The sequence below is a fragment of the Vidua macroura genome, chromosome 5 (genome assembly GCF_024509145.1).
Source record: "Vidua macroura isolate BioBank_ID:100142 chromosome 5, ASM2450914v1, whole genome shotgun sequence".
Lineage (NCBI taxonomy): Eukaryota > Metazoa > Chordata > Aves > Passeriformes > Viduidae > Vidua > Vidua macroura.
In genome coordinates, this window is record NC_071575.1 from 39,125,046 (window position 1) to 39,269,224 (window position 144,179).

Consider the following 144,179-nt stretch of genomic DNA (forward strand, 5'->3'; position numbering starts at 1 on the left):
GTGGTGTAAAAAGCTGTAAGATCACTTAGTTGTAGTTCTGGGCATTGACTGAGGTTCCTTGTCAACTCTCTCTCTTCCATCATCAAAAAAAAAGAGTAATACTCCAGTACCACTAGAAAAAGATACCATCTAACTTAGGAGCCTATTTCTAGGACCCCAATTCAAAACCTATGCAGCCAGGACTGGAACACATCACTCACACTAACACAGCAGGTCAACATGAACCAGCAAGCCATGAGGGCTTAGTCATTCCCCAAAGCACCTGAGGCCTGAGGATGTGCACCACAGCTGTCCTCATGGATCTGCCCTTCCTGGTTCTACAGAAAGAAAGACAACTTTGGGGAATCTGATTTTTTTTGTTTGTTTTTATTTCTGTGTATTTTAAGTGGAACCTGGAAGGAACAGTGTAAAACCCCAGGATTATACACCCCTGAAAGTGAATTCTTCCTCACAACACATAAAGGCTCCAGTAAGTAAAAACCAACTGAAGACAGTGCCGTTGATGGAGATCTGTTTTTCTCAAGCTTCTGTTCCATAACCTCACAAAAACTAGACCGTTAAAAAAAATTACTAGGTGAGATCTGGTCCACACATCTTCTGGTACTGAAGAAAATTTAACAGGGGCGATGGTCTGGTACACGTTTTCTGAGGAGAAAAAAAAAAAATCAGAAAATTCCCACCATGCTGATGCCAACCAGCTCCTCCTCACCCACCCTTACTTTTAACCTTTAGTTAGTACTTTGTGGTCAGTGACAGCTTTACCTCTCAGCACAAAAAAGTACCACCTCAAAGCTAACACACCACCCATGACCATGCTAAAAAAGATCTTGTGATTCAAAAAGCAGTGAAAATTACCTGGTAGCAGGCACCCAGGGGATAACCTGCCTATGAGCAGCAATTCTTCTCAAACCTTTTAAGAAACATCTAGACATTTCACTATAATTCTTGCCAAAAGAAAAAAGAAAGCATGATCCCTTACATTTTGATGAGCCACTTGTGCAGATGTTTAGTGGTGACCTAGGATTATCTAGGCACTACTCAGGCACAGCAATTTAAGTTTGCTGATGGCTCTAAAGGCCTGATGATACTGCTAATGCAGTAAAATTATCTAATATGAACATCAGCATGTCACATGTCAGGTTCCCTTTCAAGTAAAGCATGTTTAGACCAAGACTTTACTCTTCCACAGAAGGACTGACCATGCAGATACTCTGATCATACCTTGGTGCTGCTTTAATGATGTCATCTACACGAAGAATCATTTCCGCTGCTTCAGCTGCACTCAGCAAAACTTGTCTCTTGACCTGGAAACTTTCTGTTACTCCCAAAACTGACATGTCCCCAATGACCCCCTCTTTCATATCTGGAAGAAGAAATAAAGGCATTAAGAGGTGACGCTTGGTTTTGTTTTTTCAACTCAACATCTTTTTAAGGAAATTACAAGAAGCTGAGAGCATAGTAATTTACCTGCTCAAATGAACTATATTGATAGGGAAGTATTAAATAAAGTCTTCTACCTCAAGACTCCTGATTAAAGCCTAATTTTGCAATTACATACAAACACTTTTTGATAAAAACTTTATACACTGTGATGAGGAGACAAGATCCCAACAGGACTCTCAGCGCTATCTCCCTAGGTACATTAACTTCAGGGTTCTTCTCCACAACTCTGTGCTTGCTCTTCAGTTGGGTTTTTTTGGGGGGTGGGGGGGAAGGGGCAAAGGGAAGGATGTTTGGTTCTTCTGGGTTTTTAGCTAGTTGCTGGTTTTAAAACAATGTTTTTCTTTTTAGGCTTCCTATAACTAGACTCAGTGTTAGGAAAGTGGTATTTAGAGGTAAAAACCATCCATTTAAGAATCAAAGGTTTTCACTCTACTGTCAAAAGCCTGGTAGATCAGAAAAGGAATGTAGTAGTGCTGTACACCAAGTTCTATGCAAAGCAAACAAATCAACATACTCACTTCTCCCTGCTGAATATACATGACAGACATACATGAACAACTTTAATGAGCCTAAGGGACCTGGCCAAACAGCAGTTCAAACACAGAAGTGAAACTGATCCCCTTACCCAGTCCGTAAGTAGTCTTCCCTTCACTATGAGCAGCTCTGAGCTGAGCAACCAAATCAGCACTGTCATAACCAGCATTATCAGCTATTATTGTTGGGATCTAAGGGGATAAACACAGGTTGTTTTTAATTGACATAGGGATTGACTGTTAGTAAACATGAAACATACTTTGATGTTATTAGTTTACAACTGAATTTCAAGAAGATGCTTCAGAAACATGCCAGATGATCTGTTACTGTGATAAGTAAAAAACACAAACTACTTTTCTAAGAATTTCAAGACTCTGTTGTAAGAAAGCACCTATAAGGACAGAAGCATGTTAGCAGATCTGTAAGCTCATTTTACATGGACAGAAGATAAAAAAGAATCTTATCATTTTATCATTTCAGACTACAACTGGAGAAATGTTTTCATTTAAAAAGTACAAGTCTGCTGGTAAGCATTAACTACCTGACCATTCTGTTCACTATTTCCATGATAGCGGTGCAAACTTGCATGTGCTGACTGAAGGGGTAATGCCAAATGTTACTATGCTCTTGAATTTAATTTTTTTGGGAGAGAGGTTTTCCCTAATTCAAATTGCAGAGAAGTCAATTTTTTTCTCAAACTGACAGCCTGTTATCACAATTCTATTAATGTTTCTTGTGACACTCTCATTTCCTACTAAGATGCAATCTCCAGTGCAAGACCAGAAACTTGTAGCTAGTACTAGAGTATGAATACATCCAAACAGCACTAGAGCATCAATGGAACAGAAGGGTTGCTCTTTTCTACGTCAGTTGTCAACTATGTTAGATGAGGTCTTTATGTACTATTTCTGCAGCACTTTTAACTAGCAGGTAAGGTGAACAAGAACCAATTAGAGGAGGGTTAGCATATGAACACTTACAATTCTGTAACATGCAGAATTACTAAAACACCATTACTTTTTTCCTAAGGCAAAAAACCAATTTCCCCCTTTGTTTATCCAAAATGTGTTGCTAAACTTCACTTTTTTACTTTGGACAACCAAAACTTTTAAAGTGAAGCAAATATCTGATGTCACAACTAAGTAAACTTCATGAAACTTTGTCTCTTAGTCCAGCAATCTGATTAAATAAACCCACCATTCGTAAAGCCTTAGCAAAGGACTCCATTGCAACAGATTCTTTGCCAGGTGTTCTGACAGCAAGTTCTGCAACAGCATTAGCCATCAGCATCTCTGAACAACCTGTTCATTGAAGATACACAGATGTTACGTATCTAACATTCAGTAATACGAAATGTGTGACATGTACAAAGAATCTGATATTCACCTCCACCATACACAGTTCTTGTGTCCTTCACAGTCTGGGCCAGGACACAGAGAGCATCGTGCAGAGACCTCTCTGCTTCATCTAGAATCTGCTGTGTGGCTCCACGCAAAACTATGGTGCAAGCTTCACCTGGAAAGCACAAATGTAAAAGGATTAAAAAGAGAAACCAGGACACAAAAATGGGCTATCACAAAGCATTTACAATGGTTTTGCTATTGCTGTGGTCAAGTTCTGTATTACTTAATTTTGGGAGCAAAAGAAAGCATGATGACATTTCAAAGATAGAATGAAATTATGTGCACAGTGCTATTGCTTTGACTCCACAACACCTTATTTAATTTAACAGAAAATTAATATCGCCTCAAAACTCCTCGAAACATTAGAGCATTGGCACTTACTAGAACAAGAAAATGCTGAACAAGCTCTTTAAGTATGACATATTGCTACTTTTCTCAATTGAATTTCCCAAAGCAGAACCCTTGGTTCCCATCCTTAAAAATGATTATATGTTCATTTACATAACACAAAACATCTAGTTTCAACCATGAAACTGTGCAAGATTTTTACTCAAAAGTAAGACTTTAATAAAAAGTTACATAAATCATTACAGAATTCCTACGCATCACTGGAAACTGAACAGCATTAGCAGAGGGTTAACACAAATGTTACAATATACTGTTAGTGATAAAACACTTACCCATTGCTACTCCAGAGAAATGAATGAGTTTATCTTCTCCAATCATGACTTCTTCAATAAGCTTGCAGCTTCCTAGTTTTACTAGCTCAGGGTGATCAAAGGTTGAAGCAATTTCACCACCTACAAGTGTAAGATCATAAAGAAATCAGAGCTCACAATGAAAGCATCCTCTTAGGCAAGGTCTAACCAAGGGCAGGGGGGGCTGTGTGTGAAAAAACGGTCTTCATAATTGCCCCAAAATAAATTTAAATTAACAATACTGATAAGTCAAGACTTTCTCATGTCAGCATGTGGCACCAGAAACCTTTAACCAATGCTGATAAATCCTTCAAAACCCAATGTTTTGTTTCACATCACAAGACATAAAATGCTTGTGAATTGCATCTGATAGCAGAATAAACATTAATTTTTGCTAGCATTAAAATGTCATTATGTTTCAAGTTTTCACAGTATTTACTGATTAAGGATTTATAAAATACTAAATGAAGTCTCCTATGCTTTAAAAGTTGAGCTTGTGACAGTATTCATCTTGCCTGCCTGATGATGGCTGAGAACCAGTGGCCACCATTCTCCTGCATCCCAAGTCTCATTCCATGCTGCAGCAGCAATACTTTGCACAATCTGTAAACTGCCATATTATAAACAAAACAAGCATTACAAAGACCAAAATGTCTTTGAAAACAACATCGTTCTAGTTCTTGATCTAATTCTTTGCTCTTCCTATTAGAAAACTCTTTACATTTATGCATTCCCAATGCATGCTCAATTATCCCACAGTAGATTGCAGCACTGTGTAGTTGCAGCACCACAAGAAAAACTAAGACTTGTAGCAGAGAGTTTGTGTAAATTAAAAAACTGTCCTTTTTTCAGCTATACCATTCAAGCCAGTGTGGCCTGATAAGGCCCATCTGCTCTGCACAGAAAGTTTGCTTTCAATTTGTTTCAGAATGTAAGCAGTGTTCCTCTCAATCAAGCATCTGCCTGTGTCAATGTGCCTACTGACAGTTATACACAGTTACTACTTCAATTTTGCTAAGATAAGCAAGTCAGTGTCTTTTCCTTTCTCCTGCAAAGCAAATTCATCCTCCTGATCACTTTCAAAATCAACTATGATGTCCCAGTTAACTATCTATGACTTCAGCAATGAGAATTATCTGTAGCATTCCAGAGGTTTCATTTTCAGCAGTTACTAGAATCACATTTATGCTGACCACTACTTAAAATATCCAGGTTGCTCATGTCATTTGGGGTCCACCTCAAATCAACAACTCAGGCCCGCATTTTAAACAAAGGATGACTCTTTAGTCTTCTCTATTGTCACAGTCAAACAACAGTCATTTAGAACCAATTGCTAGAACAGAATCAAGAACTGTTAATACTAACTTGTGGAGTTATTCTTTCTGTTGCTACATTTCATCTTTTCCTTAGGAAACAAACATATCAAAATCTTATCAAGCAGGAACTTAACTGAAAATATTTTTAAAATTTGAAAGATAATTACTAACTGGCACTAACTTGCTAAATTATAACTCATGTTTTGCATTATGATCCTTTATTCACAGATGCTGAAGAAGTATGTTTAAGTAAGTTTAATGTTTACTAATGAGCAAACAAATAATGTGCCTCTCCAAGTTTCATACAACAACTCTACATACCTGTGACAAGAGCCAGACGTTCTACACCAGCAAAGTCTGCATGTTCAATAGCCATGACACCAGCAGCTCCAAAGAGATGCTCAGGGTAGTTGTAGATCAGCTGTCTAAAATCAAAACACATCCCACCATCACACACAGAACAAACCTTTGAAAATAACACAGAAACAAAAGACTCCGATTCTCAGTAGCATGGACACAGGATAGATTTTTGAAAGCTACTAAAGCAGTCAATGGATGCGGCATCTGCCACACATGGAATGTTACACAACACAGAAAAAACTGTAGTGAAAGGAAAACATGCAAAGCTAAAGAAAAAAAATCAAACTATGATGTTTTTTGAAATATCCTTTCTCTGAAGAAACACTACCACACTAAGCACAGGCAGCCATATGCTTTAAGGTCTAAGTCCTTTGATCCTAAGTGCCTGCCGGACACCTAACTGCCTATTCTAGCAGAGTGAACTAGAACAACACGGAAAGTAATGTAACTCTCCCTTTTTCCCCAAGAAATACATACCTGTTAATAAAGCAATTTATTCCATGTTTAAGAATACGATCCACTTTCTCCTTCATTTTTTCTTTTTCTGCCTGTTCTATTTCTGCCACTTTTGCTGTGGAGTCCACTCTAACACGAGAGCCAAAAATCTAAATCAAAGAGAAAAGAGCTCAGTCTCAAAATTCCATTTACAAAAAGAGTTTCTCAACAGTAGTTCTGTCACATACCTTAATCTTGTCTGTATCCATACCAGTATTTGCAATAAGAATCTTTGCATTTTCAATTCTTTTTGGCTGATTTACACCAATCTTCTTGTCAAGTAAAAAGCCTGTAGTAACAGAAAGGTCTTGTAAAACTTCAAATTAAAAAAGGAGAGTAATTACTACTTATTACAAAATCCCCCATCTTTAGTGTTCAATTTAATAATAACATAACAGCGTTTCCTGTAAGAAATGTACATAGATGTGTAACCTTTAGCAGTTTTATTTCTCAAGTGCATACACAGTCAACACTCAAAAACTTACCTTCATCTAAGTAGGAATCAGCCAAACTTCCACCAAGTTTCTTAATGACATGGATAGCCTCCAAATTACCAGAACCTTTCAACCTAAGAACAGCTTCTACAGCTAGCTTGACAAAGTGATCTTTATGGTGAGTAAGTAATTTTGATGAAAGAGTTGTTCCCGCAATGTTCATCAAGTCTTCACGGAACTTCACTTCATCATTACTAAAATAAAGACAGTTCAGTTAAAGTAGAAAGTCTGAAAGCCTTAACTACCACTAGCTACCACCATGAGTCTTTGCCCACTTCTTCTAGCCTGTATCTGTATGTACCATATTTTGAGGAACGCTACACAGAATCCCTCCACTTTCCCAGAACACAACCTTCCTCCTATTTGAAATACAAGTTTTGTTAGGAGAATTATTGCATTCAGCTTTAGAAAGTTTGTGCTCTCAAAGTGTTGGGTATGGGAAATAGTTATATTTAAAATGTGAGTACAAAATCTGAAATAACAGCTCAGATCTTTGTTACAGGGAGCAAATTACAGCTTGCATATCATTTCTGCACATCATAAGTAATTTTGAACCTTCTTTAACTCATTTGAAAAAAACCTCATTATTTTTTTCTTAACTGTTAAAACTAATGAACTCAGAAGTACACTGAGAGTTACAGCAAATGGACATTACTAACCCATGATCCACAGCTGCTTTCAAAAGTGCCTCTCTTGAAGCCTTTGTGGCTGCTCTCCAGCCTGCAATGATGGTCTGAGGATGAATCTTCCTCGCAATCAGTAATTCTGCCTCCTGTTTAAATGAAATCAATAATTATTCCCCCCCCCAAAAAAAAGTACAATTTCACTAACTAGAAAAGACATGTTCACTTATGGATGCAACTTAAAAGTGTAGTTGAAAAAAGCTATCTTTATTTTTCTGTGGAACTTGGCAAGCTGATAGATCATTCCTTAAGATGCTCTTGATCCCAGTTACTGGACCTGAGATGATCAGGCTTTCTGACACAGCTCTGCAAGGAAGAACTACGCATTTCTTAAATCTCTTTCATAGTAATTTCAGGTTTAGAGTTTGGCAGTATAAATTTTTCCATAAGCATAAAATCCATACAGAGCAGTAAAGGAACAGTATGAATTCAGGCCTCGAGCAAAGAACAGAATTTAGCACAATTTTTTTTAATGGAAATGGATTTCAGAGGACTGAGCCTCACAACTAAGCAGTGCTGCATGCTGCTCGGTGCAATAGCCAGGAAGTGAACTTTAAGAGTCAACTTAAAATACTTGAGAGTTTATAAAAAATAAATAAGGAATAATAGTCTAAAATAATACCCAGAAAATGATGATGCAATACCTAAGGGTTGTTTTTTGCCCCCTATCAATTTCACCAGCAACAGAGCAAACTATTCCTTTCTATGCTTTGGGAGCCCTTTCACAAACATAACATAACACACCTCCTACTGGTGGCATCACAGAAGTACACTGACAAACATCTGAAAAAACGTAATACATCACCCTCAGTAATTCAGCTGCCAACACTGTGACAGATGTAGTTCCATCACCAACTTCATCATCTTGAACCTTTGACATGTCTGAAGAAGAAAAACACAGTATTAATGCTATTCTTCTCATGCATTAATTTGGACAAGAAAAACAGATCTTACTCTTTGTGTAAAGAGGGAACTCAAAAAAAAAAAAAAAAACCACCAAAAAAGCAAGAGATGCAAATGAAATTCAGCATCCCTCAAATTCCTGCTCCTCATTTGCAACCTAGACACCAGTTTCAGCCTGGTGACGGTCAGGATGCTCCCCTCTGTTCCCCATCCTAATGATGGTTATCAAAAGGAAGTACAGCTGGATAGAAGCTCTAAGATATAGATACAGGATCAGAGACTATAATAACCAGGTCTGCTGCATGAACTGCTGATAAACTGGGATGCAGCAAACACGAAATCATTACGAAACCTGACACCCAATAGTTCAGGCTCCTGCTTGTCACCAATAGAGGACCACTGGCACAGCAGAAGAGTCACTCACAACAGTAAACTCTGTACAGAAGTACAGTGCTCACTGAGTGACAGAGATTTAAACCTGGAAGAAACAGAGAGAACTTCTGTTGCTGCACAGATTCAGTTCAGAATTTTCCCAATGCAAAAAAAGGGGCACACAGCTGTCTTTTCTCCCTTCTGACTCCTGGGACAAAGCAGGGTTAAGGGAAAAGAAGATAAACAGTTTTGAGGAGCAGCATACACCACGATTTTACTTTTGCAGAGTGTCACAACTCTTGCAGTACCCTGCCCTTCTTCAGATTTCTACTCTCCCTCCTTTCAATTTTTCATAGTATTTCATGAACATTTTTCTAAGAACAAATGAAAATTCCACGATAAGAGTTACAAATTAAGAACTATCAAGCCTTTAAGAACTCACCAACCAAGACCTTGGCAGCTGGATTGTCAACTCCAATAGCTTTCAGGATGGTTGCACCATCGTTGGTAACTGTGACAGAGCTGTCTCTCCCGGTACTTAAAAGAATCTTGTCCTACAAGATGCAAGATTTAGCACAGTGCTTGAAAAGGCACTGTAAGTATTAAAGCTAAATTAATGGGCATGACTACTGAGAGCCAGCAGCTGTCTTACCATGCCTTTAGGCCCCAGGGTGCTCTTGACTAGGTCACCAATGGCAATGGCACCAACAAAGGATGACTGAAATGAAAATAAATATACCTCAGGGAACAATTTATTTATATTCTAATACAAGAATTATACACTACCACACAGCTTTTGACATTTTAACCAACCCTTCCACTGTTTTCAATGGAGGCTTAACTGACCTTAAGGCAAGTTTCTTAACTGCTAAATTTTGATAACCAGATCAAATATACTTAAATCTCCCAGAAACTGTAAGTCTGTCTCAAAGCCAGAAGAAATGCCAACCAATAAACACCAATCTTCTGAGCTGCAGTAGAGGTACTTTGGTTTTGACAATGAAGAGTTTCCCTAATTTTTTGTATAAACACTCCTCCTCCCTTCTGTTCACAGTCATGCAACAAGAAAAGCCAGTTAAAGACAGAAGTTCCATATCATGACACAGTAAAAGTATTTTTAGTAGTAGAAAAGACAAAGTGTAATTACCTCAAGTACTACCAGTTTCTTAGAGAATTAAACTTACCAACCGAGCTGTTTCTGCCTTCTCTTCATCTGCACCTGCCTTGAAAATGTTCACAGGAGCAAGGGAAATGGATGCCTAAAACACAGTTAATGTAAGAATATTGTTCTAGCTTCAATAAAACTATGTGTTCTAAAAGCAAAATCCCTGACTTTAACAACTCAATTGTTTTTTTTAAATAAAATTACTTCCATACTCCGTTTTGTTGCGATAACAGGTATAGTTAAGAAATAGTCAAGGTTCTTAAAAATCTGTCTTGCAATTTCGTAGCCCTGTGAAGAATTACAAGAGCGAGTGCAGCTGCTCGCAGTCTGCAGCGTACACAAGGCCCCTGCCAGCCCACCCCTTCATGGCTGTGCGTGCGCTGCTGCTCGGCCCAACTAGCCGGCCGGCCCTTCCCTACAGCCCGACGGCAGCCACAACCAGCAGGAACCAAAAGAAGTCTATTTACTGGCCATACCGATCCTTTAGCATTTTGATACCTGAGCCGAACTCACCTTTTGGTTTTTTTTTTTTCATACCAATGCAAATTAATCATAACGGTAACCAATACCCGCCCTTAAGGACCAACATTTGCAGAGCACCCAAGGCCTTAAACGAAGAAGGATCAAATACCCGAACACAGGTACCAAGGCTCTCAGAGTCGCCCCGCCCGCCCCGGCTCCAGAACCTTCGGGGCGGCCCCGCCGCCCGCAGCTCCCGGCACAGCGCGGGGAAACGAAGGGCGCGGCCTCCAGGCCCCGCGCGCGCGCCCGCCCGCGTGGAGCGCAGCCCCGCCCGGCCTCGCCGCACCCCGGCCCGGCTCGGCCCGCCCTGGGCTATGCCACCGCCACCGCCACCGCCCCGCCGCTCACCATGGTGCCGGTGCCGCCGGGACCCGCCGCCCGCCCCTCCTTCAGTAGAGAACCAGCGCCGCGCCGCAGCCCCCACGAGCTCCTCCGGAATGGCGTCACAGCGGCCGCCGCTTCCGGCGGCGCGCGGCCTTCTGGGAGCCGCAGTCCGGCCTGCGCCCGGCGCCGTCCGCGGCTGCGCCGCCCCGTCTGGGGGCGGGGGTGGTTTCTGTGACTTGGAGCCCTGTTAGGAAGAAATTCTTTACGCTGGGCTGAGAGGCACTGGAACGGGTTGCCCAGAGAAAGCGTGCGTGCCCCATCCCTGGCAGTGTCCATGGCCAGGTTGGATGGGACTCTGAGCATCCCGGTCGAGTGGGAAGGTGTCCCTGCCCATGGCAGAGGTTGTGGAGCTGGAAGATTGTAAAGGTCCCTTCCAACTCAAAGCTATTTTGTGATTCTGCGGTTCTGTAATAGTCCCGGAGGTCAGTTCTCAGACAGGTCAAAAGCATTTTTAGTTACTGCTTATGGCCTCCAGTGCGCTTGCCAGCCCAGCCCAGAGGGCTGCTCTTAGACCACGTCTCCAGTTACAAGCAGTGAACAGGAGATGCCGAGCACAATCCCACTCAATACACTGCAATTCAATATAGAAAAATTGGTAACTATTCCCCTGGCAGCTTTGCCAGGGTGAGACAACACTTAAACCTTGCTTTGTCACTGCTTTTCCTCTACACAAAAAGCCTGTTACTTGGCCATATAAAAAGAAAAAAACCCAAACCCAACCTGTATTATTTTGTATGAATCATCTTAAGAATTAATTCCAGCTGGTATCCATCTTCTTGCTGATAGGTACTAAACTCTTGGGATATATGGAAAGTTGTTTGTTCTAGATTCAAACTGGCCAGAGAGAAATCCATCCCAATGGAGACAGCAAAAAAGAACATGACTAAAACTCTGCCAACTCTCACCTGTATTGCTAATTTTGTCAATACCTGGTTAGTATTAGTTCTTGAGTACGTTAGGCTTTTTGTCCTGTTTTCTTCACAGAGTTACATGACATTTCCCTCCAGAACCCTGTTCTGAAACTAGACTACTAATTTAATTTAAATATCTTTAGTTTTCGTCATAGTTATGCTGAAAACTATTTAGGGTTTGGCTAGGGCAAATAATATAATTAAAACAATGTAAACAGCTTTTCTCAGAATCACAGCATTCATAAAGATGTGCACTGAAGTAAAAATTCATTTTAATTCACATTTGCTGCTACTGTGGTGAGTTGGGAGAAAAAATGTTTTAAAGTGCCTCAGACTTATCCAAGTTATGGCCTTTGAAAGATCCAATGCTCGCAAAAAAACTACAGCAAATTAATAAATTGGGTTTAAGGGGCTTTTGACCCTGAATTCCTAAAGTATGCTTTATAATGCCTAGAGGTAGTGACACCAGAATGGGAAGAACACAGCAGCAGTGTTGGTTCTGGGCTCCTACCTCTCTCACCTGTGCCGTGCCCTCACCTCTCTTGTGCCAAGGGCAATTTTTCAAGTTGCTGTATGTTTCTTCACTGTATGTGAAGAAAAAAAATGCCTCATTTAAAAAAAATCTCCATCTACATGCATGACCAAAGGTGTGACAGAAAACCAGCAGAAATGAAACAAAATTTTGGAGATGGATTTACAGACTTCAAATCACCATGATCAGTTTTGGGGTTTTTTTTACTACTGAGTAATGAGTGGAATAGGGAGGCAGGGAGGAGGGCACAGAGAGAGGTACATGAAGCAATAATTTAAAGGAAAGCAAAAAAGATTATACAAATAAAACACAATACAGTGACACTAACACTGCAAACTACTGAAGTAATCCACAGACAATTTTTAATGTAAAATCAATAGTTTATTGCCATGCTACAATTTTTTTTTTCCAAATGAAGTTGGCACTGGTAAGGGGAAAAATGTACATAACACATTTTTTTTAAATGTGCATTTGGTAAGCTTTCTCTATAACAACAGCTTAAAAGAAGTGAAATTATTTTTTTTAAGATTAATGTGGAATGGCATAAAAATACACTCTTTCTGCATAGTATAAGAAATACGGAATGTTTGTAAAAACAAATTCACTGAAGAGGGAAAATTACTTGAAATTTTATAAACAATTTGGCAATGGTACTCCCACTGTTTAGACTTTTTTATATAAAAGAAATAAAAATCTAGAAAGCTACCTTTATACAAAGTTGCTATATTTATGCCTTTAAGTAGGAAAAAACATTTTATAATGCAAATTAGGACATACAATAATCTTACAATATGATACAATGTAATGACAAGAAAGGAACATACAACATAAGATTTTGGCCTTTGTAGAAATGTCTATTTCTGCATTTAATAAATGCATTTGTGGCACACTGGTGACTACTGTATCACTACTGCCAGTCAGCTTTGACACTAGTGCGGTGTGCAGCTGGCCTGCGGTTTGGCTGGACACAGACTGCTTTCCAGGAGACCAAAGGTGATTTTGCAATGAAGCGAGACATGAAAAAGGCAACATGCCTGCTGGTCGAGCCATCTGGACTGTGGGACACCATACAACACTCTTTCCTCTCATACCAGAGCATTTCTTATACATTCAGTTATTAAGTACCAAAGTCTTACAAGTGAGAACATCTGTGTTTGCGATTTGGCAAATTTTCAAAATACAAAGTTAGTACCAAATATATAATATATTATATATAAAATGTGGGTGTATGAGATACACACATATTCCAATGCAAAAAAAACTGCATTATTATGGAGTTAAATTTGCTGACATCCATTCCTAAATAACATTACCATTAAAAAACAGGTGTAATCCTGACCTTTCACACATTTTAGAATCACTTCCTCTTTCATACACAACAGTTAAAGCAATATATATGCAACTATGACTAAGAAATCAAAACTCCCATAATTATCTGAACTCTGACCACAACAAATAGGATTTGGTTTTCAGTACACGTAATTAAATATATTTTTACATCTTTTTAGACATTCCTGAAGAACTTGACCAAGCAGGTCCTCAGGTGTAACAGAGCTGTTACGCCAGCAGTACTTGATCTTTCAGGAGCACATCCAGTGGCCCTTGAAACCAACAGGAATCATTTCTTCGTCTTCAAAGGACACTGCATGCAGACCGAACAAGCTTTGGAAGGGTCACCCCGCTAACAAGGAAGATTTCCAAGGACACCAAAGCTCCTTGTCAGACTTCCTTTCCTACTGCCAAGGGGAAGGACCAGAGCAAAGGATACTCTAAGCTCTCTGGGTCGCTTGGCAGGTGGTGCTGGGAACAGCCATACACTGCACAGCCCCAGCACCGGGGATCGGCAGGGTGAGCTTCACGGCACCTTTCATACTAAGGCTTCTCATGGAAAGTAGGGAGCTGCTTCCCCCACACTCCTCACTTGGTAATTCGGTCACTACAGGTCTCAGATGGGAGCTCTGGCTGGAACCCCAAGGCATTTAGTACTTTGTAGACACAGAGGAAGACGGTTCCTGTTCTGAAGGGTTTGAGCCTATTTTTTAATCATAGCTTTTACATAATCTCCTTTCTATATACACATAATTGCTACATAAAATAGAATTACACCAAAGTAATGGATATAGCGGAAAACATTGTCACAATATATGTATATTATCACACTAAATAATTACTAAAACTGCAAGAAAAATTTAAAAAATGCCCTTCATAATGTATAAAAATATAGAAATGTCCAACAATTGTTTCATCAACCTTATTTCTCATATTCTATTTCTACCTGTACACCTACATACTTCCAAACAAAATACTGCGTTAATCTGGAGTAAACACCGTGTTAGGAAAATATCCTCATAAGACCTCTGACAGACTTACTCACATACCTTACAGCACAGCACAAGAAATAATGTATACATGGTCAGAGTTGCAGATGCTAAGCTGCTCTTTTTTCTTATGATTCACTCATCTTGTCCAAAAGAGGAAGTAATTCCTAAAGATCCTGAAAGAAACTCAACATGACTTCCTTTTTCATAATCTTCTGTAAGAAGGACATCAGCAAACCTGACTCCATCTTAACGCAGTTTTTTGTGGTGGAATTTCTTCTGGATTTTTTTTTTTCTCGGAGTGTATATGAATTAAAAATAAAGATATAATAAATGAACTTAGGTTTATAGTAAGTAAATACTGTCAAATATAAATGCCTGAATTGCTACCTCAAGGAAGAGATGGGAAAGATCATATCATTAAATTCCAAAAATACCTAACTCTATCTATCACAATGAAGGACCAGACTCCTTTAGGGGAAATAGGAGAATTTCAGATTTAAGTCCACTACTAGTTCCTACTCCATTCGTTTCATCTTATTTGCAGCCATTAAATAAATTAGTACAGTGCAGAAATGGAATTTCACCATTGATCTCGCCTTACATGAAGCGAGGAATACTGCTTAAAAAGAGACGTCCAAATCAGATACATCATTATATGCTCAAACTAGTAACTGACATGAATCACTATTTCCACTCTTACTTCACTCACAATGAATAAGAACAATCTGCTCTCTCTTGAATCTCTCTCATTGAAAAGCGGGTAAATATAAAACAAAAACAAGAACAGCTAGATTTTGATTCAATACACAGTGTTATAAAACCAGCAAAATCAACTGCTGATCTGTCACCTATAAAAAGCAGCTCTGTTTTGACATTGGTTTGGACTTTGTACACTTTACACATTTCCATGATCCTTTTTACACCCAAGCCCTAGTTAGAGGTACACACACATTGGGGGGGGGGGGGAAGGACATTTTATCAATTTATTATATGAAATTTCTACTTCAACACTTACATTTGCTATAAAAGCTCTGACTTTAATAGGAATAGTGCTTCAATGCACACCATCAGATTGAACCCCTGTTAAATGCAAAACATACTTATTGGGGGAAACAAAGGATGTTCTAATGAATGTCATGGTTTTCAGAATGGTCTTTTTCAATATTGTTTTAGGAATTCAGCAAAAAACACCACAAGAATTAAAACAATTGGTCCTCCTTCTGACATCATTTTGAGGAAAAGATTATTTTCCTGATATAATAATGGAATAAATTCTCATTCCCTCTATTTCTAGCACAATCTTTATTATGTACTTTTGGTCACTTTTTTGTGTTAACAACTCTGTTTCCTTGTTTAAAAAATACAGTAATGTATGTCTTTCCCAAATCATTGCACTAAAGGAACACCTACAGTTAAAGGTTTCCCCTTGTCAAATGTGTTTGAAGGGCAGCAACCGACTGCACATTATGGATGAATAGTGGAATTGATGGAGATGCTACCATTTTTATAGGACCTAGTTTATGTAAACTTAACATGCCACATTTACTAAAGGAAATGGTTACATATTTCTAGTTTCTCAGTCTATACACCTGTGGGCCCAAAATAAATATGATCTAAATACCATGGAGAGATTTCAGCTGAAAACTGAATCCTAGATTACAGACACTAAATCTATCATCACAGCCTTTAAAAGAGACTGAATTGAAAAAATATTTACCAAGTCTCAAAGGGTAAAGTGCATTGCAACTGCATCTACTTCAAGGGGCAGAAAATAAGGAATGTTGAAGATGAGTAGTGTGGGTGACAGGGACTACCCAGTATGTTTGCAGCGTACACAAAACAAGAAAGCATTATCCCACCTGGGAAACGTAACAGGTTAAAAAAGTAGTCCTGGAAAATATGTCATCAGACTTCTTAATATAATTAAGGCTAGAGACAGTTGAAATTTCAGTATGTTCTCAATTCTGGGGACCAGAGCTAAGAAAACATTGTGAAACTTACAACAATGTAAAAAATTTGCTCAGACCATTCTTTTTATCTGAGACTATTCAGAATATATGCATAGGACAGTGCACTGGAACTAAGGAGGGATATGGCTGGTTGTTGAAATTTCAGCAGGTCACTTATGATCTACCCAAAGCCTCTGCTTCCCTATTTAGTAGTTAAGAATATTATTACTTCCCTGCCTCACAGGTGTGTTTTAAGGGTCCATTTAATTAGTCCAAACTATACAGATGAGGACCATATATTGCTAAGCAGCTAGCTAGATCAAACAGGTTTGCCTCAAAACACATGCAACTCACAAATTTAAGTGAGCTATATGCTAAGAACAAGAATCACCAGTATTATTAACCCAGTAAGTATTTTGCAATACATGGTAATTTCTCTTCAGTACAGACGAGAAGGTCCATTTGGTGAGGCAATGGCGAAGATGTGAGGGAGCAGTTACAGAATCACAGAATCAGTAGGCTTGGAAAAGACCTCTGAGATCACTGAAGACAACCTATGACTGAACACCACCTTGTCAACAAGACCATGGCACCAACTGCCATGTCCAGTCTTTCCTTGAACACCTCCAGGGACAGTGACTCCACCACCTCCCTGGGCAGCACAGTCTAATCAGCCTTTCTGTAAAGAATTTCTTGCTAACATCTACCTGGCACAGCTTAAGCTTATGTCCTCTTGTCCTGTTGCTGGCTGACTGGGAGAAGAGACCAACACCCACCTGGCTACAGCCTTTAAAATGCCTAGCTCTAGGTAGCCTTTACCTTCTTGAGTACCAAGGTCTCCTCACAAGTCAGCAAGTCTATCACAAGAGTATGTAGAAGCTGACCATGAAATAATAAAGTTTTTTTTATAAAAAATCTCTTTTAAGTTCCTCACAATGGTCTCAATGACTCCCATCTTTTACTTCAGCAAATTATGTTCTTTGTCCATCTGGTATTTCATACAGTACCATACAGTCTATAAAGAATAATGAAAGCCGGAGTGAAAAGGTGGCCTGATGCCACCCAATGGTATGGCAAGAGACATATATTTCAGGTGCTGCTACTACTGCTGCCACTACTAAGTGTGAGAAGACCAAAGAAAAAAGTTGTAGGAACAGAAATACACACCAATTTAAAAGACAGAAAATAATTGTAGTTTGGTTTTTTATAAAACTTCAATTCAAATATTGCATGGAGGCCCTTAATGCTTTTTCAGATCTCCAAATGGCTTTTCTTGCATGTTTTTCCTCACAGTTCAAGGGTTATTTTCCATCATACCAGTTCACACAAGTGTCAGTTCCTTTGCAATCACAGGCTCAAGAGCAATCTCTTCTGCTGCTAGTACCAAGGTGCACCTGCAATACTGCCAGAATTCTAAGATTATTCAGAGTATTAATAAACAATACAGAAAAAAAAAAAGTCTAAGGGCACCTCTGGCATATTCAACCAAGAACATTCTACCTGGATGTACCTGGAACACTGAGCAGCCATCATTGTAAGCAAATTCACCAACTGCAAAAGGAAAACAAGTATGCTCATAGATAATACTACCTTCAGATAATTTACTACATATCTTTTTAAATTAAAGTACACTATCACCTATGGATGCACATTGCTAGAACGTACAACTTCCTATAAAGAACTATCAAGTCCAGTACCCTGCCTCCCATGTAACCTGTGTTTGACGCTTTAGAGGAAGACAATAACTGCATAATAAACCTTTCCAGTTGTGCAATAATGCAAGCTGCTGGAGAGCTGGGATATTTCTGTCAGGCATAAAAAAGTAAAACACTGGACGAAGACAACCATTTGACCTTCAAGAGTCTTGCTTTGTCAAATGCAGAGAGTAAGACAAATACATAGATGATCCTAAACAATTAAAGCTATGTACAAAATTTTGACTTTTAGAACAAGACATTATGAAACAAATAAAAAGGAAACACAAAACACAAAGAAAAAGCACACTGAACTAAGAAATGACAAGAGAGCCTTAATTCATACAGCCCACCTGTGAATTCCTTCACAAAAAACCCCAAAACTCTTAACGAGATAAAAATTCTGTCAGATTTCAGAGGGAATTTGATATGTCACTTGGAATTCTATTCCAACAGAAGGAGCTTAAGGTTGGTTTTTGATGTGTTTATAGCTCCGATCAACAACCATTAGTGGGACCTCTCAAATACCACACAAGTTAAGAAAACTGTCAGGAATTAGAGGCCTTCTTGCCCACAGACAAAAAAGGTGTGGTGTTTATATTCCTGGAGATGAACCAATATATCTTGTGCATGTCAAACTGAGTGAATTAACACATTACACACAATTCATTCTGGAGGAACCACTTCAACGAGGAATGAACATCAGATATGTATATTGAAAGATTAGATTTACCTGCTAATAATGCACATATCAAGAGGCTTTAAAAAGTATTATAAATGCCATTAATGAGTATAGGCACCAGACCAGAATATTTATAAATTCAAAACTGGCATGTCACTCAGACTCTAATCAATTAAAGAGGCACTGTGAAAGGTGGCGATGCTGCTATGCAGTAATTACTTCTACTGTAGAATGAAATAGTGTTACCTAAAATGAATACTTGCTCTACATTAATTCCCTTTAGTAAGACAAGTACATGAAGTATGCAGAAAAAGTTCTATTAGTCTATAAAAGGCGTTAGTGTTAAGAAATGCAAAGTACTTGCATCTTCAATTTTATAAACTTCACAAAAGGTGCAAATGATTCAATGCTCCCCAGGCTCACATAGGCAGGTCAGTACTGTTATGTCTAGTTTTCCTAGAAGTACCATCATCTCGGGGCAGTGCTTTTTGCAAGCTTGACATAGCAGCAGTTCTTTCAATGTCTATCACAGCATACAGCTCTGTGCGCCTGGTTGGAGTTTGCGGAAGTGGAGTGGTGGGGGTTTTTGGAGTCTGAGGGTTGTCAGAGTCACTGCCACCTTCCAAGTCAACCTGTATATAGTTGAGCTGCCTGTGTTCCAAACTTGGACGCCTAATGTCAAAGTTAAAGACCGTTGGGGTACAGTCCCGACGTCGTAATTCTACTTTATGAGCACTTGCTGGTACTGTTACATTCTCTGTATTGACATAGTTATGCATTAGATCTAGGTTATTGTGGTAGCCATTCAGAGACGGGGTCTTTGGTCCTAAACTGTCATCTTCATCTCTGCTCAGCTTCCGGGCTTCCCAAACAGGAGGCAAGGATGGCAAGTTCTCGTAGTTCAGCAGCGCAGTTCTCCTCTGAGCAGAGTTGTTAATGTTCTGGGTGTCTGAGGTACTGGTTGATGTCAAGCGACCTCTCCTGACCCCTGAGGCACTAGGGATTGATAACCTATTTATATTTTCATACACCAATTTATTACCAGATGGTGTCTCTCTACGTTCATCACTGTCATACCCAGTGTCCCATTCAGTGTTGTTTGTACTGCTGCCGCTAACTTGATCTCTCCCAAGTTGTTCCAGTTTCTCTCTTTCCATTAACTGCCTTTGAACAGGTGTTGGTCCTAAAACAAACTTCACTCCTTCAGGCTCCAGGAGAACCTGAGCATCTCTGTCATCAGTACACATCTGGTCTTCTTTCACTTTAGTTGTTTCAGTGTTTGAAAGCTTTGATTCCAGTGGCACATGCACACTTGATCGATTTTTTCTTTCCTCTTGTACTCCAGTAGTGTTTACGTAAGTATGCACCTAAAAGGGAAAGAAAAAAGAAGAAATTCAAACACTATTGTGCCTTCCCCCCCACCAAATTTATTAGCTTCTTAACTCCCCACTTTTCTAACCAAAGTATCTGAAAAGAAAAACTTGTGCTGGCAGGTGTTTAAGAGCAAAAATCACCTCTCTTGCATTTTGCTGAACTGTAGTCAGTTTTAGTTTTTCAGTTCAGGTTTTTTCCCTGAAATTTTGTTATTAGTTATGTTAATGTTCCTCTAATGAAAAAACAGAATTTATATCTTACACTGATAATTATTTGTATTTGATGTGTTATCTCGGTTGTGCTCTAGTTCTAGAGTTTGGCTCTAATCAAGGCCACCTTGGGCTGCCTCCAGCCTAGCTCCACCTTGGGCTGCCTCCAGCCTGGGCAGATCACTGAGAGTTCTACTTTGCTGTCCCTTACCAGTGACCAACAATTACTTTGGCTAAGCTTATGTTCGTAACTTCCACACTGCAGGGAAATCTACTGTCCATACAAGTTAAAAAAAAAAAAAAAAGACACAGCCAAAAAGAAAAGAGACCTAAGAAAACCCTCGCTCTCTTGCCTTGTGTACTACTCCAGGAACAAAAAGAGAGGTTGGGTCTACAGGCAGAACTATCCATTCTTTCTTCAAGAGCCAACAGCCTCCTAAGAAGAGGGAACTCATAGAAAAATATAAAATTCCATATCAAGTGTGGCACTCAGAATTAAAAAAAAGCAGCAGTTGGCACTGTATGTCACTAAGAAAGGCAGAAATACCCTCCCAGGTTATATCCCTCCAATTTCCACAGTGGATCAATACAAGGCTGAATGCCAAAGACTGGATTCCTTCTCTAAATTTTAATTCTGTGTCTGGATACCCAAATAGCAAAAGTAGTATTTTACAGCAGCAATCATGTAGCTTGCCAACTTCTCTGCCAAGCTCTGCCAGCTGAAGTGCCGTTTACCAGATCACTTGACACCTACACTAATTTTTTTAACTCACTTACTATTCAGTAACTCCAATGATAATACCTGAGCTCTTCTGTGAGGGCTCCTAACAAATCCTTTCCCACAAGACAGTTCACAGCACTCTGCTCTGGCTACCTTTGCTGGTTTCCAACATTGTTTCTTGTCACACATGGTCTTCCTAAACCACATGACATTTTTAAACTTGACTATCATTTTCATCCGCAACCTGAATGATGAGAGAGAACATACCCTGACAATTTTCATTCTATCCAGACTGGCAGGGTTTCCACTGAGAGGGACCTCTGCAGCCTAGAGAACCGAACTCATAGAAACCTTATAAAATTCAGCAACAGCAAATAGAAAATCCAGTGCTTGGTATGAAACAACACCAACAGTACAGGCTAGATACTAACTGATTGAAACCAGCCTTGCAGCAAAACTTCAGGGGCCCAGGTGGATGGTAAGTTGAATGCAAGTCAGCAGTCTGCTCTTGCAGCAATGAAAACCAAACATGCACTGGTTTGTGCTAGCAATAGCACAGCCTGTAAGTTAAGGAAAGTTACTATTACCATCAATTCAGCTCTCACAAGACTGAACCTGAGCTCCAGAGTACAAGACAGACAGCACCATACTGAGGCTAGTCCAGTGGAGGGCCAAGACTAGAGAGGAGCTGGAGCACATGACATACAAGGAGAAGTTGAGGACATCATCTTAGTTCCATTTTAAGAGAAGGCAGGGAACCACCTAATAGCTGTTTTCAACTATCTAACAGATAAAGCAAAGACAGAACCAGACCCTTCTTGGGGATGTTCAGCAAAAGGCCAAGGGACAGCAACACGAGATGTAACAGGCAAAAATCTGGTAACACAGAGAGAAATGATTTCACAACAAAAGTGGTGAAACACTAGAACACATGGCTCAGATTCTGTGGAATCTCCTTGCCTGTAGTATTCAAAACGTGACCAGGACAATGCTCTGTGCAGCCGTCTCTAACTTAAAACTTTGATCTAGAGGACTGGAGGTCCCTTCTAACCTAAATTATTCCATGACTTCTATTTGGCAAATAGAAGACGAACATCTAAAGAAGCTTTTTGACCAGGATCTCTCATAAAATACAATTACTCATGTGTAAAAATAGTTACTGATTTTTTTAAAAATAGTATAATGCAAACACATACTTTCTGTATCTTTATTTTTATACAAAATATAGATTCCTCAGCAAGCCATTCTACAAAGTATCATTTTAAAGAGGCAAGGCAAACACTTTTCTGAGGTAGTTAAAATACCGTAGGAATACTTTACACCTGATGCTGAAAAACGGAAGTGAAAGCCAACAGAACAATCATTAGAAAAATCTGAAGTAATGCAGAACCTAAGCTGTACAAAGGGGAAAAAAACACCCACTTGCTCCTCTGCTACAAGTAAAGGATGTGTTGATTCTTCACCGACAGAGGGGAGGCGTGCACTGCCAACAGAAGGATGTCTGCTGGAAGGGTGTGATGAAGCATCTCCAAAAGATGGGTATCTGGGGTAGCCGTTGGGTAAACTTTGTGCATTGAATCCAGGAGCTGATTCAATTAGAAAACAGCCAAAACCGTATTAAAATAGAACATCTTACTGTATATGAATAAGATACTTTATATCTTAAGTTTAATTTTCAAAAGAGAAAGTAAAATATGTAAAACAATATTAAATATTTACAAAGCTCAATTTTGCTTGGAGGAAGGAAAACAGAATAGCATCCCAGTATTTACCAGAGCACATTTATGAAGCAACCACTGAAACCTACTGGGTGTATTACACACCCAGTAAACTCCCTCCAACTTTTCTTTTCCCCATTAACATCTCTCCCTGACAAACAGACTCCTTTACCTAAGCTTCCATTTCTCTGAAATCATCAATAAACTGGAATTCCTAGTTTCAAATATCAAGCCATCTGCCCGAGATTTCAAAAATACCAGAAAATTTTAGGTAAACACTTCACTCATCCATTCATCTACTCAGAGCAAAAGAAAGATTCCAAACCAACTGCACATGTGATTTAAACAGTAATTTTTTCCCCTAATAAAAAGTTTGAAGCACTGCCCAACATTAAAATTTCTCTGAAATGCTACAGGTAAAGCATGTTGACATATCATAAAGCAATTCAATAAGTGTATACATAAGTGTTCTTACACAACAACTAAGTTCCCAAAACTTATTTCTTGAAGATAATCCTCAGCAAGTACCTCAAGAGGTAATTAGCCTCTTAGCTTTAAATTAGCCTTCTTTTTAATTACTTAAAGATTAAATTCAAATCAAATGGTATTTTCAGCTAAGTAGCACATTACATTCAGGTATGTCATCTCATAGTAGAACCATACTTACTGGTAGGTGTTCGAGGGGTTCTTGGTACTTCCAACTCAGTTTGATGATTATTCCTTTCTACTACTGGTTCTTCTACCACATTTATGCTATTATTCTGCATTATCTCTTGTAACATGTTAAACAGCTCTTCTGCCCGGGCGCACTTAAAGGCAAAGATTCCTATAAATACATTAAAAAAGAATATATATCAAAGTCCTGTAACTCAGAAACATACCTTACAATATAGATAACTTTCAAAAAGTGGAACTGGAATCCACATAATGAATACCTGTTAAAGAAGCAAAAGTGTTATGAAATTTTTATTGCACCAAAACACACAAAATTACTGTGACAACCTTAAAAGTGGTTATCTAATAGAAGAATAAAGTTCCCATGCACCAAAAGTTAAATTAGAACAGAAAACTAAGTTTTCTGTCAGGAGCAAAACTAAGTTTTGAGCACTAAATGAGGGAAAAAAAACAAGTGGTTTTTTTTTTTTTTTAGCTAATAAAAAGGATACCTGTTAAATAAATATATATTTAAAAAGCATTAAATGAAACTATGGTGGTGCTACAAAGTTGTATTTTCTAAATCAGATTTCTATTAAACTACCATAATAATAAGATACCTGCACAACAGAAAAGGGTTTAAACACTGGATACAAGTTTAGTTTCTTTAAGAAGACTAAAATGAAAAGCTAGTAAAACAAACTGTGTGAAACAGACAGTAACAAACTAATTGCTTTAGGCTAAAGGATAGACACAGAACACAAAGTTAGCAGCAATACCATGTATTTTGCGTGTGTATTGTGCCACTTTGCCTTTGAACAGCAGGGAGTGTCCCAACTTACCCTCACCAGCAAAGTCGCAGCTTTGGATTATTCTTCCATTGAAAGCATGAAGTTAAAGTTGACATGCTTGTTAAACGTGCGTGCAGGTGCTCATTTTTTTAAGTGAGTATTACAATCTTTAAACACTCTTTACTGAAAACTACCTACCTATATAGCCACTTCTGTAAGTGCAGTTATGTGAACATGCTGGCAATTACAATTCCTCATATATTTATTTACAGATGCAGAGCTGTGACAGATCAGAACCACTAGAAATGCTTCACATGGCAGAAGTTCACACAACCCCAGCTGGGAATACACCAAATGGGCTACAAGGAATGATGCTTAGCTATAAACATGCAGCTGCTGCACTGATTAAGCTTCATGTTTGCAACACTGCACCTATAGAACTTCTACTACTATATGTACCTGACCCCTAATCCAGCCATGTAAAATAGTCCACATTTAATATTCTGTATATTTCTGAACATTCACACTGGATATTTCAATCTTAATGGACAAAACCCAGATTTTTTAAAAAATCTAGGTTCACAAACTTTAAAAGCTCCCAGTATGTTTCTGAGAAATTCAGCTGCCTTTAAATACATTCATATGTGATCTGTCACACAACATGGTGACATACCAACTTCTGCAGGTTCTATATCCTGAATTATCTGTTAGATGTGCTCCCAAGACATGTCTGCAAAGTTTGTAATACCTAGAACAAACTCAGTGTTTCACCATCATTGCTTCTCACAACTTAACAATAGAAATAACTTGATATTAAAGGAAAAACAGAAACAAGAATACTGACTAATGTAAGAAGTTGCTGGGCAGTATTCAGGGAATTCTCAAATGAAAAACTTCTTGGTCAACCCATGAAGTGAAGTTTTGCAACTGTGCCCACAAAACCCACTGTAGGTCTCAGGAACAATGTTCCATTGCAAAAGGGCAGCAAAGAACATTTTCTGCCAGATTTCTTTTTTCCCAATATTCACAGTATTTTAGTATTACATAAGGAAGGCAAGAAACAAAAGAGGGAGGAAAGGCTTGCTGCTTACACAGCCTGCTTAATCTTGTTTATAAAAAAAAAAAAGGATAAATTAGAAGGAAAGTGGGGAAGTCAATTAGACTTGGTGTAAGATTTTGCAGACTTGCTAATAGACTATAGAGAACAACCTTCAAATTAGTATTTCAATTAAGTATTATTAGTATCTGTTTTCAATATTCAGAAGAAACAGTAAATTCAACTGCAAAACCCATTAAAGTGATTATCTTCAAAACAAAGTTTATTACTTTAAGAATTAGGAAAGTTTAGTTTAGTATGGAGTATACTTCAGTGTTTGAAAATATCTCCATTTCTCATTAGGAGATGAACTGAGAGTGCCTTTTAAACTCATGTTAAAAAAAATACTTGTTTTCCTTTACCTCTGCTTGTACAATTAATATTGACTATATTTATATATTATCCAGTTCTTCCATCTTTCTGACTTTTTAACACTGAAATTAAAAAACAAAACCTGTGATTTCTCAATGTCTAAAATTATTGATAAAAACATTGGTAAATGCCAAAAATCCAGAAGAACATTGGAACTTAACCTCACAACATACGAATACATAAGAATTCCAGCCACACACAGCTATTTCACAGTAGGAAGATGCAAAAAAAGGCTGAGAGCTCCACAGAAACAGCTGTTCCCTCAGGGTCTGCTGCAGGGGGAAGAGAGAAACACCTGAATATTCTCAGAGGAAGCCAACCTTGGCCAAGGCACGCATGGTCTTGGTACTGGAAAGGTAATCATCTTTTCTGATGAAAGCCACTCAAAAAATAGCTAAGCATAGCTGAAGTATACACATCTCATACAAAAACGTCAAAATTTGAGAATTATGTCATTGATCTTAATGAAAGTGGTATTTGCTTTAAGAAGAGGATGAAATACAAGTGCATTACTGAAGACAATAATAAGTTGGGGACATCCTGTTCATATCAGTGACCCAGGCTTTTAAAACCTTAAAAATATATAATTCATTGAACTCTGAGGGGATTCCTCCACAGTTTCAGATTCTACTGCCTCCCCCTGAAAGCCAAGTCAACCTCTGAGGCAGGAGAATTTCCCTGTCAAAAGCACCTCCTGAGTTGACCAAAAGAATACTCACACAGAAGCTTGAAGTCCTCCAGACCTACAAATGCCAAAAAATATGTGCAACTCAAATCCTCATTCTACCAGAAGACCATTCCTCATAAGGTAATTTTTTTCCAGAAACTACATTCACATATAGAACTATAGCCTTTATAACTCTTGCCAAAGGACTGGCAAAATCTTCCAACATCAAATAAATTTCCAAAACACTTCATATACAACATTTCCACATACCTTGTCCAGTTTGACACCTTCGACCACTTTCAAAAGAGAAAAGATTTGAGTCATAGCCATAGCGACGGAGACAGAGGTAGTGCCATTTTACAGAGTCCCTTTTACGGGTGTACAAAACTAGTTCTGTATCTGTAAGTTCCATTATGCCAGAACCCAGTTCATTACCATCATCATCCACATTAATAACCTATAAAATAGAAATTAAAAAGCATTAAGTAATTACTCTTTTGAGAAACAACACCATTTTTACTATTTAATGCCTGGCTGGTAGATTCCATCTGTGCTATCATATTAGTTAAAATCCTTGAAGTAAATGTTTAAAAAAAAAACAAAAAAAGAACTCAAGAAACTAGTTTCAGTGCCACCCTAACCCAGAATTTAAAAATTAAAATAATACTTATTTAAAAACAATACAAATGAGGCTGCCTAACATTACTGTAAAATCTGATGAAAAATTTAGAGTAGAAGAGATTTGTAAGTTAAATATTTTTTTAAACTGGCTTTATGTACATATTCTAATATTCCCACATGGATAAGGCATACCTCAGATAATGGAATCTTTCAGAGCCCCATTTCTAAAAAAAAAAATTTATTTGCTTTGTCATATAACCCCACTTACAGTTGGGAAAAGGAATGAGAAAGGGTAAGTGGCTCCAAGATAAAGCTTCCTTCACATACATGTATAGCCTTGCACTGTGCTGAATCACCCGACAGATCTAGACATTTTGCTGCCTTTTTAAAGTCAACAAATAATTCAAATACCTTATAGTTATCTTGTGTGAAAAGATGTGTATAAAGCTAAACTCTTGCTCTTTCTGCTTTTAAGCCAGTTTTGAGGTCATCTGCACCCTTTATAGAATTTGGACAATATATATTGCCCCTCTATTTCACCTCACAATGCTGCTTTTAGTAGGATTCTTTCTTAATCAATAAAAAAAATCTACCAAAAAAATTTCCCTACAGAATTAATGTTACTCCTTAAAAAATACATTTTCAACTTGAAATCTAGTCAATTGAAAAGAATTAGGAATCTGCCTGTGAGGCTTATGCCCATTTTCATCATTTTGCAGATTACATTCTTTTATCTCGCCCTCCCCACCCCCCGCTAAACAAACAATAGAGAAATTCTACAAGGAGAAAAATAGGAACTAGTTACACAAAATGATGCATAAAGAGCAAGAAAACAGAAAAATATTTTATCCTTCAGCTTTCTTAACTGATAGTATTAAACATTTCCAGAAATTCACATGGCTTTAAAGCTCATTTCATTGTTGCCCTAAGGCAATGCATGAATCAATTTTCACTATGGAAGCATTACATTCCTTTGTCAACTCACAGAGACAGTCTGGAGCACCGAAGCAAACCTGACTTGTGTGACCTATGCAAAGGTATGTTGACTTACAGTCACTGACTTCAGCTGCTTCATGCTTAGCGTGTCAAGCACATGAACGAGTGTTTGCAGGCTTATAAATTCCAGAGATTTTTGAGACAAAAGGGCACTTAGAAATAAAATTTCTCCACATAAAGGACAAAAGTTTTCAAAATGTGTAATCAGTAGCGACCCTCAAGTCAAATCAGCAGTCCTAAAATTTTCTATTGATGACCCCACATTCAGGTTCATAATCACACTTCTCCAAAAGCTATTTATTCCCTTATACTAAAGACTCCTTTCCTAACATAACCTTCTATAAACTTCCATAGGCAACACCACTTACTTGGGCTCAACCAACTGAAATGGAGATGGATGAAAATCACAGGGCTTCTTCTCTTTCCTGAAGATCAAAACTGCCCTAAAAGGCCTACCCTGTCTAGGGAATTCCTGTCACCGTTGAGAAGAGAAGGTTTCTCAAAGGTGCAAGAGAAACCTGTAGCCACAGGCGCCTGCAACTCTGCAGTGTTTCAATTGTTCAGAAATTTGCACTCTCTTTTCATTACTTGTTTTTTTAATCACAGACCTAGTCTGTAAGAAAACAACAAAATAGTTAACAGCACATCACACCAGCTGCATACCTTAAATTTGTTTCGGTGGTTATCTGGGACAGTTTCTTTATCTGGACAGCTACAACAGCTACCCATGACTTCTTTAGAAGACCATCTGATCTCTAAAGGGGGGAAAAAAAAACAACCAACAAAATGATCATTTAGTTGAAGTAAAAATGAAGTAACATCAACAAACAACCCAATGCAAATTACTCTGACATACAATTATTCATGATGAATCTTCCAGTCACATTTGATAAAAAGTCAACGTAGATGCTGCAAATATGATAGTTAACTTGGATTTGACAGTAAGGAGTGGCAACACTGAGCTGTTAAAAGTCCTACCAATAACTCAACTTGAGGTTACTACCAAACAGACTCTTTTGATTTGTCACCTTAATTCTCATAGTAGCAGCTTGGGAGAAAACTAAATCCAACCACTTATTGTGTGAGATTTTCATTTCCTAAGCCAGGCTTTTTACACAAGGCAGCTATCTGGATCCCAGTTCCATCTAAATAAGCACTCCCTGGCTCAGGAACACAGCGCTAGAGACACCCCTAGAAGCCCTGGGCTGTAGCAGGTTACCAGGCACAAGCAACACAAAAAGCCCATATAGCAACCCTGAAAGGCTGCCCTGGCTTTGGCAGCTCCAGGGTGGAGGGGTTCCAGGCCTGCAGGCAGCCCTGTGCTGGCAGCCACGCAGTGAGGCTCTGTGCTTCCAATTTTGAGTATTTCCAATATAGCAGTGTATATCAAACTATGTATTCAAAGACAAGGGAAGGAAAAAAACCCCACATTCAACACAAATGTCTTAAAACTTGGTGTTTCCTTATTTCTGTACAGTTCCATTTGGATTGCATTACACGTTCATTTTTAAACAGTAATATACTCAAGTAACACTGAACAGCATGGCTAAAGTAATGAAACAAAAGATCACCTTGATTTATTTTTTTGGTATTTTCATTTAAAGATTTCTCTGTGTGTGGCAAAATTTTCACAAAACAGTTTAATAAAATGTTCACAGAATGAAGTCTCATAACTTGCTTTTTCATCCTCTACCAACATAAAAAGGGGTTAAGTCTCACATTTCTTAAATACAAGAAAGTCTGACAAAAGAAAACCCATTCACATTATTTTTATATTGGATAAGAACTAAAATTTCCATGACACAAATGAAAAATGGGGCAAAATCCTGGAAGAGAGCTATTAAGTCAACAAGAGATACAACACTAGAAATCAAGAAGAAAGAAGACAGTATGGACTGGTAAGTTTTCCTGACTAGAGGAAAAAAAATCCAATGTCATCATCTTAAGAAAACCATGACTTGGTTTCTAGACAGGCATTTGTATTAGCATGCAGCAGTAGTGTCCATGTAGCTCTTTAGTCTGTTAAGGGATAAGATGCAAAGAATACAATGAAGAGCAGCTAACTCTTCCACTTTTTTTCATCAGAAAAGCCATTCAAAAGAGATACTCCTACTCTAGAGACTGTATAAATCAGCCCCCAAGAATTCCCTGCAGAGGTAACAACACTGCTCCAATTAATCCAGTCATAAAGAGGCAAAATACCAGACACCTAATCAAAATCATGGATCCTTTAATGTCATTTCTGGCCGTAACATGAAAACATGCATTACATTAATAAATATTTTTTCCCCAACTCAAAATTAAACTGGGCATTGTTCGTTTGCTTCTACTGCTGCAGAGAGAAGCTATGCTAGACAAAACTATTTTTTTTTTTGCATTGTGAAGTTTTGAAATTTTTATAGTAGTAGCAGCAGTAGTTGTAGTAGTAATAGTTCTTCTTCCTCTTCTGTTTAGAAAGGGAGATACAGGTGATAACACCTGATCTTGGTTTCCTACCCTGGCACCCCTCAATGTCAGGGTAATGTTCAGATGATGTTCTTGTCAGCCTGCTACTGCTGTGCTATTTAGCCTGAGAATCCCCTGCTATGAAGAGCAACAGATGACAATAGCCTCAACGCAGATTAACAGTGAATACTCTGGTCCATACAACATAGTTGCATATGCCTCGAGCAGCCTTCAGGCACAAATGCATGCACTTAATAAAGCCCAGACTCAGACCTCCTCAAATGTTTTTTGTAGTGCAAACAGAACTACATAGCTGCATGCTTTCTATGCATGAAATAACTGACAAAGCATGAAATAACTGACCAAGTCTGTAGAATACAGGTGCCTGCTTCTTAAAAAAAAACTTTAAAAACAGCCCCAGAACTTCAAATGCAAAGCACTTTGGAGACAAAAAAATCACTAGAGTTGCAAGAAAAAAGCTGTAGTATATGAAGATGTTTGAAGCACAGCCTCTGTATCTCAGGAAAAACAAAGAAAGGGTATGTAATCAATAATCATACAAGCTTGTTATTTTGTCTCAAGTATGCTCTAACACTAATAATTCAGAAAAAACAAGAATTGAAATGCTGCTTCAAAGGAGAGATGTGAACCAAGGCTATCAGGAAGAAATTAAACAGCTAGGGAACTGGCAGAATTAAAAATCACTCACCTAGATTTGGCCATTAATATTCCCAGCCTCTGCTGCAGCATCAGGGCTTCTGTCATACTCAAAGTGTCATGCTGTCTTGTTACAGAACTAATCATTGGACCTAGAACTAAAAGGGTAAATAAAAAAATGCCAGTTGGTAAACTAACAAAAATACATGCTTTTGTTTATAACTATTTTGTGAGTATTACGTCAAGCAAGGTCTTCATGATGTTTTAGATAAGACTGACCTCTGAGTTGCCCTGGCATTTCAATGCCATGAAAATAATCTGGCATTCCTTTCTGCAATGTAGCCTGTCACACTGGGGACTCCATTCATTCTCCACTCACTGCGTACCCAGTTCAGTGTGGAAATGACAGATGTGAAGCTCCAGTTATTCCCAGTGCATAGCAACCCAACCCAAACCAAACCACAGCAGACAAACAGAACATGTACAACTCACTCTATTTAACTCCCTCCTGCTTATCCTACTGAACATACACAAATGCTGAGTTATATGGCTAACACATCACCCTTTCTCTGCTTCCCCCATGATTCTTGCTCCATGACATTAACCATAAATTGCTTGCTGTTACTTACCCCCCCCGGATTATTCTCAAACTAGCTATCCAATCACATGTAACACTTAAAGCTAACTGCTGCTTCCATCATGCTAATAGCTGGCCATCTCTGTTCTCTCTTTGTCAAATTGCCAAACAAGCACTTGATGCTTCCTTTGATGCTGCTTATTAAACTCAATAGATGGGCTAATTTCTCAGAATAATACTTTATTATTATGTGTATGCAAACTTCTTTGAGACCACTGCAGCTTGGCTTATAAAATTTTTGCTGCAATTCTTTGTATTCATCAGCTGTCCCCTGTCTTGCCCCTAGATTAAAATCTTCTTGGCAAACCAAAGCACTCTGCATTTCTGCATAATATCACGTGCAATGTAGTCCTAATTTCATCCCAGGTCCTAGGCATGATTGTATCAGTTGCAGAATCCTCTTACTTGTGAGGGGATTGTGGAAGAGATTACCAGAAATTCAACACTGGCAAATGCAAAAATAACAGTCCTAGCCAAGGAGCTCATCTGTTAGGAAAGATCAGTCACATAGTCATGCAATCCAAAGGAAACTCTAGCTGGACAGCTATCATAAAGCAAACAAAACATAACTGTTTGGAAAGACTTAAAAGTGCCAAACCAAAAATACAATTCTACTGCATTAATCCATAGTGTACCCACAGATGTAGTAATGTATGCCATCAGGCCTCCCCTGTCAAAAAAGACAGAGTAAAAGCAGAAATATGCTACTTAGACAACTCAGGCTGAAAAAAGGAGCACACAGAGCAGAAAAAAATAGTACAGAATTATAGGTGACAAAGAGAAGATAAATAAAGCACAAGTATTTTCCAAATGCAACCATTAGGGAACAGCAGTTGACATTATTAAGGGGGTTCAAACACATAAAAGTTCTTTTTTGCACATGATCTGTAGCTAAGCTTTGTGATCTGCAATGAGTTCCAAAATGTTAAAGATTCAGAAAGTAAATTGGACAAATGCAAGCTCCACAAAGAACTTTTAAACTCAAGGATGTAATATCTTGCTCAAAAAGTCTCTAAGGTGCAGATACTTAGAAGGGTCTTAAGGAATGATCATAACATGTTCCTTCTTACTATTCTCTTCCCTATATATTTACTATTGGCTCTCAGAATATACTATTTACTGTCAGAAACAACATACTGGACAAACTGACACTTCAAGTGTGACCCAATAAAGCCATTCGGATTAACATATATGGATGATATCAACTCAGCATAAATTTGTGAATGCTCTGCCATAAGACTTTAAAAAAAGGATATAATTAATAACTTATACTTAACTTGAAACTAAACCCTAGATTTCATAAAGGTACCAAAAGGTAAACTTACTGAACTGCTTGACAGAGATGTACTTTTGCATACAGTTGTGCACCTATCCCTCTGCAAGGTCAAGATTTGGTTATGGGATGACCCTACCCAATCTAGCTGGTATTATTAAACAGTGATTTTGGTCAGGTTAGACCAAAATCTGGCTTAGCATACCAAACCAGCTAGCAGAGAGTCTGGCAAGTGCCAGAACCAGCTGGGGACAGAATCACAGCCTTAGTCACATCCACCCAGTTTTCAGAAAAATTAGTCACTTTACTAACTACTGGGATTGAAGTTTACCAAATTCCTTGCTAAAATTTTCAGAACAGGCAAATGGAAAGAGGGAGCAGAAAACCTGACCTACCCACTTGGGTGAATCTTAGGAGGTAGTCATTAGAAAAATAATTAAAATAAAAATGTTCATAGGCAAGCTATTCTAATGCAGGTATGTTTGCACTGGTCTTTACCTTGGTATTTTTCTAGCACAGTTTTAAACTTTATACATGGTTTGTCTATCTAAAGCAGAGTAGCCTATTTCAGTTACCTAAGAATGATTCTTAAACAATCTAAACAGAATTTTATAATGGATTAAAGAAAGCACACAAACCTGCAGCACTTAACTTCTTTTAAATGTAAAGCAATAACAAAATTCTCCAAACAGTTGATTCCAATCACAAGTTGGCTATTTATTCAGTTCAGGACTTTTTAAAATTTTCCCAGATTGCAAAATATTTACCCAAACTTAAACATACAAGAAGAAGTAGACATTTCCACAGTCACAACCCTAAGTTATGTCTACAATGTCAAATTTAGTAGCTGTGATTTCCCATTCACAAAGCATTAGTGGTGGTTGGGTGCAGTCCTGCAAGGAGGGGGAAAGGGATGGAAGGTATCTTCTGCTTGTTCCTAACACATTTATTACTGCATTGCAAGGTAAAAATCCCAGGCAAGACAAACCAGGACCAACACTCATCTAAACCTTGTTAATGGGAGTGAAAGGTAGGAACTGCTGTAACTTGACTAGGATTTATTACTTGGCTTTGTGAAGTGAAATGTGGCTCTTTCCCTCACTGATTAAGCAGGGCCAACAAGTTATGCTAATCTCTCAGAAGTCGAGGAAGACAAGGCATCAGCGTAAACAAGAGTGGATACTTTAATAAAAACAACACAGTCAAAAGCTTGCAGATATTCTAACATTTGCAATTCTGCAGTCTCTCCAGGCTGGGAATCATGAGAACAAGGCATGTATTCCCCTGGCACAAGAAAGGCCACACAGACATGCTGCTATCCGACTCCTCATTTGCTGGTAGTCACCCCATTCAAATCAGCTCATGGTTGCAAAGCTGATCTAAAAGCTGGAGATATTTTCCATACACACAAATTCCTCTCACAAACCTCCTAAAAATCAGGGAGAGAAGAAACCCCAAATCATAGCACACCTCAGAAGAGGCAGGGAGAAGCAAGGGTGCCTTGTCTGTTAACCCATCTTTTGCACAGTCTTTTCAAACGAAAAACTGGCCTTCCAAACCACTAGCTTGCCACAGTGCTAGGTCCTCTGCTATATCTTTCCATTTAGTGTATAAGAAACAGAGTCCAAACATTGGTTGTCTAAACTGCATCTAAACTAGACACTAGGAGTAAATATCACAAATAATGTACTAGACAACTGAACACACTGAAAGAGGCAAAACTAACTTGGATAACTTCCTCTCAAAGTTCAAAATTCCTGGCCCTCAAGAATTTGGATGTTTACAATTTCTAGAAGGATTCAGAGAAGTATCCCCAATTTAGTATTACGGTGACCATCAGTACACCTGCCGATCCTGCAATCTCACACACAAATAGGAAATACTTGAAGAAATCTCAGCCAAATCCCCACAGATACATTATAACTCATTTTCTCATCTCAGTTTCTGAGCACTTGTCAATGGCTTTTCTACAGCAGGTGATAATTTCACCTGGAAAGTGTTCCCTCAGAGATTAAATTGAAACTGAGAGTATAAATCTGAACATTTCAGGTTATACATAGAAAATTCCTAAGTAACTCATTACACCCTCTCCTCATTAACCAGAGTAGTCACTACAGCAAAGTAGCTTTCAGCTTACCACACAAAAGAAATGTATGGAAGTGTAAGACAGCAGACAAATAAGAAAAACCAATTTAGCATGTAAGAAAAATGTTATTTAGTAAGACAGTGACTGTTTTATTGGCATGTTATTCGTTTCAGAATATAGGTGAAGGATGCTGAATGGTACTGCAGTCAGTCTTCTGAATTTTGCTGGTAGCTGAAAACTGCCCATTTCACAACTGGCTAATGCAACAGATTAAATGGATAACCTCTGTACCTAATGTGATATATCCTAGGTCTTTAGAGTTGTGATGTAATCCATGCTGGCAAATTCTACATGATTTAAGAATCCTGGTATCCTACTCAGACTTAAAATAACCTATACTTTGACCTTCTGTTTATTTTGGCTAGCATATCTTCACTGCCATGAAGCTAAGTTTTTCAATTGGAAAACAAAATGTTTCTGGTACACAGGACTCCTACGTACCAGACCTCACACGCACATAAGAGATGAAGCACCAAAATAAAGCTAGTAATTACTGAGTGTGGCCTTAAAATCCAAGAGCCTTATTTCCCCAATGGTAAAAAAAAGGACTTCTTTGCTTTATAATTACCAAAAGGGAAAAAGTAAAATTTGTACATCAGCAAAGACTGATTTGAATGTTTGGAATCACAAGAGACAAAAGAGGTGCCAAAGCTGGAATGTTCTCCCATGGAAACACAGGGCTTTAATGGCATGTGAGTGTTCAGAAGAACAGGGAGAAACCCCATGAGAAATACAGCAAAAGAAGCACAAAATGTTCTCTTTGCCTGCCCGTGTCTGCCACCATCATTCAAATCTACTCATCTTCTTTCAGGTGTTCTGGAAGGCTCTTGCCTCGCAGAGTCTGACAAACAACAACATAACAATTCACACCCAATAAGAAAACGCATTTTGGGAAGAAGGCGTTTTAATAGTAAAGCAAACTGAACTAGGGTCAGACATAGTCCTTGCCCTTCGTCCACTTGGCAACGATTACTAAGAAAATTAATACTGAAGGTGCCTCAATACCTTAGATGGATGAAAAAAGCAGTACTAACAAACCATAGCAGAGTTAAAAACTACAATGAAGGAGATCCAAGAAGAAACTAAACATGCTGAGAAACAGTTTGGTGCCGCTGGGTGCAATTAGGGAAAACAAAGTACTAAGGGTTGAGGTGAAGCTGCAGAATCTAGTTTATAACTTTGCTTATGCTAACAGGTGCAGTTTTCACTCAATATTTTTATTAAATGAGCATGTTGTCAGACTTATGATGAAAACACAGCAATAAATGTACACCCCTTTTCTCTCTTTAGCCCTTTCCAAAGGGAAAAACAAAAACAAAACAACAAAACTGACATAACCCAAGCTAAACTGTAAAAGCTTTCTGGCTCCAATGAAAACAAAATTATTGCAACCACACACCAGCTTGAGCAGACCAGCTTGCCATTTCAGTGCAGTGCCCTCAGAGCCTCTTTGAACACGCCCTGAGGAGGCTGATGCAGGATCACACCAGAACTCGCCCTCTCAGCAGCATTCCTTTGCCGGCACCTTCTGCTGCTGCCAACTGCCTGCTCCTCAAACTCACAGGAGACTTTCTTTTTTTCTTACTCCTGCTTTTTAACACTCAGATCACCTCACAATTTGACCTGTCTGTCTGTACATGTTTCCATATATTTGGATTCAAATGAACAACAACTTTTTATTTCATATTTATTAGTGCCATATAAAAATAGCCAATATCATTTAATAAAACTAAAATGGAATAAAATTAAACATAAGGAAAAGCAAACTTGGAGCCTTGTTGTTTTTTAAATTCAGAACTAGCAACTGATCTTGAAGATTCATTATGCCAACAGCATGCTACTATTAAATTAATTCTTTACAGTTTTCCTTAGAAGTGATCATTTCAGCAAAATGCTCAAATTTAGGTGAGATAGTTAAACATTTGCAGGAACACTGTTCAACAGTAATTCCTTAAAAAAACACATGCTCATTCTGACAGAAAAGCTTTTATATTCACCACAATTACCGCAGAAGTGAAGATTAAAGACCAGGTCAAGTAGCTGAGCTAAGATGAGCAGAGAGAGAACTGCAGCAGGCAGCAATGTTGTGCCAACCCTAAATACTTCATGGCATTTAAGACCAATTTACATAACACCAATCCTACACCTCTCCACTTTGCTCTGGCATGACATGCTAAGAACTGCATTCCCTTATCCTGACATGCGGTACCCCCAAACTTCAGCCTATCCCAATGCAATATAAAGGGTGATCACTCATTTCATCCAGGTACTAGGTTGGTACAACTGTTCTATTCAACAAGTGCACACAGACACACATACAGCCTTAAACGGAGTTTTAAATTTTCACCTCAGTGCATTTTGAAAACTCCAGGTCTTTAATGAACATGAATCTTGAACAGGAGCACAAACACTGTTTGCTTCACCATCCCCATTAGTCCCTCTGAGGATGTGGGACATCGTTGCTTGCTCTACTCTTTAATCACTCTCCAAAAAATGATCCTTACTAAACTTCCAGAGAAACAAGACTTATGTTTTACTTGGTATCATTTTTAAAACAACTTACACACATGCAAATATTTTCAATTTCTTAGTAAAACAATTTCTCCAGATCCATACCACCATATTGTTTCCTGTGAATGTCGGCCAGATTAACCGCATACTTTTAACAGAAATAGCAAAACATCAAACTCCAAACCATGACATTAGGTTAAACAAGCAAGCATTATAAATTATTTTATTCTTGGAAAATCTGAATTTCTTTTAAAACATCCTCTAAGAAATAGCATATACTGAAAGCATCATTTTTACACAACAATAAACCAGCACACATGGGACTGAAGTTTTAAGAGCTGTGCTATAGAAATGCTTTTTGGATACAGGATCAAGGAGTAAGGCAATGAGATGGGAAAATATAGTGGAAGGCTACAATAATTAAGTAATGGGGCCGAGGAAGAAGAGAGAATCTAGCTTAATTCTTGAAAAGGAAGCCTGACTTGAAATTGTTTAAATAGTGAGTCAGTTCTCCAATATTTAACCACAAATGCCTTGTACAACTTGAGGCCTGCAGCTCTTGCCAAGTTTTCAAAGCCAGTAAAGTACCAAATCTTGTCCTTAAGTAAATGGCATTGAGTCTATATTTTGCAATATTTTAATATTTGAAATATTGTTTGTTCAAACATTTCAGGAAGGGTTACATTCTGCTTTTATGTTTTTGACATGTTTTACACACAATTTTCTAATACATTAATAGAAACTACTCTGGAAAGCCTACAAGGTCTTTCTTACTGAAATATTAAGCAGATTCAGTAAGAAGTTATCGAAACTGAGACCATTCCACTGTGTTTTATTAAAATAAATAAATAAACACAGTTTGTATATCATTTTAGTATGTATTCTCAATATGTGCCCTTCTTCATCTATCCATTGCTTACACTACCAGCAAGTTCTTAGCACTTGGATACAAGGAATCTGGCCTTACCTGAACATCAAGCTTTTATATATGGTTTTTATTTCTTGGAAAACTGACAACCGAATCCTCCCAAGGTCTCATTAAAGCTATTAAAAAATAGCTTGACTTCTTTAATTACCATTTTTCCATTTTCCACACAGAACTCTTCTCATCACTTTTGAAAGGCTCACAATTTTCTTAGTTCTGTTTACATATCTCCTCATGTGCTTCTTGTACATTCTTTTCTTCCCACTTTAGGAGACCTTCTAATAATCATTAAAACTTACCTACCCTGTGGCCCCAAATTATTACATAAAAGGGAAAGACTAACAACAGCTAGTTACACCTCTAAATCAAAACTATGCAGATTGGTCACTGAAGTAAAATCCACAGTTTTAGGGTATCTTTTGTCACCACTGAACTACATCTGCCAAAAAGCAGGTTTAAATTAATTTCATTTTCTTTGTGTTCACAGTGAAGAAGAGAATAAAAACATTTAGTTAATGTGGCTGATTTGCTAAATCATGGTGACTTGATTGCGCAGATGTCTGTCTGTGCTTTGGGCTACAGCAACTCATTCAAATTCTGATTATTAGGATGTGCATGGCAGATTTAAGTAAAACCCAATTATAATCACATTTTTACATCCAAGCAATTATTTTCTCCTTTTCCTTGTTGAATCTCCTACAGTCAATTTTATGTCATTAAACAACTACATCTTTGAGTACTTCTTTGTTACTGATTTAACCCCCTCCCCATTAGTCTAGTTGATCCATGCCCTAAAAATTACTTTTCTATTTGAGATGGAAGCTACTAAAAACTAGTTTGATCTACCTGTACGATGGAGAGCAAAGTTTCATTAAGCAAAACAACATTTATTCACAGTCCTCCATAATTAACACACCTAAAAGGTCCACTTCCTTATATTATACTTCCATGTTTTTAAAAAGCTCCATTTAGGGTCTTATAAAATGTGTCCTTCTTGATCACTGCTGAAACACTACAAAAATGTCTATATTAGCCTAGTTCTCTCAATACAGAACCCTACAAAGGTTGATTATCTTGTGGATGATTTACATCATATTTTACAACTGCTGTTCAATGTTAAGATCAGGCACCATTTTGTTCTAACAAAGAATAAATGTACCTTTTCATAAATCCATATTGTCTGCTTTGCATAACTGTCCTTTTGTTATTTTAAAAAGCTATAAAAGTAATATTAGGGGAATATGTATCAATAGAAATGTGGATGTCAGCACGTGCATGTCAATATCCACCAGAACAAGGAGCAGGACAAAGATTAAAGCTTAGCTTGCCCACATAAGGAAGAGCACCATACCCACAGGAGTGCCCCCAGCACCAAGGCCTGATCAGAACAGCCACCAGTGGAAGAGCCTGCAGCCTAACACAAGTTTGCATATTGCTGTGTATATTGTTCCTTTTCCTGTTACCACATCCCCGAAACAGACTACTGACACATATTTTAACACATAATTCACCGATGCCCCTCCTGTGACTAGTGGAAGCTGAAGATTGAGACAAGCATATCACAACATCTCATGATGATTAAAACACATAAAAGATCATGCAAAAATCATTTTGACATTAGCAGTTGATAAAGATGCCAGAGATGTCATTAAGATGTTACAGCTTTTTTCTTGTCCAGTGTCACTCACAAGGGATCCTGGCTAAATCACCCAGGCACAAGTCTGCTGCATAGTAAGCAAGGGGACACAAGACTGCAAGCAAATTAAATCTGTCAGAGAATGCATCTCAGGTAACTTGAAGATCAGAGAAAAAAATATCACTTTGCCCTACCACAGGATCTTGCACTGAATTTTCTTATGCCATTCTTCCTAAAAAGATAAAAATAAAACTAAATCTCTGATCCTTATGGTAAAATAACTTTAATAGAACCATTGGTTTCATTACAAAGTTTGCCTGAGTAACCATTTGCTCACTTTTACTTTTCAACATAATAATTGTAATATAGGAATGAACATATTGCTTATGCAAATGCAGCCACTATTTAGAATTCCTCAATACCATCAGCTGTGGACCTCATTATTTGCTACTATTTACATAATTAATTTTTTTTTTCCCCCTGGGTCACCTTTTTGAATTTCTATTACCAACTCTATTTCCTAGAAGAGTATGGCCTGGGATGACAGGATTTGAGATGGTGAAAAAAGGGAGGCAAAAAAAAAAATCTGATTTTCTTATTTTTGCAAAATTTAACTCTTCCCAAGACATTACTGCAACTTAATCTTCAGGCACTTTACTGACCCATGTATTTAGATTGAAAGACTGTACAGTGATAGTGCCCATTTTGAAGAAAGGACATTTACAACAAAAGGAAGCTTTTCTCACCAGAGAGAAAAAATAAATATATATATACATTAAAAGTGTATATCTATGTTTTTATATATATGTATATGCTTCTGTTTAAACAAGTCCTTCCATAAGATCCTTTCTATTAACAAGTCTGATTAGCTATCATTTAGAAAATAATTTCTGTGGAAGGTTTTTAGGATTAAACTGTTGACTTTGTGTGTCACATGACATTTAGAAGCACTCTTTAGAAGCACATTCTCTTTCTTGTACTGAAATGATCTCCTATTATCATAAGTGGTAGATATTTAAGGATGAAAAACAACCATTTTGCATCTTCGTTTTTGTAACATATGCATGTTTTCTAATCAACAACTATGATGCCAAAATGTGTGCACTACATGCTCTTACAAAGCAGTCATATCCAAGATTTGGATTCATAAGTTGAATAAAGACTGAATAAAGTAGGAGTGATACAACTAGGTTAAAACAAACAAACAAACAAACAAACAAACATCCCAAGTGAAAGGCCTAAAGAAGTGCCCTGAACTTTCCCAGTGCAGGCACAGTAGCCTTAAGTTTCAGCCTCAGACAAACCTTACACACCTTCTCTTCTCCTTGGCCATGGGGAATTCCAAACACTGCAGAGTGTCAAATATCACCTGAAACACTGTAGCCCTTTAAGGCTCCATACAGATGTTTTGTTTCTCTACAACTGCATTCAGCGGTAATCTCTATATAAGAGTTCACGCTGACTATATGTTTCTGTATTATTTTGTGACTCAAATCTTTTGTGCTGCAAATTTCTGTAACTTCTAGATAAAAAAGAGGTTGATGTAGTTTAAATACCACACTAAAACTCCAAACACGTTTGCATATGGAAAATAAACTGATTTGATTTATAGCTAGCATGAACAAGCTTGCCCTTGCCCACCCATTTTGTTACCATCTGATGGCTATATTGAATGCACATTAAGAAAGAATTAATTCTAGAAACTGCTGAAGATGCCAAAACTCTACCACCATTACTAACCATGACTACATCAAAGCAGCACTCACAATACTCTTTGAAAATGCTATCAGTTACACAACAGGGTCTTGTCTTTACCTGGGACTGATGTCTCCAAAATTTACCCTCCACAGCTACATAGTTTGTGTTTTTTTCCTGATGCACTTCCACAGTGGAAAACATATACATTTGAAGCCAGAGGGCCAGCATGCGTAGAATACACTACATTAATTCTTTGTATTTTTATGACACTTTCATTCACAAATCACTACTTTTAACTGATCACACTGTGATACTGTGTGCCACCTATGCTATTTAATGGATAGTGAAGTAGTACCACTTGGCAGAGCACATTAGCTTATAAGGTCCAAACAGTAGCTCTGCTGTTAATTTTTTATTATTAAACTTCAAAAAGGTCTTGCAAACAAGAAACCAAAACAAACGGAATACTGAAGCTCTGAAAACCCTGCAGACCTCCATGAGAGTTGTTGATTCTGAGGCAGTATTGGCTAAAGCAGACAAGTTGTCTCCTTTATGAAGAGTCCCTATTCATGACTTAGCCACCATCTCCTAAACCAGCAATCCTCAAAAGGAAGCTCGCAATCTCAAGGTTCATTTCATCTTCCCATCCCTCTTTTTCTCCCCTGCAGTTCAAGCTCTTTGCAGGAGGCAATGGAGAATTGCAATGGGATAAACTGAATTATGTTCCTCCTCCAGCTAATACATCTCTACCTAAATGTATGTAAAATACCATTTATCGCTACTGAGAAATAAAATACAAAATAATAATAAAATCCCATAACCATCTGAATTCCAGATGTCTCAGGTTTTCCTTTCTAGAAATATTTTTTGCATTACCCATCACTTCCAAACAATCAGCAGGTCACTCAAAATTGCTCATTGTTTTCCTTGCTTAGCTATTTTTTTTAATCTGGACCAGCTTCCTGATCAGGTTCACCACATGAACACTCAAACATAAGTCAGGGGCTGGCACTGTTTACACCATCAGCACCACAAAGAGAAATGCTCTTTGAAACCATGCCTACAGATACATCTTTGTAGTTACTTATTTCATGTTCCAGTTAAGTAATCAGTCACATCTTACTGTCATTGAAAAGTCACAGAAAACCTGAAAGAAAGGACAGAATAAAGAAGAATTCAGATTTAGGCAGGTTCTTTCAAACAGAATAATTAAAAGAAAGTTATGGTTCTGACCAATCCACGGGACTTGGAGCTTAATTTTAAAGCAGTTGCAACAAGCAAAATGGATACCACTCCAATACAACAATTTTCCAGAAGAGGACAGATAAGTTTAGTTAGATATTTCAATCAGCCAATTTTTTTCAGAGTATTAGATGTCTGCCCAAAAAGGACACAAAACCCAGTCATTTGCAGATGCTGAAAGTACAGCCCTTTGTGGGTAAAAGCTCTGCAGTCTCTAGCAAACCAGCACCACTTGTTTAAAAGCATGAAATGTAATATGACTTGGCACAAATCCCATTTTAATAACAAGCCCATAAAACTTGCTGGCACTTACTTTGAAAGGAGTGGAAAGAAAACAAAATCTATTCTAATTCACTCAATTCTAAGAACTAGATTCGTATTTTAAATGTAGTATTTATACAAGACGCAACATCTTAAACGAGACTTCAAGTACAGAGGAATGCAAGTTCCTGACTTACTAAGCCTCTTCTAGATTTACTCTCTAGGTGAAAACTCAAAGCAGTAACATATATAAAGTGCTGGTTTCCTTTGTTATATTTCTATACTCCAGCTTATTAGCATTTCTGCAGTGAACTATATATTTTATCAGCTTTTTTTGAAAAAAGGGAAATTGCTTCTTACCACTGTTAATATTCAAAATCCTGTAAAGTAGTTACAGCATATTCTCACTCCCTATAGCACATTTCAACTGCTCAGGGAAGTCCAAGGAATGATACACAAAAAGTCTAAACCAGCTAAACTGAACTACCACTGTCCACAGAAGAGACTGGCTTTTACTAGCTACCGTAAGAAAATACAGTAATTTAAAAGTAGTTTCTGCTGAACACCCTGCCACCTGAGACCCATGTATTTTATTGTGTGAAGAAATGCAGTTATTTTTGAGGTGCTCTCTTGTGTATAAGAAACATGGGATATTACCAGATTTCTGAGCTGTTTTATCTTAAACAAGTTCTAGGATTAGAAGTTACAGTTAATAAATATTTACACACAAAAATTATTGGCTACATAGAAAAAAAAAGTTTACACTTCATTATGAGAAAACTTGATAGAATGTTTGAAAATGAAAAAAACTTTTAAATCCATTAATTATAAAAAATACCAAATACTTAAATACAGAATAAATACATGGTAATTAATGTCTGCAATAAGATGACAAGAGAACTGGTGGAGCTTCGATGTCTTGAAGAGATCCAAGATCAAGGTTAAAAAACTTTCTGGAATACATAATTAGGTAGAAAGTTAACATCTTGCAATAAATGGGTGAGATGTAGTGTCTTATCAGAACACAAAGGATTCAAGATAGACTCACACATAAGCAACTTATAATAAAGAATAAACACTGGCATGAAAAAAATCCAACCAAACAAGAAAAAATCCCTTTCTCCAATACTTATCAATTTTCAAAAGCAGTTTCAGGATAAAAACTATATTTGAACTTTGTGCTGAAATATATTCCTGGCAAGAACTAAATTCTAGCATAACACCATGTGACATATTAGACTGACATAAATTTCAGAAGCGATTACTGAGGATCTTAAAAAATGGAATCATGGAAATAAAACCAATAAACACCAACACTTTGAAAGTATGTGGATGTTTGGATAGAAAAATGATAATGTTTGATACGTAGCAAAGCTACAAAGTCTGCAATGTAAACTTTAACATTTCATTAATATAACTATTAATATTTTATAATTACTTTCTTTGGTATCTTTTATAATGACTTTCACCTATTCATTAAAGGAGAAAATGTCACTGGACTCTCTAAGAGGAGGTTTTCCAACAGTTCAGGTAAGATTTTTATATGACAACTGATTCATAAAACATGATTAGTGAACACAGTGCTTGTTCCTTTTCTGTCTACCTCAGTTACTTCTTCCTGTCTTTTCCATAGCATTTAATCTCCACATGCACCTCTGCTGGCAAACACCCTGAAAATAACAACTGACCCTTTTGTACCAACTTAGGTGGGTTTAGTAAATCAACAGGGTGATCAGTAATAATCACCACACTGCCACTTATTCTGTCCAGTGAAGACAGCATCAATTGGAGCCAGGTGGCAGGACCTGAGGCAACTAAAGGCCAGGACCTTTTGTTTCCAGGACACCGGAAGGAATCTCTGTACAGCTCACTGATGGTCTTTCCTATGTTGTCGAGAGGTTTTCTTTCTGCTACAGTCCTCATCTCAGTTCCTTGCACCCTCTCCTCTCACCTCATCTCAGTTATCTGCCTCTTTCTCCATTTTCTTTGCTCAGCTCTATCTGAACAAAGCTAGTATCTGGGAATTTGCTACCACCATTGCTGTCAATCTACAATCACTTATATAATATAGTTTTCTTGTTTTGCATGCCTGTCTTACCTGTTTAGACTGTACTCTAAAGAACAGTTGGTAACACCTGCCCTAATATTTATATTGCAGCCATCACAGGAGATGTGATTGCAGCTGATCATTACACACAGTGTAACAGACAAAAGCTCTCAAGCCAGCATCAGCTCCTTGGCAGGAACATTTCTACCAATCAAAACTGGTATCCCCATTTTATGGCACAGCTACCTTGCTTTTGTCTGTTCTCACGCAATGAAAATATTCTGCATCCAAGAACTGGCAATGAGCAGATTCATTTCAATTAAGTTAAAACACTGTTATGCTTATAATACAGTTTAAGTGCCTTGTACTTCATCCTTAATTTGTGTACAAGTTATGAGGGGGTTTCATGTGCAATTCTGCACTTACAGAGATATTACCTGATACTGTGCTGCTTATAACCCTTCTAACCCTAAAGTGTGAAGACACCAAACACACATTTGATGGGTACAGGCTTTTAAAAGCGAAAGTGTACAGTTTGTCAGTAAATTTGGCTTAAACAAAGCTTTCTAAGAAACTACAGCTACACCTTATTTACAGTCAGCAGAGTGATGACAAATCTACTTATTTATTTTTATCTTTAAAAACGTTCTCTGCAACAGTTCAAGAGACAAGGGAAGAAAACATAATGGTGGATGACCTTGAAATAAAGAAACTCTCAAGACATGCTGTGCCAATTAGTTTACTTTTCTTACAGAAACTGTGTTCTTAGAGATAATACAACTAGCAAGTCCAAAGGTCCATATTTAGGAAACTCAATCATGTCCTAAATATGAAATATTTTAAATATTACATATTAATAAAGTATTTAAAATATTTTTTGCAACCGTTTTTAGAGTTTTGATCATACCTGCTAAGGTAGAAGAGGCACCCTGTCACGAAGTCTCACCCTTCCCTTACAATCTGAAGGCTATATAAAAGAAAGTCTATGTGGCAAAGAGAAAAGGTGAGTGAAGAGAACATGCACCCATCAAACATTCAAAAAAATTTCTGCATGGCAAGTGAAGTTGAGCACTAATTAGTATGGATTACACTGTAAATAACCAGTGAGAACTTTAATGAATAAATAGTCTTTAGGATGACCTATTTCTACCAAATACACAAAAATTATCTCATCAATCTGCCCAAGTGATCCAACAAACTTGCAATTTTGGACATAGGCATGTTTTGGAAACACACTGGCAAGTATACTTGACTGGTTCAAAAACCTTTGGTCATTACTTGTATTGAAATATCCATTAATTGCCTACTCACAAAATACACAGAATTATTCCAGTTAACAGCCTCTAAAGCAAAAAGTTCCATCTTTACCCAAACTACACAATAAACTAGCAGAAGGACATGATCATTTCTACTCATCAGCATGGTGATACAGATGCAGAGTCTCTGAGCATGTAGTTTCTCTTTTCCAAAGCTTTACTACACACCAAAACCTTGTTACCCAGTGCCACTGATTTTAAGCAGAGCAGATTTTACACGTGGTCTCACCATAGATAAATCAAGTATTTGCTCTCCTAACTCTGAAATAGCTTGTTGGTCTTCATAAGAAGGAATAGCCTCTTTGAGCTTTCTATAAACTTCAAGGCACCAACTGCCTGCCTATGCCTCCATCTCACCACTGCTACTGCTGGCTGTGCTAGCTAGATAAACACTCCTACCTGTAAATATCAACAGGGATCCCCAAAAAGTTGTACCAGATCTGTGAGAACTAAGAGAAAGATTATCATTTTGCACTGAGTTAAGAGATGGTCCCCTCAAACCACCACTTAAAAACAACCAGACAAATTAACAATAGCCCAGCCTTGTATACCACACTCTGCATTTTCCCATAAAAATGTACATATATACACAATATGAAACATTAAAGGATGCCATTAAAATTTAAACGTATTTTCCAAGTCATCCCTTAAATTTATTCCTTAAAGTATTTTCCAAATCATTCCTTAAAAGCCACATCTTCAGTTACCAGAAACTGATGCTTCCAAATTCAAAATACTGAAGTAGTCTTGCTTATTTAGTCTATCCAGAAAAAGACAGGAGTACAAATAGCAAAGCCAGATGTTGTTAATAACACCTAATTAACACCACAAGGTTCCTACTGATTCACTGCAAACCCAGAAACCTGGGGTTTCTGGTGTTTTCAGGCAACCAGGAGAGATAGGATGTTTCTGGGAAGAACAGAGAAAATAAGTGAACATCTGTGTCTAATAACACTGCTCACAGTCAGTAAAGCTATGAGTTAATATTAAAAATTTAAGTTTATTGTAGTAATATTTCAATCATTCTGAATTTAAAAGTCAGGAGAAATCCCAAATAATTTTGCATTTTAATATATTCTGCACATCCAAGGACAATACTAATCTAGGCAGAATGTACCCAAAAGTCCAAGTATTTTGCAAGTATCAACAAGTACTTAACATGAAAAGGAAATACAAAGGTTAAAAGAAAAGTGTGCCTTTTCTACTCCTATAAGCTCATGTTAATAAGGGCCATCTTTTACATCAAATATTTGAACATTACAGCCAAACAGCTTTCAAACAGTTGAAACTGTGAAAGCTCTTTTGACCTTGTACTCAAGATTAAAGCTAAACTTCTAGAAGTTTTGAGTTTCTTTTAAATAGTCTCTTTCATAATTAAAAAAATAAAATCTCACACATGACATTACACGTGTCCCAGAAGTCATATTTAAGTACATGTGATACAGGAATGAATGGGAGGTAGGAAGAAGGATGTAAAAAAATTCCATAAACAGAAAAAATTCAGTTGTATTCTACTGATTATAATTTTCATTATAAGAAGTACTTTAACCACAGTGTTTGATTTTAGTTACATTAAGGGAGTAACTTAAGATGACTGTACAACTTTAAAGGAAAAAAAATAAAAAGGCCAAAACAGTGAATACTGGTAATCAAACAGTTGTGTAACACTCACTAAAGATTAAGTTGGGCTGCTCCATAAATTTTTACACTGCCAACCTCTGCTTGCTTGCCTGAAAAAAAAAAACCAATTTCTTACTACTGTTGTGAAATCACAAGGATGTCCAAATGACTCAATACTAATATTTACATACCTATGTCCTACTCCACTTGTTCTTCTTTATATGTTGACACTGAAGCCCAAAAATGCTAAAAATAATTATTTTTAAAATTTGTAATTTTTCTCTACTGCAGTTATGTCTACTAGAATTGACACAGTAAGAGGTAAAAGGTAGTAACAAAACCCATCTCTTTCAAAACCAAGCCTATGTTTCTGAGGTAATACAAAGTCAGTTTATAATAAGGATGTATCATTTCCTCACATGAACAGAAAATAGTTGTATTTTTACCAAGTAGTGTGAAGCTTTCCTTTTGTAAATTAAAAAGTCATTGTGAGGTGAGATGTATTAAATTAACTGCTTTTCTTTCTCAGAATGCTATTTTGTGTTCCCCTCAGCTAATCTAAAGGTGACAGCAGCCGAAAGACATGATCTTTCCTGCTCTGGCCATATTCTAATCAGCCAGACAAGCTTCAATCCCAACTACTGCACTGGTCTTGCAGATCAAATGACTACACTGTGACCAGCCGACAAAGGGAAGGCTGGACCATGATGCCTAAGGAGAAATCAGATCCTTCTTTTTTCACAGCAGGTCACACTTCAACCATCTTAAAGTTGTCATGAAAATAAAGCTTCATTGTAATCTAAGATGGTACTACCAGAATTTGCCAAAATAAATTAACCTGTGTATCACTGCTACTGAATCCTACAGAAAATCCAAGGGAAAAGGAACCAATCTGTAGCCTCTGAAACTGCTTTCTTTTAACATACATTATGCAAAGCTAAATTCATATAAAGGCAAAGTTATGTGCCAAGTGTAAATCTGTTTAAAAGTTGGGAAGAGCTTTATACATACAAAGTACAGTATTTCAGGTGCAACATGAAAAATTGTATTGATAAGGCTTATTAAATCTAGACTTATACACACAGCTGCTTGGTATTCTACAACTTCTAACAGTGCTATTTCTAACTTGCATTTACACTACAGTGTAAGTGTCAAAAATTCTGCACAAATACAGCTTCAAAAGTTCCTATTTATTCAAGAGCAGGATTACTGACAATTTAGCCAGTACAGATTCTGTATTCTTACAGAAGTGCACTTAATTTTGCATTTTGTTTAAAGAACACAAAGCCTCATTTAAGTGTACAAGTTAAGATTAAGCTCCTGACAGTTAAGCTGTTTCAGCTGACTGATGGAAGTAATTCCTATCATTTCTCAAGAAGTCAAATACAGATATCAAGTTTTAAATTACACTTTACATAAACACTCAGCATGAAACCTTTGGAAGTTTGTCATTTTCTAAACCTGATCACTAAAGTATTCAGTAAGCACAGCTATAAATTGAAAGATTTTTGTCCTCCCATCTGCAAAAGATAAATAGGAGAAAAATTAATTCAGAGCAAGAACAAACTTTAGGCCTTCACATTTTACATCTGATTTCTAATGACAGCGCAAGATAAATTATTTGCTTTTACCTTACACTTACTACTGTCCTAGTTTACTGAATACCAGTTTAAAAACTTATACTACTTGGCTTTTAACTTTCAAGTTAAAAGGATATCTTTGAAATTATAACTACATATTGTCTGAAAATATTTTGGCACTGGCACAGAATCTGCAAAGAATAGCCCAAGTTTTAACTTAATTACCCTTTTACAAGAATTGTGGTTTGAGAAAACACAACAACTTCGTAAACATAATAATCACTAAGAGTAATTGCCTTTGGCAGTAATGTCCCAAAGCAAGTTTGGATAGCCAAGATAAACCATGATTCCTATTCTTTCTTTCTGTACTTTCCAGTTAATATAAAAAATTCAAAAGTAAATGAAAATGGTGCATCTAACACTGTACAAGCAAACAAAATACAAGTTTCTGTCAGAGCAACATATTATCATCAATAAATAATGAAATCAGTCAACAAGGGTATGTTACAGAAACTGTAACCCAACAATAAAATCTGCAAAAGTTACATTATTTTCTAGAACAGAAATAGAAAGGAACTGATGAAAGTTTAGATGCAGTTACAGAAGCAGTGTGAAATAATCATTATGCTACTTACAGTATACTTTAATCCCAGATACACTATCCACTTACTGCAACCCCTTTGTATATACTGGAAGACACCCAACAGCACAAAAGCCATTTATCCCTGCCTAAAAATATTGCAGGGATTTTGAAAGCAATTTAGAAAACTAAGAAACATGACAATTATCTAATGTTAAGACAGTAAAACACCATAATAAAAATTCTATATGTAACAGGCAACATTAGGATAAATTAAAGCAAGCACACAAAATCCCCAAAAAACAAGCTTCTTCCTAACTGATTTCAAGGCCCCTTTCTTTATCAGTTCCCACACAATTCCCTGTGCTGATTCACAGCCTTAACTTATCTTGCCCAGATCCTACAACTTCTGTTTTAACCCACCAACCTTTAGGGTGCTCACCTGTGCAAAACACTGCAAGTTTTCACAAGTCCAGTTCTATATCTGAATTGGATGTATTCCCTCTAATAGCCGATCATTAAAAGAAGTTAATTGTTACTGTGTTTGTAAACATATGTGCTTTGATACCACTGTACAACTCCAAGTAAATTACTTGACTCTGAACATTTTCAATGTCCAGAGTAAAAAACAGGTAAACTAACATCCCTACACTCCTTCATATAAATTCAAACCCATTTATGTTGACTATCTGAATATGTAGCTCAATTTCTGTACATTACCCTCTCTACTACAGCAGGAGAAAACTGTTCAGTTTAGCTGGAAGTCAATACAGTTTAACAAGGAGGACTTCTAATTTACATTATTTCAGTCATCCTATACACACCTGTAATGTCCCAAGTGAGAGGGATGCAAAATGTAGTGCAGACTGGAAAAGAAGTAGTTAGAAAACTTTTAAATAATACATGAGAGAACCACAACAAGATTATATTCATACCCTGCTTCTGCTGTGCCAGCAAGTAAAAGCCTGTAGTATGATGCAGCAAGGAGGGCTGCTGTCAAATTCTGAAACCTGCCTAGTGCTGCAGCTTGCAATAAATTCTCCTACTGCAGAAGTGACTTTTGCACACAGCCCTATTACACCTTCAATCAGGCAAGCATGTTAACTTTGCCTTTTCTAACAACCCCTCACAGCAGCAGCATGAATCAATTAACCCAAATGGTGTAATTTTTCAATTATTCAACCTAAATTGCATTAATTCTTGACTGCTGAGGCAATACATTTTGTCTGTTATATTCACTGAACTACGACCAAACTGGAGAGGACAAATTTGTATGGGTATGTTAATGCCATTTTTGTAACTTACTGTGTATTGAAGCAAGAGCTGAGTTCTTTAACGTCTAGCAAACCTAGGCTTCCTTGATGGTCATCAGATAGCTTAGCGAAAAAGAAGCAATCATAGGATTCTAAGAACTCAGTCTGCTACTTGTGTGGTACTGTACATGACTCATTTGAGAGTTTCCCTAGGGAATCTTCTAAAGTGGACACTTATCAGAAGTCTTATTACATTTTCAAGTGTTTAAAATCTCTGCCAAGTCACTGCTATAGACTTATGCCATCAATTGTGAAATATGACCTTAGTTGAAGCACGTCTAGTAGCTCTGTTAGTTAAAAAAAGTACTAAAATAGATTTATAAATAATGCTTAAAATCCATATGAAAAGCTGCAATGCACCACAAAACCCATTAGCACAATTCATTACATTAGGCACAGGTCTAATGTGGGCCTGTGAATGCACACACTTCATAGAAAAGCATTTACAGGCTTCTTAGAAATAAAATTAAGTTCTGGGAAGTAGCAACCACCATCACCAAAAAGCCAGCCAATAAATTCACTGTACTCACTAGGTGCCAGCCCCCCCACCAAAATCCCCACCTTATTCAGGAGACAAACCCCGAGCCGCTCACGAATCAGCTGCTAAACTGCTGCAGTTTACACCATGGCCTCGTAAAGCAAACAATCAAAAAAATACCATAAGGCCATACTGTAAACTCATTTATAAACAGTTCAATCATAAGTGTGCAAGAGGAATGCAAAACAAACTATAGAAAAAAGTTCACTACCTGCCCCCAGATATGCCATTTCTGACTTAAAAACCCAAATCTACTGATACTCAGTTTAACTGCTACCACTTCACCCAAGTGTACAGCTGGTGGGCAGAAATGTGCTGTTCAAACAAATTAAAAATATAGTTAGAGAAAGGGGGAATGCTCTACTCACTGTGCATCTGCACCAGAATAAAACTTTCAAGCCTTGGAAATAAAGTGTTTCTATTAAAATATTAAAAAAAAAAAAAAAAAAAAAAGAAAAAAGGCAAAAGTCTCTGGCCCCAATTTATACAATATTTAGCAATGACCAAAGGAAATCCAGCTTGGAGATTTCGGTTATTTTTGCCAAATTTCCATTTAACAATGGTTTTACTTTCACCACTAACATAAGAGTAATATATTCACAAATAGTTTTGAAGCCCAAAAAAAGTTTAAATAAATTCTGTTATTAGGATTAGCCTATCAGCAGCTCGGCAAATAGCTTTTAACATACAAAATTTAACATCAAACATTTCTGGTTACAATTTTTGGTAACAATTTTAGTTGCATTTTATTCACAACTCTAGACTTGTATTTCAAAGACAACACTCCCTTATTTTTTCTAGTTTTAAGTTCTCTTTACCTGTCACTATGTAGTTACAAAATTTCCTACAACTACCCACTTCGAAACAGTTCATTCACACTGAAAGGCAATCAGAGATATGACTGCTGAAATAGTCTGGTATTGGAATTAATTCATAGAAAGCCTTTGCAATGAATGTCAACCAAGATCTCTCAGAAATCACTGTCAGACCACAATATTTACTGTTCAAAGTACTATGTTAAAAAACCACTTCTAGTGTTCACCACTGCTAGACTTTATTATTCCATCATCAGAAATATTCTTCTGTGATATAGTCATGATTAGAGAAGGTACATTTCCCTGGTACAGCACACTCAAGAAATAATATTTCATACAAAATAAACCTAAAGTGTAACTATTTTAAAAGCTCACTAATACACTATGATAGGACACTACTGATAAGAATCCAGTGCACCCTCCTTAATGCACTGCTCACTTTAGAAGTCATCATGAATGAAATAGTGCCACTGCATCCAGTCATCAATGCAAGAGCTGCCTGATATGTCACATAACAACTGATTTTATCTCTACTTATCAGCATAAAGTATCTCCTGGTAATCAACATTTAATCATTTATTTAGAGCTTTCCCCAGAGTACACCACTTATCACTTAAGTACTCTAGCCTGTCCTCAAGGCCTCAGCTGAACATTTTTCTTCTCTTCAGATATCATCGTACAACTTAAAAAAAAATCCTTCCTATGGAGAGCTTATAACCAGTAAAGCTAAACTGATATGGTAATGGTACAATCAAACCTTCAGAGAGGTAGTTTTAATTTGATACTACTGAGAATGTTAAACTGCTTTTCACTTTGATACAAAACTATTTTAGAACCATACTATTTGCAATTACTAAGTCACATCCATTTAACAAATAGAATTCTATATTACAGCTGACATAAGAAATACAAACTCTTCAAGAGAAGTAAATTTAAATTTAGCAGACATACATGAAGTTGTGCTTTATGGGACTAGTGAATAGGGACTTAACAGAATAATGAACTCTAAAGGAGAAAGAAATAAATATTTATTAAGCAAATGTACTAAAGGGACTAAAATAATTATAAAACTTAGGGACACTTAGGGAGTAAAATAATTATAAAAGAAAACACATTTGTGAAGGTCAGATGATCAACATAACACTGTAGGCAGAGAAAATTCAAGACAAATTCAAGACAAATAACTTGAATTTTAGATTTTGAAGAGCACTTTGTTGCACTTTACTAATAGAAACATTTCAAGAACCTAAGTGTCCATAAGTATCTAAAAAAAAGAGTCGTAATGTACACTTAAACCCAAAGAGTCCTACAGAAACTAGAAGCTTATTTAAGTTTCTGGTGTATGTTGTACCTCCGAGACAAAACACACGTTGCTCTAGAACTAAAGAGCCACAGGACAAGCTGGAAATGCTCCCCAAAGCTCTGTTATCAGAAGTTGTTCTGGAACTTAGGGAGGGAGAATTTAAATACTGCACAATAAAGGTTCACCTCTCTACTGAAACAAAAAAAACGGAGGAGGGAAGAAAACATAAAAAAATAAAATAGTCTGAGGTCTATGTAGCACCTTCCCTTTTTCATTTCCTCTATACATTCTTTTCTAGACCAGCAGTTTTTAGGAATGGAGTAGCAGGACTGACCAATTAGCATGCATTACTTAGAATTTCTCTAACTACAGGGACAACAATATTGTTAATATAATACTAAGTAAATACCACAAAGTTCAAGCTTAGAGAACAATTTATTGGACTGGATTTAATATTAGCTTGTTTGTTCTTTTTAAGATCTAAAAAGTCTTAACTAAATACCTTTTAACAACAAAGATTAACATAATGCCATCCCTCCTAGCAAAACATTGGTACACCTGAGAGAATTAACACCCTTAATTATCACTGCCCTTGTCCTTTTACATTTATGACAATACAAATTGATGTGCAACACATAGACTACATTCTCAATTTCAAGCATGAAAGTCTATTCAGCAGATTTTAAGAGAAGAAAACATAAGGCAGCTGCCAGGACACAGAAGAAAGTCACAACAATTTAACGATACTATCCTAAAACATTTCTAAGACACATACAGCAAGCTATACATTAAAATTTATTATTTTATCTATTATAACTAGTTTACTTTTTCATGATATTACCAGACAAAAAACCTCAAATTACCAGTAGCCACAGCGGTTTACCTTTCTCCAAAATAAACCCCCCAAAAATCACAAACGAAACGCAAAACACAAGCCACAGAAACCTTGGGACCAAAGCTTCACAAAGCATGAAAAAAATATTTAAGAGTGACTTGGCTTTCCTTAATAACAACAAAAAAAAGTATTACCTCTGTTAATATTAGCATTAGTTCTACAATAAGTCAAGTGTCTGACATAGCACTTAATACTACTTCGATTGCCAGTTTAATTCAATTCTTATATTATTTCAATAAAAGCTGCAGATTACATCTGCCTCACCAAAGAAACCTGCCAAGTGCAGAAAACAATATTTACTTACTGAAATCACATATGATCCTAAACGTCCACAAAATATGACACTGTATTCACACAACAGATTTTAAAGCATGCCAGTGGTACACTTTACTCCAAAGTAAAATCACTGGACAAATAAATCAGATTTAAAAGACATACAGCATATACATTTCCCAAGTACCTATAAGAAAAGATCTAAAGGTAACATGTATCCCTGACCGTTTACATGGTTTAAAACGTTATTTATCTGTATAAACAAAGAGACAACAGGAAACTCTAATACTCAAGAAGAAAGGTCAGAGGTGCCGTCATTTTCTCTTGTAATAGTATGAACATATATAACATCTCAGAAGTTTTGTAAACCAAAGTATATGAGATGAAACATAAGTAAAGACTTGGGGGGGGAAGAAAAAAAGACAGATTCAGGTGCCAAAAGTAGCAAGGAAAAAGACTATGATGCAGAAATATGAGACACAGTTCTTGGAATTCAAAGACAATAAATGAGCTTTATCTAGATGAGGAAAGTAGCAGTCAGACTACTGAAAAATTGTAGCAGCTGTATTTTGAACAGATTGCAGAGATAGGAATATCAGCAGAGGGAGAAGGTACTTGAAGTACTCCAGATGGCAGATACAGAAACTCCATTTGCAAAGACAGAAAAAGAAAATGTGGTCTTGAAATGCTATTTGGACAAGGAAGGAGTATATTAATAAAACATGACTGTGGACTCAAGGAGAAGAAGAAAAAGAAAGGGCTATTCCCAAACAAGTGCTCTCCCTGGGTGAGGGAGGATTATTACACTGTCAGCAGCATTGCAAATGGCAGGCAAATGAGTTAAGTTTGAGAGAAAAGATAAAGAGCTCTGAAACATTCAAAATGTTTATGATGACAAAGAACACTTAAAGGAAATGCAGGACTGAATGAAGACACATAAAGAGCCATGAAGCTCTACAAAATTTACAGCAACCTAAAATATAGGAGATGCAGAGATTTCTATGAATGTTGCACACTCTGGGATTAGTGGGAACAGGGTACAGAAGTGGGAAGATGCTTGCAGTAAGCAGCACCGCAAAGGCAGGAGAGGGTCAAGCCTGTGACAGCCAGGCAAGTTTCCCGACATCATACGTCCTCTCATTCCCACAAACCTAAAGCAGATTAGTTACGCATTTTACGAAAAGTCCAACTACACTTTGAAAATTTAAATTATTTTTAATTGTATTGTTGTACCACCTGCCAGATGCACAACAGCAACTACCTTCAATTACAATTTTTGTGGTGATTTAAAAGCAAGATCATATTTTATTTAAACTAAAATTTGTGTTCTAACTACATGCTTCAATCAGCGTGGAGTTACTGAAAAATACCAACAGCTACAATGTAGTCTAATACCCTATACTTGTGATGGTTGCCTGAAAACTAAACTTGTTGAGTGACATCAAGGGGAAAAAAGGTCCCCTTATGTTTCAGTAAGATTTTCTTAAAAGAAAAACAACAACTGTGCTTTAAAGTAGTAATTCAAAGAGATTAAAAAAAAATAATAATAATAATAACCTACAACAAATGCTAAAATGTCAGAAGAATCTTAACATACTTCCCTGAAGAAGTAGCCCTCCCTGTGTTTGCTTGGTATCTTAATTTGCCTTGGGTTTCAAAACCCTAGGCTTGCCAAGAGCTATTCCATTCAAAACCTCAGGAATTCCATTACTAGTTTTCAGCTAAATTAAAGGAAAATAGAAGCATTCAATGCATGGCAAAAATATGCACAAAGTGTTTGTTGATACTCATAAATAGACTGAAAAATTTAGCCATGTCTGATGGATAACTGCTGCAACTCAGTTTTGCTCTGCCATGCTGCTAAGCAAAAAGCTACTGCTGTCAGCTCAGACATGCTCAGCATAAGATTGATACATTGCTACCAAGACTGAACACAGCACTAGATCATTCTTTTCTCACTTTAAGTTTAAATAGAAACTAAAGTTTGCATTTCTGCAGGAGAAAAAGAGGAAATAGTGTGAGTTCCCTCTTTAAAGCAACTGCTTCAACATCTCCATCAGGGAAAAAAGTCTCACTGCCCTAAAGCATGGCAAAATCAGTCAACTCTCCACCCTGTCAAACATCTTGCAAGTAATGAAATAAAGACATTTCATCTCAGAAATTCATCTAGTATTGTGCTGATGAATATTTTTCCAATATTCACACAATTGGGTCTCTTCCAAGTCATATTTTATGATTCTCAGCAAGCAGTATTAGTACAATCACATTTGCCCAATAAATAATGGTAAGAATTAAATGTCCCCACCTGCATATTGTGCCAGGTGTCACACTATCACACAAGAAGGTAATATCGCTGTGCAAAGCATTTAAGAAAATCTTTGTGAAAGACAAATGCTTCATCTGTGTCAAGGTGTGCAATCCCAGGAGGTAAGAACTACTATGCAGTTTAACTTCTTTGGCAGCAGTGACAGGAGAACTGTGAAAATATCAACATACTATTTTAAACTGCAGCTCTCATGAGAGATCAAAGATCTGTATCTTGCATTAAAAACACAGGAATCCAGGTATATAGGATAGAGAGTTTATTTTACCCTTCAAAAGGCAGGAAATTAAAGCAACTTTTCACCACTGAGTCAGCAGCACTCAGTATGGATCAGGGGTTTACAGTAACCATCTCCACTGTGTGAATGACAGCAGCAGCATCTCAACCCTGCCAGGACCAAAATCACAATGAAGAAAAGCCAAGGAAAAGAGTCAGTTCTTCAGACTGACAACATGGGGCTCTAATCTATCCTGACTTGGGCATCCACACAGGAAAACTATCACTATCTCAGATATGCCAACTGTCCAATAGTATTTTACATTTGCTACAAGCACAATTAATACAATATTTGTAAATTAGATTTTTATCAACAGAAAATTAATACACACATGTACAAGAAAAAGCTGAATAGCAAGATATACTTGAGCATCTTTTCCATAAGATACACATTTATCATAAATGAAGGAAAGAAAAAGGATAAGCTTAAAACCTACATTTGGGGTATTTTTTTAAATCCTGGTCCAAAAATATACCAACACAGAGGTGTTTCTATCTAGAGCCAAAACAGAACCTAAACATCTATTTAAAAAAAACAAACAAAACCAAACAGTAACAAAATAAAACCAAACCAAACAAAAAATCCCCACTCTGTGAGAAGAAACAGCAGGTCTAGTAACTGGCTGATTCTAGAAGCTGAAGTGAATAAAGGCCATCCAGCATGGTCAGGTATGACTGCAATGCCATGCAACCCAATGATTTTACATTTGCAGTATCTGAGAGGAACACACTGCCTGACACAGATACTAGTATTACTTTGTTGATTGGGATTCAAGCAAAAAGTTCAGGGATTACCCTGGACCGCCTGAGAAGTCAGTAACAGATTACATATCACTCCTGTGACAAGGAGCTTCTCATCTCACTACCCCGCATATGGACATAAAAGCACTTTAGAAAAATAACAAAATAAAACATGAAATTAAAGTACTCTAAGACATGAGAAGGAAACAGTCAGTAATCACAATGCCATTTCCACTAATTAGAAAAGAATGCATATAGTCAGTCCCAAGCATGCAATAATCATGAATTTTTATTGTATAAACATCAGAAATAAGTTATTAGTTCTTTTTATTTAAGCCAAGAGGTAATTATTTCTGTTGTCATTTGAAGCTTGAGGGGAAAACTGAAATTGTGGAGAATCCCATGGTTGCAGGAAGAGGAAAATCAATAAAGAGTGAACTAAATTCGCCATCATGATTGTTGCCACCCTCCCAGATGCAGTGAAGATGAAGCTCTGAAAAGTACAGCTGGAGAATACATGGCATACATACATTGCACTATATTTGTAGAATACATGACATACATACTCAGACATTTATATGCACACATACTTATATAAGAAAGCAGAACACACCTATTTATCACCAGTTCAACTTTAAAAAGAATCATCACATCTAGCACTGATTACACAGAAGGGCCAAAAACAAAAGACGATGTTTAGGAACAGAAAACTGGAAGTCTATTACAAGTGCTGTTCTACAACTCATACACAACCAAAATACCATCTGCATGCCCTACATGAAATTACACATCTCTGGACAGCAGTTTTCAGCCAGCAGTTCCTCAAATCATTTTGATAAAAAAACAGTAGCAGACAAAAATAAAACCCATTACATTTTTACAGAAAATGTTACTTAAGAGCTGCAGATAGGTCATCTCTTCCAACAGCAGCTACTGTCCAGTTACTCATCACCACTGAGCGAAGAGAGACTACCGCCCATACAGACTTGCAACAGAGTGAATCATGTAAGAGCACACTTATCCACTTTGGGAAAAATTAATCAAGGTAACTGACCAGTAAAGGTAGGCTGAGCTAATACTGTCCATTTAATGGCTTATTATGCTTAAAGCATGTAACACTGCATACGGCTTCTCTGGTGGAAAGGATTATTACACATGGTAATCCACGGCCGAGAAGGAGAGACAAATGGATGGGGGGCACTCTATCTACATTTTTCACAGATATTAGGGGAGAAAAAAAACATATAAAAATCAATGCCTATCCATATCCTGAAACATTAACTACAACCTTTATGATAGGCTGAATAAGACAGATTTTGAAAACCACTATCCATTATAGTTACTTAGGAAGAGAAGTCACAGCCTGCCTCCCCAGAAACTGTGTGAAGTTAGAATGTGTATCTTACATCAGCCTCTTAATTTTCATAGATTTGTTCTGTCTCTTTAGCTACAAAATACCCCGCCATTTTCTTAGTGGACACTCTGATCACTAACTTTCCTTATTTAAATTTTTTTAGTTTAAAAATTCAATATACATGCCAAACGAATTCATTTGTGCAGTAATTTGATGAACACCAGTTATATGAAACAATAGGTACCAAATAACTTTTTTTAATTATTTACTATACAAAAGGCTAGATTCTTCCCCCAAAATCCCTTCAAAGCACAGAATGAAACCAGACACACACTACTCTGGTTTAAGGGGTCTTAGATGTAAATATTCCCAAGAACCATAACCAAATGATGTCTTCAAACCCTTAATGCTGTACCATCTTAACTTCACAGAATTAGACCAGTATCAAATATACTTGAAACTGCATCATGTGTCACTGTCACCAAAAGAAACAGACACACCCTGCTCCCCTTACTGCTTGCTTCCATCCCCATCTCTGCGCCAGCACAAATGTTTGTGCAGCAAACTGATCCAGCTCAAAGCGAACCCTTCCCTGCCTGCCCCTCCCCCAGGTTAGTTCAATCCTCAGCCCAGCTCACCACATAACCATACAAGTATTTCCTGCACAAAGGAGGAAGCAGCAGAGCAGGGTGGAAGCAAACAGAACCATGTTTTTCAATGGTGGAGCTGGTCTCTGCCAGCTGTATGCCTATGCAAAGCAGCAGTAGGTCGAAGGCTGGAGTCCTGCAACACCAACTGATTGTCTGCAGCAGCCTCACAGATCCTGCAGCAACCTCACAGATGGAGGCCCGTGGTGTGTCACTCTTGCCCTTCCTATCTGGGATCCCACCCCTCCACTCACACAGCCACTGACAGCTGTGCAACTGCTGGGTGAGTCGGTTCAGGGTGCCGAGTCAACTGAAAAATAATTCTACCAAGAGAAAAAAAAAAAAAGTTGCTAATTTTCAGCCAGTACAGGTTCATGAACCAGTTCCCAGTGCAAACCTTACCAGCAAAAGGAAGGAAGAGAAGGAAGGATGCTGGGAAGGTGGGAGGTCCAATTTTTATCAGCTTGGGATGGTGTGGAAACACTCAGACACCACCACATTTAAATTTCAACTTGCCTGCAGAGCTGAATGTGACTATTTTAATCAATTTTTTTCCCTAAGATTAAACCTTATTCCAATCTTTGCAGGAGCCTAAGCAGCCATAGTCGACTTGGGCACGAGAAGCGAGGCTAGTTCACTACGTTAACCACTTTCACCCTTCACATTCAATAAAACAAAGAGGGAGCATTAGTTTCTCTAACTTAATGATAGTTTTACCAGATAATTGTTTTAAACATCACTGATTAAGTAACCTCAGATATTTGCATACAAAGAACATACATGGAATAAAAACATTGCAGTCATGTTAAGTATTATCTTAACCATAGTTTAGTACTCACAAGGAATTTAAATGGTTCTGGTGATTAAAGTCATCTAACAAACTTCTCCACTCAGGAGTGAATTTCACCCATTATTCAAAAAGTTGTTTTGCATAAACTACAAATCCCAATGATCACAGAAATGAATAAAATCAATTTCAATGAGGTCATAATCAGACACCTAATAAACATTGATGTAGCTATTTTCAAGCTAACTTTTGAGCAATGAAGTATCATAAGTAGGAGTACAACTGTTAGCAACGATTTTTTAACTTATAAACAATTGGATTTATAACTGAATTGTTAAATTTAGCAGAGATCTATTGCCATGCAAAGTAAATGTATGTTTATGTTCATCCAGTTAACAAAGAAAAGAAATATAATCATATCAATTCAAAAGATAAGACCTAGCAACATTATAGTTAAAGAAGTGCAGAAGCAGATGCTTTTTCCTGAAAACCAGTCTTCCCAAGTGCCATACATCATATTTTTCCAGTTAATGAAACTCTCTTACAAAGCTAGATTCTTTCGCAGACTACCACCTGCCTACCACAGCATTTTATAAGACAATTGATCTTCTCTTTAACAGAAATTTCTTGTATGATGACAAAATGTTGCAGAATACTCTGCCTATAAAAATTTTAGAGAACAACAGTTCATTTTTACTACAATTCACCACCAACACTTGAGACAAGACACTGAACTGGAAAGTGAGCAAAACCCTGAAAAGCTATTTAACCATATATTCATACAACTGCTGACACACTGTTTCAACAAGCATTTTCAAAGCATTCTTGACATGGAAGTAAATAAACTCAGGGACTCTCTGTCAAGGAATAAGGTTCTTAATTTTGTTCCCTTCAGCATGGAGTTAGCAGTACTTGGATCTGAACTGGTGATTTATACTGACACAGGTTTCCTTTCAAGCTGGCATAGACAGGTGTGCTGTTCAAATGCACTTGCTAACCAAGGAAAACAGAAAATGAATTTCCCTGGCAGTTCTGCTGATTTCAACAAAAAAACCCAGAATGCTTATTGGATCTGAACCCGTATATCTTAATACCAAGACACTTTTAACAGAGCAATAAATCTTCAAAAATTAGTTTCTCATTTTGCTAAATACAAATACACTGTAGAATTAGCAGAACAGATTAAATGACAGGCTCATGACATGGAATTACTGCTAATGTTAACATCATTAAAGATTTATTCAGAAAACTCTTTTTGCTCATTATACTAAACATCACTTTGTCACTAGGCATTAAAGTTAAAACAATCCAGGAGTATTTAAAAGTGACAAATAAAATGCTTGTTAAAAATATTAATATCAAAGCACAGTTTGCAATATTTGCAATACTTACTGAAATCTATCTTGATTTCTACACTATTTTTTCATTGCAATAATAGCATTACTTTCAACTCACAGTCCAACAACATCCCTAGTGATTTCTGATTATGATTATCACATTTTATGCAATGACTTTGAGCAAGATGCAGTGACCAGGAAGATGAAAAAACATGCATTTTTCTTCCAAGATTTCAAGCCAAATCTGATGAGCACTCAAGCCAAATCAGTGCTGAGACATCTTTTGACGTCTGCGTGTCTTCAGATCTATCCTTGCTACATTTACGTGTAGCGATATGTCAGAGGAAGGGCAGTTTAAAATGACGAGGAAGTGAGCCCGGTATCGCTTTCATTCATATGCACAGCACCCCTCCCAAGAGCCGGGAGGACCCCCTTCCCCTGGCAGGCTCTGTCTGCCAACCCACCGACCCGACAGAACTCTCAATTAGTCTCAGGGCTGGCACCTCGAACGCCGTGGAATAGCAAACGCACTTGTCTTGGGAGGCATGTGACGGACACAGCTGACCTAGAGAAAGGTGCGAGGGCTTGACAGGTGACATGAGATGAGACACAGCCATCAGACACGCCGAGAACCGAGGAGGCGGTCAGGCAGCCGGGAACGCTCCCCGCGCCAGACCTGCCTCTAAACATAGCCACAGCACGGACAAATTTATCGCCTCGTCTTTTGTTTCTAAACTCGCACTCCGCTCGTCCACCCCCGCACCCGCCCCAGCCCCAGAGTAAGGCAGCGATCCCCGGCCGGGCCCGGCCTTCCCCGCCCAGAAACAGCCCCGGGCCGGAGCCCCCCGTGCCCGTGGGGGCCCAGCCGCCACCGAGCTCCCGCGCCCGGACCCACGGGGAAAGAGAAGCAAGTCCTACCGCGGGGGACGTCCCAGCCCGGCTCCCGCGGGAGCAGGCCAGGCAAGGGGCTGCTCCGGAGCCGGGGGGACTCCACTGGGAAGAGGCGGCAGCGGAGCCGGCCAGGCACCCCACGGGAAGGAGCCGGGAGAAGGGGCGAGGGCCAGCACCCACCTGGGCCATGAGCCCCGCGCTGGCCGCCGGGCCGGGCCGCCTGTGACGGGCGAGACGGCGGCCCCGCGTCGGGCCGGGGCACAGCTGCGCCTCCGACCGCGGCAGCGACAGGGCCGCGCTCTGGGCCGGACCCTGCCCGGCTCCGCTTCCGGAGCGCGGCACGATCGCCTTCCGGGGCAGCGCCTGGGGAGCCGCGGGGCGGGCGGGGCGGGGGTCCCGGCACCGGCACCGCCCGGGCGGTGGGGCGGCCGCGGGGTCGGCGGGGAGGGAGGCGGCTGCGAAGCGTGTCTTACTGGTTCCTCGGGTTAAAAAAAAAAAAAAAAAAAAAAAAAAATTATAGCTGTAATTGCACGCACAGCTCTGGGAAGAATTGGCTCAGTTTGCCCTAGCTGTTGGAGCACTCGGTGTCACGCTGTTACTTCAGGCGCTGCCGCGGTGACTCCTCGCCTACAGCCGTCGGAGTTGGGCTGTGCTAGTAAGGTTGCACTACATGCGACTGAACGCAAAGGCAGGCGCTGTGGACATCAAAAACAAAGATATAGCACAATTGATGCGGGAAACAAGAACCAGAGGAGGTGACACACCTGTGCAGGTTTGTGGAAACGCTTAACGCTCCTGTTAGCCAGTGCAAAAACACCCACGCATTTGTTCTTGCTCTCGCTACCTCCGTGTCACCGCGTCTGTTCCCTCTTTACAGACCAATATGTGTGATAGGTCTTGGACCAGATCACACTGTGATCTACAATAAATCTTGAATGTGTAGGTTTTGTCCCAACATACACAGAAACACACTGCTCACAGTCAGAGCAGCCAGCAGCCTGCATGAAATTCAGCTTTGTCTCTTCTTGTTATCTGCCTGCTTTGGCCATAAGCTAACTTCTGAACTCTTCACCAAACAATGCCTTGCACCAAGGTCTTCTATGTCCCTGACTTTCTCAGGGGTTGTGCAACTCCTCTTTTGACTCTGTTTCAGTCACCTCATGATAAGGAGAATAGAAAATCTTGCTCTCACAGTTGCTCACTTTCTTCCCTTCCCTGGATAGTTACTGCTTTGTAGCAGAAATGTAGAAAGTAAATGGATCACAGTACTCCACTATCCTAAGATTCATTTAATCTGTAGGTTGTGTGAGAGCTGAAAAAGCTGAAGTCCATGCAGAAATTTTCTTCAGCTGGACATGCTAGAAAGGTGATAATACCTAGAAGGAAAAGGGTGTAGAAAGCACAACTGTGGTTTAGCATTTGTACCACCGCAGCTATTGGCTCCTGTGCATGTGAGTCAGGACCCAGAGGACTAGATGGATAAAGCACAGCAAATGGGATTTTCCTATATCTGAGTTATGTAATAGGAGAAGTAATGTAGCAAATGCTGTCATCTAACAGACAGTATCTGCTCGTATGCCATAAACATAATATACCAATGGGCTACAAAGCAATAGACTGTTCTTAAACATCTGCAGGATTCCTTGTGACCTTCAGGTCACAGGACTTGCCTTAAAGTCTGTTCAGATGCAGTTGTTGATCCTGATGTGTGAGTGCACCTTCAACTAAGTATTGTGCCTTGCAATTTTTCCCTAGTCTTTTCAGCAGTGTCTGGATGAGCAAAGAACAAAGTTTCAACGTGTCTCTTCTTCTGGGTAATTTATTTATTTTCTCCTCCCTCTGGCGCTCACCATGCCTTCACCAGTTCATTTAAATGGCTGCACTTAAATTATGTCAGGATTTGTATTAAATTAGGATAGCACAGCATCTCTTTGACAGTCAAGTTCGACATCTTCATCAAAGGTGAAGTGCTGTGTTTGTTCATGTGTGAAATTGGTCATCCTTACTGTTTACCTGAGTGATACCTCACTCAGATTTACTGACAGACCAATTCAGTATTTAGATACTGGACCTGCATTTTGTGGCTGTTATAGATCTTTCTTCAGGGCATTTTCTTTCTTCTTGAGACCTTTCTGTGTTGCATTCCTGGTGGGAATTTCTGTTCTGTTGTTGCTCCTTCTCATTCTCACTACACAGATGTTTTGGATCCATGACATATTTGTTGCTGCTCCTATCTAGAATAATTTCTATCATCCCAAACTGAGATTATTGTAGCTCTGTCCGGATGCTGCATCAATTACAAGTCTTTCAAAGATCACATAGCTGCCTACAAACTTTTGTAAATTATGAATTTTTATTGCTTTACGTCCTTTGAGGGCATCTTCATTTCTATTAGATCTTGCTAAACTTTCTTTATGTCAACTTTGAAGTCAAAAGCCTTCTGAGTTATTTCACTGTAGCTCACATTCTTTCTTTTTAAAAATTAGGTGCTGCTACTATCTTTAAAGCTTTTCCATAAATGTTTCATCCATAGATAAAATTTGTAAAATTATTATTTTAGTAACTACACTTTTCAAATTGTTTGCTTCAGCATTTCTTTATATGGTGTTATACAGCCACTACAGGGTGTGCTAAATGCATGGCTTTTCTGAGGCAACAGAATTTAAAAATTAGGTCATTAGGTCAAGATGATACCTGACACGTTTTGGTGCCTTTTATAATGAAATTTGGATGCTGCAGATCAAGTGCTTTTGCCCTTGGCCTATGTTGATTTAGGCAGTATTCAATTCTCGAAGCAGGAGCGCAGTCCAGTCACATACATTTTAACAGCAGATTTTTTTCCCCTGTACTGAACACTGGTGAGGCCTTGCCTTGAGTCCTGTGCCAGTTCTGGGCCCCTCACTGCAAGCAAGGCATTGAGGTGCTGGAGTGTGTCCAGAGAAAGGCAGTGGAGCTGGGGAATGGTCTAGAGGGTAAGTCATATGAGGGGCAGCTGAGGGAGCTGGGGTTGTTTAGCCTGGAAGAAAGGAGGCTCAGGCTCCCCTGAGCCTTATTGTTCTCCACAACTACCTGAAAAAAGGCTGTAATAAGGTGGGGGTCATCCTCTTTTCCCATGCAACTGGCAACAGGACAAGAGGAAATGGCCTCAAGCTCCACCAGGGGAGGTTCAGGTTGGACATCAGGAAGAATTTCTTCATGGAAGGGGTTGCTAACCATTGGAATGGACTGGCCAGGGAAGGTGGTGGAGTCACCAATGCTGGAGGCATTCAAGAAATGACTGCACTTTGTGCTATGGTCTAGTTGACAAGGTAGTGATTGGTTACAGGTTGGACTCAGTGATCTTAGAGGTCTTTTCCAACCTAATTGAGTCTGTGATTTATCAGATTAAAACAGTGTTTTCTTATTTATTTTGTATTCTTTCTTAATATCTGGACCTGTCAAAGAGAGGACTCTTGGGGAATAGAACACCAAATTCTGCACTCTGTTTCTGCAATTTCCTTTCATATGCTGTTCAGAGATTCATGGCAACAAACTTGTCAAAGCCACGAAGTGGAGACTTATATCTCTTTTTTTCAAGAACTTTGGAACCTTTTGCATTTCATGTGTAGTTTGTCTTATCCTAAGGGAAGTCTTTTCTGACCGGTATGAGATACGTCTACACCAGCACAGAGCCTGGATGTGTTTTTGCGGATGAACATGGACTCAGATCCTTAATGTTTCAACTATAACTTCTACTCTTGCAGTAAGCATAGGAGAGTATACCATTTCTCTTAAAAATAAAATCATAGGAACGGCCTCATAACAAATCACAGAAGTTTGCAGTTGCTTTGTTTTGTAGCACAGAAGACCTTTGATATTCCTGTAGGCACCACCTAACAGAGCTATAGGTGAGGGCTGTACTATAAACACTCCTGGTTTACGACTGCAGCGAAAGCATGTTTCTGGTTGAAATCAGTGCAGAAGTTTGTGCACTTTCTCTGCTATAGGAGGCTACCGACAGTAATTGTATTCTGACCCACACTTTCCAAAATCCATTTGACACTAACAAACCCTTCTTATTAAAAATTAAAACCCACACATTCAGACTATGAAAACATTTCAGAAACTGGAAGACAAATTTACAAAGGGAGAGAGTTGGACTTAGTGTGCTAACTGAACATAGTAACTCCAGTCACATCGCATTCTGTGTCCCCTCATGTGTGGTATGTTAAGTAGAATAACCCTTTGTACATCACATCAAGAAGTTTTTGTTTTCATAACCAAACAAACCCCCTGCATACAGTAAGGACTATACAGCAGCTACTTATGGTCAGATCCTGTCCTTCTTATGAAAGCACATCTCCACAGTATAGTTAATATTTGGGTTTGTTTTTTTTTTTTCAGAAGGAAGTGCAAGGTTGAGCTAGTTTAAACTAGTAGTTTACTGCTTCACTGAATATTGTCATTACTTGTGATTTCACTTTAAAGTGAAAAAGAAAGTATAAATCCAATAGTAAATAAAGGTGTCTTACAGCTGGACATTTTCATTCACATAGTGAATTTTTTCCTGAAATGACTGCTGGAATATGACAAACTTTCTGCTCTTACAGGGAAAAGTGGAGCAGACCTGGTCATTCAGGAATTCTTCTGATGACTATTTGTATTGCAATTTGGTTTTCCTCAGTTTTATAAATTGTCTTGTCCTTGTACAAATAAACCTCTGACAAAGTTAAAGGACCCATGAGTTCTAAGCAATATTCTATGAAGGACAGGGTAGTTGTGACAGCTGGTCAGTAAACTTTGAAAGCTAGTACAATGAGTTGCAAAAATGTAACTTTAAACTTCGGTATCTCCTCTGACTTCATTTTAGTCTGAGCTTGCTCTCTGACGTATTATGTAGTTTATTCTTAGAGATGCTAGATGTTTGGTCCTTTATTATTTGAATATTGAGAGCCTGAAAAACATCATTCAAAGTGAAGCTGCTTTTTGGGCCTCACGAGTATATATACTAACTCAGTTCTCACAAGTTAATGTTCTTTGTAACCAAATTGAACTGGTTTCATTTTCCTAAAAAGGGCTTTCATATGCAGTTCCTGTAACTTTTTGGTGTTTGTTTCCCTGGAGAATCATCAGTCTGTTGAATGTACACACGTCTGTTTCCAGGTTATTACACCTGTAATAAACAAGTGGGATGTGAATCTAATTAAGGGCCTCAGAACCATGTACACTTGACTATGTGCTATGTACAAAACAGTGTCCAAAGAACACCATCACAATGGCAGACTTAAAAATCAGGCAACTTGTGCAGCTGTGTTTTTAACTTCCTTGTGGGCACCAAGTATGATAGAATTAGGCTGCCTATCATATGGCATTTTTCTATTTTGCCATTTTTCTATTTTCTATTTCCTCCTCTCACAGGAGGAAACAGTTGGTTATTTTAAATCTCCGCATGCAGCAAGTGCCTTTTGCCTTATTCATTTAGTGAGTAAATACTTAGATATTCTTAGGGCATTTGTCGTTGTGTTAGTTGATTACTTCATTATCATTAGTGGAACTATGTCTGTGCTTCTTTGGCAAGAGAAACACTAGAGTTTCATTTTGCTTACAAGGAAATGTGGGTTAGGTCTGGAGCGGGTCTTGGTACTGCACAGCTCAGATTTGTGGCAGTTAACATTGAATAACCTTGGTGCTGGGTGAATTCAATTGCATCTGGTTCTCTGTCCAGGTTTCCTATGTGGTATGTGATGGAAGAAACTGGACGAAAGGATCACTTGGGATCCACTCTGAAAAAGATGCTGGCTAAACTTTTCACTGTGAAATGACATTTATGTGACTGAAGTCACAGTGACTGGGGAATAGTGCTAAATAATATTGCAAATGCTGGACTTGTGTCAGTTGTCCCCTATGAGCCAGTATTACAACTGCTATTGGAAAACTTGTGGGTGGACTGTGCACCTTTGCCTCAGCCATGACAATGCTAATTCAGGAATGTTCAGTTAAGTCCACACTGCAAGTTCATAACCAGGACACTGACAAACACTCCATTTTGCCAACACAGCAAGTATTTCCATGTTTCAGTACAGAGGCAGAGCAGGCAGAAAAGTACAGATGCAAAACTTAAAAGTGTGTCCCTCAAAATCCTCAAAATAATAGAGTTGGAAAGAGCTGCTTGCTCCACTAGGAGTTAATGTTAGTGAACTTTTTTTGCTAGACACTTTTTGTGCAGAATGTGTATATTCAAGGCTGGGAGAAGCCATCCTGTCCTTTTCCTGTAGTTCTGTGATTAGAAAGCCTGAAATTCACCTGTGGGGGATGTGGGTTTCATTTCATCCTCAATCTGTGAACTTATAAATTAGTATTTTCCACATACTCAGAGTGTGCTACAGCCATCATAGAGTTATTACAGCTTCCTTCTGCTCAGAAATTAATCCACGGAAATTGTTTAATTGATCATGTGGGCCGGACTTTTAGGAGTAGAATTATCTTGCTGAGAGATACATGAATTTATGGAATATAAGCACCTTCATATCTGGAAAACAATTGAGTGAGAATTTTTGAGACAATAATTTGAGATTTAAGGAACATAAGTGTTCATTTTCAGCATCTGAGCCCTCTTGTTGGAATAGTCAGCAAGACTTGTCTCAGGTCATAGAAGCTAACCAGTGACAGAGAGGTGGGGTGAGGCTTTAGTATACAGACAAATACGTCAGACTGTGGAAAAATCAACATGGGTTTTCATAGATAGAGGAGCTTTGTCATAATTATTAAGTTCTTTGACGAAATCAACAAACCGATAAACCAGGGTGATACATTCATTGTAGTGATTTCAAAAGAGCCTCTGGCACAGTCTCTCAGCAGTGCTGCTAAGGCGTACTAGCTGTCACAGGCTAGGAAGGAAGCCTCTCCTGTGAGTTAGTAACTAGCTGAAAGAGAAGGGTTAACAAGGTAGCAATAAGTAGTCATTTTTTACAATGTGGGAGAGTAGATTGGACTCCCACAGGGATTCATGCCGGGACCTGCACTAGTTAGCATACTCAGAAATGGTCTTGGAAAGAGACTTGAGTAAAAGAAGCAGCAGCAAAGTTTGCTGCTGATGCAAAATCCTGTGCAGTAGTCCACAACGAAGCTGACAGCAAGGAGTTTCAAAAGGATCTCCTTCTGCTGAACAGCATGAGTCTTAGACTAGAAGTGGAAATTTGGTTTCTAAATGTAAAGTAATGCAGGCAAAACCAATAAAGGAAATAAAAGAAAAACGGTGCATTAGCAGCTAGTAAATTGAATGGAATATAGTGGCCTTTTGTTCTGGCCAATGATTTACAAAAAGCTGAATATATATCAAAAAAGATTGTGCTATACTTGACCTGTTCTTTCTACCCTTGACTGTTCAGTCCTAGTCATTAACTCCAGAAGCGAGTTGGGAATACTTGTGTAACCTGATGCAGTACGGCCATTTGGCAGCTAATATAGGACAGAGACACCGAGATGGTCAGGGGGCTTGAAAAATGGTGTATTGCTTCAAGGAGCCAGCTACAGGAAGGACTTACTGCTGTTGTCCACAGGTAAAAATGTGCCAGATTCTTCTCAGAGGTGGACAGTGGTAAGCTGAGAGGGAATGGACGCATCCTGGTAAGTTCTGCTTAGATTCAGAGATTTATTTATTTATCTTTCTTGCTTTCTTTCTTTCAGTCTCTCTATCTCTCATTCTGTATCTTTCTGTCCTTCTTTCTATCAAGAAGGTGGTCAAATATCATAAGAAGTTGCCAAGAGAGGCATGTGACCTCCTTCCAGGGAGATACCCAGAGTCTGAGTAGACATGTTCCTGAGCAGTCTGGGCTGACTGGTCCCACTTTGGACAGTAGCTGACCAAAGCAACACTGTCCTAAGTGGCCTCCAGAGGCCCATTGCAACCTATGGCTTCTGGCTTCTTAAGATGGGATCTTACCACGTGCTTGTGCTTAGCTATACATTATTTCAGATGGCATACTCATGACAGAAGTGGAATGTATTTGCTCCGTGTTAACTACTACGTATTAAAACTCAATTCAAGAACATTGTGGGGCTAAGACCATTTGGATTTGGCATGAACAAAGCAAGAGTCAGCTATGGTATTTTCTGTCTAGTGGCTTGACAAAGTATTAAAATACTTTGTAAAATGTCAACAAGAGGAATTGATTGTCAGGGTGCAGCTATAACAGGAGTCAGTTAGTGGTACTGTTTGTTGTCTGTTCTTTTTGGTTTTTTACTTCCAATGTCTTCTTTAAACAAATGACATAATTCATTTGTCGGACACTGAATGATGGGGAAGAGTTAACGTGGCATACCATGTGCTGCCATGTCACATGATGTGTTTGTATAGGTACATATTCTCTGCATCTGGATCAAACCTGTCTCCAGCAAGAAAGTCAGTAAAAAGATGTTCTTCACCCTGATATGTCTAACTAGGGTCAGTGCTTTTTAGTACTTGGGCTAAGATCTTTGAAAGGTGAGATGCTGTTTGTGGCTGACTGCTTCTGTTCAACACCTGGAACACATGGCATGAACAAACAATTCAGACTACAGCAACACCCAAAACTGCCCATCACTGTTTTCTCCTGTAATAAGAACTTTTATTTGTAAGCTGAAGATCCTGCCACAGCTCAGCAACTTAACAACCATGTATTCATCAGCAATACTTATGGAATAAGCTGAGTCCTATAGTTTTAAAGAACAAATGTACTTCAACTTAATTACAGTCAGGCCTGAATAAAAATTAAAGGGTTTGCATGTTTGTTAGTCTGTATGTGGGTAGAAAGGCAGTGAGGTTAAGATAATAGTCTCAAAATGTATTCTCAGAAAACATTTAAAACCACAGCAGGGTGTGATTGTATGCAAATAAGTATTTTTGCAATAGTAGATTAAACACCTTATGGAATTTGTATGGAAAACTGCATGCTTGTACTTGATGCAAAGTATGATTAAGCATCAGTGTGTGGAGTTTTTGCCTTTGGTCAAAAATTAAGGCAGATTTAAATCAATCAATGTTTTTTTTCCAGTCTTTTCACAGTGTATATTATAAGTTATGAGTGGTCACTACTAGAGAGAAAACACAACTTTCTCCTTGGGTCTGCATTGTTACAAGAATATGTCCTGCTATGGGTTCCAATCAGTAAATGCAGGGCAGTAGCAGAAAGTCTGGTGATAAAATGGCAACATGTAGCATCTGAGACAGTGAGGGAAGAAAACTGGCAATGGATGTAAACTTTTACTAGAGTAGTTCTTACTGTATGTTTTTTGCATCATCTTACATACAGCTTTTCATGAATGGGTGAATGAAGCATTTCAGGTTCCAGGACTACATTTAAATAAACTTTTTTCATGTTCAAAGATTGTTAAAATGATCCTCAGGCAACCCAGTGCCTTTAGGGGCAGCAGGTACCTTCTCAAAAAGCTATCCTTAGCAGTAGTAGAAAGACCTGCATTGTCACAGGCAGATAATTGCTGCTCTACTTGGTCATTTGCATAGCTAAGGGACATTAAAATAGTCTTCCATGTTAACTTCTAATCTACATTACATACCAGAGTTGTGCATCTGCCTTTCTGAAACTCCTTTCTCTTATACACAAATTAGCATGTCCTGTGCAATGAGAGTGATACCATGGCTTTTCCTAGAAAATTGCCCTTTGGTATGCTCAGGAAGAAGTTTAAAGGAACATTTAAAGTTGCAACCAGAATATTTTTCTCCTAGCAGTGATAGAACTGATTTAGCAAAATCAGATATAATGGTGATTGTTTTAATCCTGTGTTTTTCCTATCTGGAGTAGAAAAAATAAAATTCATTACTTCAAATTAACTTTTATATAAAATAGTGACATAAATTGGACTCACGGCGATATGCAGTTTCTCTGGGATGGATATAGTACTTCAGGAAAAACATAAAAGCTTCTCTGAAGAAGTCAGATTATCATGTTGAGAAACAGTAAAACACACTCTCTCTCTTCCAAAACAATTCTGCCTACTCAGCAGTAAATCTACAGAGGGAACCCAAGCTCACACTGGCAGGATTACACTTCTGCCTCTCAATCATGATTTGTTAGTGAAAGCAGTGGTCAAAGGAAGTGCAAGGTCAGCTGTTCTGAACACTGGTGGAGCAGGCTTCACTCTCCCTCATTCATGTGCCATTGTCCCATAGACTCCAAAATCACATCTGGACATGAGTAGATAACTAAGAATTGTGACTTATACAGACAGGTGAAAACTGGAGCACTCTGAAAGGTATCACCCACCCTCCCCTGGAAGGGTCTCACCCCTGCTTAGGGAAAGGTTTATGAAGCTATTGCTGAAGTACTGATCATAGCCCCATGTTTTAAGGGAAGAAAAGCATAAATGCCAGGGTTTTTTTTTTTCATTTTCTCCATCATATTAGGAGTGGACTTCTTCAGGAAAAAAAAGAACTTTATAACCATGTGGGCAGAAACCACCAAGTAAAGGTAATGGGCCATCCTAAGTGATGAGCCGCTCCAAGCCCTTCAAAAAATAACTTTATAGTTAGAGTTGAGACAGCCAATGTAAAAGTCTGTGGAAATAACTTTGGACATGTTCCCTCAGAAGAGGCATAGAAGAAGAAAAGGTGACTTGTGGCAAAGCAGAATTATTGGTAGTGAAATGTAAAGCTGTTTTTGCACTGTCTCATTTTGCAGCCAGCATATTATTTCTCACTTTTAGCACTGCCTAAGTTCACACATAAGCCAGTAGAAGCAAACTACATAATTGCTTGAAACAAGGGAAATAAAAGCTGAGTTGTTAATGTAATGATATTTTAAACAATCATTATTTCAAGCAGAAATAATTAAATTTCCCTTCAGTAGCATATAATAGCTTACATTTTAAGGCAATTTAAGAACAAAATCAAAATATATACCAACATTATTCCCTCATGCAGAAACAAGTGTGGGGAAGAGTCTGAAGGATGGAGACCAAGGAAGTCTTGCTCATAAGATTTTTCCTGAAGCAGTTTGGTTCGGGTGGGACTAACTAACTCTATTAATAGAGATTTGCCCAGTTGTGTTTGTTGTTCCCCACTGCTTCACTGCTTGCAGGAGGAGGGAAAGAAGACAAAACAGTTTTTGCTTTAATAAAGCATTAAAAAAAAAAAAGTCTTGTGTTTACATCAAAGAAACCCAAAGAAACAGGCCTTCAAGATGAAGTGAGAAAAGGTGAAGTTTATGAGTCTGCCTTTTGGGGAAGTTCATTGCATTGCTAAGAAAACTTCTTCCCCTCATGACAGAGAACTTCATTATGTCAGGAGAGCCAAACTGATAGCTGCCGACCATAGATGATCTTTGATGGGCTTTTCCTTCTCTCTCTGTCACACTCTTGGCCTTTCCTGAGATGTTCAATTAGTTGCTGTTTGTGTCAGAGTGGACTGACATGGGTATGCAGGGTAGACTGCATATCCTGGTTTTAAATGAGACCCACTCATCAGTACAGACCACTGTGAAGCAGCCTGAAGTATTTGGGTTTTTTGTTCTGCTTTCAAAATTGGTGAGAACAAAATTATTTTGTCAAAGTATGAAGCAAGATGCTTAGAGTTTTTGTTCTTTTTTTTTTCCAAGGCTACTTAATTCTCTACCAAACGTGTACCCACTTCAACCCTCAAACAGTCTTTTTGCTACAAATGGCAGAATTTCAGAATATTTTTGCTCTTTTTCAATCTCTCCTTTTTTTAAAGCCATAACAACATTTTTCATGCAAATGACTTCCTGGAATACTACTTCCTTTAAAATAAGTCTGATTTGTTAAAGATGGTAAATTCATAGACAGCAGTTGCTTCTGACCCACTATAGTCTGGGTTGTGCTGCCACAGGATGAGAACTGCACTGTACTGAATGCTTCTTCAGATCAAAGTGGATGAAGGGTATCATTTTAGAGCTGAAAGACATTGCTTACATTTTGAGTAAAGAACTGCAATTTATTATACCACCCATCCCATGTTGCCCATTCATATTGCAGGCCTTGAGGCCTGGAACTCTGCCTGTGCATTTTACATGTGCAGTATTCTCAGGATACAATATAAATAATAATATATCATCAGTGAAGGGAATAGTCCAGTGGAGCAATCCACAACTGAGTGAACCTTTCAGATATTGTGGAACAAGGCCAGCATTACTTCAAAAACATTTCTTTTTTCACAAAGTCAGTCAAATGCCTAAATTAAAATCCTACTCAATTGCTTTGGTCTTATCAGATAAAGTATCTGTATGTTAATTTAATATGTCTCTCATGCATTTTATCTTTATGCTTCATTTAAATATGAGAAGCAAACACATTTTATATAGTTGTTATTCTCCAATTACTACAAAAGCTTCTTGGAATCTTTGATCATGAGAGTGTTATTTCAAATCCAGTTCTGCTTCACAATTACAAAGTATCTTCACTTAAGTTAGTTTGGATGCAATTCTAACCCGAGTAGAGTAAACCACAGTCAGTCCTCAAAAAAACAGGTATGACTATGGAGCAGTAAAGAGATCAGCATGAACCCAAATAACTGAGTTGATTTATGTGGTGATGGGGGTTTTTAGACAGAAATTCCAACCAAAGCTGTAATAATAATAAGAATCTGATGTGAAACATCAATGATTTAGCATTACATGGCATTTAAAAAACATTATTATTAAAATACAGTAGATCAGCAAATTTTTTTTTTTTGTATCAAGGATACTAGGATAGAGGTTCAGCCCCAGAGTTTTGTTTTCTTAGGGGTATTTTTACACAAGGCCACAGAGAAGTGATGCAGGTATATAATGGCTGCTAACCAAGTTCAACATGCTGGAGTACACAGCTATTCAATGATCACAATGTATTCAGAGTTGTCACACAAACTGTCTCTAGATTTAAGTAAGACTGAAGCTAGCATTCTACAGCATCAGTGTCAGCTAAAGCTCAGGAAGTAACAGCAGCAAAAACAAGTTACACTGCTTTTTGTCTTACAGATCATTTGCCTAGTATTTCTTGAGTAGTGAAGTAATTGTAGCATAGAACTGAGGAGAATGATGGAACTTCTAAAGGGCAAATCTTTTGGCAAATGTGCAAAATACAGTGCAAAAACTCTTTTTACAGCAAAGTCAACAGGAGGACATGCAGTAGCCATGGCTAGGCGACAAACTGACAAGTGGTTTGTTTAAATTTATGCATAGGATATCTTCAGATTTCCAAAAGCCTTAGCTTAATACTTGTAAAGGAATGCTGTAAAGTCTTAACTATCATGAAATATAAAACATTAGTAAAGTGTCCCTTCTCCTATTAAAATGTAGCTTCTTCACTTACTGATTTATTACCTTCATTCACCAGAGGTCTGATTGAAATTCACTCACTTCACAAGGATTGAAGGTCAGTTTATTTAGTGAAGGACTGAGCATTTCCATCTCCAAACAGAGGCAGAGCAATTGCAAGTATTTAGTAGCATATGGAGTTATATTAAACTACGAACAAAGTATTTTCAGACAGTGAATCCATTAAGAGTTTTACTGCTTTTCCATTTTAAAATACACATATTGTGTCAGCCTGTTCCAAAAAGTAATGATTTTGTTTCTGTCTTTTATCCCTGAGGGGAAGAAGAATACTAGAAAGAATTCACAGCCTTAGAAATGTATCTTCTTTATTCTCAGCAAATGCACAAGGACTAGGACTCATTTCTTATTTACTAATAAAAACCAAGCAAAACTCACAACACAGTTTAGTTTAAATTCAGCTAGACTGTGTTCGCTATTTGAAATTGTAGACTCCTGACTACTAAATAATATCGAGTGAATCAGGATGCAGGACTAGCAGACAGATCAGTGATGAGATGCTCCAAGAGTACAAAGTGTCACCCAAGAGGAGCAGCCTTGTGGTTGGTGACTTGCAGGCCTGGCACACCAAATCAGCTGTGCCCTCTGACATGGCCCACCATTTTCTGTTGTGATCCAAGGCAATGCCCATCTTCATCCAACACTGCACCTCCTGGCTGTTGCTGATAAGGACTATAAAAAGAAGATTCACAGCAACCACAAAGCTTTGCAAAGCAGCAGATGCTTGGATCATTTTAAACACTATGTAGTGGGTGCTGGAGTTCAGTCTGTCTAGTTAGTCCTGTGTCTTTCTTCACCATGCAAACATACTTAACCTGTTTGATACCACCTGTTTGTAGCAAGAAGGAAAAAAAAAACAGTTCCAGTTGTCCAATGTATATATATACATATTTATTCTACAGTCACTAAAAAGTTGTATAACTTCTAAAGGTAACAGGAAAATAATTCCATCTAATTTAGACGTATGTATTTACTAAGGATGCAACTCTTTCCTGAGATGGTGGGTTTTTTCAGTTTGAAAAAAAGCACTCCATTTGTTTTCTCTAATGCCCTAATCACTACATGAGATTATGCTTTTTCTTGCCTGTTCCCTGCCCAGTCTTAGAGAAGTCCTGCAGAGCTGACTGTCTACAGCTCACTGTTGGCAGCAGCACAGGAGAGTACTCTCATGATCTCATGGTGAAGAACTAAAACTGTGTGATGCAGTTTTCCTCGGGAATATTTAGTTTACCAAGTAAATGCTTTACCTACTACATAATCTTCCATAAAGAAACTGGGAAATAAGATCAAAAGTTAACTGCAAGCTCCTCAAACATAACTTCTCAATATTCTCCTTTTTACCCGCTCAGATTTCAGGTGGATTGGGACCTGAATGGAACTTTAGGTGGAACACAGTTGTCACTCAGGATAGTAATTAAAACAAAAATAACCTGGATTAATTCTTATTTTAAAAACATAGAGATGCTTTTTTAACATTCTAGATCAGAGGTTAAATAAAACGTTCAATTTGAAAAAAGCTGGTTTGTAGACTAAAAAAAAAGTGAGATTTGCCCGACATTGCAAAATTAAGATACTAAGAAGAAAATAAGATATTGGTCACTTCAGGTGAAAGTATTTGCAAAGCAGAAGCCAGTAGTAGATCAGATAAAATTGCTTTTCTGTCCTAAAGTACACAATTCCCCACAAGTGTGGGGGAATGAACACCTAATATAACAAATGAACATCTTAAAAATACAGTCATTATTAGGGGCAGAGTAAGACAAATACTGTATATTGCAATGTTAATGAAGTTCTTTTTGTGGCCTAATCACTGGCATTCAAGAGATTTTTCCTATGAAGATCAAGATGTAAATTTTAATTTTGGATTTGTATTAGCTATTTCCATAGGCCAGACTGTTTCACTAGAAACTTACCTGACTTCATGTGCTAGCTTAAAATATTTTTAAATGGAAATATTATGAATGTATCATAAGCAAATGTTGCATAGATCCCAATTAAATATATACATAACATTAATTTCTCATTGCTGCTATTCTTTTCTACCATCCTAATTCTCTTTTCTTCCCCCTCTTAAGTGAAACTGTTCTTCCCTGCTGTATGCAGGAAAATTAGAACTTCCAACACCCTTGGAAGCCAAAGGTTCATTATTCATTATGCAGTAAGTAGTCAAATAAGTTTATTAACTTCATCAACATTAAGTTGTAAAATGTAATTACTTTTACTGGTGTAAAATCCTGCCATTTTGGACATGCAATTGAGTGCAAGCATAGTGTGCAGTCCAGTAGAGTGCCTAAGTTATGTTTTGTGCACTAATTTGACACATAATCTTGGCCTGAAAAAGGAAAAAAAAAAATGAAATAACTAAAAGCAACCCCAGAGATTTCTATTTTGAAAGCTCCTTCCCTTCCCAAATAGAGAAAAATTCCAACACTCATGCTTTATTTTGTGCTTCCTGGCATGGCACACTTGATTTGTTGACAAGACTGCTGTTATGTTCTGTAACATGCAAGAGATCATTTGGTCACCTCTACAGAAACAAATACAGGTGTTATGATCAGGACCCAGTGTCAAAGCAAATGAGATTAACCAAAGATGTCACAGATCCCAGATGCCAAAATCCCAGTAATTAAGCTGCTGTAGAGACTGGAGAATATTTTGGGCATACCTGCCCCCTGGTGTTTGGAAAACACCATGCCTGAAAATAACCTGAAATGCTCTTAAATCTGTATTCTCATTAAGATGCAAACACACTTTGATGTATTTTATGTGGATGAAATGCATAAGCAGCAAAAGGTTGGTGTTATTACCAGCATCTGTCTAGAAAGAAAATGAATACAGTGCTTTAATGTTGCTTCCAGTCCCATCTCTACTGACTACAAAAATTCTTTAACTGTGTCTACATATCTCCTGTCATATAATGGCACTTTTGGTGAGAAACATCCTGGGCAAAGCCTTATAGTACTTCACATCTGACTGTAAACTACAGTGTGCCAAATCCAAAGGAATGAACTGAGTTATATGAGATGGAGCTAGCTAAGAAAAAGACTAGTGATATATAATACTGGGTAAATGATTCCTTGTCTGAAATTACTGTGATGAGTGTTAATTTGTCTTATCTAAAACATTTTAAATGCCCATGTCTTTATAGTGGAAGTGGCAATGACACTAACTAATAGTTTTGCATACTTGATATTGATGCTCACTGGTAAAACTCTAAATAGTCAGCATGTGAACTGAGATAAACCATGTTTATCTTTACCCAGCAAAAGGTTACTTCAAGTGGTGGTTAAAGCTCTGGTGCAGGCAACTGAACAAATCACTGTACAATTCAGTGATATCAATAGCACAGTGAGGTTTTTTTTTCTTCTCCTCTGCAAAGCAAGATTGAAATACAATTGTGTTTCCCAATGATAACTCCGGATGAAGCCACAGTCTAAGGTCAGCCTCAGCAATATAAAGAGCATTTAAATTTGCACCCTGGCAAGCACAAACTGGAACTATTTTTCTGGAATCGCATCTCCATAGGGTTGCCAAGGGGTTTGTCTTTTTTCTTCAAGGCAATGGAGGTCAAATGCAACTGTGTCCTTAGGTGCCCCACTCCATTTCAGTTCTAATAACTTTGAAAATGACATGCACTGTAAGATAACACTTACTGTAAATTTACTGTGTACACACACGCTCTCAGGTGTTTGCATCAATAGCTTTTAACTGCACAGCACATAGGAACAAACATAACCTCTCAATTAGCTGAGATCTATGCAGTTCTTGAGGATGGCCTGTGCAAGGTCAGGAGCTGGACTCGATCCTTGTGGGTCCCATCCAACTCAGGATACTCTATGAGTGAGTCTATGATTAATTGTCATTAACTTCTCCCAGAATTTAGTTACTGTGTAATACAGGGCTCAGTTGCTTTCTCAGCACCTGAAAAAAGTGTTTTCTAATGAAAACACAGATCCTAACTGGAACTTTGTAAAGCAGAAGGTGTTCTTCCTGTTGTCTATTAACAGTGACTACTCAGCAGAGACAGCTGTGTTAGCAAATTAGGACTATTTTCTTATTATTGAGAAAGGAGCCTAATGGCTCTTCTAAGATCTTTGCAGAGTGCGCAAAGGAGAAGAAAAAAATACAAAAAGTTGAAAGAAAAAATGAAGAAAAAAAGACCACTAACTCCAAACAGAAATTACATCAGTGGTCTAGCATGCTGATGGCTACTAGCAGTGGAGCCAAGATCATTGCTTCTGTATCCTAAGACACTAGGCTGTTTATTGGATGTAAACAAAAAAAAAAAATTCAGCCTCCCACAAAGAGTTGGATTCAAAAGGTACATCTCCATTATTTTTTGGTCTGCTCAAGTCTGCTCAGACCTGTTCATGTTAGTCACAGCTCCTAGAGAACCTCTTTAATATTCCATTTGAGTTGGTCATCATTACTATTATTTTAACTGACAAATATGAAAATAATAATGTTGTATACACCAAAAATTGTGTTTTCCATTCCCATTTTGTTTCAGCACGCACAATATACTGTGGCTTATGCAAGTGCACATCTCTGAAAATTCAGCATTCTTCAGCTGCTGCTTAGAAGGAAATTGGCTAGTGAATAAAGAAACTAAAGCACTTAGGTAACCAAAAAACTGACAAATTTGGATATTCTGCACTACTAGGAAAGGTCTGTGTGGATACCAGAGTACAAGCTGTTCCTCAGCCTATGTGTATTCATAATACCTAAAGCAAGTGCCACGGTGATGTTCTTAATGAAAACTCTAAATTTACATACGGAGTGATGAAACTTTCACTTTACTAAGCCATATAGAAGCCCATCAATCATCAGTTGTTTCAAATATGAAGAAATGAGTGCTTTGTTTTTAAAGGATTGATGAAATCATGAACTAATTTTTCGGGGGAACACATGCAAGTGACTTAAGAATTATGTGGCAAGGTTTTGGTAGTGAGGGGGCTATAGGGGTGGCTTCTGTGAGAAGCTGCCAGAAGCTTCCCCTGTGTCCACCAGAGCCAATGCCAGATGGTTCCAGGATGGGCCTGCCACCAGCCAAGGCTGAGCGCAACAGCTTGCTGATTTAAAAAGGGAGGAAAAAAAACCTGCTTGGGCAGGGAGAATGGGAGTGGAAAAAGGAGAATACGTGAGGAACAGCCCTGAAGGCACTGTGGTCGGTGAGGAAGGAGATGCTCCAGATGCTAGAGCAGAGATCCACCTGCAGCCTGTGGAAGATCTCACACAAGACCAAAGGGATGCCCAAAGGAGACTGTGATCCCGTGGAAAGCCTGCACTGGACCAACTCCTGTGGCCCCATGGAAAGGAGCCTACACTGGTGCAGGTTTGTTGGCAGGACTTGTGACCCCATGAGGGACTTCATTCTTTGTGAAGAAATGTAGCCATTGAGAAGCTCTCCCAGTGGAGGAATTAATGAAGACTGCCTCTTGTGGGAGGGACACCAAGCTGGAGCAGGGTAGAGTGAGAGGAGGAAGAAGTGGTAGAGATAGTATTTGATGAAGTGATTGTAGTACAGTACAAATATCAAACAAAATCGTACAAAACAGTACTGGAATAATTTGCTGCTTCTGAGCATAGTTTGTAGCATTGATGCATTTGTATGTGTTAAAGCAGCTTTGGGGCTAGAAACTCTTATCTGTAGATACAAAAGTTATTTAAAATCCTGTTTTCAGAAAGTGTTCTCACTATGCTGATCAGAGAGAGACATGCCAAAAATCACTTAAATAACTTGCATACCATTGTATTTCAGCCTCTGCCTGAAATCAGGGTATGCTACTTACAGTAGCATATTTACAGTTATTCTTGAAGCCCACAGCTGGACAGAGACAACAAACATTAAAATAAAAAAACTGCGTATTTTATTTTTAGCTTTAAAGATGCATCTCTAAACAATCAGTAGAAAAAAAAAGTAAAAAAAGTAAACACCAGCATTTTGTAAAATCACATTGAACTAATACAAGACTTAATACAAAGTTTTCATACATGACTCAAATGCAGTTTTCAAAGAAAAAGTAGCCTGGTCTTCAAGACCACTTCCACTTGAAAAAAATCGTTAAATACCCACAGGTTTTAACTACAAGACAAGGATACAAGCTTTCTTTTTTGTTCCATTTATGGAGTTGATCGCCACAAACTTGAGTCATTTGCCAGTGAAATTCTTGTAGTCTCAGTTAAAGAACTGAAGAGAACTCATACAATTCCATGACTGAAGTCTTTCCATTTTCAGCATTTTCAGCACACACTCAAGTCAGCACTTATCACATATCTTTAGACTGATCATCTTCTTCAAGTTTTCTGATTTCATTCTTTAAACAGTTGATGGTTTCACGACTTGCTTTTAGTCTTTCTTTAAGCTCAGCAATTTCAAAACTAGTCTTCTTTTTGGCAGCTTCGAGTTTCTCCCTGGTTTTCACTTCCAGATCTGCAACTATGGCAGTGATAAAGAAAAATATGTATTTTAAGTGCCGTGAAATTTGATTTTTTTAAAAAAATTGAAACAGTAATTTGGATATCATTTGTCCTGAAAAAATATCTGTTACTGTTAGCCTTAGAGATTCAATAATTGTAATCAAAATGGTATCCACATAAGAGTCCGGATTTAGGAAAAAAAAAAAAAAAAAAGTTTGTTATGCAGCATTATTCAGCCCTCAGCCCATCAGTTTTGCAGATAGTTATACAATTCATAAAATAATTTTCTACTTTTTTTTTAAAGATTAGGTGAGGAAAATAAAACCTGACATGGTGACAGCAAATACATGGGAAATTACAGAGAACTATGAATATGTGGTGCCCAGTGACAGCTCACAAGGCCACAGGCACAAACTGAAACATGGGAGGTTCCCTGTGAACATCAGGAAACTCTGACTGTGAAAGTGACCACAGGTTGCCCAGAGAGGTTGTGGAATCCCCATCATTGGACACATTTAGAAGCCATCTGGACACAGTCCTGGGGAACCAGCTGTCAGCGGCCCTGCTAGGGCAGGGGGTGGACAACATGCATCCAGAGGTCCCTTCAAGCCTACACCATTCTGTGGTTCCTTCTCCATGTACTCTAACCATTTTCTACGTCTCACTGGAGTTTAATTCTCAATTAAACTCCATAAGCTTCCAGAAACTTCCTGTGGATCTGGAAGTTTCGGTTACGCTGCCCTGCTTTAACAAATATCTGACATCAAGTATTCTATTTTTTTATTATTTTTTCATGCACAAGTTTTAGGACAAAGATGGCAAAGCCAACAAGTCTATGAAGGCTGCAGAGATCACTCATATCCCACACATTACATAACTGTGGGCAGTGGCAAATATTATCTGCTTCATTAGCAAATTTTAAAGACGTATTTATACAAAGAAACCACACTGAAAGTTTCTACTGCTGTCTGGAGAAATATCCAAAAATTTTAAATGAAAAAAAGTTTAAATTTGGATGTTTTTATCAATCATATGATTAAACATTTTCTAAATAAAAACTGTAACATGCAACAATAACAGAAATCCACCTCAAGACTGGCTGAACTGAGGCAGGAAATACAAGTAGCTCACATATCCACACAACCAAGCAGACATAAGGCAATCAGAAACTCTAACTCTGAAGAGCTTCAAACTCATAATCACTTGCCACTCTTAGCTCTAGGTGTTTGCTGGCCAAAAAAAATACCTGACATTTGTTGTCAGGTGAACATAAGGTCAAGTGAGGTGGACTACAATGGATTAAGGTTTGTAATTAATAGGGCAGGATTTTGGCTCAATACTACATCTACTCTCAGAAAGCAAATAACAGATGAAATACAGAAGATCAGAAAAGAAATAAGCACTAAATGCATTACAACTACAACTTATGAATCAATGGATCTTTAATTTAATTTCCTTAGTTCTCTTAATATTTTTGCTTATATTTGGAGACAAACTGGATAAAAATTACACAAAAAACATTATGCTGTACTTAAGAAGTATGTTATGAAATTACCTACAATTAAAGAAGTAGAAGGGAAAAAGAGCTTTCAGACACTACTCTTTATCCACAAAGAATTGTTGCTTTGACTTAAACATCACTAACTGTTCTGTACTTCATGCCTTCAAGAGTGACTTTTGCTTGCAGTGCTGAACAGAACTGTACCATACGGTGGCCTTCATTTATCCTCTGTTTTAATTTATTTCAAAGATGTCAGACTAGGTGTAGTTCATGCCATCATACCAAGTAATTCCTAATTCCTTTTTTTTTAGCAGCCATAGGGATAAGAAGTTTTCAGGTAAGTATTAATACCTTTGCAAAAGCTGAAGTTAAATTTAATGCAAAATTACCAGCTTTTTGCAGCATCCAAATCCATTGTACTGTTATAGCCCCGTATAAAAAACATGTTAAAAGCAAATCCAACTATTGTTATTTCTAAAGTTTAAAAAATTTTAGTTTTCAACTTACACTCTGTTTCATGTTTATAAGCACCTAGTGTTAGTTGACGAGACGTTGTTAACAGCTGCTGCATCATTGCAGTAGGATCTTGAAATATCTGATGAAGGAGAAAAATACATGGTATCACTAATACTCTTCAAAATAAAGTGAGGATTACATTAAGAATGTTCATACCATTTCATCATAGAATTCAGAAACTACAGTTTTCTTCCCCAGGATGGCATTGGTATCCGACTGAAAGAGCTTCAGCAAGTGATATAAAGTTACCTATGCAAAAGACAGAATTTTATTAGCTTCAAAATTGTAGCAAAATAGAACTCTTGTTCTAGATATCAACAATTAACATTTGATCCCACAAAATAACTATAGGATTTAAACATGTTTTAGGAATGCAAATATAAATGTCATATAGCTTCAGGAATTACTTTAAATTTAACATTAACTGTTAAAACATGCCAACTATCCAAAGGCCTCTTGAGACTTTAAAAATGTCTCTGAAGTGGTTTAGGACTGGTATATAAAAAATACTAATACCATCTTTTCTGAAACATTTTCAAATGGGTGATTTAATTCAAACTGACTTTCTCAATTAATCAGTTAGAAAGTGCTTTCTGTGACCTTATCCTCTATTCTTGAGAAAATGAAGCACCAGGGAGGCTGTGAATTGCTTTTCACTGAAATCTCTCTTTGTGGGGTTATTCTTCCATTCCTGCAGTGCAAATGGCATGGTGGGGAGAGGACTGGAAGCCCTCTGTGCAGCTTTGAGAAGCCACTGACCACCTGGCCTGTGGTCTGGGAAGAGCACACACAGGCCACGCTTCTCCCCCTTCCACAAACAGGCCCAGGAACGGTGGTGGAACAGAGCAGTACCTGACTCCCCTTGGTACCTCCTGGAAAGGAAGAACGTGACAGGCTCCCAAACAGCCTTCCAAGAACAGCAGCAAAGAAAAAAACCCAACCAACCTTAGGACAGCTTGGTCAAGCTGTGAACAGAATTAATACAAGTCAGGATGCTACTGAGCCCAACAGCACAGGAAACCCATTCTTACCAATTGCCACATATTCAAAAAAAAAAAAAGAAATTCAATTTCACTCTCATTTACCAAAAAATTGATTTAAAAAAGGATTGTTCATGTGACAGAAGGAACTCAGTCCTTCCAGAAATAAACATCCTGTTTCCCTAAAATAGAGCAATCAAGTTCTTACGTAAAACTGCTTAAACAAACCTACAAGATATGTCTAAAACACAGGAATGGAAGAAAGAAATTAATTCAAGTACTTTATGTAACTATGAAGTTGTTTTAACCTGGTCTTCTTAGGCAGAGACTTATGCTAGTGTAGTAGCCCTACTGCTTTTTGATTTGATTTTGATCTGACAGAAAGATTAAAATATTCAAATATCCTAGAACTTGGAAGCTACATGGAAGAGAAATCCTCAGCGTGTGCTCAACCCAGGTAAGATGTAATACGTGGTCACATATTAGTATATGTCAGAGAAGCCAAGCACAGGAAAAGCAGTCATGAATACCAGGAGCGTAGCACAGAAAGAGGAAAATGTGACCAATCCGTACAATAATTTTCTTCAAAAGAGACCTTTATTACTTCCATGGCCAATGAGACTTATTTTGACCAGCAATTTCCTAGCGCTGTAGGCCACCATAATTAATTATTTAAGCTTTGTTAAAAGTTCAATGTACTTACAGGTCTTTCATTTGGATCAATGAAAAATATCTTAATGATTATTTCAAATTCACCCCAGCCTGTTTCGGTGATTTCATATGGTGGTTTGGTAACAACTGCAAGAGGCAACATAGAAGTGTTAATCCCATGATAAAGCTGGATGAAAAAGCCCAGTTCTAGGAACAACTGCCAAAAAGCAAAACCCACCTCTTAAAGGATTACCGTAGCTTTCATGCAACTTGAATTGAATTTTTTTCACATATGCAGACATGTCCTAAAACAGAAACATTGTTATTTCTGATTGTTCAGCACACCAAGTTACTATTCAGTCATCTATCCTACGGGCCTACATTACTTCTGATTTTAAATAGTATTTCTTCTGACTTTAAGCACAGAAGGATAGCAAAGCAGTAAACACAGGTCCGTTAGTATTTAATCCCCATGAATATTCTCCAATCTTCCCCTACACTGGGAAAGATCACTCCAAAAAACATAAATGGAAGCATGCCTTTCCCATGGTTTTCCTTTCTGGAAACCCACCAGCCTATGTGTTTTCTTGTCTTAAAGGCAAAGACCCTCCTGCCCTTTCCTTTAATTCCGGCTTTTCAAACCCCCACGTCCCGGTGCTGCTTGGTCGGAAAAGACCTCTAACATCACCAAGTCCAACCCTTATTAACCCAAGGCCACCACTAAGCCATGACCCCAAGTGCCACATCCACAGGCGTTTTGCACCTTTCCATGGATGGCAGTTCCCCGGTTTCCCAGAACGCCTGTTCCAAAGCCTGACCAGCCTTTCGGGGAAGCGGCTCTGCTGTACCTCGTTCCGGTACGGCTTCACATACACCGTCCACTGGTGAGTGTGACCATCCTCCTCTCTCTTCTTCCCAAAATACCGCGCGACGTTCCCGTACACGATCGGCTTCACGATGGTAACGCCCTTAAAGAAAAGGAACACAGGCGGACACGGCGCGTTCAGAGAGGCGCTGCCGCGCCGCCCCCCGCGGCCCGAGCCCCGCCAGCGGCCGCCGAGGCTGTACCTTCACCCTGCCGCCGGAGTCAGGCCCGAACTCTGCCATTCTCTTGAACATATTGCCCGGGGGCGCCGCCCGCCGCCGCCCGCGACCGCCCCGCCCGTCTCCGCCGCCTCTCCCGCCGCCGCCGCCGCCCCGCGACCGCCATCCCCCGCGGCTTCCGGGGCGGGGCTGCGCCGCTGCCGCCGCCAGCCGGGGCGGAACGCGCCCGCCGAGGAGCGGGCCCGGCCTGCGCCGCGTAAAGGCACACGTCCATGGATGGGACCCCAAGGGGCGCCCCGGTTCCACGCCCAGCACAGGGACATCTTCCACTACCCCAGGGTGCTCAAAGCCTCATCCAGCCTGGCCTTGGAACACTCCCAGTGATGGGGCATCCACAGCTGCCCTGGCAACCTGTTCCAGTGTCTCAGCACCCTCACGGGGAAGAATTTCTTCCCAATATCAATTTAAAATCTGTCCTCTTTTAGGTTTAAAGCCATTCCCCCTCGGCCTGTCACCACATGCCTTTGCAAAAAGTCCCTCTCTAGCTCTCACGGGCCTCCTTAGGCAGTGGAGGTCTGTTCTGAGGCCTCCCCGGAGCCTCTTCTCCAGTCTGACCCAGCTCTCTCAGGAGGAGGTGAGTCTGAGGGGGTTGTTGATTTGTGGAGTTGCTTCGTGCCTCAGCTGCACCCTCGCTTCAGCCCAGCTCTGTCTGTCCCTGTGATGGACTGGAGAACTTGGTGGACTCCTCCAGGGAGCTGCACACAGACCCTGCCTGCAAACCATTTTCCAGAGCATCCCTCTTGCGTGGCCCTCTGACGCCTGACAGACAAGAAGACAGTGAACATCATGCCTAACCCTCTCCCAAAAAGCAAAAATTTCCTACCCTGTTCCTTGTATGAACTAGATTGTGTGAACAGCATGCTCAGCTCTGAAATGTTACAGCTATTTTTATTAAAGCAAGTTGGCAAGACTGGCAGCTGGGCCACTCTTTTACAGGCGGTCAAGCTCTGTCTTCAAAGAAAAATTTTCTTTGGTTAATCTAACTTCTAATTACTAACTGGCTTCTGTGGAAGACTCTATTCCAGTAACAAGATGAACAAGAAGGGGAATGGTGCAGTTCCTGATATGAAGAAACCTTTTACTGCCATGTAGTCATGACTACTCTACAGATCTGCCTTTGGGATGGGTGGGCTTGAACATATCTGCTTTGGTTTTTATAAACAGAAGTGTAACCAACTTACAGTGTTAGTCTGTCAGAAAGAAAAGAGGATATAAGAGCATTAAAAACTTCATCAGAAGCTATCGTACAAACCCTGTTAAGACCCCATCTGGAAAAGAGTGCACTTTTCAGTTAAAAGAGTCTATAATAAAATGGGTTGGGAAGAACCTTAAAGGCCATGTAGTTCTCGCCCTCGCCATGGGCAGGGACACCTTCCACCAGACCAGGCTGCTCAGAGTCCCATGCACCTTGGCCTTGAACACTTCTGGGGTGGGGCATCCAGAACTTTCCTGGGCAAGCTATTCCACTACCTCACCACCCCCACAGTAAAAAAATTCTTAATATCTACTGTATTATCTCCTGTTATAGAAAAAAAAGTTAACTGAAAGGCAAATACGCAAGAACAGGGCAAATTGGTGTAAACACCATGTGCTCTAAAGAAGGCCAGAGCCTCCTTAAACAAATTTGCCAAAATAAAGGTAGAGAAAGTATTAACTAGCTGTTGCAAATGCCTTAGGGGGTTAAGCAAGATGGGAAGGGAAATAACAAGAGGGCAAGCAGTATCAGCACACAAATGAGATTAATATAATCTAGCCAAAAAACAAGTCAGGCAGCAATTTCCTTTTGTAACCCCTGGAGCATGGGAGTAGCAGGATACTCATCCTGTAAGAAGTGCAGGAGCAAACACCCCAGACAGACCCTATGAGGCTTTAAGAGAAATGATGGAAGAAGTTAAATGATGCAGTTGCCTGCCCCAGGACAAGACTGAGCTTCATATCCCAGGCAGCATTTTCCAGCCTTTCTTGCTATTTTGCTTTCTTGTGTAGCCTTGCAATGGAAAGGCTAAAACACACCCACACCATTCCCAACCTGCTTTGCCTATAAGCATGGCCGATCATAGAGATATAAGTTGACTGAAAAAGAAATAAATTCCTTTTCTAAACCTGATACAAAGACTTGTTCACCAAAAGAATGGTTAATGGATTTATTATCTAAATATTCACAGGCTTGAACGTTATTACCAAGATGGAAGCGCATTTAAGAAAAGAAGTGGCAGAACTGGAGAAACTGGCACTGGACATGTACTCTGTGCCAACTGAAATAAAGGAAATCATCTCAAATGCAGAAGGCTTCAAGACAATCACTGAATTTCCAAGTCAGATTGTGGCTATGGAGGGCAAACCTTTGTTGGAACATGTAGAATGAGAAGAATCTGCATAACAAGATGACATAGGAGAGACTGGAAATGGATGGGATTGTTTGAACTAGACCACGTTAGGCAGGTTCCTGGCTGTAGCAAAGGGCTGGCAGTACCCTGGAGAAGTTAAGTGCTGAAATCTGCTTCTACCAATCTGTTTTTGGGAGCTGCTGCACATGATCTGCCACCATGCTGTAACTGTTGAGCCCAGCCTGTGTCCAAGTGTGCAGTTTAGGTGAAGTTTCTTCATATGCCACTGTGAAAGGAAAGAGCCACATACAGGGAGCTGGCTGCTCCTCAGAGCTGAGCCCTTTACCTGCCAGCTGTCCTCAGATAGCACACACAACACCGGATACTGGCATTACACAACACATAAATAAAGAACAACTTCCAACTCCAGATTCTCAGCAAAATTACCAGGTTCCTCAGCATCTTCACCCAGGTCAGGTCATACCAAGATTTAATTCCAAAACTGTGGGTTTTAATTTTCCCTTTTTTTTTTTTTTTTTAAAAGTTCAAAAGAGATGGTCACAGTTTTATTCTTTGTAAGGGGATTATGTACAATCTCACAGGAGTTGCCCTTGCAGTAGTGTCACGTAAGACTTTGCTCAAACGTCTTCCAATCCTGGAAAGGACAAACTGAGCGGGCCACCTGTTCCAAGGATCAAATGCAGCTGGAGGTAGCACAAACATAGCTCCAGCAAGGAATGGTATACCATCATCTCTCTCACTAACCCTGTTTTAACAGACTACTAATTTAATTTGATGATAACATAGTTTTGGCAAGTTGCTATTTTTTCCCCCAAATAAAGCTGCATTTTTAGAAACCTTCCCTTCTTCAGTGACATACCCAAGCGCCTCACAGTTAAAAATCTGAACTAGCTATTACTGTAATTATAACAAAAAAAAAAAAAAAGGAGATGATAATGTAGAGGTTTAAATTTTATTTCTAAATTCTTTTTGAGTAAAAGGCATAAAAGTAATTTTAAAATATGATGAATTACTTAACTAAATGGAACAGGCATGGATAACTAGGAATTAAGAGGGCACAGTAGGAATCCTACATAACAAAATAAGTTATTTTTCTGAAGTATCACACTGTTACCACTGTGAAATTAACAGGAAGAAAATTTTCCTGGACTGCTGCTGAGATGGAAACCAGCCAGCAGATAGCTTTAATCGTATGGATAATTTATACTTACACAGAGAAGCTCAAAATACAGCTTTTTAGAGCTGCTAATAAAACATTGGCCTTCTCTGATTCTTTTTATTCAAAGTACTTTATGTACTAAAAAAAGAACCCACCAAACAATTTAGACATTATTTTCAACAGTATCTTCTGCAGAGTTCTGTTAGCCATTCTACACTATTCACCATTTTCAATATCCTTACACTACAGGTCTTGGAGAAAGTAGGGGCTATGAACCTTCATCTTGCAAATAATTCAGGCTAAATCACTTTCAGGAAAGTGAGAACTGCAGCTTTAATTACATATAGGCTCCAATTAAATTTTTGAGGTGGGAAGCCAAGTCCCTTACAACTTTACCCATGAATAAGGATTCTGTTTGGCATAAACGGTCTCTGTTTCTATCCCCTCCCACCAGTGTGGAACTATAACACATCCAAGCAGAGCCATATATTTTTTAAGAGAAGCACAGTCTGCAGATTGTAAAAGGTGGCAAGGGTAGCTGTCTGTCAAAAGAAGTAAATGGCTAACAGGGAAATGGGACACCAGCAAGCCTCAGAAATCAGTTTTAAGTATTAAGAGTAACCGTTCTGAAATGCAGCAGCTCCATAGAGCTCACTGCTCCTTCAGAAGCAAATACTGCCTGTTTCACAGGGGAACCCACCCATCTTCAGAAGGGTTTTAGAGATGCATTCGACTACAGGCAACATTTTATGTACCTGTGTGGACAATATCTTTTTCCAGTGTCTTTAGCATCAAAGAAAGGTTTCCATGCCTTAAAGTATTTCAGTACCCGTGTATCATGTAAGGAAACACACAGAGGAATTTAAGAGCAGTGCACTCAAAAGGCATTCAGACAATAAACAGGGATTTGGATTTTTTCATGAGGTGTCAAGGCAAGGAAAATACAAGTTGTTTATTTTGTGGAAAAGGAGAGTAAAAAGTGACTGCTATCTTCTTAAATTTAGGACAGTTGAGGATTATTACACCTAGTTCTGCTGACCATGCAGACACAATTAATGAGATTTTTAATTAAGTGAATAGGAGTGTTTTTTTTGTTACCACTAGATGGCAGAAAGAGCCCTTTTCACTCCTTGATCACATCTACACCATTTTGAACATACCCTTACAGGACACCTAGGAGCTTATCTTCACCACTAGGATGCAGGATAAAAGAAAAAAATCTACTTAATAACTGCCATTGCTAAGTAGATTAAAGTAGTTTTGAAAAAAAAGTTCAGCAATATATAATTTTTTAAACCATCTGTTTATACTAGATCCTTTCTGTAAAGCTGAGAAGCCTTGTTTGAGAAGAAATTAATTTTACTTCCCATTTACACCAAGTGCAGGATTTACAAGGCTTCCAGCAGTCTGATGGGAAGCAAAGTGCTAAAAATTTTCTGCAGATTGTTCACAAGAGACATAAACAGGTTCATATTGAATTAATTGAAAGGACTAGCAATCTTCTATCTGCAGCAAAGAGCTGTTTCTACTGGGCTGCATTTATTTTTCACACCGTCTCTTGAGGAACAGAACGGGAAAAAAAGCTAGCAAATTTTTGATCAGTTCCTTGAACACCATATACTTCTATGTTTCAGTGTTAAGAGTGTGAGCTGATCTTTATTTGTTTTCTATAATATTACACATTATGTTACACTATGTCACTTCTCTGATTCACTTCAAGTTCAAACTTAGTCATTAAAAATCTGTCCAGCAGAAGAGCTGAACTGCACCAGCCCTTCTCCCTCCCTCATCCCAAGGACAGCACTGCATCTCTCAAGCTTGCAACGTCCTTGACAAATGTGCTGCATTCCCCAGCTGTCACTCCACAGCACTGCTTCTGCACCTTTTACAAACCCCTCCTTTCTCCTCCAGGCTAAGAAAGGAAATATATTCCCACCTCACTCTCACTTTGGTCTCTCTGTTGTCTCTTTTGTACATCTCCCAGCAAATTACTTTTCATGGACACAAGCAGGCTGATCATCTCCCCATTCCCAGCCATTTACTTACATTTTACAGAAGCCATCACTTGCTTTTGTATCTTCCAAGAGATAAAATAGCTAAAAATTCAATGTGACAGGTAAGTTTTCCGCTTTATACAATTCCAGTTAATCTATCCATCTATTGTGTAACAAAGTCTCCTGAGCAGCTGCAGCCTTACCTATACTAATAGAACATGAATGTGCATTAAGTCATAAATTCTTCACAATGTCTGGAGTAATCTCTGTTGTTAGTCAAGATACATGCAGAAAGCAGTATCATGCTTTTAAGTACTTTAGGATGTGCTAAACCCATTGTCAGAAGTGTTGTGTTCCTTTAACACATATGCTATGCTGACCAGGAGGTTATCTTTACAAAAATGCTAACTTGGCAAAACTCCTTTCTCAGACAACTACTTTATATCTAGGAGCATTATACTGCAGGCCTTCCAGGGGACTCAGCTAAATCCCAATGCAAAACAGAGGTCCTGGCCCCAAAATTATTAAACCAGTTTTTCCTCACCTTGTGTGTCATGATTTGTTATAGTCCAGAATTTTGGGGTACAGATGCTCAGGTGTCTGCACCTGAACTTCATGTAATAATGCTTGTAAAAAAGGCATCTTTGTGATCATGAACTACACACATACCTCTGTCTTCCTTTACTCAGTCTGCACCGAGTGCAGAGTGGAGTGAGGACAAACTTACCTTTTCTAGCTTCATAGACTTTGCTCTGCTTATTTGGGTGTTTGATTTGCTTTCTGCTGCTCATCTCTTTTGCAGCTTACCATTTTTTCCTGGACAAGCTGCAGTATTATGAAAATGTCTGAATGATGAACCAAGGGAAAATTTAAAGGCAGAGAACAGCACTAATACTCCAAACCTGAGCATCTCTTTCCAGCCCAAACAAGGGTTAAAAAGACACTTCCAACTTCTTACTCAGTGCCTTCTTCCCTGAAAGTGCTCAAGATGTCTCGCTTCCAGAGACACTAATTTTTAAAACTAAAGCTTCTCTCTGATCGGTAACTCCTGTACTGAGAGTAAATAAAGCAAAATGCCAGCTTTGCAAGAGAAGAAACTTCAGTAATGCTTTCAGTGAGGCTGATGCAGAAAAGGCACAGCAGCAAAAGGGAAGACTTCTTCCTATAAAAACATCTGGAGAACTCAGCTGTTCCACTGCCTGGCATGCAAAACCCACAGCAGATGTGCACAGGAACTCCAGAGCTTCCTCACAGAAAAAGTTCATACAGTCCAGTAATCTCCCCACAGTAATTGGGGAGTGTAATTGCAGTTAGTGTAACAACAGAAGGCTCACAGAACTATTTTAGGCTCCCCTGCCAAACCTCACAAATGCCTTCTACCTCCCTCTCCTCCCAAAAAACTAACAGTCAATAATAAGGGCCACACTGTGAGGTTACTCATAAGTAGAGTTATGTTCAGGAACAGGTTTATCTGGTATGGGTGATTTTGGGTTTTTGGCATTTTCATCTTGTTTCCAACTGTCAGAGGACATGATATATGGGAAGAGTTAGCTCTCTGCTGAGGTGGCAGAGAGGAGGCTTCTGCACCAGCTTCCACATTGCTAAGCACTGGGGACTCTCCAGACAGAGAGAAACAAGCAAGGACAATAATCTGGAGCCTGGATTCCACCAAGATCTCTCCCTCCAGCTCATCTAGGCCTCTGGGTCTTTCAAGCTGCAGCACTTATGAAGAAGACCCTGAAAGAGGTTGGAGGCAAGGTTCTTACAAGCAGAATTGAGCAAGAACACTTTCCTAGTAAGTGTTATCAAATTATTTCTAGGTCTGCAACTCAAAGGATATTTTTCCTAGGGAACTCTCATGGAAGAAAACAAACCCCATGCTTGTTATATTACCTTCCCCATTCTCCAATACCATTTCAAAGCATACCTTGATGGTCCTGCATCCTGGTTAGTTGACCTATGCTTGAACACCTCCACAACAAATTCATACACATACTACTGAATCCTCACTGTGTTTATCTTAGAGTATACATCCCATGTTTTGGGGGACAGGATGCTTTACGCTTGTCTCACATTTCAGCAATTGGAACTGCTGAACACCCTAACCTGGAGGAAAATTGCAGGAAGATACTTTCAAAATCAAGACTTAATGATTTCTCCCTCTGCTTTTAACCCAGATGAAAGCCTGGAATCCCCTAAACCCCACCAGCCACAGCCCAACACCATTTCCATCTCTGTCTGAATTTTCCCATGGTCAATGAAACCAGGGTACAACACACAATCACTTTAAAAACTCAGGTCGTTACAGTGAATTCTGACACAGTAAACTCAGTGGTCAAGTTGGCTTTGCTATCCTGTTTGCTATTTGGATAAACAATGTCTGAGCCCTTTAAAGCAAGTGAATGTTATTTTCATTGTTGCAGGTTTGGAGCACTACCCAAAGAAATTCAGGTTAATTTTCTAATGAACATTTTGTTTCCTCTACAGAGACCTGGACACTTACCCATTGGGTAAATGCAGTCATGAATGTTGTGTCCTTCCAAGTCAATTAGATTAAATTTTAGACTTATTTTTGAAACGATATTTTTTTTTAAATGAACACCAGCATTCTCACATAATCTTACCACTGTCAAATGGCAGAGGCTCATCACAGACCAAAGGTGGAGCCAACAGCACAGAAAATGATACCAGTAATCTAAGATGGTACAATGGATCTAGCTTGTTTTGTGCCAGAGTATTATGAATTATGGAAGTTCACCACTAGAATGGTACAGTATAGCAATGCAAGTGGCTTTGTGTATGTAACACAGATGTGCTTTATGTAACACAATGTTCTGCTTTAGCAGTTAAAATGTTTGCCCCATGTAACCCCCAGTATCAAAAGTAGTTTTAAATCAGAGGATGTCACTGGTACCAAACCAATATTTTGCATGAAATGAGCTGACAGTAGTTCAACCTGCCATACAGCTGTTTTACAGCCACTGCGTTTAACACGCACATGCTTTGCAATCATTAACATTGCCAGATTTAGTCAAAGCAAGATTTAAAAGCTCTATCATCAGTGGTTTAATGCCTCCTATAGAGAAAGCCCACAGCTCCAAACATTACTACACTGATGTCTGAGTCTGAAAAATGTGATTTTAAGAGACTGAAATTGCTTTATGCACATGCTTATTTTATTCCCTTTAGTTAACAGACTTCATGTGGCTCACTGTATTTTACAGAAAAATAAGGTTAGCTTTAAAAAAAAAGGCTGCACTTATGACTGGTTGTAAACCTTGCAAAAAGTCCAGGTAAGGATAAAAGCTAGTATAAACTATTTCTAGATTCAGAAGTAATTACAGCACAGAATCTAGCTGTAACTATCTTAGAATGTCCACCCTCCAAGTTTTAATGCCTGAAAATTTGAAAAGTCTGGCAATAATGGGAATTGCAAAGAAATTACACAAGCTGAAATGAAGACAGACAAAAGTATTTTTTAATATAAAAATGGTCTTTATTTCTTCAATACATGGTAAACTACTATTGCAGTTTAAGACCAACACAAAAGTTGGACAGCAAATTGCTTAACAGTCTCCTAAAGGCTGAAAAAAAGAAACCTATGAGAGCTAAAAGTTGTGCAATATTTCAAGTAGAACATCTAAAAAAACGAAATTATCCCTAAATTTACAGATTATTTAAGTACCTCTGCTGAAAATGTATTGAAATGCACATTTGTTAGGATACCATCTTACCTTGCGGAGAAATAGAGGTCTCCAAAAACTGCAGTATTCAACAGACTCTTTGGCCTGCCAGCATCAGGGAACTGTTTACTATATATATATAAAATCCTTTGGAGTCAGGCATTCTGACAGGCATCCACTTCCTGACATTTTGCATTGCAATTCTGCATTCCAACCTGGATAACCCCCCTCCTGGTATTTCAAACCATTTCTTGAATATATCCTTGTGCAAAGCAGGAACCAGGAAATGGAATGGTACAGGAAGACAATACAGCCTTTTGTTTAGAAAGTCAGCAGTGCTGGTAATTGTCATAAAAATGTTACAGTTTACCAAATAGGAATGTATTTCACCTTCAAAACATTTGGCTTTTTTTTTCCTTTCTTTATTATTTTAAAAAAGGACAACTGCAGTAGTAAGGAATATGAATTTGCAACCACTTATATTTATAAAACCACACACATTCCTCATTTTCTTACTTCTGAAGATCAAAGGAATGTCTGTTTCATAATGTGATAATAATATGCGCAGTTTAAAATATTTTCTATTACAAAATACTGTGTACAAGAGGGTGAGGCTGAAGTCTATTGAATATACTCTAAAATGTTAATTCAGAAATCATGTAAAAATCACATTACATGGTATGAATAGATAGGAATTTTTACAACTTAAATGCTCCATTCCATCAGGATCAAAGGTATATGTTTACTATTTTCAAGAGACTTCTGTAAAATTAGTGTATTTTTAAGATTTAAGCACAGGCATATGCATCATTCCAGAACCCACTGCAATCACTGGGGCTATAGAAAGGGTTCATGAATTAACAAACATATAATATATAAATGGAATAAGGAGCTTTACTATATTTTGTCCAACACAGGGGAAAACAACTTCTACAAGAACATCAAATTGATGAGCTTCTATACCCCAAACTGCTCCTTAGTAACTTTATCCTCTAAAGCTTAACAGAAATCTAAAAATACATGGGATGTCAGACCTTAATAGGGTATGAGGAAGAAAGGGGAGGAAGACAAAACAACTACAAAACAAAAAAAAAACCAAACTCAACACCCCCATCCACCCCAAGATAGTCCGAAGTATTAACTGCAAGGCATCATAATTGCAAGAGACAGTATTTCTGCATAAACATCATGATTTATCAGCATGCTGCAACCATTATGTTCAAGACCTGTGCAGTCAATTACCAAAATAATTTGAATCTCACCTGAATCCACATTGCTTCTTTTCTATATTACCATTCTTATTTTGGAAAGAATTCAAATTAATTCGTATTTTTGTATGGACACTGACCTGCACTTTCCTTCTCTAAAATCTTGAAGGGTTTATATTTCAATGCAGAAGCAATTTAGTATCTCAGATCTCTGAAGAGTACCCGTCCTAAACGTGCACGTTTTATACTACATGACTGACAGTATCTTAATGAGCATTGTATTAGGGAATTTAAGGCTGTATCTCAGTTCACACAAGAACCAAAGACAATTTTAATAGGCTATGTATAAAATTCTATCAATAAAAATGGGAGCAATGTCTGTTTAACCTGTACACAAAGAGCAAGTGGATAAGAAAGAAAATCAGGAATTGAGTATTTCTACAAAGAATGCCATGTATTTTACTAGAAACACAGATGACAAGTATATACAACATTTAAATCTCCAATTATCCACATACAACTAGGAAAAAAACATTTACAAGGGTTTGAGTATGCAACTAAACAATCAGGTAAAAAAATACAGATAGAAAAAACTAAGCCTCACCAATTTCAAAGGAACAAAACCAGAAAGTACTCAGTCCATAAAGAAAAAAGCTAATGTCTAAATTTAATAAAAATATCTTGTTTAACACAAAAAAACAGCTATCCAAGCTTATAAGCCACATTGTAAATAAAAATCTGAAGTTCTGACAAACATTTTCCAAAATGTCATCAGAACAAAAAATATTGGCACAGAAAGCAAAAAAGGAATGAGGAAAAAAAAGACTGTACAGTTTCCAAAATGCTATGTTCTTCTTAAGTACTTTGACCTGTCAAAATGTATAGTCCTGTAAAAATTTTACTTTTACTTTAAAAAAACCACCCTCTACTTCTAAAAAACAAACCACCAAAACAAGTTCTGTTGGTAAAGCACCACCACCCCTAAGTCACTACTTGTTAGTTTTGTCTTTCAAGATAAAGAACATAGCCTTAAGATAATATTTTCAGTGTTACTTATATACTCAATATTTGAAAAAAAATTAAGTATTTCCTCACAGATTATTTCATCCTTTCATCAGCAAAAGGAAATGAAATACAACTGAATGAATATTAAACAGCAGTAGCCATCATGGCATCACCACCAGTCAGCAAGTTTCCAAACTGCCATTTCCTGCATGTGCACAGGAAATTGCAGGAACCTTTAGTAAACCAAGACTCGGTAAAAATTCTACTACAGATCCAGTTACACATGATGTACATTAGGCATATTCCTTTTTGGTGTTTATCAGGGTCTTTGGATTTTTTTCTGTACATTTTTTTGTTTTATAAAAAAAAAAAAATCTAACAAAGGAAGCTCACAACAACGAGAGTATTATCTAAATTGCAACACAGTACATTTATCGGTTAAAACTAAGAATTTGGAGAACAGGCAGAAATAATGGGCTTCATACAGGGATCTCATCTCTCAGGTCACAATGGTCATTCTGTTTAACCTACATTATTTACCCCCTGCTATTCTCTCCCTGCTATTTCCATTGCCAGCAATGGAAATATGTGAGTGAGAAATGATCCTCTATGTAAAAAGAGCAACAGTCTGAAATCTGTTTCAATGTGGACTAAAATATCAGTTCCTTCATAAAATGCTTGTAACGTTACTTTTTTTTTATTTTAAAATTTAATATATCTATGCAATGGAACATTACTTACCTGCTGCTTTTCCAGTATAAGCTATTCCCCATTTAATTGCTACAGGCAGGTAATTTCTTCCTTAAACTTATTACACACAGTAGTAAACAATGTTTTTAAGTAAAGAAAACGAAGTTACAACAGTACTGTTTGTAACCAATACCTATTCACATAAAAAGCAGGAACTGATTCATGACTTGCTTGATACAACTTTCAGTTTTACAAAACTTTTAAAGGCAGTTTTGATTTTCAAACAGGATTAAACAAACATGTGAAATATCTTCTCAGAAGCAAATAGTTCAATAAACACCAGTGATCCCATGTGTGAGGAACTGAGGTACACAATTTAAGAAAAAAAGAAAAAGGGGAGAGTCTGAAGCTGTAGCCAAGTTCAACAGTATCAACCTGGCTGCAGGCAACCTGGTTGAACAGTAGGTGCCAAAAATATTAGAGCATTTCAGGCTTATGCAAAACTTTTGCAGTTGCACAAGCTACTGGTCCCAACTCAGTAAAGTATAAAAATCACTCACATATGCAAATACGACACTTAAAGCATATGTTTACATTTCTTGAAATCTATGAAATGTAAGCACATGCTTTATATGCTCTGGAAAACCAAACAGATTTAAATGCTTTCCTGAACAGGGTAACATTTTAAGTCAGCTGTAAAATCTTCAAACTTGGTAAAAAAGAAATAAAGAGGCTTCTAAGAGTTGCCTCTTAAAGCCATCTGAGGTCTTGAAACTTAACTTAAAACATTAAGTGCAGCTATTTGAACAAGTGACAACTCCAAGATTGTGGCTGTTACATAACACTTTACAATAGACTAAAAATGAGCCTTTGTGCAAGGCTGACGGAAATGAAGCTTTTGCAGCTTTTATAAAATTTCTATTTGCTTACATTTCACACGTGATGAAATTTAAAACAAATTCTTTAATTTGATGCCTACTTTCACTGAGTGCTCCATTAATTCGTTTTTAGGTAAATTTACAAAACCTCATCTGACAAATTTAATCAGTGCCATTTTTTGCTAAGACATTTTAAATATTGCCCACTGGTGAACAAGGATATACAAATGTACCTTCTCTTTCATATGCATGTGTGAATAAACCCCAAAGTATTAAGAAAATACCAAACCCATGAAGTTATAAAAATGGTAACATTTTGTTTCTTCTGGCACATTTCTAATATACAACTATGTACAGACTGCTACAGCCTTGGGAGTGGACAGGGAACACACACAAGTACTATTACTATAAAACTGTAAACAACTGCAGGATTTTGAGTGTTTTAAACCTCATCTTTCTACCGCTTATTATGGGAAGCTTAAGTTCACATGAACAGTCTAAGCTTATATTAACTGTAGTGTCAATCAGGATCAAGGCTGTATGAGAGACAAGATTTTCAATGTGCTAAAAATCACAGACCTGGGACTATCTCTCTTCAGAACAACTGACCACAGAGAGCTGCAGTTTTTACAGTTTTATAAGTCAATTAGCAAATTCACAGGCCACCTAGGTAAACACTGCTAAAAAGCAAAACAGAATTAAAGGTTCTATGTAACCACCTATTTTTGTATCAAAACTGAGTGGGAGAGCGCAACATTAGTATGTTTAACTCGCTGAATCCAAGATTAGGTTGAGGCATATGCAAGAACTATTGCGATGTTTTTGAAGACAGCATCAATGTTTTCATTGTAACATTATCTTTAAATATTGCTGAACACATGACTTTCCCTGAGGTGTAAACATCAAATAACTTGAACAGCTTTACACATCAGCCCCATTAAACAGTTTATTACAACACTACATCTACTGTAATCAGTGGTGCTGTGTACAGACATTATATGAACAGTTTAACATTAACAAACTACTATAAAAACAAGCATTTACTTGACTTTTTTCAATTGCTTGCACATTATAATTGCCAAATGTATATAACCAGTAATAAAGTTGCAAAAGCTATAAGGTTTAAATCACACAGGTTTCCCTCAAATAAAACAGTTAAGCAACATAAAAAAGTAAAAGAGCTACTGGTTACCATGTATGCAGATTTGCTTTATTCAGATCTATTCCTGTTCATATTATCCATGAATCCTTACAGGCTCAGTTCAATCACATGAAGCAAACTGCTGGACAAGCATCTTTCCTTGAAGAATGTATCTTGTCTTGCACGCTGTTCCTCTTCCTTCAGCTGTAATGTGTCAAAATTTGTGATGTAGATTTTGCTAGTCCCCAAAACACACAGAAAATTGTTGGCTTATCTATACATACACAACTCGTGCATCTACTTCACCATGATTTTAACTAACAAAACACCCAGAAGCAGTAGCTACTCATTTGAAGTTGTTTTCTAATACAGTAATTAAAAATAAGATTAATGTTGTTGTACAACAAAGTTGAAAGAATATAATCTTCACAGTTAAAGTATTGATGATAAAGAAAGAAATAACTGCTGCTTCTGTGACTAACTGCCAAATTTATATAGAACACTTCCTAAAGTATGCATTCTGCAGGAGTAACTGAACAAGAATTTAAAGTAATTTTACCACAATTAGATTTTTACATTTTTACCTACTCACATAAGTTTTAAGCTGGTGTAACATTTAAGTAATTAATTGATTATATAATGAAGTGGATGGCTCACAGCTCAGTGACTTTTAAAAGCACACAGAATCTGACACCAGTACTTCAAAAGACTAGTGGCAAGCTGGATGGGGCTCACCTCTAAAAATACACACTTGCAGTTATACACAAGAACCCACTTTTCAATTAATACAATGTAGATTTCCTCACCTACTTGGCCTTGAAAAAACCCCAAGCCCTACTTCCTGCTCTTATCTATTTTGGCAAATCAGGGAACCACACAATTCAAAGTTAATTACTGTAAGAGTTCACAAAATACTTGGGATGGTATAATTCCATACACTGGATTTCAGTTGAATTCCATTACAAAACAATTAGCTATCTTAATTTCATTTATAATTCACAATTTCAACATTCAATAATTTCAAAATAGTTTCAATCAAATTCTTTTAAAAACCCAACACATTAAATTATTCATTTGAAAACCAAGACATTTAGAGAAGCAATTTCATGAATGTGCAACAGTACACAGCTGTCAAATATTCTTTTACTAGTACAATAATTTCATAGCTGGGAAAACTAAGTATGCAATTTTTCTTCTTCATTTCCTCAAAGTGACTGTTAACAATAACTTTTAAAAAATTCCTAAGTATAACCAAGTAGATCCTATACACTATAGTATGCACATAAACTAATCCAAATCAGCAAGTGAAATTTCTTCTCTTATTCACAGATTTTGTTCCCAGGTCCTAACTGCATCAACAACTACTTTTGGGGAAGTTCGTTTCCCAGAGGAACTCCCAGTGTTTCCATGGGAGTTATGTACTTTTGAAATTAATTAGTAGCAAAGTGACAAAGTGCTACCTCTACAAGAAAAACATGTTCGGAATTGTGAGCTAAGTTAGCACAAACAGACAGGAGAGAATCTCAGTTTTCTAGTGGAGAAAGTCAGTACTTGACAGCTGTGAGACTGTACATCAGAATTTGCTGCTCTCATCATACAATTGCTGCAGCCAGAATTATGGATCTTTATTATGTCTGTGGCAACAATTAACAGATCCAAAGCACCCTATATAAGATTTATAATACTACCATAAGAAAGCTTCAGTTCCTGGGAATAATTTGCTATATCTGTAAAGGTACTTACGGATCTACAGGAACTCTAAAGAATGCACAATAAGGTGAATTTAGGATTAATGCTTTTTGGTATGGGGCTCTTAAGATGGTCAGCACCACACTGAGCCTTCATTTTTAAAAACATGACCAACTAAAATCCAAAGTGGTGTACATTCAGTTCCAAGTATTCTGCCACTATATCCAAAACTGGAAACACTTGTGGCTCCGAAAAGAAATAAATCTGTATGGATTATACCTGCGTGCTCAGCCCTTTTCAGTATTCTACAACCAAGTAGAATATTGAAGCAACAAAAATCTTTTAAAAAAATTAAATCTCTAGTCAGTATTTCTTGGCATCTTTCCATCTGCCTCAAGCTCATACATAAGCTATCTGTCCCAAGCATGTGTTAGATTTGTACAATTTATCATCAGACAGCAATCAGTTTCTCAGCATTTCTACCAAAATTTACCAAATCTATCCAAATTTCAGACTTAAGTGTTGAATAGAAATCTTGTGGTTTAAAAGTTAGGGGTTTATGCCAGAACATTTCACAAATGAAATCCCAGAACTTGAGTGATCCAACATTTTTATATTTATGCAAGATGCAACTTGAGCACTTTTTTACCCACAAAAACACAGTCTTACAACAAAACCCCAATAGATTTCTTATATATATATATATCTCAAAAGCATCTTGCAATAGCAGCTCTAATTTTTTCTCTTTAATTTCAATTATCCAAATATTAACATAAAAGCTTTAAACAGCCTTTAAAATTTTGAAAATTCTACAGTAATTTTAAAGCTGTATATACATATACCCATCAAGTTTTATTATAGTAGTTTATTTTCAGAGATTGAATTTCAATCTCACATGTTCACATTTCAGTAAAATGCACAAGATACATTTGTTATTATATCCTAGACACTCCTATGAATTACTTCATGTAATTCTCCTTTATTTTATTCTATACATGAAGAAAAATAAATATACAAACCAAAAATCCCACAAAAAGTATCAGCTTAAAAGCCAAAAATTTCTTTTTAATTTAACCTACATTCCAGAACATCACAAAATACCCCAAATATTCTGATGCTTTAGCTGTAACATAGTGAGAAAGAAGGAATGTCAAGCTTGACTTTCTATTTGTCTTTCAGCATGTGAGCACAGATATACATGTGGTTCTGTCCTGTTCACTGTACACGTACAGAGTATTTTGCCAGCACTAGCACCTTATCACATTTGCTGCCTGTTCCCCCCTCCTATTATGAGTGTACTTACCTGCTGTCTTTGTTCAGTCTTAGTGTGTAATTTAAGATCAACACAACAACAATTTCATGATTGTATAAATAATTTTACATGGGGGAAAATCCTCCTAAACTAACTTCATTTGTCAGGTATCTTTCTTCTATTATCCCAGCCTGTCTATTCACCAAAACTAACTGATGAACAGAGAGGCGCATTCTGAAAATTCAATCTTTAGTTTACAAATTAAAAACATATTAATTACTGGCAAGTATTTTTCACATTAATATTTGAGGGAGACAAAACAGTAGATTGAGCTGCCACAGGAAAACATAAAAATTAAGATCTCTCATGTGCCTTTTTTTTTTTTTTTTTTTTTTTTGGTAAAAAGAAATCTTAGTTCTCAAACCACAATGAGCAAAAGTAAAAAAGTGATTTTTTCATTCTCTGAAGAACATTGATTCAAACCAACATTTTCACCTCTGTGTTTCATATGCCTAAAGTTTCTTGGGGAACTTTTCACACAGATCCAATTTGTCAAAACTAATGAATTCACAAAATAAAGAAGGCTAGGATATGAGGAACAAAAAATATAAGTGTGTCTACAGACACCTCAGAAATCAGTAAAATTACATCAACATATTCATGGCAAAAAAGTAATAAAAGTTATGCATTTGAAAATAAGTAGCATAAGATATTCTGTTCATTTTCTAAATCCTTGTTTAACCCTCAAGAAAATCAGATTAATCACTGAACATTAACAGACAAACTCTGTGTTTCTGCAAAGCACCAGAGTAATGGTAAAACAGATTTTAAGAAGCATATAAACCAGTGGCACTGCTTGCCTCTATTCATGCTATGCTGGATTGCAAATACTGAATCAGATGCACAAAGCATTATTTCTCTGGTGAATGCTAAATACAGAAGAATAGTGCCAGCTCCACATAAAACACACAGTTAAAAAAAAAGATATTAGGTAAGCAATATTAATAATAGCTTAAGACTAAGACCTGATATAATTCTAGACAGGTAAATATACCCAGGTCTTGAACAATGTTACTACATGATTCACTTAATATTAACTAGAAGACTATATTATTAAAATAGCCTATTAAAAGCAAACATTTCCCAATTCATTACAAGTTTTCTTAAAAGGCTAATTTCATACTTCGCTTGATGTTTAAGTGGTTATTAGCACAGTTACAAGACCATTCCAACTTAGAGAAACAAAAATAGAATGAATACTATGTAAGCCATCAGTACAATTTCCCCTCCTACTGACACAAAAAATTCCAACCATGTTACTCTTGAATCACTCTAAAGCTGAAAGTAATTTCAGAGATCTGAAGCAGTTTTTGAAGAAGCATATGAGCCTCAAACTTCAAATTATTTTGCTTACAGTGGTTTGAGAGCAGAAAAATCAGAGAATAAACATGAAATATGGAGTACAAAGTCTACATACATATCAACTGTTACAATGTTGTGGTTTTGTCTTTGCAATTCAATCCAAATCCAGTTTAAATAGGAAATAATCAATCAACCCAGTAACAAAAACATAAAATGAAAAACTTAACATTCAGCAGTTATAGAAACTCAGACAGATTAAAATTGGGACAATGTATCAGCTAGAAATACATTATTGATTATCAGTTAAAAAAAAATTCTGCCTAACAAGTCAGGACTCATGTTCATGAAGTTACATTACTATTCTGTTTGTACACATTAATTTTGCTGTTAATTCTTCTAAATGTCATTCTACTGAGTTTTTTGACTAATACAGGTTGGACATTTGTCTTAAATCCGTTGTTATTTTTTATATTTACAGGCTTTCTATGAGCAAAGACAAGATGTTCCAAGGAAGGATTCAGTTTATAGTAATTCAGGAGAATGGATTGTTAATGTACAGAAGTCTTACTCAAGTGAAGGCACAAAAATCTTGCAACAATTTGATTTTAAATCATGAAGTGTACAAACAGAAGTGTAAATACCTGATATGATACAACTAAACTTTTTAGAGTTTTACTGTTATAAACATATTTTGTAAGTTATTCCAATTTAACCCACCTCTATAAATGTAATACAGAACAAATAGAATTTCACTGTTCACAAAAGTTTTCACAACGGACCCTTAGAATCCTTCTGAGCTAGACGTGTAACACTTTGGAAAAAATGCCAGTACAGTATCACAGTCATGACTATAGGTACACAATAAGGAGAAATATAGGTGCCATTCATAGGGTGCAGGCACAGAGGCAACTTCATGTTTTCTAGCAAAACACAGTAATATGGGGAATAACTGGTTTCAGCACTGTTGATATTTATTGAATGACTGAGTGTTAAATCAGTTTATGAATATTATTCAATGTAAAAAATGAAACAAAAATGTATGGGAACATACATCTTAGTGAAAATGAAACATACAAACCAGGAGATAACTGTATTTCTTTTGTATGCGTGTGTGTGTATAAATATATAAAACAAAACTACAATAAAACTCTTCTTCATTAAGACAGCAACAAGACAAACTGTTTACAACTTAACTTAAAAAATACCAAATGCTTTAATTTACATATAGTATACTAAATTTGCCATTTAAATCAAGTTCTAAGGACCTATTTTCTTTGCACAAGGGAATCTTTTTGCACAAGTCCCCCTTTTGAAAGAAAAGAGAAATCCCAGCACACAACAAAGCTGAAGGATCTTGCAAATATAAATCCCACCTGAACTGAGACTGAAATAACAGCCTCAGTGTAAATTGTGCTTCAGAAATTATAAAATGCAACCTAATGCTGCTTGATATATATTCTTGGGGTAAGAGAGTAGGAAATCTGTACTTGGCACAGTAAATCTGTATCTACGTGCACAACACTAAATACACATAAATTAAAGCTAGATTAGTAAACTATGCCAGGGGTTAAAAAAAATTATCTTTCATTCCAGGCTATTAACAATTTTTAGTATGGTTTGCTCATCTCCACCAGAAGGAAAACACTCTGGAAATGCATCCATTACTCAGCTCAATGGTTACCTCTATTAGTAACAACTATTTGCAAGTATCAAAAATATGCAGCTATTATAAAAGGTAAAAACCCAGTTCAACAAAAGAAATTACATTTACATTTGTTAAATCTGTATTTTTATGTTCTCTTATTTGACAATTAAGAGACAGAGTTGATATTTTTACTAAATTCCAGAAATATTTCTACCAATCCATTTTAATGGCAGAAAGAGGCACTAACAGAAATATACTGCCAACTTTATTTCAGCTGCCATGTTTCACCTTCCTATTTAAGCCTTTGACTCCCCTTCTCTAGGTCTTATTTCTTTTTGTGTCCCCTGCTGGTAAATGAACCTGAGACAACATCCCACTTAATTTTCAACACACTAGAGTATTTACTATCATAATTTGTTCTCTCCCAGAGGAGTGTCAGTGACACAAAAAGCCTGACTGAAAAACTGACATTTAACACATACAGAACTGTATTTTCACTTAGGACTATACTACATTTTATTTGACTTTTATAAATTTTGCTTTGTAACATCTATAAATGAACTCCCATGAATAAAAAACACATGCAAATCTGGAAATTAAATCTGAGGTTAAATGTAAGAAATGGAAGCTGGGCAGACAAGCATGTCTACAAGCTTCAATTTCAGTGCAGATGTAGTGGAAGTTCTTTCAAAAAGAGAAAAGACCACTAGAGAGTCACTACTAAGGCAGGGTTGTTTTTTTTCAATTGTCAAATATAAGGAATCATGGGTGGCTTTAATTCCCAACCCTAAAAACGGTACATTACATAATGCCATCATTTCTGTGTATTTTAAAAGCAGTACATTGAAAAGAATCATTGTTTAGCATGCTACTCTAGCTGTCTAGACATTTGATGCATACAAGACTTCAGACACATGAAATAAAAGAGCACGTTAGTTTGTGAACAACCAAAAAAGAACCAATTCTAGCGTCACACATTGGTTTACTGGTCTTCAGAAAATGACTTTACTACCAGAAGGGGGACGGACTGAAAAATCAGGGTGGTGGCAGCAACTGATAATAAATTTTACTGAAGGTTAATACCTGGATTTAGCTAGAAGGCAGAAGATACTGACAGGTCACATTTCATAAAATAAAGAGCAAAATCTGGTTATATTTCCTGAAGTTGACTAAAACTCACCAGGAAAAAAATAAAACAAAAGCAACACAAAACAAAACAACAAAACTCACAAAATCACTACCATACCTGTGCAAGGACAATAACTGCATGGACATTGAAATAATCCACACACAATCTATGCAGGGCTAAATGCTACAGTCTTTACAGAAGAATAATTAAAAATACAAAATTAGTATTTAAAATACAATTAAGAAATAAACTGTAAAATTCATATAATCTTTTAAGATTACAAAGAGAACAGTCTGACTTACTGCCTTTTTAAGAAGTGGTTCAATCACATTTCATAAAAACTGGAAACACTATTATCAGCCACAATAAGAGAAGTGGCATGCAGAATGTAGAAGATAATTACACAAATACTTGCTCCCTCCCAAGATGAGTTAATTACCTGTTATTACTTACCTATATTCATGTCAGGTGCTGCAAGAAGGAGGTGATGCAGTACATACTGCAGGATCATTTAAATACAGACATGAATGACACAAATCATCTCAAACCTAGAGTGGTTACTTTTAGTAAATCAGTACAGTTCAAGAACATGAAAGAAACGCTCACCTTCTTTAACGGTGACGATATTCTCTCTCTCTGTCTCGTTCTCTGTCACGATCTCTGTCACGATCGCGATGCCTCTCTCTCTCACGGCTTCTTTCCCGGTAATAGTCATCGTGACGATCTCTACTACGCGATTTGTGGCGCCTACTTTTTTCTCGTGACCTACTGTGGTCCCTCTCTCTGGATCGTTCACGTCTTCTAAAAGAAATTACTTCATTAACTTTTTCTTCAAAATACTTGTCATCCCCATGCCAGTTTTGTACTCTGCTTATGAGTATGAATTTGATAAAAAACAGGTATGAGGGAAAGATCTGTTCATCGTGATACAGGTATATTTTTGTACATAACATTAAAGATATCTGGTACAAACAGTGGTGGCTAAGAACTCAGTTACAGGTAGTAAGGGGCACCCATTTTCTAACGTAGCAAGGAAAAGTCAAAGTACATACTCAGAATGGAGGATGACTGAAATCAGCTGGGGGAAATGCAACACATCAAACGATCACAATAATATGGCTGCAAATCTGCATATGAAAAATATGGGCCAAAACCACTCAATAAAACTAAGAGTTAAATTGAAGCTAGTCAGATCAATTATGAAAAGAGGGTTAATTAAAAGGCAGCTTTCCTAAGTTCAGCAAAGCCTTATTTGGTTTCTTCATATATTTTCTGTGCAACACAGCAAATCACTGACTTCTTACAAGCCTTAGTTTCTTCTCTGTAAACTAGTCCTGCACCATGCCGTCTCTTTCTTAAGTAAGAGCAGATGGAAGAGGAAAGTTTTACCTGGATCCAGAACCATAAGACTTGGACTCAATTCCATGAAGGCAGTCCTGAAGAGAGCTAATAAGTACTTTGCAGCGATCATCTGCAGATACTTTGGACTGTTTGATTAAGGAAATTGCAGTTACCAAGGTCTCTATAGCACTTCCATAGTCCCCTGAAAATGATGTAAGATCAGGATCAGAAAATCATGCAAATTAAAACACAGATTTTTATCTATAACAGTATTGCCATTTTGAGTATCTTTTCTTAAACAGCCATCTAGATAATTTACTGCAGCACCAAATACTAAAATACTGTCCCAATCAGTACTCAGAAGGTTCTCTTAGAAACTAACCAAAGCACAGTACAAAATCAGTCATAAGTTGTATCTAAATTCAGCATTCTAACAGGAAAAGGTGGCTTCAGGCCTTTCAGATTCCTAATTTTAAAAAAACCCAGCGAATTCTTTTCAGTTGGGTAGAATAACAAACGCATTACTTGAGTTTTACTAACCAGCACTGGCATCTGATACAGCTCTTGAAATGGCACTGCTTGAGATTGCCCTATTTCTATTCATGATTTCTTCAAATTCTGCTTCACTTAGAGGTGTCCTCGCAGCATCCATTTCTCTGCAAGCAATAAAACCAGTATTTAAAAGGTTAAGGAGAAGTTCAGAAGCTATCATTGCAATTTCAACAATCCAAGTTTGCAACTTTAAGCAGTGACAAACAGAAAAGAAAGCAGGATCTGGTTTTGGTTTTTGTTAAAGACCATCGTTACAGTATAAAATCCTGAAAGCTTAAAAAAAAACCAGAAAAACCCCAACAAACCAACCAAATAAAAAACCCCAAAGAAACAATTAAGACACTGCTGTATAGACTAGTTTTTCTGTTCATCCCATCTATTTCAAACATTCAGCAGCACTTAATATTGTGCTCGACAAATATTTACAATTTTCGTAAAATCCTTGAAGGTACGTAAATAGATATTCCCAACTGAATGGATGTGGAAATACATGTACATAGGCAATGCAGCTTTGAGCAAAATTAGAGAAAATTTTCATAACAATACTGGAATCAGAACTATATGATCCTGTTTCCCAGATCTTAACTAAGACCAGAATGCTGTAACTTTTGAAAAAGAAATACAGTTACCATCTTTAAGAAACTCAATTTTCTGAATGATATGTCAGCATTTTACAGCAATTTTTTTTTTTTTTAAATTTCTGGTCAAGTTCAAGGTACTCCAATTTAATCTCCCTACTAGTCACAGTAAGGAGGAAGCAATAAAGCAAAATCCTCATACTCATTACACTTCAATTATCAGCTACCTATACAGGGTTTGCAAAGTAACAGAAGTAAACCTAAATTTTCCCAAAAGTTTTGCAGTGTTCTATTAGCCAGTCTCTGTGTCACATAGAAAATTTGGAGAAATGTGTTAAGAGATAAATGGTGAGACTGTCAAACTGGCCCACTGCTTAATATTTCTAGAACAGTGTTAGTTCTTCTGGTAGAAAGAAAATGCAGAATAATAAGCAATGCTATCCTCTTAATTGCAAGAAGTGGAACAAGATCCTATAGCCAGTTTAGCATAAGAGGAAATGTCTAAAAATTCATACCTCCCTGAGTTTTGAGTATTATTTTTCGTGTGCCTCCCATAGAATGGAATATGTAATTTTTCTCTTATGGACATGTTATTTCCAGTGAAACGCCTATGATATATAATTAATGACAATTTAAATAGTTATGGATGATAGCTTCAACATTATTAATGAAAATACTGGACAGTAAGTTATACTGTCCTATTCCCACTCCTTCCCTCCCCAGACATTCTACAAACTGCAGACAACCTTGACTTAGTTCATCAAAAAACACCCAACACCTTATAGTCTTCTATTTCAGGCAATTAAGCCAAATGCTTGAATTTCTATTGGTTTTTTTTGCATGAACATCACATGTACAAATGCTTGGGGGGGGGTTAAACTTTGTGGTAAAAAAAAAAAAATAGCACAGTATCTTTGCAGGAAACATTTTAAGCCAGAAAAGTGTCTCTCATGCTAGCAGTAAAATTACTACTGAAAAATTAAAATTAACTATGTAAAATTGCCTCTTACAATTTATGTCAAAATTTTTGACAAATACAAATATGGTGAAAATCAAGAAACAGTAGCAAGACAGAAATGTTTGAAATCACAGATGAAAAAGATGTTTCAAACAAGATGTGAAAAACTTGACAAGTCAAGTCAGGGACTTAAGAACTCTGTCACAGATAGGATTAACCACAGGAAAAGCCACTGCTACAAACACAGTAAGACTGCACCAAATTATAGGAAAGGAAGATAAAAGTCTTGCAGTAAATTCACACCTAGCTTTTAAGACAAACACTAAATTTTAATTAAATCCTGAAGAAAAAAGGGACAAGCAACACTGCTGAAAGATGAAAATGGTATGAGCTTGGTATGACCTCAACATATACACATATTCAAAAAAGAAAACTCCAGAGCATTCTTAAAAGGCAGCCTGCAAAGCACCATGACACAGGTAAAAGTCAGAATTTCAAGTTAAGACAGAAGCACAACCAGAAGCTGCTGCATAAGAAATGATATATAAGTTTACATGTAGAACACATGGAATGATGACACTGCCAAATACAGCGAAGACAAACAGTTCAGAGCTGAAAAGGGAAGTGAGATTATTGGTGTTGCATTTCAGGATTTTCCTCCTGCTGCAAATATGTTTCTCAGATTTAATCCCTTGGAGAAGTTAAAAGGGGCAAACTACAAGATCGGTGGGATCCCTTCTGGCCCTACTTCTAATTGTTCCTAACATTTGCATTAAAGGGAAAAAAATCAAATACTTCCAATAAGAGGAGTAAAATCTGCTACCCAAACACATTAGACAAAAAGAACTCACCTTCCAGGTGGCCCATAGTCACCTCTGTCATATGGTGGAGGTCGGCCATATGGATCTGTTGGAGGTGGCCCACGGCTGTCTGAAGTGGGTATGCCACTATTGGCAGGTGGGGGGAAGAAAGCTGGATTCACATGTGGTGCCGGTGGTGGAGCACCTGGCGGTGGCCCAGGGAGATGTGGAGGAGGAGCAAGAGTCAGGGGTGGCCCAAGAGGGCCAGGTGGACGAGGGGGAAATGGACCCGGAGGTGGAGGTGGACCCTGCTGAGGTGGTGGTGGACCTGGTGGTGGCCCATAGCCTGGAACTGGTGGTGGAGGGCCTGGAGGAAGTGGCCCAAGTGGAGGCTGACCAAAAGGCTGTCCTGGAAACAGAACTGGTGGTGGTGGACGATCACCACGATTAGGAGGTCCAGCTAATGGAGGTGGGAGGACCTGACCAGGAGGTGGAGGGCCTGGTGGGCCTGGTGGGCCAGGAGGACCTAAGGGAGGACGTGGGGGAGTTTGTCCAGCTAAAATAAAAACAAACAAACAAACAGAAAAAAAAAAACAACAAACAAAATTGAGTGAATACAAAGAAATAAAAGTATATAAAATTCTTCAGGTTTTTTATTCTAAAAAACAATGACAAAAAAGAAACCAACCCTCTCTCCCTGAACACTGTGCAACACGTACAAGACATGCATGTTCCTGCTTTGGGTCAAGTAGCCTAAGAAAATATTTAACTTATCTGTATCTATTGATACTATATATCTAGAGATATCTAAAAAGAACAACATTATCTTGAACACTGACAACTCCCCTCCTCAAATCACTTAATCATTACATCTTACTGCAGCTAGTCTTTCATATGGGGCTTAAGATAAAATATATATTAAAAATATGAGACAAGCTGTATTGGAGAAAGTAATGTAAATGCGGTATCCAAACATTCCTTTAGATTCTCAACTGTTTTTTCAATTTGACTATGTCCCTTGGACTGTTGGTCCAAGACAATCTATTACTGAATGATATTTATTAAAAATTATGTCAGCTGAAAAAAGAGCTTCAGTGCAGTGCAAACCTAATTGTTTAAGATATTTCTTCTGTATCAGATACCTAACTAAACATGAAGACCTCCTCTTCAAATTTCTGGTGTTTTAAGCGCCTACTGACTGACCAGTCAGTGGGCATGAATCAAAGCTGAATTTCTGATCACACGCAAACTTGTACTACAATAAGGAAACTAGTTACTTTACACTCCGCAACACAGGCAATTCTCAGCACATATAGCAAACCAGAAAATCTCAACTACACTACACTAAAGCCAAATCTACTTGCTAACATGATCTATTTTAATTTTTTTTCATACTTAAATATGTATATTGACACAGTATAAATAATGTATCTAAAAAAAGCTCTTGCCTTGCTACCAAATTTACTAGGTCCAACTTCTTGTTGAATATCAACAAAGGAACAGTCAAGTCCTACAATCTAGCTGTGAACACTGATTATAGCACATTACTGAATTGCCTTGATCTTTATCATTTCCCAAATAAGTAAGCCACATTGAAACACATCTAAGACTGGAACTCCATATATGCGTAATTTTACCTGGGAAAGGCGGTGGCGGCCCTCCTGGCCCTGCCGGTCCAGGGAATCTGTCTCCACCTGGAATGGCACCTGGAAAACGGCCCCGACCTCTATTACTAGGTGGAAATGCTGCTCGTGAGCTTCCTCCTGGGGGACCAGCTTTACCTTCCCCAGACATCTGGCCAGACTGTGTGGCTGCAATGGCAAAGCAAAAATGTCATTACATAGATCAAAATAGGTTGAAATATTTCAACACTTGACCTAAAGTTTTATGCAGTGCTAAAATGTGACCTTATGAGCACCAACTTGCTCCCTGTACCCAAACCCAATGCATTTGGGAAGGCAAACATTCTCTGCTAAAATACTATGCCTTATACTAAAGGAGGAGGATCTAGAGAGACTGCCAGTCTTTCCTTCAATGAAGCCCAACACCACACTGGGAAACACAAGACAGGATGCTAAAGTACAACATGGAACCTGTCTTCCCTATTCTATCATAGATACAGACTGTCCACTCATTAGAATTTATTCCAGTTTGTCTACAAATGTTAAATTTCTAAATGCTCTTGTGCTTTTTTTTTTTTTTAATTACATCCACAGGAAATTGAGAAAGCATCCACAGCTGTCAAGACAAGAGCTGCACGAAGCTGCAATCTTCTCTCAAAATGCAGCAGCTCTTCAGTGTATGAAGTGATTTCTTTAAACAAAGATACAACTTCATGCACCTGGACTCTAAGTATTTTATTGCTATTTTAAACTGTGTAGAAATTTTAAGACACTGAGCTAAAAATCTGCCATTCTACTTTTTCTGCTTTTCCAAGACAGCACTTAAGAAAAGCTTACTTTTCCTTGACTGCATTTCAAACTGACTCAGAAACTGTTTATTACACGGAGTTACAACAGGATTCTGCCCATGCAATTCTCTTTTAGGCAACAAATCCATCAGCTTTTTGGAGGATGCTTCCGATCCCACACCCACAAGGGCAAACCTGAAAGGAAACAAAAACAGTTAGACCACAATTTGTTCATTTTCTGACATCCTGATGTCTCATGAAAAAGATTACACACAGTAAGCAAAGATTACACACAGTAAGCAAAGGAATAGGTGACAACTAGACACAAACAATATCCCACAGGTCTTAGTCCAGTTTTCAGAACAGATAAAATAACTTATCCTAGGACATAAAAGAAGGAAACGAAACAACAAGTACAGAATGCATCAAAGTTTATCCCAACAAAGGCAGCTTTTTGGTGGAGTATCAACAGACTACATAATGAATTCATATGATGAAGTTATTAAGCATATACTCATACACTGTGCTCCTTGCTGCCAAGAGACAGAAAGGCACATTCATGCAGTGAAATTTAGGTTGTCAGTGAAAAATGGGCTCAAGCACTTACTTGAAACAGCAAATTGAAAATAAAGATGTAAAGAAAGATTTTAATAATGAAGGCTGGGGGAACAGCATTTACACTGAAGAAAAACAAGCATCACCACCACACTACTAAAAATATAGGAACAGTCTTATATGAAGATCACTAACAAGCTTTAGCTCCTAAAATAATGAGTCACACAATACTATCACAAAAATTTACACCTGAAACTTAAGTCATTAGTATGAAATCATATGCCAAATAATTTCTGGATCAATAAGCTGAGCAGTTCAAAGATTGACAATTATGAAAATTGAGAACTCCTTCTCCTCCCAAACTTCAGTCCACATATAGAAAAAACAAATGACAAGTTCTTACCCTTTAGACTGGCCATTAGCACGATTTTCAAAAAATTTTATCTCCAAAATGTCATTTACCCCCAGTGAATGAACTGCTTCAGTTAAGTCTTCATCTGTTGTCCACTGAAAAATATTTTTAATATTCAACTATGAGAGCTTATCTAAAACACCAAGCAAAGGGCAACTAAATTTTCCATGAATTTTTGAGTGTGTGTTTGTGCGAAATTGATCCAGGGTAGTATTTTACTCAGGCTGTCAATATATTCTGACTTTCGGAATAGTCATTTTTATTTTACAATTCAACAATTAGTTCAACTAATTCACACACATTTTACTGACTCCATTCATGTACTTCAAAATGGGACAACTTAAGTCAACAGTCAGGTCCTTTACTTACCTATTAGCTCCTGAAGTACTGTAATAGCTAATGAAAAAAAACCACCTACAGTAAGAAATTATCAGAAATGAAAAAAAATTAATTTCTTAAATTTATCTTTTAAAATAGAATTTTGCATATGTGGGCCCTGAAGAACTTGATTTCATGTAAACAGATAAAAGCTCAACTTAATTCAGCTGACTAGCTCTTGCAGTGTTTGCTTAACTGGAACTGATTTTAAAATATTTTAATTCTAATAAAAGTAATTGTCCTAAGGGCAACTGGAGTTAAGTGAGTTATCATAAACCTGTTCTTCTTGGATGGAGAAATAAGCCTCAAGACAAATACCTGAAAACAGTTATGCTGAAAGAGTCACTGCCGACAGAAAAGACCCTGGAAAAATGTGAAAAGTAATTTCAAGAAAATCCCAGAGAACCTTCAACCTCCTGTTAAACCTTCAGCAAGAGTTTACTAAAAATTGGGTTTGTTTAGTAACCTTGAAGTATATACAGGCATGAAATATTTAACAGTTTAAACTTGTTCTCTTCTTTCATTTGGTTCTCTGAAAACCTTAAGAACATAGTAGCATAAATATCCTTTCATAACACTTAAAACATGACAGAAACTCTTAAGTTTATATTTACTGAAGACTTTCTTGATTTTTATGACATCATGACAGCTCCAGACAGGCTCTCCGAATTTCAGGTAAAAGGAAAAATGACCCCACAACCACAAATGAAAATTAAAGAAAATCAAACCAACAACAAAAACAACTGGGTTTTGATACTCAATATTTCATATAAAACATCTTAAAGCAAAAAGTTTTACAAGTAGTTACATCCATAATTAAAATTGCTGTCTACAACTAAACAGCAGTAAGATACTTACCCAAGTGAGATTTCCAATGTACAAGGCAATTCTCTTTCCAGTATACGTATAGACAACATTTGGTGCAGCTCCTTTACCTACATCATCCCCAACAGATGGTGGAAGAGAATCCATGTAATCGCGATCCTCTGGAGCATCTCCATTATTTGCAGATGGAGAAATTACATCATCATATAAATCAATCTGATCATGCCCACCATATTCAGCCTCCTAAAATAAAAAAGACATCTTGATTATAATTAATATTACTCTTAAAATTTATTGAAGCAAAAGTTGTGATAATTGCCATGTTCCACAGACACAGTAAGTCTGATCAACCACCTACACAACACCCCTGTTGAAAAGCTAAGCACCAGTTTCCTCCACATCAAAACATATAAAATTCTTATGACTCCTGTTATATTCTAAAGTTATGCGGAAAAAATATTTCTAGCCACTGCTTTCCATTCCCAGATTGCAACTAAGTACCACACAGTTATTCACTCACTTCTCCCTCCCCAACCACTCCATGGGATGGATGAGAAAAATCAGAAAAAGGTAAAACTTGTGGGATAAGAACAGTTTCAAAACTGAAATAAAATAAACTGCCAGTCCCTGAGCAGTGATCAGCCCCTTCCACCCAACTCTCACCAGTTTATGTATTCCATCATCAGCTTTCCTCTAATACAGCAGAACCCAACAATAAACTAGGTATATTGCATCTCATTTTCTGGTAGCTTATTATACAGTGGGGCCCCTTCAGCATGTGTTGTCTCCTCCTCTGGTGACATTCAGAAATCCTTGTCTTTTAGACAGTCCACGATAATTTTCAAGATTCTTGGTTAACTGAGCTCATTATATGGTCACTGCAACCCACTTATTTCATGTAGCACCAGCTGCAGGATGTGTACAGAAGACCCTCCCTTTGAACATCCAGCCTGGCACTGGCAGTCGCTGGGGAGCTGTGCTTCAGCACCAATCCCTTCCAAAGCAGCTCCCTAATTAGACTCCAATACCTCTTTCAGCAAGAATACAGGAGGCATCAGATACTCTGTCTCCCCAGTTCCATAAGAGAGGACTGGAGATGGCCTAGAGTCTCTGCTGGTGCTTTCTGCCAGACACCCTAGGTAGGGCCATTTGCCCCAGCTCCATTATAGAGCCCATTTTTACATCTTGCCCTGCCCAGAAGGGCCTGGGGGCTGTTGCATGAACTAAGTCTCATTTATTTTGTTAAAAAGCTGGTTGTTGCTCAAAACCTCATTTGAAATCATTCTACTTCCAGGTCATTTGATAGAGAGGGTTTACAATGCAATCTGGAATATGTGCATTCTCTAAAAACCCACACCACCTAAGAAAGTGTGTGTTTATTACTAATTGGTGGAGACATTGTTGCTGTTTTGTTGGGAACATCCATTGGCATCTGACAACATCCATCTTGCCATTTTATTCCCAAAAATTCAATATCCCATGCAGGTCCCTTGACCTTACTATGTTTTATGGTAAAATCAGCTTTTGGAATAATTTGGACTATTTTCTTTCCTTTCTCAAAAACTTCTGCTGCTGTATGGTCCCACATGATGATATTATCAATGTATTGCAGGTGTTCCAGACTTTCACCCTGTTCCAATGCAGTCTGGATCAGTCCATAGAATTGGCAGTGCTGTGTTTCCATCCCTGGGGCGCTGGATTCCAGGTCTACTGGACATTCCTTTAAGTGAAAGTAAACTGGGGCCTGTCAAAGGTATTGGAACACATTAGCAATGTCAGTTGTGGCAAACCACTTGGCATTTTTTGACTGCAGCTCTTATCAGAGTTCCAGCATGTCCAGTACGGCAGCACTCAACCAGTGTGACTTCATTCAGGCCACCATTGTTCACTATGGTTCTCTGTTATACTTTCACACTGGCCATATGGTCCTGCTGATCACTGCTTGATTCTCCAGCTGATAAATCAGCTTGTGAATGGGAATCATGGAGTCTCGGTTGGTACAATGCTGCTGCTGGTGCAACACCATGGTAACAAGCAGCACCTGTTCTCTGACCTTCAGCAAGCCCAACAGAAGTGTCCTCTGAGAGAACAGGCAAGGCAGGCAGCTGCTTAGCTTCCTCTGCCTCCAAGGCAGTGGTACTGAACACCACTTTTGGGTCTTTGAAATACCCTCTCCTAAGACAGTCTATGGCAGGGATGCACAGAACCTCCAGGCCAGACAAAGAGGGTGCTTTTGCCACACTTTCCCGCTCAGGCTCACTTCAGCCTCCAGTTTAGTCAGCTCTTGGGTTCCCCTCTCTCTCCAGAAACAGAAATAGGTTCTGCCCCTGCAGAGCTGGATGGCATTGGGGTACCCCGTGCACTAGAGCCTTCCACTCCTGTGGGCCTGATGTGCCAGGCCACAGGATCCATACACTCCTGTAAACCCAGCATATGAAATTTGCATACTCTGGACAAGTTTCTGCCACAAGGGTCACACGCACTGGAATTCATTTGGGTCTGTGGGTGACTGTGCACTGTCTGTGTCATAACAAAAGTACTGGATACCTCTGTGGTGGCCCTGGGTGACATGGAACATCTTCCTTGAAGGGATGTCTTTCCTTCACACTCTACAGGAGTCACCTCCCAAAGGCTGAGGCCCTTTGCCAATCGCCTTGTCAATGCCCCCTTCCTTCGAAGGTGATCCCAGCTGCTTGGTTTCCCTAGCCTCTAATTCCAGGCTCCTAGCCCTGTTCCCCAGCATCCAAGCAGTCAGGTGATCTGCTGAGCAGATCACCTGCTCACCTGGGTGATGGCTGAAATCTTTTTGCATATCCCACAGCTCTCTCTGGGATAGGGATTGAGTGGTTCCCTCTTGTTCTGGCTCTTCTTCTTGCTCTTGTGATGGTCCTGCTTTGTTGTCCTTTGCTAAACAAACTCTCTTGTGTCCATTTCTTCTGGTGAGAAGGGGTGACTGATACTGGCAGGGCTTGGTGCTCTGGGTCAGCTGTATCACCCATCACAAGGGTCTGAGCACCTGCCACCAAGGTCTGATTAGCCACAGTGCCTGTCACAGGGTTTGAGTAGCTGCAAATAGTTGTCTAACCCTAAACAAGACCTGGCACACAATCATGATTCCTGGCAACAGGGCCATGCTTTTTTCAATATCCCAAGGGTATTCAAAATTTTCAAGAGTTACTGTCATTAGCCTGGCAGAGAAGGGCAAGATGTAGGATCATGTCACCTCCACAGGTTAACTCTCAGAGGATGCAAGGTAAAAGGTGTAATTATTAATAGTTTACAATAGATCACTCACAAAGTATAAAGATGACAGCAGAGCTGAGTACAAGTAAGAGATTTCTTTCACAACCAACAATTCTGTTGTATCATATGCCAGCGCTCACAGGATCATCAAATGCCTTGGGTTGGAAGAAACCTTAGAGATCATCTAGTTCCAAGCCCCCTGCTGTGGGCAGGAATATATTCCACTAGACCAGATCATCACTAGACCATCACAACACAACAACCGTAGACCAGTTCCCACAGGTGAAAAACAGCACAATAGGGAGCACACACTGGGAGTAAAGGAGTTAAAAACAATGGAGCTCTGAGAACAAGCAGAACAACTGCTTGAGAGTTGAGAACATAAAATCAACATTGTGTCCAACAACTATTAAAACTAATATAACAAGTGCTTAAAGCAATTTTGTTCTAGCATGTTCTGGTCACATTCGTTGTTTTCTCAACCTGTCAAGCCCCACAATAGGTGATCAAAAAAGGGCTATTGTGGTTTAACTCCAGCTGGTAATGAAGTACCACACAGGCATTTGCTCACTCCACCCCCCAAACCCTGTGGAACAGGGGAAGAGAATCTGTGAAAAGGTAAAACCCGTGGGTTGAGACTAGAACAGTTTAATAACTGAAATAAAGTAAAATATAAAAAAGAATGATGGTAATGATGAAAACAAAAAAGAGATTAAATAATGCACAAGCGAGTCAAATGATGCATAACCACTGATGCTCACCACCCGTTAACCAATGCCCAGTTCATCCATAAACAGCAATTGCCCCTCTGAGCCAACCTCCTCCAGCTCCCTGTACTCTCTCATACCTTGCTCCAGAACAGAAACTGCCTCTGACAGGTTTTGGTATCAGAGATATTTCAGCATCCACTATGAATTTGTATTCAGAAACTCACAGAAACATCCTAGACAGAATAGTTCAAGGTACCATATATGGCAGCTACAGAGAACCAAGTTGGACTCCACAAAACACAGGCTGTAAAGGCGGCAATGTTTGCTATAAACCAGAGATATCCACAACCATGATTAAAAGATCCACTGTCTTGAAAATATAAAAATATTATCAACTACTGCTTATACAGGGAAAGCGTAACTAAAATATAATTTTAAAAACTAAACAAACAGGTGAACTGAATTTTGGCATTGTCAATCAAGTACCTTTAATCCTCAATAAACTGCACTGTCCCAATAAACTTCAACTGAAAAATCTCTCTCTAAAGGTAAACTTATCACAATTAAATTAAGGGTTTCATATTGCACCTAGTCTATCCAGCTCTCAGTTTGATTTCTCCTATCACCATAGCTAATGAAATGAAGTACCCAGAACTGCCTGAGACAGGCCTAAACATGACATCTTACAGCTAGATTAAGGTTGATGTCACAAGGCAATTAAGGAAGTCCTCTGCTAAATGTGCAGTAACTCTAGTCATCTATGCATATGAATTACTTCAGGGAAGTAGAATTTAGTCTTGGTAGATAGATGCAAAAACACAATCACCAAACCTACAGCAGATATATGTACACTAACCTACCTCTCTGAGGTCAGCATTGCCAAAACACAGAGTGGGCAGCAGTCCACAGCTCTGCTGCACTCTCCTAGCAACAAGCAACTCCTCTGAAGCAGATCGTTTGTATCACACAGGCTTTCAGGTCTCCATCAGTGGAGAGAGAATTATTAAGGCAGCAGAGTCCACATGTAATTGAGAGTGGGGCAGGGCAGGCCCAATAGCACCAGTGTCTTAATTTAAATAAATAAAGACACAAGAGAAAACCTGATGTTGTTCACTAGAATTTCTTCTCACATCATGCTGGTTTTGCATCCAGCATGGAATTCATTCAGTTACCAATATGTCAGCAAGGTGTGTGCTTCAATGATTAAGAATGATCTGAACCAGCAACTCCAAGTGTAAACAGAAGCGAGGTGTCCTGGTGGATGTTGCAGAAGATCCAACAACCCTTTCTTCTTCATCTGTGTTCTGTGGAAACTTACCTAAACACACCCTTCCTTCCCAGATGCAGAAGAGGAAAAAAAGTACAGGAAGTGTTACTTCTCTAGTCTCAGTTATTTAAACAAATGCTCTGCCTGCATCAGGAACCAGTTTTGAACTCTTCCAGCTTCCTTAGGTACAAGGACATCATGCATGAAGAGAAATTATTTCTTCTCAATTATTATAACTCACAATCTTGCAGATAAACATGCTAAGAAACAACATGCTGTTCTGGCCCCCTCTAAAACCGAATCAGACAGCAATGCATTTCCAAAGTCTATGTTTTAACAAGACTACAGTCTGAAATACTTTATCATAAAATCAGGATTGAAATTCCACATTCTGTGCTAATAGGTGCTATTGGGTGAAACATTCTCATATGAAAGCCATAAACACAATGAACTTCGTGTCCAGGAGGGACAAACTTATCATGTTATTTCTTATTTGGAACTTAGTGGTCATGCTCCTTTGAGCTGCAGAGAACCACTTACTTCCTTTACAAGTGCTGTTTCAGAAATGGCTTTTGTTTTTGTAATGTAAAATTTCTTTAAGGTGTCCATATGTCTGTTAGACCTGCTTTTTCTGCAGACCTTTGTCCAATTTAAGAGTTAAACACTAACTTACATCCTGAAAAAAACACATTTAAAAAATCAAGGTAAATAATGTTTCATGAAAAATATTTACTGTTCCTTCTGGGGAAAAAAATATAAAAACTAAATTATCCAGCTTCCCCCTTACTGGTTTTTTTCACTCAAGTTACCATATTTGTGGTCAAAAACTCTAAACACATGTTAGTATCCACACTTAAATAAATTTGTAGGTTCTGAAGAATAACAAAGACATAAACAAAAATCTTTCTGGTCTTGATTACCTGTCTGAACATACAAAAAGGAACATTAACAAAAAAGGGGGTCTTTGATACTTCTGAGATAGCAAACTCTCTATGGCAGAAGTGGACAAGTTTGTTAGACCATAGGATTCATGTTTACTCTACAGGCCCAAATGCTCTTGGCTCTAAATGGCACAGCACTAAAATTTAAGCAACCCGATCCCTTGTAACTAAAAATTACAGAATAATTACAGAGTTACAAAAAAATAACTAAACATTCACAAGTAGTCAAAAATACAAACTAAACATACATATCACTGTTCACATTAAAACAAAGTGAAGAGGTGCCAGATAAGAAGGTCTGAAGTTTTTCTGGAGTTTGTTATTTACCAATATACAAAAGTTACGTCTTCCCAGGGCCCATTTCAGCAGAACTGACAATACGTATATGCCATCACATATTGTGGACATATTTTATAACACATGCAGGTCTGTCAGCTTATGTTTTTTCTGACCAGGACAGCCCCACTGAGTAGCAATTCATTTTACCACAATGTGTCCATCCCCTCCCATGATAAGACATCTCTCTTTCTGATATAAAGGCTGTTCTTAATAACTGGCTTTAACTGGCCACTAAATGCTAGCTTTTATTATTTATCACACACACAAAAAAAAAATCCTTTGTGTTTCAGATCTGAAGTCAAGACAGTAACTAACACATTCCTAAGATACTGTAGCTTTCAGACAATTAGCCTCTAAACTACTTATTCCATCTAAATCAGATTTATTACCCAGCTACAAAATACAAAGTGAAAAGTCTTTCATCCCTGATTTGTTAGCATTTAAATATCAAAACAGAAAACTACAGGCATGTTTAGACATATCCACAGTTCAACTATCCAAGTTTACTCATTAAGAGTACAAACAAAGCAAGCACCTTTTCCACAGCATTAAAATATGATATGCTTAAATTCTTTTGCATCCTCTTTCTGACCAGAAAGATTTTTACATGTATATATGCATATAATAAAAGTTTTTACTGTTTAACTACATGCATGAGCACATGTGGAAAAAAACCCTCCAAGCATGAAAATGCAAAGCTGATCAGAGCATCAGGGAACTTGATAACACATGGTCAAATTTTCATGACCATAAAAAAGAAACCCAGTTTGCTGGCCAAACTGGCAGGCAGCCTCAAGTCAGACCCAAACTGGCCTCCATCACAAGCTCCTTATAATCTCTGTACCACACAGCAATATTCTAGGGTTTTGTGTATAAAATCACACCCTAATATTTCCTAAAGCACTCCGAACTTACTGAGGGTCTTCTACCCTTGAGAGAATGCCATCCCCAGCTATTTGTATGCAGGTAACAGTTCTAACAAGCATCACAGACCTGCCTCTCCTGAAGAGCAAGATGTGTAACATGTAGGGAGATGCTTAAGGTAAAATATTCCATGCAATACCTATTTCTAACAGGGCACAAGCAATGGATGCAGGAAGTACTACATTTATGAGGCTATCATCTCAAAATGAGACTTTAAATAAATAGATAAGACTGATGGATGGGGAAGTCAGAAGAAAAAAATGAAAAATTATTCAACCAAGGTCTCCAAGAGAAAAAAAAGAAACCACAATTTAAACAAAAATGTAATTGGTCAGAGACAAATTGACTAAAGCTGTTAGCCCAAGGACAAAAATATTATTTTGATGAACAACAAGTTAATAAAAGAGTAAGAGGCAACACTTACAGACAATGAGCTTCAGCTGGAATAGGAAAGATGCATTTTCACTCAAAAGACCTGATATCAAGTTAGTCAGCTCATTGTAACCAACACTAAATACAACCCAAGACAGTTTACAGCTGTCATCCATCTTAGCCAGCTTGTAAACCCCATGGCTCTGTGGTCTTTATTTCACCTTTATAACCTATGGTTCATTTAGCACTAATCAAGCAGAACAACCTTACCCTCCACCTACTTGGAAAAACGGCATTAAAAAAATCCCAGAATAGCCTCAAGGATGAGTACCTTGAGGTGTAGAACAAGACAAAACAACCAAGGGAAGTTTATCCAGTAACTAAGTCCTAAATGAAGGGTTAACTCCAGATGCAAACACAAGTCTTGTCCCAGCTTGGGTATAAATACAGTTATGTAATGCATACAGAAGAACAGCAAGCTCCACAGTACATTTTTCAGTCCCTGCCAAAACCAGTGGAAAGGGTTTCTATACTCCAATTTTAAAAATATTAGTAAATCACATTAATGTAGAACAATAAAATCAAAAATCAAGTTCATTTAACAGATAACGACAATTTATTTTACAAATATGGTGTTTGTAAAATGCTCTCTATATAACCAAATTAATAATGCAAATCACTTTCTCCCTAAAGCATTTTTAATTGTCATCTTCACACATCCACAGAACTATGTTCTATATTATCCATTTAAGCTGTCAGCTTCAAATCAGGAACAGCACTTCATGAATAAAAGTTTCTACGCACCTTTTCTCAATGATGACAGAATTAAGAGGCAGTAACTAATACAACTTGCCTTCTTTCACATATGACAGAAGGAAATGGCAAAGTGCAGAGGCATCAATCTCTCACAATGTTACAAAAGGAAAACTTATATTGTCTCAAGACTCACTCAGTTCAACAATATTACTTTAAATAGAAAGTCACAGAAATTAAATTTGGAAAAGAACAAAGAACAATTTTTGGGGGTGTGTGACACAGTCAAAAACACAGAAGAAAACCCCCTAAAACAAACAAACAAACAAAACCCCCAAATTCAAACTGATGGAAAAAGGGCAGTAGCCTCTTCTCACCTTTCTGCCCTATATTTTGCAAGATTTATGAACTGAAACAACAGACTGCAGAAATGCAAACCCAAGAGGGAAGCAACTGAGGTGAATACAGTGAAAAAAGCTAAAGGACTCCCTGCCTGCTGGATTAAGCTAAACTAAATTATCACAAGACTTTTCATTCGTACCACCATGGTTATACAGAATATCAACAGTAATGATGACCTGAGACCTGGGTAGACCAGGACCGTGTGAGTGAAACAGATCATCCCCATCACTTTTGTTCCAGCACTCTCTCTTTACACTATACTTACAGCACGTAACTATTCTACTCTGAGGCCTTCTGCACACATGAATTTACACAAACACTACCAGATTCAAGTGACATTTTTTTCCCTGAAAAATCTGTTTTGTTATCAGTTTTATCTAGAATTGATTAAACCAAATTCAAGTTATCACAGAACCTCAAAAAATGTACTCTTCTGCTGAATGGTGCCTGTCCCAGGGCTCATTCCTGTTTAAATTCATATAGTGGGTCTTCAACTGTAAGGGAGAAGCCTTCACATACAAACAAACTAAGAGCAAATCAGCGCTTTTCATCATCTCCTTTTAGTATGGCATTCTTTCATAGTATACCTTTATGAGATTATTAATACTTAGAATTACTGTATTAATCGATATCTGAAGACACAGTCTTCTGAGAAAGCTACCAGTTGCTGAGAAAGTTACATATTTCCTGTGAATTCCAAAGCCATTGTTTATTTCCCAGTTCTCTGTAGGGCAAGCTGGCATACAGCTGGGCCCCGTAAGTGCGCGTAAGTGCAGTTGTTCCTGGTTATTTGATGCTCTAGGGCAGGAACAAAGCAATCTGGGGCAACTCAACCTGGAGAAGTGCAGCACTCGCTAACAGGACAGATGGCTTGCAAAACTGATACAAACATCACGTTTCGGTAAGAAAGTTGGCACACGGCTATTTGGTAAAGATGAGAGTGAAAACAAAAAAAAACCTAAAAAAAACAACCTAGAAAAGTGGACTACTTATAATCCAGAGAAGTTGTTTATTTCATCTATAGTTCCTCAACAAAATATGAGCTCGTCCTCTAAAAAAGGCTTGTACCAGTTTTTAAAATTGAAGATAATAACGAGCAAGAAAAACAAGCAAAAAAAAAAGAAAATATAAAAAGCTGGGTACTCTCTCCAGTGCTGCAGAATAAAGCCGCACTAGTTCCGCCTCCCCCGCAAAGCGCGGCCGAAAAACAGCCACCGCTCGGCGGCTTTTTGATTCATCTGCGAACAATGGCAGCGCTTCCCCTCCGCCGTCGGCGGGAAGGGGCCGCTCTCCCCGCCGCATCCGGGAGGGTCCCGTCCGCCGAGCCGGCACGGGAGAGCCCTCTGGAGCGGCCCCTGAGAAGGAAAGGCAGAGAGGGAGGAAGGCTGGTAAGAAGCGGAAAAGCGAGGGAAGGAAGGAAGGAAGGAAGGAAGGCGCTCGCCCCCGGCGCGTCCAGCCCGCTGGCAGCAGCCGCCTCTCAGCGCCAGGCGCGCTCCCCGCCCAGCCGGGCCCGCCGCCGGCACCCGCGGCCCGGGCGTGAGGCCGCGCCCGCCCCGGCCCCGCGCAGCCCCGCGCTCGGCGGCGGCGGGAGCGCCCGAACAATGGCGGCGGCGCGGCCGCCGCGCTGAGGGCCCTGCAGGCGGCGCGGCTACGAAGGCGGGCGAAGGAGGGGGAGCAGAGTGGAGAGGCTGCGCCCGCCGGCCGCGCGTACCTGGTTGAACTCCTCGCCCACATCGGCGTAGATGTCGATGTGGTCCACGCCGTCCGCCATGGTCCCACCCGGGGCCGCCGCCAGCCGCGCCCGGCTCCCGAGCCGCCGCCGGGAGGGGGAGGGAGCGGGTAGGCGGAGCGCGGCGTCACTTCCGCGGCGGCGCGGCGGGGTTTCCGCCGGCGGCGGGCGCCGGGTCTCTCCTCCCGCCCCGCCCCGCCCGGCCCCGCCCCGCCCCGGGCGCTCCTCGCCCGCCGGGGCCGCGTTACGCTTCTGCCCGGCCCGGCCCTGCTCTGCTCTGCTCTGCTCTGCGGGCCTGTGAGCTGTGCTGAGCTGTGCCGTGCCGGGCGGTGAGGTCCGTGTCGGCGCTGCGGGGCGCACGCTCTTGTGCCGCACTGCCGCGCTCCGAGGAAGGGAGCTCCGGCACAGTCACAGCGCGTTGGTGCTCAACAGCCAAGGACAGTAATTATCGGCTGAAAAATGAGCCCCGTGCTGCGTCTTCAGAGCAGGGGCGCGCTGGGCTCCGGAGCGCAGTAAAATGTGCAGAAAGGACAAAACAGACACACGCAGAACTGCGTTTAGCCAGGGCTCTACTGTGCTACTGTAGAGCACTCTTTTTAACGTCATAAAATGAAGATAATTAGTGTCAAATCAAGCGGTGTTCTTTTTTATGGTGTTAGGGTTTTTGTTTGTTTTTGTTGTGCATTCAGAACTGCTAGGGTTACAAGACAGCTTCAAATTAATTTTGAATGAATGTTCTGTTATCCAGATCCATGTTTAAGCACCAGGTGATTTTTAGAAATAGCATTTCCTGGTATATGAAGCACAGTGCACATAATGCTCTACATAATAGGTTATGTTCGGCTTTGTACATTATGTTCCACATCCAAAAATAAACCTGCTTTTTTTACTTTGTCACAAGCTGACAATAAGAAGCCTGTGCTTCTCAGACTGAATTAAAATAATGTAAAAACATCATTGCAATGAATAAAAATATTATTTTTAGCTTGACTCAAGTTTCTTGTTTCATGACTGGGAGTACTTCACAGTGTTTGGATCGGCATCCAAAGTGTACTGACTTCATCTTGGTCCTGGACCTGTGTGCAGATCATCCCTGTCTATCTTGTAATCTCACACTGAAGTGCTCATGGGAAAGAAATATGAATAGACCAAAAATAGCTAAAAAATCAGAGATCCAAAACAAGGCATATATTGTGGAGCACACCTGCTGACAGTCTAGATAGATTTCAGGTATGGAGATGCTTAGGTTATTCCTGGTGGTGTTATCCAACTGGTGACGATAAATTTTTCAGCTGCAGATCCTGTGTCATTCCTGCTGTTAATTCCAGAAGACAGCAATACTATATTTAAGGGATTTTTATTGGAGTTTCCAGGTTAAACTAACTAGCAGACTGTGAGCCCTTTGGTTAAAAAAAAAAAAAAAAAAAAAAAAAAAAAAAAACCAAAAAAAAAAAAACCACCAAAACATTTTAGAGGTGGTAGTTAGGAACAAACAAACAAGACATCTTTATTGAACTTCTAATGTTGTTTGCAATTATGATTTACACTACTACATTTGATCACAGGTTAAAAGTACATGTTCACATCTATGACTGCACAAATTGCTGGTGAATGAAATGATTGATTGGTTTTGCAAGGAGAATCCACTCTTCTGGATTTCTCACAGTCCATACAGATACTGTGAAAGTATTGAGATCTAATTGGGTTCACATACTTCCCTAATGGTGAACTGATTTCGTAACTAGTCTTCTAGAGAGTAAAGTGAAGCACTGTGACAGTTACCACTTCTGGCCATGCTAAATAAAGTAGATGAAATCAAGACAACCTAAGCCTTGCTATCCTAATGATCAGATTAAAAAATAACAGCAGATACTAGGTGTGCAATTTAATATTTTATATGCATCTGAGTATTATCCATAGATAGTTTAAAAGGGAGAGGAAATAAAATATGAATGAAAAAGTCATCAGAACCACCTTGTCACACTGCAACACGAAATAACTCACAGAAGCAGCCTAGATGTGAAAGGAAAGAAAAAGAACCCAAAAAGGCAACTTTATTTTCTGACTCCAGTATATATACAATAGCAAAAGTGACAGTGGATTGGAGGGTGAAACTGCCACCTCTCCAACCACACTGGTCAAACCAACAGTCCATCAATTCTCCCCACCCACAAAGAAGAATGCAAAATAATCATTATTTACATGAACCTGTGTGAGAAAACTCAGTTGAAATATGTAAATATCAGAAGGCATAGGAACCTTTAGAAGAACTTTAAAATTCTCAAAAGAACAGGGCAACACCACCTCAGGGATTACCACTAGCATTTGAACGATCTCATGTGGGGCCTTTGAAGAGGCAGGAAAAGACATCAGCCTCTGCTTTGCTCGCTGTGATAACGAAGGATGATCAGTGAAGCCCTTGGACCCCCGTATGCTGTTGCATGCTCAGGGGGCTTTTCCACTTTGGAGCCTTTTTTAATAGTTTGACTTGCTAGATTTATTGTCCACAGTCATTTACAGACTAGATTATGATCATTTTTATTCTTGTATGCATATTACTAAGTAAATTCTGTAGGCAGTGTAGGAGACTAAATATTATGCAAGTTGTTCTCTTCCATTTATTTTCTGTTGTGTTTTCATTCTTTCTATGAATAGATTTACTAAATACATCTTCCTCTTTCTTGTGGTCATCAATAGCTTCTTTGTGAATTACTGTGCCTCAAGGGAGCAACTTCAGGGTTGATCTACTCCAGTGAAAATATTAATGCTTTATGTATTGTACACATTTAAATTATTTAGACAAAATGTTGCCATCCTTCACCCAGTAAAATTCAGGAGGCTGAGGTGAAGCAGGGCTTGAAACAGAAAAGTGATCATGAGAGAAAGAATGCTTGGCAGTACAACACGGTCTTGGAGAAGTGTCCTCATAAGTTTTGTTGGGGACAGCAGGAGCCACTACTCATGAAGTAATCGCACACCTTCCAAACCCTTAGCACACCATGGGAAAAAATGACAGCAGATGAACTGCTGTCTTCCTTCAATTCTTCTTTCACACCGTGGGATGTTCTGTAATTTGATGATGACAGCTGGAGCTCCCTTAATAGCAAAAGAAGGGGGAAAAGGCACTGTAGCAGTTCTACATAGGACGGTAGCCTTCGCGTCTCTCTTTCGCATGGATACACAAAAGCCTATTTACTTGTATATTGTTCTTTTGGTCTCTTGTGCTGTTAATGATGCAATATAATCAGATATAATCCTCATTTTGAATATAAAAGCAGTAGCTGGTTCTCTGAGGATCTTGTAACATACATCTTGTTAGCCAACAGAACTCTCCATACCTTCCTCTTCAAAGCATTTCAGATTGTTTTCTATTAGGATGTTCCTGCTGCAAGACAAAGGGGAGGAGAGCTGTTTTCCCAGCCCTTTGTATTGTATGTGATTATCTCAAAAATATTTAAATATATTACTTTAGTTAAGAGTGGGAGAATCAGTTTCAATATAATAATGCTTTTAAACATTAACCTATTTTTGCCGGTATCAACATGACAAAAATATATATTTATATTTTGAAAAATAATTTTATGTAGAATTCGCCTGATGAATCAAGACTGAGATTGGTGCAGGAATTTTCAAATGGACTTTTATTTCAATGTCAGCATAAACTGTTCATACTGTAATGTTATAGGCAACAAAGTAAAAAGCTATGAAAAAGTGCTGTGTTAATCAGGATAGTACTCAAAATCAGAGGAGACCTCAGTTAAGAAGTGCAGTGTATGTTTAGTTATATAAACTTATGTTCTAGCTATGTCAGTCCAACTGCAACGACTGTTTTGTTTCTTTATTTGTAGTCCTGAAGGCTTTGGTCTTCAGCCACTCTGCACGCCCTTTTATTGTTTTTCTCCCAGTAAAAGATCCAAATAGTGAAAGTCTGTACACTCTAAGCTGTAAGAAATTGTTTATTCCACTGAAATGCCTTAGTTTATAAAATTCCACAGACAAAAAGTGAGAAAAAAAAATATATTCTAAATGAGATGGCAAATGGGCACAAATCTGCATATTTGCTTTCAGAGGCCAAAATTTCAGGTTTTGTTAACTCTTGTGTAACTGCAGGCTGACATGAAAAGAGACAATTGTGTTCCCAACAAAGGTAGCAACAGCCTGTGCTGGGAAAGAGGGAATATTACCTCATCTTTTGCTTGCAGCTCACAGTTAGATTGGATTAAGTGTAATATAAAACTGCATCCAAAGGGCATCTACAAGAACTCCTACTGACAGAGCTATTGTAAGAAAATAGCTTGCATTATTCATTGCTTGCTCAGAGTTGTCTTTTTATAGGTATTCAATTGTTTTGGGATCATACATGTGAACATTGTGCTCCATCTTTTTTCCCCTCTATAAGTGCCTGTCAGTCTGCTGATTCTCTTGGTTCAACTGTTCATTCTCTGGTTCAGAGCCAGGTTGAAAATTATGGTTAATCAGGATATGATTTGCAAATGGTATGCATCTTCTAACCCTCAAGGCAGAAAAGTGTATTAGAGAAGGTAAGTATAGTGCAGAAGGTGATAATAAATTCAATTGCCTCATTTGAATCCACTTTCATATGAGCTACCAATCAGAGGGCTCAGTTACCTTCAGAAAAAGTATGAAATTGAATTTCCAGCTTAATATCACATTCTATTTTTTGATAGCTTCGCATTCCCTTGTTTAAAGACCTGTCCCTAAAATTTTTTTTTTACCCTTAAGACTGTCACTAGTCTCTTTTTCCTTTCTGCAGTTCAACTCCTCTTCTAAATTGATTGAAACCTCTAAACTTGTTAACTGCATTAAACACATCTTTCTTTCTCTGTATTGGCTATATGCATATACAAAAAATAAAAGGAACAGCACCACAAAGACCACTTTAGGATGCTCTTTGATATTTCAAAGAATTTAAGCTCAAGGATAACTTTGTTACATAGTTTCTGTTTACTTCTGATACCAGGAGTCACTCTGAATTTGGATAAAATCTTCACTGCTCACTCATGTGCCTTAGTGCTTTGAGCACAGGCTGGCACAAGTCTGTTCTCCAGGCTCCCTCTTTGTCAAGCTGAGCTATTTAGAGTTTCAGAGAAGAGAAGCCTCCTCCATAACATTCAGGTTTGGTCTTTTTTAAACTTGAACACTTCCAGATTTCAGGAGAGGTAGTATCTATCATTACTGTGTTATGAATAAGCAGAATTAGTCTGGAACTGGAAAGCAATGTATCTTATTCAAAGAGCAGGCCAACATTCTCACTCTGGCCCTGATCCACATCTTTGCAGCTCTGCTGAGCGATGTTCACGTGAGCACTTCACAAGGGTCAGAGAGGACATGCCCCTGCCTGTGCCCTCTGTGAGCTCCTCACTCCTGCTGTAGGGATGGGACAGCAGGTCCCAACCCCTATCCCACTGCTGGGATTGCACCAGAAAAGCTGAGTGTCTCATTTGTGTCACCAAGATTTTGAGGAGAGGCTGTCCCATTTGTACCACTGACCTTTTTAGGAGTGGCTGTGCTGGGGTGCGGCAGGGAGGTGCAGCAGGATGGGCTGTGCCAGGTACTGTTGCAGAAGTGCTATAGGGATCAGGGATCACTCTCATCTGCAGCTTTCATCGGGACCATCCTGCTGCAGAGACAGCAGAGAGGAACAAATGGTCAGGTTTTCCTTCCAACAATCCCTAAGAGTGCTGGGGACATGAGGCTGCACAGATAGCAAGGGGGTTTGGTCTTGAGGATACTGCAGAATAAATAACCATTCTAAGTCCCATGGCAGCTTCTTTCTGCTGTACAAATCAGGGATTCACCCCAGAGGAGGAGCCATCAACTGCTGCCCACACCATAAAACAATTATGTGTGCATTGATTACCATTGTTACAGGACAGGGGTTTAGATTTAAACACCACAAAGGGAAGCAAATAAGCAGAATATGAATCTATGAAAGCCATGTGCACTGTTGAGCTGATACCACCAGGCTTACTTGTATGTCATACAGCAGAGTTATGGTTTCCCAAGCCATTCTCAAGGCTTGCTTCAGCATTGTTTTCATGGGTCTGAATAGGACATCCTTTTGCTGTTAACAGCTTGGTGGCAGAAAAGTATTCATTATTCTCAACAAGGTTATTTCTTTAGGCATTTTAAGGGTATCTTAGGAATAAAAAAATTGCATATATAATAATTAACTTCTGGCATAGAAGGTCTCATTCTGAATTAGCCCAAATTCATTTTGAGTTACAAAAAATACACAAAATATTCATAAATACTTAGCATTTTCCCAACACTTTAAATATGAATTTGTTATATAATTTACAAGTGTTATGATTTATTCATTAACTCTCTCTAAGTTAGGTAAGAGTACCATGATATTTATTTTAATCAAAAGGAGACATTTGAGCTCAAATTTCCAAAAGCACCTCTTGAATTTTTGAGAACTGGACATCTAGAATGTCACTCATTGCAGTATCAGCAGTAGTCAGGAAACACTGGTGAAGTTTAGCATCTTTTCATACTTGAGTTACTCAAAATGAATGGACATTTTAAAAAATATTGATTTTCTCTTTCTGCAGGTGTGAGGTCACAAGATATCATTACTAAAGAAAAAAAACTAGAAAATTTTAGAATTAGTGGAAGAACACCTCAATCAATGAAAACAATCACAAAAAATGTAGTAAAAATTTAAAATCAAAAAAAGTCAAAAAATGTAGTCAAGAAAATTGGTCCAAAAAAATTTGACTAATTTAAAATGCAAGTAACTAAATATAAACTCCTGATTTGTGCCTGGAATCCATTTGGGATAACTGAAGAGGAGCAAGCTAGAAGAACAGTTGGAAATCTATTAGAAAAAAGATCGCATCCTAATATTAATCTGATACTTTACTGCAAGAGAAAAAAAAAAAACAGTACCTATATTTGTAATTTTGTTTTATATGTGTGCCTTTATTACTTTTCTTTATTTTCAAGTAGAAATATATATTTTTATTATGACCTGAACACATATATATTAGGAGCAATGGAGAATTTCACAGACAAAAATAAAAGAAATTGTATCTGTCTTTCAGGGAGGAGTTATGTCTCTGTCAGACATTTTGTACTGAATTAAAAATCAGACATGAAAGGATTAAAAAAAAAAAAAAAAAGAAAGAGAAAATAAGCAAGACATATCAGAAAATGTGGGGTTTGTCAGCCAGATATAAAATGGCTCTAATGGCGGTTTCTATGGCAACTAAAAATGAATGGCTCTGAAGATAAACTCAGTGTTTTTCTCTTAGCAGAGGCAGTAAGGTTGCTGTTTACTGCCACACACCCCAAATAATATTCTCTGCCCCAAGGCTGAACATGTAAAGATTCAGTATCACCACCATATAATTTCGCACAGATGAACTGCAAAAGCTTTTAGTTGACAGAATTTCATCCATGATAGAGACTCAACTGCTCTGCCCTGAGCAGTAAAACAGAGCCCTGGTTTACTGAAACTAAGTGATTTATTTTCTGAACTGATGCCCACCAGTGCTCACCTATCCTTTACATTTCCCAAAGCCCACTCAGCAGTTTTTTAACTCCTTGGAATTACATACCCTTTCTTTAAGATATGTTTATTACACATCATTGCTATGAGATTCACAGCACCCTTCCAAGAGGAGCTGAAGTCCTCCAAGCACTCAAGTGGAGACTGCCACTGGAGGAAGGGAAGCTGGCCTTCTGAAACACCTCCTCCTCTGCCTGCACCTTCCCTGTACATTGGCTGGCTCACGATACAGCTTAATCCTGAACACCCCTGACGGGGTAGGACAGATAAGACTTTGTTAATTCTGGGTCCCTCTATTCTATTATCAATGCTCTCCCTGCCCATGTTATCGCAGAGCATGCAACACATGCTCACTGTTTCATGCAATAGAAAACCTCCCCTGGTAAGCTGCAACATGGTCATCCCATTCTTTCAGACTCTTTGAACTGAGGAGAAGCAGACAAAAGAGCAATTATGACTTGGGGCCGCAATGGTACTATGGGTGAACTGTTCAAGGGCCAGGGATTTGTGGAGAGGAAGGAGACATTCTCCAGAGGGGACCAGCTGTAAAGAAAGTAGCTGCAAGTCCCCCTGCACTCCTTGGCACTCTCTTAATTAGCAGTAAAGTGTAGACCTGTGTAGACCATGGGTCACAGCAGTGATCTGATTCAAAATGGTAAAAAGAATAAAGCTGACATGAGGCTTTAGGATCCTTTGTGTGACTAGGTGGGAGTGGTGGGGGCTGCACACACAAGGGTCTGGGAAGGGCAGGGTGACTTCTCTCAGTGGTGATCCTGGTTTATGGTTCCAAACAATAGTGAAAATAAGGCCTTGCTTAGCACCTTAGCTTGTCTGTTTTGTTGAAGTTTTGTTGGGCTTTTTTACCCCAGAAGTTATGGTGTTATAGCCAGTGAAAAATTATTTTTCTTTTTCCTTCAGGTGAATGTGCTATAAGCATGTTGCACAGAGGACTTTCAAACAGGAGTGCCTTCAAGCAGTAACATATTTCACACCAGCTTACTAAAAACCCCAGTGTCAAAACAGCTGATATGGAATGAAATCCTTAGGGGAAGCCCCATCTGAGACACAACCAACTTGCACCAGTCTTTATATGAGATGACCTCTCAGTGAACTACAGCATCATGTGTTTTATTAAGGTCTGTTTTCCATTGCTCAGTAAAACTTCCAACATTTACATTCACAATACAAGTGAAAAGGAGCAGGGGGCACAATGCAGTTCACTGGAAAGAGGGAATTAACCAGCTGTAAATCTCTGCAGCCTTTGCAGTGCAACTGTCAGCTGCCAAAAGGTCTGAGCAATCAGCAGGAAGGGCAGGCTGGTTCGAAGAAGTAGAGAGCAAAGAGAAGAGAGCCCCATCAATTTAAGACACAAAGCAGTATAGTCTTGTATTAAATTTGGTGTTTGGGGATGCAGCCAGGTGCATTTTGGATGTGAATTCTCCTGACTTTATTTGGAAGCAAAGGTGTTGAGAAAATATGAAATACCATTTGGCTGCAGGTTCAGTAAATTAGTGGATGTGGTCTAGAGTATGAACAGAAATCATATCCTACAAAACCTCACTTTTCAGGGTCATGGTTTCTTTCTTTGCATCTAGAAAACTAAAGCCTGATACAGAAATAGTGCTAGCACCTTTTACTTCATTCTAGTATGTGATGTATTTCCACATTTGCATGAGAATCTCTGGAACATAATTACCTCTGATTTAACAAACATGTAGAAAAATTGATTACTCTGCAGGGGTGTCCAGACTACAGCAGCACAATGAACATGGGCAGCAAAATCGCGAGCTGTACGTCAACTACACCTGTTCTAAGAGCTGGTTATGTCCCAGTCATGATACCAACATGCCTGAAAGATCTCTGAAAACTGCTCTCTCTCTGCCTTTATCTTGCTTGAATCAGGGGAACTCTCTGTCCTTTCAGCATGTTCCAGTTATCTACAAAATGACAAGGTTTTCATGCCCAGTTCTGTCTTTGAGATTGCAATGTTAATGTACTGAGATATTTTATGTATGCTCATTTTACTGGAGCATTGGGATTTCTGTGTATGGAAATCTACAACTTTGCATTCCTGCTCTGGCAGATGGGCACAAAATTCAACTCTGTGGCATCTCTTTTGGTAGAGAGGTGTTTAAGTTTAGCAGAAAGTACATTCAAAGGAGCAGAGTACAGAAAAAAAGCCTTTTGTTTGGCCATTCTGAACTCTGAAGCCAGATTTATACACCCTCAGAAAGTCTTCATTGTAGTTTATATATCTGTCCTAAAACTGTATTCTTACTTTGCTGTTTTACTCTGAATGTCCTTCCATTTATATTCATATATGACTTTGAGTGCTTGTAAACTCATAGATTGATTTGATTACAGTTACAGTGGAATATGAATGAAAAATAAGCTCAGAAGAGGGAAATTTTAGAATAGATCTGGACTCTCTGTGTCTGTTACTACAGCAGATGGCACTATAACTTAAGTCAAATGAGTAAGTCATCTGGACTGGAGATCTTACAAACCTCTAAATGACATTCTTTAAGCAATTTTAAAGAACACTCCAACAAGGAGTAAGGATCAGGCTTTTCGCATGTATCTGTGTTGTGGCCAAATTCCGATTTTAGATTTTTCAAGTCAAATTGTTTTCTTAGGAAAACTCTGAATCATGCATTTACATAATAGTTTTTTCCATCTGCTTGCATTTCTCAACTCAGAGAGTTTTTTTGTTACTTTTAATATTTCACCTGAAAACACATGCGTCTTGTTTTCTTTATTAACTTCTATTACAATTTTGAGCTGTTACCAGCAACATACAACATGATGATCTAAACTTGCTATCTTGTTACTACTATCTGAAACAGTCATGTCTGGCTGGAAATTGTGAGGATAACATCCTGGAAAGATACTGCAAGCACTTGATATTTACACATTAATAGGACTTATCTGATCTAGAATTGTATATCTGACTCTATATCTCTATATGCTCAATATCTATATTGGAGCACCCCAAAATTGTTTACTGATTGGGCTCATAATATCCCAGGAGGTAGGATAGCAATTATTCATATTTCTAAATAGAAAATCAAAGAGGAGACCAGATAACATCACCTCATTCACACAGGGACTGTGTTAGAGTGGAGACTTGCATTATATATGGAATGTATCTTTATCTCAGATATACATTGAGCATATTTTGGTTCTGCATATCCTATTTGAAGAAAACAGTGCACTTTCCTCTACGCTATTATTTAGGTTATTCAGGTGTTTTAAAGAACGAAGGCTCAGTCTAAAGTGATTGTTGCTGTTGAGCCATATATACTTTGGAAAAGCCTTAATGTTTGATATCCAAATTAAAGATTGTTAGACTAATCTAAGGCATTTGTAGCTGTTACTAAACCTCTTTCTTGTTACTGAACTTTCTTTCTGGTGTATTGAGAAAAATCATAGAGCTGTAAATAAATCAGTTCTCTAGCTTGATAATATATTTAAAAGACAAGCTGAATCTTTCTAAGGGGCAGAGGAAGAATTCCACAAGAACGAATAAGAGATGTAAATCTTCCCATGATGTATCAATTTATTGTCCAGTGTATACTGAAATACAGCTGTGGCAGCTACTGCATTCCATCAGGGTCATCACTTTCTTCAAGATAATTTTAGTTATGTATGGCCCTTTGTTTCTTCACTAGTACACAGCCAAGATAAAAACAGATCTTGAGGTATAAGGTTTTTTCCTAGTGTCCAAAAAGAAATGCAGAAAGGACTCTAGTATTTTTTACCATATTTTGTTGGCATCTGTGTGTCTGTGTTCATCAAACCAGTTATGCTGCTGATAGTACTTCCTATAATGCAAGGACATGTTTTTTTCTAGTATAACAGAAGGAATTTTAAGACAACAACAGCTAAATCTGAAAGCCAGGGAGAACAAGATATTGCTGTCTTAGCAATACTATTAATTTGGCAAAGACCACAAAGCCTTTCCAAAAGCTAAATCTTCTGTGATTCATTTGCACTGAGGTGCACTAGATTGCCAGAATGAAAGCGGAGAGTATGCTTCCATGCGAAGAAGAAGAGTCCTCAGAACTGTTATTTATAATATATTTTTTTTCTTAAGACTGATTCATTTTTTCTTTCTTTGACACATAAACAATCACAAAGGAAACCTCAAATGAGCAACTGTTCATAACTGAGACATAATTTGACACAGTAAACAACAGGGCTGGATAAGATAAATAGTTGAAACAGTAAAAGAGTGAATCTTGGTAAGTGCAGACTACTGCCATGGATTTTATTCCAAAAAGAGCAGTTACCAGGGACTATTTTAAAATAAAAAATTGCAATGAAAATCTTGAAGGCAAATATGTCCACTGTAGTTTCACAGGTCTCATATACTTCATATTTAAAATATTTGCATAGTTACTAGTAATAGCCTTCTAAGCAAGATTAGGTTAGTTAACCTTCAGAGGAACCTTACTCACTCCATTAACAGAGAGCTCCTGAAATAGATGCCTTAATTCAAACAGTGTGAATGTTCTTCTTCAGCTGCTATAATTTTTAAAATATATTTCATTGAAATATTACAGCTGTAACTTGTTTATCAGATGATACAGTTACATCATTAAACTAAAAGTATTTAATAAAAGTATAAAAATCCTTAGATCCAGAGTACTGCTTTAACTGAATGTTTATAGTTTACTATAAGCCATTTATATATATAATGGAAAAAAAATCTTGAAAATATATTTTTATAATAGTGGTTGTATTAATTTTATAATCAGAATTATTCCTTTCATCTGACCATAACAGATTTACAAACTCAAACAAGCTTGTCATGTATGTACTGAATCTCTGTTTGATTCTACTGTGCCAGAACTTAATATTAAGTTTTTTATTTCTTCCACAAGTCCTGTGAGGTTATGAAAAGTCTTGAAAAAAATTCTTCAGTACCAACTCTATATGGGTAGGTAGTGTAGCTCTCTGCTTTTGAACTCTTGAAGATTCTGGGATGACTCAGACTAAAAATTCTGCTTGTGGGAAAATGAGTTTTAAATTTATTGTATCACTTTTCAAACATATTATTTGCACATATCTTTTCTAGTCTCTCAAAACTTGCATTACAATGTACTTCTTAAAAAAAGAAATTAATGAAGAGAGTGCCTATCCCTGCTCTTACATCTCCAGCTTTCTCTTCATTTGAGGCTGGAAAAAATTTGTCCTTTATACTTCTTTTGAAGGAATGGAACACCTATGCCAAACTGGCAAAAAATTGAAGCCTTATCTTTTAAAATATTTTCTAAGAGCTAGATTTGTGTACTGAGCTGCTGTACACTCTGACTCAGTTATAATCTGATAATTAGTGAAATTTTTTACCTATATGATCAAGGAAACATGGCCCACAGATCAAAATGATAATTGTTCACTTTCCTATTATAGGGAACACATTTTCATATACAGTCAAAGATGTTTCTTAATCTAGGAATTTTTTTTTTGTAAAGTAGGAGAAATTCTTAATGTTTTATATTGCATTTAATGCCCTTACCATAAATAGTAATTTTATAATAATTCCTTGATTTCACATATTACCTGATATGTGACCATATTGACCATGACTGACATAGGAGTTACTGGTGTTTTTTGTTAATTTTTCTTTAATTTTTATGGGAAATTCAACATTTAAGTTCTCAGTAACTTACTATTTTCTTGTAGGCATGTTGATATTACACCTGCTATGACAAATTCAACAGCCATATGCCAAATGAAGCACATTCACTTAACAGAAAAGCTTAAGGAAGTAGGAGGGAAAACTTTGTTGTAACACTTTCATTAGAAGATGAAAGTAATGGGCAATCACATGGGGTTTTTGCTTTTGTAATGCTTGGTACTGTGCCAAAGCTATCAGATTTTTCAACTGTTTTTTTACCCAACTTCAAAAGCATCTCCCACATCCTCAGCATACTCTTTATCCTTAATTGAATACAACTCACTGCCTGTCTTTTCTGAAAGGAGAGAAAATATCAAAATATTTATCTTAGAAACAAAATATTGGATCAAACTGTGTCTTGTAGATAATTTGTTGGGACAAAAGGAAACTTGGCTAGAAAAGGGGGGTGATTATGTAAAAAAGATTTATGACTTACACAGTTCTCTGCACTGGACTCAAATCTCCAAGTAAATGAACATTTCTTCAGGTTCTGTCCTATATTGTGTCATTTTAGTGTCTGTGTGGATGAAAGTGGGAGGAACCTCAGGGAGGAACATCCTGAAGAAACAGCAGACCTTTCTGTTTGCTGATATTTTAGCTAGTGCTTTACCAACATAAAAAATAGGTATCAGCTTTTAATTTTAATTGTTGGGTCTCAGAATAAGCTAAGCATGAGACAGGCAGATAGGGAATCTAAAAAAAAACCTAGAAACTAATATAATCCTTCTGGTGATTCAGCAGCAGCTTTTGAAATTCATGCAAACCTCAGGAAGCAAAAGAGCTTCTTGGTGAGATGATAGACACAAATGGTTGATTAAATCTAACAGGGGAATAAAAAGGCCACTTCTGCAGGAAATAGGCAATACCTCTCCCAGTTAGAGCAGAGTGCTTGAGTTTCCCAAATGAGTTTTTGTTGTGTTCATGCTCACAAGGGGAATGATTAATGCGGACAATCTCTAATCACTGAGCAATCTGAAAGTTTATTTTTTCTGGAAAGGGCACTGCAAAAGCTCATGGGAGAGAGGATGAAAAGGGTGTGAACTCTAAGTAGCTGTAAACTGAGGGGCTAGAAAAATCCTGTCCTTGTAGGTCGGTGGAAAGGAATAGAAGAAGAATGGACTATTAACCTGAGACCAATAAGTAATACAGCAAACATGTTACAGGAGGCATGAAATGCTTTGTAAGGGAATCAGTGGGAGTTGTATGCTGTGTGTATGGCTGGCAACAGAGACTCTCAGGACAGCAACTAACAGTATTGAACTGAATGAGGGAAGATATAACCATATGTGTTTTCTCCTCTCTTGCAATTCATCATTCTTTTGCCTGTTCAGATTTTCCTTTGGTTTATAGCCTGTACTTCTACCCTTCTGTGTGTGAACAGGTACACCTCTACTCTAAAAGCATTCTTAGTCCTATATACTGCGAGCTTGCAATTATGATAACTGGAGAGACTGGAATGTTTTCCCTATGCATTCCAGGGTGGGTGGGGAGGAAAGATAACTTTAATGTGTATTTTCAAAGATACTTTGTAAAAATATTTAAACTCTCTGCATTGTTAGTTGGCATAGTTAAAATTAATAGTGTAACTTCAAGGAAAACAAGGATATTGGATGGATTTACATAACCAGGACTTATAATGTAGATTATTTTAAATTTATCCCCAA

General features: G+C 38.1%; 4 protein-coding genes across 9 annotated transcripts; all 4 read right to left on the reverse strand.

Annotated features, from left to right (window-relative positions):
- Nucleotides 1–345: 345 nt before the first annotated feature.
- Nucleotides 346–10,837, reverse strand: CCT2 (chaperonin containing TCP1 subunit 2). The gene is made up of 16 exons (XM_053978370.1): nucleotides 10,737–10,837; nucleotides 9,886–9,960; nucleotides 9,354–9,419; nucleotides 9,144–9,255; nucleotides 8,232–8,308; nucleotides 7,403–7,515; nucleotides 6,735–6,937; nucleotides 6,438–6,538; nucleotides 6,232–6,359; nucleotides 5,716–5,819; nucleotides 4,061–4,180; nucleotides 3,364–3,492; nucleotides 3,175–3,278; nucleotides 2,069–2,168; nucleotides 1,222–1,363; nucleotides 346–645 (listed from the first exon to the last, which is right to left on the reverse strand). Exons 1-16 carry the CDS (start codon nucleotides 10,737–10,739, stop codon nucleotides 615–617), a joined length of 1,608 nt encoding a protein of 535 aa, XP_053834345.1. The 5' UTR covers nucleotides 10,740–10,837; the 3' UTR covers nucleotides 346–614.
- A 1,665-nt stretch (nucleotides 10,838–12,502) lies between these two features.
- Nucleotides 12,503–64,250, reverse strand: FRS2 (fibroblast growth factor receptor substrate 2). Its single transcript, XM_053977537.1, has 8 exons — nucleotides 64,175–64,250; nucleotides 31,235–31,340; nucleotides 28,744–28,835; nucleotides 26,734–26,920; nucleotides 23,551–23,709; nucleotides 22,588–22,751; nucleotides 15,552–20,228; nucleotides 12,503–14,709 (listed from the first exon to the last, which is right to left on the reverse strand). The coding sequence occupies exons 3-7, from the start codon at nucleotides 28,807–28,809 to the stop codon at nucleotides 19,281–19,283; spliced, it is 1,524 nt and encodes a 507-aa protein (XP_053833512.1). The 5' UTR covers nucleotides 28,810–28,835; nucleotides 31,235–31,340; nucleotides 64,175–64,250; the 3' UTR covers nucleotides 12,503–14,709; nucleotides 15,552–19,280.
- Nucleotides 64,251–83,298: 19,048 nt separating this feature from the next.
- On the reverse strand, nucleotides 83,299–88,684 carry YEATS4 (YEATS domain containing 4). Its single transcript, XM_053978841.1, has 7 exons — nucleotides 88,588–88,684; nucleotides 88,368–88,487; nucleotides 87,758–87,824; nucleotides 87,572–87,666; nucleotides 86,045–86,137; nucleotides 85,880–85,967; nucleotides 83,299–83,890 (listed from the first exon to the last, which is right to left on the reverse strand). Exons 1-7 carry the CDS (start codon nucleotides 88,636–88,638, stop codon nucleotides 83,721–83,723), a joined length of 684 nt encoding a protein of 227 aa, XP_053834816.1. The 5' UTR covers nucleotides 88,639–88,684; the 3' UTR covers nucleotides 83,299–83,720.
- Nucleotides 88,685–98,269: 9,585 nt separating this feature from the next.
- CPSF6 (cleavage and polyadenylation specific factor 6) lies at nucleotides 98,270–129,404 on the reverse strand. Of its 6 annotated transcripts, none has more exons than XM_053977239.1 (11): nucleotides 129,278–129,404; nucleotides 118,649–118,858; nucleotides 117,404–117,507; nucleotides 116,495–116,640; nucleotides 115,673–115,846; nucleotides 114,087–114,591; nucleotides 112,793–112,885; nucleotides 111,688–111,803; nucleotides 111,196–111,349; nucleotides 110,413–110,604; nucleotides 98,270–102,933 (listed from the first exon to the last, which is right to left on the reverse strand). In XM_053977239.1, exons 1-10 carry the CDS (start codon nucleotides 129,335–129,337, stop codon nucleotides 110,418–110,420), a joined length of 1,749 nt encoding a protein of 582 aa, XP_053833214.1. In that variant the 5' UTR covers nucleotides 129,338–129,404; the 3' UTR covers nucleotides 98,270–102,933; nucleotides 110,413–110,417. The 6 variants fall into 6 exon arrangements, 5 of the variants coding, with proteins under 5 accessions (XP_053833214.1, XP_053833212.1, XP_053833216.1 ...); XM_053977237.1 differs by having other exon boundaries at nucleotides 110,413–110,607; XM_053977238.1 differs by lacking the exon at nucleotides 98,270–102,933 and adding an exon at nucleotides 110,106–110,305 and having other exon boundaries at nucleotides 110,413–110,607.
- Between the last annotated feature and the right edge of the window lie 14,775 nt (nucleotides 129,405–144,179).

Bases quoted from the DNA above. Each gene is read 5' to 3' on its own strand.
- CCT2 (XM_053978370.1), bottom strand. The intron at 7,516-8,231 runs GTGATGTATTAC...TCATTTAAACAG, and splicing joins TGGCAGCTGAATTACTGAGG to GAGGCAGAATTACTGATTGC. The intron at 1,364-2,068 runs GTAAGGGGATCA...TTCTTCTTCCAG, and splicing joins GAAGACTACTTACGGACTGG to ATATGAAAGAGGGGGTCATT.
- FRS2 (XM_053977537.1), bottom strand. From the start codon at position 28,809: ATGGGTAGCTGTTGTAGCTGTCCAGATAAAGAAACTGTCCCAGATAAC. The intron at 26,921-28,743 runs GTATGCAGCTGG...TCTATTTTATAG, and splicing joins ACCACCGAAACAAATTTAAG to GTTATTAATGTGGATGATGA. The intron at 23,710-26,733 runs GTATGTGGAAAT...ATGTATTTATAG, and splicing joins AAGGTGTCAAACTGGACAAG to GAATCTTTGCCTTTAAGTGC.
- CPSF6 (XM_053977237.1), bottom strand. From the start codon at position 129,337: ATGGCGGACGGCGTGGACCACATCGACATCTACGCCGATGTGGGCGAG. The intron at 117,508-118,648 runs GTAAGTATCTTA...AATATTTTTCAG, and splicing joins ACATTGGAAATCTCACTTGG to TGGACAACAGATGAAGACTT. The intron at 111,350-111,687 runs GTTAGTAAAACT...CATCATTTTCAG, and splicing joins TGTATCAGATGCCAGTGCTG to GGGACTATGGAAGTGCTATA.
- YEATS4 (XM_053978841.1), bottom strand. From the start codon at position 88,638: ATGTTCAAGAGAATGGCAGAGTTCGGGCCTGACTCCGGCGGCAGGGTG. The intron at 85,968-86,044 runs GTATGAACATTC...CTCCTTCATCAG, and splicing joins CTGAATTCTATGATGAAATG to ATATTTCAAGATCCTACTGC. The intron at 83,891-85,879 runs GTAAGTTGAAAA...TCACTGCCATAG, and splicing joins TTATAAACATGAAACAGAGT to TTGCAGATCTGGAAGTGAAA.